This window comes from Telmatherina bonti, assembly GCF_933228915.1.
Source record: "Telmatherina bonti genome assembly, chromosome: 22".
NCBI lineage: Eukaryota > Metazoa > Chordata > Actinopteri > Atheriniformes > Telmatherinidae > Telmatherina > Telmatherina bonti.
In genome coordinates this window covers 18,728,342-18,872,520 of record NC_136631.1, presented here as the reverse complement: position 1 = coordinate 18,872,520, position 144,179 = coordinate 18,728,342, and the positions used below count along the sequence as shown (strand labels likewise).

The window sequence follows — 144,179 nt, the reverse complement described above, 5'->3', positions numbered from 1 at the left end:
TTGTGTGTGTGTTTGTTTGTTTTTTTTAATAAAAATGTAAAGGCCAGGGAACTACTGTTTTCAAGGGTTAAACTTTCATTATTTGATTTTCATACATCAATTTGTATGGTGTTATCTCCACAATCAAACTATGACTTTCATAACTTTCATTACAAAGAGAAGCTGCAAGTGTGAAACATGTTATGCTTTGCAATAATAACGTCATACATACAATACAGTAAAGCAAACATCACATAAGCTCGGTGTTAGCACAAGACAAAAGTATGGCTCAAAGCAATGAGTTCAGTAGAAGAAAAAAAATTAAAAGTATAATAACAAGTAATAATAAATCTAGGAAGCCCGGGGTAACCGCAGTGAGTTTATCTATGGTTTTGGAAGGTTTTCCTTATTTACGCAAAACTTGCAAGCAAACAGAAACTCTTGTGAGGCCAAAACATAAAACAGAGAGAATTAGAAAGAACAAATTAAGAAGTGAGAGCAGTTTAACTCAGTGATTTGGATCTTTATAGTCAAGCAGTGAAAACTAAACTCCCACAAGAGAAGTTTGGCCCTACACATAAAATTATTGTTTTTTCCTGTTAACGTGTAAACCTTCTCTTGTTAGAGATTACGATTAAGGGTAGTTTCCTGACAGTCAGTATTCAGGGCTGATTTTTTTCCACACAAAAATTCTGCATTTCCCACACGCGAGACGGGAAAACACACCACACAAATAGGGGAAGGCACCATTCCATGCAGCAGGTCAGTCTTTTCCATATGCTGGACTTTCTGTCAGCATACTCGCTGCAAACACAGTGCAGCAGTTTGTTCCCTCAAAGCAAGACCGGTCTCAACTCTTGTGTTAAAAAAAACTTCTCTCAAAGAAGCATTTTGAGAGATTAACTTGATCTAATTCCTGCCACCCAGCAATGACAAGATGCCTCTATACCACGTTCACATTTGCTCATTACATTAAGGGTCTTTGCTGCTTGTCTTGAAATGTAACCATGACAACATGAAAGCATAATGAAATAAAATGAAATTCCTGATATTTAAAATATTATGTTTAATTCATTGTAATAGCTTCATTTTTTTTATTTTAAGTTCTGCCTTTGAACAGAATAAGCAAGAAGACAAATTATGCATAAATTAGCTTTGAAGCTACTGATGGGCAGAACATTTCTCTGAACAGAGTGCACAGAACTACATCAGATGTTTGACTCTCTTTCTGGTCTTTACTGTTAGCTTCGGTTTATTTAGTTAGGGCTCCTGCAAAAGTTCTCTGCAATGGCAAAGCAAAAATCTGGTTTATAAAAGCTTATTCTGACCCTTCTCTTGGTACTCCAACAATGCACATTTGGTTACAATGAAAGCCTCAAATGAACTCTACTGACAAAATAGTTGTAAAAACTTGTCATATCATTTCTCTGGAGGTTTCTCCCAATGTACATGGCAGAAACATCTAGGCTCAATCTGCCTGGATGGTTTAATCTGCTGGATTCAGATCCAGATTTTGGAAGCTGGGTGGTTTCTTGATGAAATGTAACTTTTCATCCCAGCAAGAGCCCAGTGGGAAGGCACCAGCCTAGTGGTCACAGGGGTGGACTACTGTGTGCCCTGGAGCAAGGCCCTTAATCCTATACAACTACTCCCTTGGTGCCAGAACATGGCAGTCCACTGCTTTCTAGTACATCTACAGATGGTTTAAATGCATCAAGTTTAAGTAAAAGGTATTTTTATTATATTTGCTTTATCGTTAAACAGTTTGTAGATGAAGGATAAAAAATTAAGTGATTTCATTTATAAATGACTTTGAAAACATGAGAGAATCGGGAAACTTAAGAACTTTTTCATCAAACAAGAAGGCAGAAAATGGACCAAACTGTCAATCTCACCTAACATGTTCTCAGCGAATATATTCCTATAAAGCACAGATCAATCAGCATGTTGTCAAGCTCTGTCCATACCCCATCCATACCAGTCAGGTGTTAAAGCAGGGAAACATCTAAAACAAAATGTTGCGACAGTGATCCTTATGGACCAGAGTTTGACATCCCTGCTATAAAATCAGCTCAAATACCATTTATACATGGATATGTTGACTAAGAAACTTATCTGGGTTTTTAACCTGCAGTGGTTTAGCTTGTAATCATGTCAGATTATTAGAGATAAAATAATATGTGACCCATTCTCAAAGACACAATGTAAAAAAACAACAACTAAACTTTGAAAATCATAAGTAACAACTACTGTTTTGTCATAAACTTGTATATACTTGTATTTTGGGCTTTCTGGATGTGTCAGACTTTATTTTACTGAGGAACTCTTATGGCCTTATGCAAATTTCTCTTAAAAATGACTGATCTCTGTTACAAACTTTAACAAAAATCACTTCCTGAATGAACAGCACTCAGTGTGAAATGAATATCAACACAGACTGAGAAAATAAAACAAAAGGGGATGGATGCAAAACAAAAATTGTGAATTAGTCATTTGGTCTCAAATTGGCATAGATTTCTGATACACTTTGTGTCTAATACATAAAAACAGCTTGTTTCTCTTACAGCAGACAACAGACATAAGAGACATTCAGAGGATCACTGACAAAGCAGAGCGGCAGGACACATAAAAAAACTGGACTCTATTGATGGCTTCTGTTTGCCAAGAGTAGAGTCAAACGGGAGCAGTCACACAGCATCCAGATAAAATCTGTGTCAATCCAAAGCCTGTAATGCACGATCAAAACAGTTTGGAGAGGAGCAGTATTACCCTTTCAGTAAAGAATGTCCTTTGCAGCTTGTAAAACATATGAAAGTGATATAAAACGTCCTGCATTCTCGGCATGCATAGTCACAAGGGGAGTGAAATTCTCAGCATGGAGGTGGAAGGGTGACAGCGAGGGTGGGTTATTCACAAAATAAGGGATGTGTTGACACATTAATCACAGGGAGAGATTAGACAAGGGAGCACAGTTAGTCAAGTCAGACAGACAAGACAGATGCAGCACATTTATACAGATTGAAAATAGCAAAACAAGACCATGTTAAACCGTTACACTGAATAACTCCACTTACTAAAGTATGATTGAGTTTTTATACTTGATTAGCCACAGAGTAAAATTATAACTAGTTAAAAAACAGATCAATCAAGTCTCTGATCATATAAACAAAAAAAAAAAAGGAAATTGTCATAATTAATTCAGATTCTTACACTTTTGTTTCGTAGTCCTTCCAAGCTTTGTCAAAAGGCTTTTTTAGATCCTGTGAGGGGAAAAAACAAAAAAAATAGTTGTAAGTTGTAAGCAAGTCAGAAGATCATTTTCTATGATGTTTAATTGCGAGTTTAATGAACATAAACATTTCAACAACATATTTCTTTGTGAAAGAGACTCACTTCACATAAAGACAGAACATTATGGCGGTTTCATTCACAACATCAACAGCAGCATGCATCCAGTCTGCAGCAATAAGATCACTTGAGTTTAGCTGCACGACAAAATTCAGACTTTCCAACTGGTCCATGTCCCTTCCCTCAGTTGATTCTGGACGAAGGAGAAGGACTGCAAAGTTTGCAGATGTGAGGAACTAAAATTCATCTCTTCTGCAATATTGACTTTGTTTACTCTCAAGAGGTTCTGAAGTTTTGGAGGAACTGGCTTCTCCATCATAATGATAGGCTGTTTGAGGTATTTTGGGCTCATCATATGATTATATCTAAAGTTTAAGTCATTGTTAACAAGGTACCTACAGACCTTGTTACAGGATGAAAAAAAACATGATTGAATCCAGCTTGTTTCCTTTTCTAAGCAAAAATCAGATGAGGTCATCACTGGTATCTAAACAGTGAATGTGAGGGTGTCGCCAGCAGCTGATAAGTTTAGCTATTATGTCCAAAAGCAATAAAATTCACACAGAATGACCTCACAAGCTTATTAAAATGATAATTATTTCCTATCTTACAAGAGAAAAATATAATAATGTGAGGGTTTTATGAGAACTAATTTTATATTTAGCCTCTCTGGCCGTCCCTTCAGGACATTAAACTTTAGAGGTTTATAACAAGCAGCAGAAAAGCTGTGACTAATAACCAATCTTGCTACTCTGAAGAATTACCAGGACAAAAATCATATCAATCATCCTATGCAGCTAATTAAATAGAACATAACACACACATATAGGTATGTATGTGCTGAAACACAAACACACACGTGTGTGCAGGTGTGTCTTTCACCACCACGTGAATCAGTATGCTGAATCATCCTCATCACAGATGCCGAGTAGCCCCCAGCTCTAACACAGTAGGGAACTGGGTGAGACGGCAGGGCTTTTTGGGAAAGCAGGAGCATGATGCAATTGCTTTTGGCAGTCATAACGTAATTCCTTTGGTCACACAGACAACGGGTGATTTCTGATTGTCATGTGTGTGCTTTCAGCAGCTGCTCGGGCTAAGCGCTTCACTGAACATTCATGCTGCTGCGCTGCTGAGTAAATGGCGATTAGGACAAACAAGAGCAGGCATTAATGGGTGCAACTGGCCATGTTTCTCACCAACAGACAGAATTAATTCTTGTCTATTGACAGAGCCAGGATGCTGTGGAAATCTCAGCATACAACAGTGACAAATAATTATAGGAATTAAAGAGTGTCACATAAGTGTCACATAAAAACACACTATTCCTCAAAGAAACTCCAACAGTTTAGTTAAAAAAATAAAAAAAAAACCTTAGGCAACTTTCTTTATAATTTTACTTTGAATTTCTGTCTATAAATGTACAAAACTCTCAATTTTTCTGCTCTGTTGTATATGGTTTATGCTTTACTGTCATTGTTTAAGCTTCTCAGAGCTCTGATCTCACGACTGACATCCAGCTCTAGTGCAGAGGAGTGCAAGGTTCAACCTGTCAGCCCACAGGATCTCGCGGTAGGCCAAGTCATGGAGCACTCAGCAATTCACTCAAGCAGCTCAAGGGCAGAGACCACCGGAGAGCATAAAAGATTACTAAAAAAGAACACGATTGAGAAGAACACTGCCAAAGCAAGAAAGGAAACCACATAGAGAATGAACTGTAGGTCAAGAGAGGGAAGAAAAAAGAAAGAGTTTCAGTGGAAGGAAATGTCAGAGCCAGAGAGAGGAGGAAAATGGTAACAATTGCTAAAAATACCAGATAAAGGCATTGCTGGGCTGGGAAGGGCAGAGCATAGTAGGCCAAAGAACAGGGCAAATGACTCCCTGAGAAAGCAGAAAACCCTCAGTGCCCTGTTTTCCTGTCTGCCTGAACTTCATGGATGGAGAAAGAATGTCATTTACAAAAGTCCAGCCCCTCACTATCACAACCGCATATGATTAGGAACAGCATTTCCAGCTACACCTTCCTCTCACCTTTTCCCCACATTGTCCAGCTCTGTGACACCTTTACATCATATCCAAGCTGATTTATAATGCTATATGTTAATGGTTTTGATGTATCAGTTAACATGTTAACGGAGTTCAAACACTGGCAGGCTTTAGGAAAGTCTCAAATGGATAACCTAAAAGCTTGACTGCAAAATTTAAAATATCTGTATGACAACATACCACCAAATCTCTCAATATTTGTGAGTGCTTTTCCCAACCCACTGAACTTCAATGAGGAAGAGCTCCGCTAAAACAGCAATCCAAACAAACAGCAGATTTTACACCAGCTATCCAGACGATGTGACCGAAAGGTGATGAGCTGATATGACTCATGGTGCGCTAAAAACACAGACTCGTCAATAAGCAGAGGATGAGATGGTCGGCTGCAAGGGTGACATCATGCCGGCATTCACTCTGAAAGTACACCGTTAGCAAAATCTGCTGCTGCTCTGGCAGACTCAGCACTTTCCAACTTCCACTGAGTGGGAGATTGTCTTCAGCAAAAACACTACGAGGTCTTCCATGAACTCCACAGAAACATTTTTGTTGGTACTTTGATAACTACAGTGTGTTTGGTGCAAAGCTTGTTACAGTCTTTACTTATTTATGCACATTAAATCCTCATTTCCCCCCCTCTATGGTAGGATGGATATCAGGGTAAATTAAGTGAGAAATTGTGGGGTTTTAGTGTAGAACAGCAGTGACAGGTTGCTGGGTGAAAGCACTCTAATCTCAAAGCCATTAGCAACTGTCCCCCACAGGGTTAGTTCATTGCATTCATTGCCAAAAAAAACAGCGCTCTCAGAATATTAACAAGCTCTGAGGAAGCACAATCACCAAAACAAGCCAAATTAAAGTGCTAGTAATAGTTACAGTACAGATGTATTGGAGGTGGAGTGAATCGCATACGTTCTTTTCCCAGTGATGTTCTTGTGTGTAAATTTGACTTTGTTCTACATGAACAACTCTCTATTGCATTTTAGTGCTGCGGGGAGTCTTTAATGACTGACATTGCCATGGTTCATAAAAGGCTCCAAAGCAAGAAAGAATTTTCAACAATCCCACAACACCTTAACAGCCTGTGACTACAGAGTATTTGGGGAAGGATTTCACATGTAATATTTCAGCATTGCACTACTTTTAAAGCTTTAAAGCTAGCTGCCTGCAGGCATTGTGGTGTTTCCCCACACAACTTTGCTGCATATAAGTGAATACAAATGCAGCACACGGTTGGAAAGTTGTTTCTTTTTAATGATAAAGTTGGGAGGATTTCCAGCAAAAACTGCAGTAATCTTGTAAAATAATCAGTCCACAACTTCAGAACATGGATAAAAAGATATGGACTGCTGTTACTTCCTTTAAAATGAGCCAACAGCTGTGCCCAACTTTCCAAGCATTCCTGTTAAACTCTACGACAGTTGTGTTTTGACTGGGATCTCACTGGAACCAAAAGAAGCCTTGATGTCTGTATAGACGTTACAACACCCTAAAAGCATTTGTGTTGAATCTAAGTGTTACTATTCCACGTCAGTGTACTAACCAGACCAGTTTATTGCATCCATCTTATTGATGATTAAGAAATAAAAACAAATCAAATACAGAATTACACAGAATTAATTATCAGGTTTGCAGGTTTGAATGGACAGCTTTATTTATCCAAAGGAAAACTTATTTCAAAAAAGTCACTTTGGGCTGTGTTACTGTGCAATACGTTTTTAAGAGCAAAATATAAGTAAATGGATAGAAGAAAAAAAAAAAATCAAACTTGGTTACCTGATAATGTGATTTAAGGCTGTTCATTTTTGGCTGTTCCCTTAAGGGCATGCAACAGCGAATCATCATCCTCCATCATACCTTATTCTTTGCATCGTCTTCTCTTACGCTAACTAACTTCATGTCCTCTTACACTGTATTCATAAATCTCCTCTTTGATGTTCCGCCTGCCTAGTAGTTCCAACATAACTATCTTTCTATCAGTATGTTCACTATCTATCCACTCAACCTGCTTAAACCCTTTTACTTGGGCCTTTCTGGGTCTCCAAAACCTCTAACATTCTAAAGTACTCATTCATGACCTAATCCATAATCATCGCTCCCAAAGAGACCAACAACATTTTCACTTCTGTGACTTCCAGTTGTGCCTCCTGTCTTTTCTTTGGAGACACCGTCTTCAAACCACACAACATAGTTGGACTCACTACTATACTGTAATTACAAAATTCATTTAAGAGAAAAGTGTGACCAGAGATACTTCTGGAGCCTTCAAACTGACCAATTTGGACATTTCTTCTTAAAATCAAGCATTAACTATTCTTTTTTGTGTTCACAATTATTAACACAAAAAACTTGCATTGACACTGAGCTGTGGTTGGACTGCTGTCCAGTATCCAGCACAATTGATCAATCAATGGATCAATCAACCAACCAATGAATAGTGTTTACACCAAAATTTTCAACAGCACCTGTCAATTTGTTTTGGGTACATATCAAGCATCTATTTTGGTATAATTTTTTTAACAACAATTTTGTGAAGATCATGCATATGAGTGCAGAAATAATGTTTTAATTTATTTATACATTCAAGCTAAATAAACAAACTTAAAACAGGACTTGGATGCATTTAAAATTCTAAATTATTTATTTATAAGAATATAACTACAATACTACATGAAGCACATAAAAACACACTTCTCTAAAGCACTGAAATTAATTTGACTCCAGAGATGCCTCTGATCCTTCACATCATCCATAACAAGCTATTACTTAATGGTACTTTCTTCGCCTCTCTCCCTGAAGTCTCAACAATGCTATGCAGGTCTGGACTCTTTCCTGCTCCCCTCCTCCCCTAACAAGTACTTCCCCTGAGACATGACAGGAGTGAAGGAGCACGCTAATGACAGTAGACGAGGAAGATGATGAAGGGTAAGAGAGGGAGACAAGGGCAAGCCTTTGAGTTATGGTACTAAGCAAGGGTTTCAAGGTTAAGTGGTAACGCGTCACTTTCATCTTTAGTTTAATTTTTCTAACACTTATGGCTTCATTCCTGGGGTTAGTTACATTCTATCAGTGGAGATATTTTTAGGAGTGTGTGTAAATATTTGTGTTTGACAAATATATAATCTCCAGCATTTCATTTGCTCCATGTCAATGGGGGTAATGAGAATCATCTGACGGATAATGAGCAATAACTGGGTAAGCATTACTGATGTAACTGGCTGCCATGGTCCGACAGGAGCATGGGGTGGGAGAGGAAGAGAGATAGTTTTGGAGTTGAAACAGAGACAAGAAGACAAAGAGAGGAAATCACAGACAAAAAGAACAGAAAGCAACTAAAAAGAAAACACAGAGGGAGACACAGAAAGGACAAAAGGGGACAGTTGAGTAGTGGAAATGCAGCCAAGGGTCATGGGGACAACTGGTGTCTCCATAGTAACTGGCCTCATTAGACAGCTGACTTTAATCGCATCATACCAGAGTGGAAACCAAAGCCAATCATGTGGCTCTGAAGTGAAAGGTCACAGACTGTTCTGGACAGTAATAAGTCCAAATTGCATTACAGAGCTGTAGAGACTGATGACCAGTGCTTGTCTGGGATTAGCTGGGTTAGTTACACACAACTAACTCATTAACCTGCCCCTCAGAGAGCATCACACGCCTTCTTTAGATCACAATGTCTTGATTGGTCCATCAACAACAGTTCTCTGTTGCCCCTCCCATGCTCTTGGTGAAAGTGTAAAGGTGCATTCATGCTCCCTTCCATACGGAAACGAGGACGTCCAACGTCTTACGTCACTGCCCTCGTACTTCCATGTGTCTTTTACGTTGCCACGGTTATGTCAGTTCATCCACTAGTTGGCAGTGTTGAGTCCACTTCTGCATTTTGACACCAGTTGGTCGTGGTAATGCACCATTATAAAGTTATTTACAACCATCCAAATACACCAAAAGTAAAGGAGTCAAACCACAAAGTTCTTTGCTCTTCACCTCAACTTCTGTGTGTTTTTCAGGTTATTTTCTTCTGTGTTGTCCCACTTGCAGGTTGTGTGCCAGCTGTACAATTCAACACTGCCCCTGTGATTTCCTGTGGTATCGTTTCATTTTCTGCGGAGCGATGGGTAGCTAAGCCCCTTAAAAACACAAAAAACTGTCCATCCTTCTACGTGTCAGTCTTCTGGTTTGAGCATGAAGGTACTTTTACAGGTTAACTTTTAACTTTCCTTCTGCAGCAACAGACATAAAAAAAGAGCTTAACTCCAAACCAGATGACCTCAGTGCAGCCATCTGATATTGTCCCATAGAGCTATATGTTTCAGAAAACATGATTTTTAACAACAATGATGTCAATGTTTACTTATATATATATATACACACACACACACGTCATAAACGAGCAGCTCTGCAGAGGTATAAAAAAGCTACAATTTTAGTTTGAGATGTTAATTTCATTTACTCATTTTATTCTCAAATCTGAAGTCCACCAAGTAAAAGTCCAACTTGAAATTATGTTTTATTCCTCATCTCTTGCTCCCTATTGTTTTCTACCAACTGTCATCTTTCTAACTAACAAAAGAGCTGAATAAAGAACAAAGAAAGAATCATTTTTGTATAAATTGATATGTGTGAATATACAATCTTGGAAGTTTTACAGTATAATCTGGGAACAAAAAAAAAAACGCCTACATTTTTTTCTCTTTGATTCCTTTACAGTTTGCTCTTTGCAAACTTCCAACACAGTTATCTGGTCCACAACAGATAACTTCATTCACTCCTTTGAACAACAAAAATCAAGAATGTAATTATTCAAGAAACGCACAGGTTCATTAAATTTTGTAATTTACAATTGGATTATTATTTCTATTTAAATATTGTTTCTTGGTTCAGTACAAAACACTATCTAATCCAGTCCAACATGTGCAAAATAAAAGGCAGAAAAGCTTTAAACCAGCATGAAGTACATGAAGTTCCTAAAGGTATTATATTCTAAGCGTGAACTTAGGTTACAAATACTCCTGGATAAATAAAATTAATTGGCTTGGGTTATCCATGCAAGGCAATAGATTCTCACCAGCAGTCTGATAAATTGGCTGTTTCAACTGGAAGGAACTCTTAAGTTATTTTTATTGTACTGCCGTGCAATGAAGACAAATCTTCCTATACATCTTATCTGTGTGTGTTATTTTGTCATATTCCTCTAAACCTACAAAAAATAAGAACCTCAATTCTCATGTGACACTCCAATCTAAACCCCCTCAGTGCATTACAGTTCTGACAGACTGTTCCTGCGGTATGTAATTACCAGCATCATGTACAGTCACACTGGTTACTGATAGGCAAATAGCAGATTATATCGCTTCTGAGCTTAGCATATATTTGATTGAGGTCAATTAAATCTTATTTGAAGCACTATAGTGATTTAAAATATTAACAACAAACATCTTCAAATTGCTTTGATTAAAAAGGCAAGAGCTCTGGATGTTAAAGGGACACACTTTCCATCTCTTGCTGCCACTTTCCTCTTTCCAATCCAGCACAGGATGACGATGTACATCCAAGTTTTAGTGTCTTTGATGAAACAGCAAAACCCAAAATAGTAACTCATATCACATTTCCTGTTTAGTGGAGTGAGAAAAACACCATGCTAATCAGCTGCCTTACCCCTTTGACACCCTTCAGGTCTCCTTTCAGCAAGCTGTCCAGAGGGAAGGTGATGATGTTGTTCATGTTCTGGAACTGTATGAGAGCGAGGAGAGAAATAAAGAGTTGCATGATTTCTGGATCTGTGTGTGGCAGTGTAGCCACCCACAAAAGAGCAACAAAGAAAAACTTGCACAATTTTGAGCACCTTTTTAATCTTTCAGTAAATGAATTAAATTAGATAAACATAGTAAAATTATGTTGGACAACTGCATCCTATTTGCATCTTATTATAAGAACTCAAATTTCCACATAGAGAAGAATTTAACTCCCCCGCTACTCCCCTCTCTCCCCTCCCTCCTCTGGCTATTTAAGTAAAGCTCTACATGCAGTCTAGGAAATAAAGTTAAAATCTTGAATCAGAAGCTTGTACAGTATTTATTTCACATAAAGTGAGGATGCATTGCAAATGCCAGGCTTCTGCTCTTGATGCAAGCTGATAGTGTCTGAGGGGAGTCAAAATCCCCGATATGACATTGGGCTTTAACAGAGCAGGTTCAGGCTGAATAAGACCCAGGGGATATTTGGTCTTACACCGGCTTTCTGACAGCCATGATGGAAAACTTTAGCTGCCTCCTCAGGGCTTTAAGTTCCAGCTGGACTTGGGATGTGCTCAGACTTGTGTGTGTTAGAAGACACAAAGTGACTCAGGGGAAAACTGACAATTAATGACAACATGGAAATCTCTCTTTGTCCCAGAGGATTTTACACAACTATCTGATCCACACACACACTCACAAGGTTTTTAAAAAGTGCTGTGAGCTCCTTGGTGAAGACCGAGAACTTGAGGAAGGCTGAACCCAGGTCAGGATCGTCTCTGTAGACACAATTTTCTCCAAATTTCTCCAGGGCCTGAGTGTACTGCTCCTCATTTTCAACGTGGGCTGAAAAACAAACACACACGTCTCAGCTGTGACACATACTGGGAACAAAACTGAGGTCTGTCACTCTCCGATTACTGCAGGTCAAAAAATCAATCATCGGTTTGCAGTAAGCAACAGTCCACTCTACCTTCATTCCAGTTTTGACCTGCTGTCACTGCAGGCCACTGACTGGGTTGTTTGTCACAACCCTCCCAACATGAATCAGACAGTCTTATCACAGTGTCATTGAGAATAATAGACTGTTATTTTAACCTTCTTACATTATCTTGCTGCAGACCTGAATGACTATTGCAGGTGCCGTCTGTGTTGACTGATCTTGGAAAATCCAGGTTGTGCACCTGCGACCTTGTAGAATGTACAATAGTTGACTTTACTCTAAGGAGGGTAACATACCTTCATTTGTAAGCCTAAACTCAGGTTTTACCTTATGACTGAATTTGGCGCCTTCTGCAATAAGGTCAGGCCTCGCTGACACCAGTTAATACACTTCATGCCAGACTAGGCAGCTGATAGCAACCAATGCCGCTGGGACATTGGTGGAACAAGAGAAGGACCGCCAGGAACTGTTGCCATGACAACACAGAAAGTAGCAACAGAGGTGGAGGGTGGAGTGTGTGAGTGTTTTCTTTTAAAGGGGGGGGTTAAGAGAGATGGCCTTGGGGAAAGAGAGAAGAAAGGGCTTGGTTAAAATGTGAAGAGAGAGACTAAAAAGAGACTAAAAAAAGACACCTGCAGCCACAAACATGACTCATCTTTTTAGCTTTTTACGAAGCCAAACACACATAAATACACACACGCACATACACAAGCGCACTCACACAGAAAAAAAGAGCAGCCCCACAGTTTAAAAGACGTGGCAGGTTTATAGATGAAGCTCAATAAGCTCATGTCTCTGCTGTCAAGATATCCATCATGTCATTAAAAGGGGAAGAGCTGAGAGTCTCTGAGTCACTTCCTGCAGGCGTCCACACATGAGACACGTCTAATTTCAGCCACAAAATATCTTCAGGTGTAACAGATGAGCTGAAGGATAAAACAAATATGACTGAATCATTGCTTGAGTGGAAAAACTTAAAGAGACCCTTTTTTTGTATAGGATTAGAAGAGAAAGAAGAAACAGATGGCTTAAAAAACTTTTAAAAACTTCAAAAAGCCCCCATGTTTCATTAAATATCAAGACATTCCCTTAAGACTTCTAGTAAAGCGTGTTCACAGAGGTAATAAACGTCAGTCACAAACTTCTACTGTTTACACATCAGCTCCAGCTGTGGCTGGGGGGGGGGGGGGGGGGGGGGGGAGCCAACAAGGCGGTGGCGTGTTGTTTTTGAAGTGGCACATGAGTGTGCCGCTATTCAGAACTGACACACAGCAGCACGCCAACGGGCCTGCCAAGTGTGTACATGTATAATTGTTGTAACATGATCTAAACACATCACACATGCTGGCTGCACTACAAGCAAGGTGGGGGGGGGGGGGGACACGAGGCATTGAGATGGGCACTGTGGCAGGAAAAGAAAGTAAAGGGACTGAGGTGACATTTCCTGACGTTTGCACTACAAATATTATCTGCCAGTTTGGTACGGGTCTACATATGTTGCCTAAACATTCCCACTGCATGGAGTAATGTTATGGGGCTGTAAACTTCTACAAGGAGGACACACTAAAGACTTCCTTAGCTTAAACATAAAACTTTTATTTAGGATTACCGCTGAAGACTTGTGTCTTTATTTAATGGCATTATATAAAAATAAATGATGCAATTTGTTTCTGGGATTGTGCAACAGGAGCATGCTTCTTTAACCAAAGCAGTAAGGAAACAAATTATTCTCATGTGATGTAAATGTCAGCTCAGAAACAACGAGAGATTCTATCATTAATTATTTGAGGAATGAGACTGTCTTACAAAATGAAGCCACTGATGCTCTTGTTGGTTGTAGATTCATTTAATTTTCATTATTGCCTTTTAACAATAAACACAAGATCATCTTCAAACTAATTCTGCCTGTGTGGATGCTGAGTTCAGATTAAGACAACAAGAAGGGAAAAAAAAGAGTTTGTCAAAGAATTGTTTAGAGGAAATTAGAGACATTACTTAAGGAAACTTTCACTTGAGTGAATCTGTGATCCTCAGATTAAGGAGTATTTCCCCTCCTAGTGCAGAACTTGGCTGACAGGATTTTGATTGACGTTAACAATATGGAGAGTAAACCCTAAAGTTTAGCTTTTTTTTTGCTCTATAACATCCACAATGGCTGTCAACAACAAACAACACAAAATTATGTTGTATTCACTGAATAAAATAAGTGTTACACACTAAAACACGTAAATATTTGCTAATCCCAGTAGCATTCACTCCATCTCATCTCTCAGCATACATGCAAACAAAAACACAGAAATAGAGAGCATGTACTGCTTCAAGGCGTCTGCTGAGGATTATCTAACATCCCAAATGTTTGTTTTGCAGCTTCTTCCAACATTCTTTCTTACGCAAACACACAAGTGCACACAGGGTTTAATCATCAGACAACAGACGGGCCCCTGCTTCCGCCTCTCCCACACTCTGACTGTCTCACATGGATCTGCAAGTCCTGGTCTGCTGATACTCGTAACACAATGCGTGGCCTCATATTATTTCACTGTCTTCTGTGAGACACATTTATTTATTTATTTCACAAAAAATTTATTTTGCTCCGCATCATTTAGTCTTTTCTTATAAATTAATCTTATTCACAAGTACATAGGAGCTAATGGAAGTTTTTTTTGTTGTTGTTTTGTTGTTGTTTTTTTCTTTAATGTGTGTGTACATGCACCAGTGACCTGGAGGAAGAGACTAGTCATGACACTATCAGATTAGGGTTGTTGTTTTTTTCCCCAGATACCCACCTACATGAACAGCAGCTGTGACATGGAGTTCGTCACTGTCATCTGCAGCTTTTTCAGTCCTGTCCATGCAGCTCTGCTCACTCAGCTTCTTCTTCAGCTTCTTGAGAGGTCTGAGAAGCTGCTGCTGGTTTATTTATCAAATCCAGCGGGGTTGACACCCTGACAGGTGCCTGCAGCAACACAGGGTTCTCTCCCTCATTTATAAGCTTTCCCTGCATCTCTCCATCTCAACTCTTTCACGCTCTGTTTCCCATCTTTCTCTTTCTCATTGTAGCAGCTTGCATCGCTTACTCAGCTTCCCCAGTTTCCCCAGTTCTCTCAGGATATGTTAACTTTTGCGTTCTTGTTTATTTTCCTCTTACTATTGCAAGCAAGCATCTTACATTCCTCCCTTCCTCTCCCTCTTCTCTTTATTACAAGTCACTGTGTCAAAGCTGAAAATATTTTTGTAGAGTTTTGGACTCGCTAGTCAGTCAAAGCAGGCTTGTGCGAAAACCACTGCGGAGACCCCCTGTTGTGTCACAGTTCAGAGTTTCCCCCACACCCTTACTGGGGAACATCAAGAAAACTTGCAGCTCTCGTGTCGTTTTTATTAAACAGGGTAGAGGTTGAATTTGGATACAAACAATTTGGATTCCCTCAGCATAGTTTAGATCTGCATCCAGTCCATCTGTAAATCAACAAGACTGGGTTTGTGTTGAAGCTCTTTATTGTGTTTGATATGACCTGCGTGTATTATTTCTGTTTAAGATACCGCTGCTTTTTCTGTGCCTACAATGGGCTTCTGAAGAATCATGACTCTTTTCTATGTATTCACAGCTGGTTTAGTTTAGCTGCAGTTGTTGCTGTGTACTGAAATCCTATCCTTACTGGGCATGACTTTTGGATAAGTGATGATTAACTATGAATCATTTCTGTGTAACTGAATTACTTTTACTTCATTCAGACAGCAGATCTTGATGCTACTATTTTTAAACAAACTTAAAAAGGACTCAGAGGGTATCATCTTCACCTGTTTCCGGTCACATTGTGTACTTGAGCTGACAAATATTAGATCACGTATTTTACTGTTCAGAGTCCCTTCTCTCCTCCTATTTTAAAGTGCAGTACACCTTAGTGCTATTCTGACTGTGGGGAATCATTTTCAAGGCTTCCTTTAGAAAGCAGACAACAGTAACCACACAAAAAAAAAAAAAAAACAGTACTTTTTTTTGGTTGATAAGTAAAACAAAAAAAAACCTTCATGGTGCTCTTTGGATACAGGGGTAATAATCTTGGCAAAAAAAGGGGTTTGAAAAAGCCCTTATTAAAAGTGGCTTGGAAAAAGTTTTAGTGCACCAACACGTTACATCTTTCATTTAGAAAATAATCAACTCGTGTTTTTGGTGGATCCGACACATTCCAGCTCATGGCAGAGTGTCTGTGTACCATTACTGTTGGGCAGATGGCACAAAGTGGCTTCATTTGAAAGCAGAAACTCAGCAGAAAACTTGAGTGCAATCCAGAAAAAAAAGAACAGCAATGCATTTTTTGTTTGTGAAACTCTGCAAACTCCAGGTAGAAGGGAGCCTGATGAAATTTTTTTTACATTGCTTTTATTGAATCTGTCTTTTTCTTTTCAGTCATTTCCTGGAAAAACCTTGTCATTAAGGAAAAGAACTTAATAGAAAGGACTGTGTGTGTGTGGCTTCTAACAACCAGATGCTTAATCTGGGCTCTTAACACAATGGAGAGGAAGAGGTGGCTGCACTGTGCTGCTGCTACTTTGCACAACACCTATTTATGTATCCAATTACTTTACAATGCATTTTGGTTTTAGATGGTTTTAGACTGAGCAGTTGCTGCATATGTTGTCATTTGCTGTTCATATCTAATATCCTAGTTGTTCGCCTACATTGATACAGCCATGTTGGGGCTGTATTGCCAGAGCCACGGCTTCAAAATGCCAAGAATTATGTAGTTTCATCTGAACATTGTCAAAGTTTTTAACTGAACCTGCATTGTCACTTCCCCAATCATTGCTACCACCATGGCTACAAAATTTTGTAGGGGGAAATACTGTATCCTATACATTTTATGTTCTTTATGTCCTGTTATATGGGAAGTGACAGCTGAACATGTCTGTCTGCTACAGACCAAATTTTCCTTTTGAGGGACAAATGAATGAAGTAAATAAAGTTAACTATATTGTAAAGTAGGGAGCCATAAAACAAACAAAAAAAGATTTAAAAAAAAAAAAAAAAAAAAAAAGCTTGACAAGTTCTGAATACAGAAGTCACTTCATCCATGTACATTTCTTCATTGTTGTTATTCTTCAACAGGCAAAGTCTAAAGTTGCTGGGATGGAGGAAAAATAATAATAATTTTGCTTGTATCCTTACCGGATCAGTGTCTTGGCAGCTTTTCCATGATGGAAGTTAATAATAGGTGACCTTGGTTAATGCTAGTCTCATTTTAAAAAAGCAAATAACTACATTCCCAGAGGCACTTCCACAGACAAGCCACAGTTTCTACTGTAAACACTGATAAAAATCTAGACTGGCTTTGTGTTTCAAGGTAAAAACAAAAGGTTGATTTAGTTCCTCATACGCTTTTTAACTTCAGATATGTTTGCCAACTAGATAAACGTAAAATTCAACTGCCTGAGGCAATGAAGCTTTCAAACATGTGTCGTATCAAATCAAATGAAAGTCGATCTGCGACATTTTAATGAGATCAGACTTTCAATGTCCTCAGAGTTTTCACTTCAAAGATGACATGTTTAAGTGTAAACACGTTTTTAATGGTGAAGCAGGAACATAAGTTTGTCTGTGCTTCAGTACCCATACACAAACACAGTGCATGCCCCTCCCCAGCTGTTCCTTTTGGGGTCTGGATCAGACAGCTGTCCCTCTGGCCTGCACAGAGCTCACACTGTTCTGAAAAAGACCCGCTCAGCACATTGTTCTGAGGTCTCCCTTCTCTCAGCAGGGTTCTGTCAGGCAGGACAAACAAAAGACACTGAAAACACCCAACACTGGCACAGCCTTCCACAATGACCATGGCAATAATAACACACACACACACACACACACACACACACACACACACACACACACACACACACACACACACACACACACACACACACACACACACACACACACACACACACACACAGTGTAGCCAAAACTCTGCTTTAGAGGCTGCCTGATAAAAATATTAGAGATGTTGTAAATAATTATTTTAATTTACATGTTTTTTTTATTAAACTTGTTAGAACATATTGTCTGAAAGCAGGAAACCAACAGCCAGACATGAAGTTAGGAATTCCTAAATAATTACCATTTAATCTATACATTATCAATCCCTAACATTCCTACCTTATTTTTTAATAACAAAACTGAGATATTACACTTTTTTGTTTTCACTTACAAAGTCAACAAAAGTGCAAACATAAAATAAGGCTTGCATCTGTCTAAAACAAAAGCCACAAGATAAGGACATGAAAATCCTGGAATTAAGAGTCGAACAGGAAAACTCACCCAGACCAGATGCATAGATAGCCTTGACTGACTTCTTCATTTTGTAGAGAACACTGCGATCCACATCCAGAGCCTGGACAGACAGACAGACACACACACACACACACACACACACACACACACACACACACACACACACACACACACACAGTTGGTTAAAAAGTCAAAACTCAAGATGGTGGAGATTTATGAGCAGATTCAGGATGCGTTTTGCAGTCATTTAGCAGATAATGAGATACTTTCTTAGCGTGCTTGAGTTGCGTGTCAGTCATTCTGCCCTATGAAGATCCTCCTACTCTCTAACATGAGAGTTTATAATGTGCAAGAACAGGTAACAAAAAATTGAATCCTGAAGACTGTTGCTAGGCAGGAAGTGAAAAGATGTTCACAGTCTCACTGCAAGCGACGCTGCTCAGACATATCTGTTAACCTGTTAGCCTGAAGTCCGTTTTGAGGCAGAAGATAGTAATGATGCTGTACACACTTATATCACTCCATATTTAGCATTTGAAAATGCCTATTTTGTGTATTATTTAGAACTCCTGCTTTCTTTGTACAAATCCAAACTGCTTGCTTGTTTTAGGTACAATCGTGTGTGTGTGTGTGTGTGTGTGTGCGTGCCCAACCCACTCTTGCTCATGTTATGCATTATTCAAGGAGAAGCCAAGAATAGACCTGAGTTCTCTCATTAGTAATTGTGCTCTTCAGTGTATGTCTGTGTATTTATCAGCATAAAACGTATAGGACAAGAGCGACAAGAAACTGAGATCAATTACGTTAGGGAAGAGTGTCCCAGAAATGCATAAATCTGTGACTACATAGAACCAAGTGACTACAGTCAGACACACTTTCCCCTGTAAAGCATTAAACCCAGACAGTAACCAGAGTAAACACTGGAAATCTAAATGAAACAATACACCGCTGTAGCAGCGACAAATGAGGGACCCCGTTGGGATGAGGGGGATTTTAGGAAATTAATTTTAAGGAATTTTATTAAGTACGTCTGCTGAAGTGAGCCGAAGACGGCGCCACATTCTCCTTGCCCTGTTCACCATTTGACTGACACATATCCGATCCCCTGGACTCTGAAAACAAAAAGAAACACACAATGGCTTCCATTCAAAAACCCACAATGTCTTCTCTTCAGCAGCGGCATATGTGATGAATTTACTGAAATGAAGGTCATTAATCAACAATGTTTTCATTTCAAAGCTATGAGCGGTTTGGTATTGCAGCACGATCAACGCTTAGTTTTCCGCACCCATGCTTGACCCGCACAAACATAAAATTAAAAGAGAGAGCACAAAATGACTAAAGACACTTTAAAATGGAAAGTGGCAGATAAATTAAGTGTTGCTGGTAGAAGGGCAGGCAGAGGAGCTCTAAGAGCTCAGAGAAAAGACATGAACACGACAATGTGCTCTTTCACTCCCCAGTCAATGGCAGCTCAGAGGGACCACCTATTAGGAGTGAAGGGGGAGACTCGGTCAGCACATCAAGGTATACAGTTACACTGGATAGACTCTGTGAGGAGGAGAGAGAATTTTGTGAGGGTGTGTGCTGTGTTTTAGCTCCCTTTCAGTTTACGTGCACAGTGCTATTCCAATATGAATCCCGTTAAGATAAATGAGGTTATATTGTGGCTAAATGTAGTAACACACAGTGTTATTCCACCATGCATGCTTTTATCCCCACAATGCCTGATAGTGACACACCCCATTCTTCCCAAACAAAAGAATTTATGAACTGGGGAAAACAGTTTTTTTTTTGGTTTTTTTTTCGATTTCAGCTTACCGTACCTCCTATAAGATGCAGTGTTTTCTTTAGGTAACATATCTGATCTGCAATAACCCAACTTGAAGGCAATTTACAGTTCCCAATCCTTTTGTACAAAAGGACTGCTTAACATGAATTTACATTGTACATGAGAGTCTACAAACCCTGTGGTTGAGCATATTGGCCCAGACATTTCAAACTATGAGCATGCAGACTAAACGCACTAAACATCTGGAACAATCTTCATTCAGAAAAACAAAACCAACAAAAGGCAAAATGTGACCAATCTGATAGACCAATAACGCCATGTACTCAACCTCAACACCAACACTAACAGTCCCGCTCTACCTCATCCTCAAAGATGCCATGTCCGTGACTTCCCGACTCATATCACTGGATAGTTTTGCCACTTGAGTCCATCCTAAATCATGACTCAGCCAAGTGAAGGCACCACTGTTTATCTACATTGTGGGTTTTTTTCCTTTCCGAGAGTCTGTGCATGCTCTGACACCCGCTTCCATACATGTTGCTCGGCCTATACAGCATTTCCATACAGAGTTATAACTTTCCAGTCTGTTGTTGCTGTCAAAGTCAAAAGGAGCATCCATTTTTCAAAAAGCAATAAAGCTCTTCAGTAGCCAGTGTGTGATAAAAGTAATATAAGCTAAGAATAAGATTTACTGCCTTTTATCAGAGGAACTGTGGAAATTAAAAGAAGCCTTTGAGTAAAAGTGGTACTAAAAGTGCTGTGGTTTCAGTTCCTTCAGCTCCAGTTAAATGACTCATCTGGTACATAGGCCATTATCCCATTATCTCTGCCTGGCCCAGACACCCTCTCCAGCTTGGACCTCACACACTCAGGTTTCTGCCTAAAAAAAACTTAACAAGCATTATCAAAGTGAAAAAGAGTAAACAAAACGGATTGAATTTTTGTACATACAATTGATAAGATCGAGCCACAAGAATTTACACAACTGTTTTGTTGAAGCTAAAATCCCTCTGAATTCTGTTCTGGGTAATAAATTTACTTCAAATACTAAAATAAAATCTCACATAAAACCCTGGGAAAAGCTGCATGAATTTACTTTTCAACATCAATGAGGCATTTATGATTTTAGGTCCTAAATGTGCAAATGTTAGTTGGTTTGGAAGACAATTAGAGGGAAAGTTTGGCACTTCAGGCAATATTTTGCGCAATGTCATATAATTATCATGCAAAACAAACAAATATATTTCCAAATGTAATAAAAACAGACATATTTTCTCAAAATTCAAAACAAACCTATGAAACCTACTTCACCCATCCGCCTGGATGTGCATCAGTGTGAGGTTGCTTTGGTGTGGAAGAGGTCAGTGAAGGGTGAGCTACATAAAATCAGTTACACATTTTTATTTAACAGCTGATGGCACAAAATCAATTCAACAAAAGACAGTCGGTGCTTTGCTTATTTGCTAGATCTGTAAACCGCTAAATGTTGCTGATTATGTGCTGTATGTGCCAAAAATCCAGGTGAGGTGCAAGCCAATACTGCTCCAACTTTAACTCCCAGTTCAATCTCTGCACACAGAATAATAAAGACGACAAAAGAGATGGTGAATAGAGATGCAGCATTCAGTCTAAGTCTAAGACTGGCAATAATGTGAATGTTTTCGTGGAAGGGGGAACGAGCCAAATGGACAAGATTTATAACAATCTGTTCATTTTGCAACTAAATCTTTTGGTGCATATGCTGCATCAGTGCAGTCAGATGGTAGCTCTGTAATTGCCCAAGTATCATGTAACTGCCTCAGTTTTAGGAGCTCTTGGATCAGCTTCTGCATTGTAATATCAGCTCATTTCAACAATTAAGTTTAACTTTGTGGTCAAAAGTAACCTTGCAGCAAACACCGCATTGACATTAGATTTTTTAAATCCCTCACAACCTTTGGAAATCCAGAAGTTATTCTGAGAAGCTTGAAGATGACAGTGTGGTGAATATCTTCTTAAAAAAACTGGATTGCAACACCAGTTTAAATACAAAGGTTTGCATTTTTTGAGCTCGAGCCTGCAGACTGCAACAGACAAAAAGGCATACGTTTTAAATGATGCAAAACAAAAATGCAAAAAAAAAAAAAAAAAAGGGTATAAAACATATTTGATTATCATCTGTTTTGTTGGCATTCACAAAGCTGCAATGTGACATTCATGGGTCTACTTTCTGCATAGTTTTATACAAACAAATACATAAAAAGCTTAAAGTACGGATCAGGAAATCTTATCACCTGATGATGCCAATTTTGCACATTATCTTCCTTTCAAAGAAATTATAAAGGTCTTGGCACCAAACTAAAATAGGTAACACTACTGCTCAAACTTATACACTTCAGAGCCAAGCAGAAGTGTGACTGATGAGAAACAATACACACACAAGCTGAAGACAGCAGCCAAGAGTACTGACAGATATTGTTGTTCATTCTTCTCCTCACAGACTTTGAGGGCCATTATTGTAGAATTTAATCCCCTAATTGATTATGTGTTGGCTGCTTGTGCAGAAGTTGGAAGTCTTCCCCGTCAAACAGCCAGAACTAATTATTGGATCACATGAGTTGAGATGAGAGAGGACTGTGATTCAAACTGAGAAATTGAGATTCTACTTTAAAACATCATCATATGATCCAGTGGCCCAATCACCCACTCCTCATTAAGGACAGACAGTTTGTTAATGTAGCCAAAGATGAGCCAAAATTAGTCACATTGACTGGTCATTCAAAAGATTTTCAGTCAATGGCGAAAACATTTTGTAGGCAGACTGGTCCATATGAACCCCTGGTTGTTCTCCACATTATATCAATAAACGGACATTGAATTAATCCACCCTGTTGAAGCCTCCTTTGGTGTGGACAGCTTCCTCCCTGTCACATAAAAATCACACAGACACACAATATCATGCTCCAGCAGACCCTTTCAATCACCATGGAGTGGTTTGACGGGACAACGGACAAGCAAGGTAATAAACCAGCTGAACACAACAAACACACTCCTCTAAATCAATCTCATTCTCTTAAGTCATCAATCATTCTCCCACATTTCCATTTTGATGTGCTCAGCAGGGTTCAGCATCACATCACCCAATGTACGAGCAATGATATTTATAGCACATGTTGCCGTTAATTAAAGCACTTAAACCAAGACAAAAGAAAAGAAAAACATTCGCAGTGAGAAAGGAGTTGAGCTTATTGAAAGGTGACAGCTTGCACAATAGGCCCAGGCAGCCTCCGATGTTGGAGCCACTTCAAAAGCAGACCTCATACAACATAAATACTATATCGGCATTTCTCTTCTTTTGTTAACGGCTCACAGTAAACTCTGAGTGGCTCTTTTCGGCCAGCCTGAGCAGGAGAGAATGCCCAAATTGAACTGAATTAGTCCTCATCTTAAAGAATGACATCATGAAAACCGTTGTGATTACAATTGAGCACCATCTGCAACAGCAAATCTACACATGCTATCACAACCCAGCGGGGTCATGGAGGTCATTGTCATGGAGATTCATGCACTTGTGTACTTGCATACCCTGAACCATTAAGTATAATGCATTGGGTTACTGATCTTATAAACTGTTCTCAGGCAGACGTGGTCAGAAAGATGACACTGTAAACCTGATTCAACCTCAGCATGGTCAGTTCCATGTGCAGTGGTATGCATAGATAAAGAAAGCTAGGGGTGGGAAAATCGAATTGAAAAATCGAAAATCGTGATTTTTTTTTTGTTTCACAATGTTAAAATGGATTTTTTTGGTATTTTAAAAAAAAAAAAAAAAAAAAAAAAAAAAAGTTTTTTTTTTTCCCCCCCAAATAAATAAATATAATCCATTACAAAAATTTTGGTCATTTTTATTGTTTTTATTGATCTTTTTACTTTTCATCTTCGGCATTATAGCAGCAGAATGATGATCTGGCTACTGTGTTGTATTTCCTAATTGAAATCAAGAAAAATGACGAGCAAAAAAAAAAGTTGTAAACATTTTTTTTGCCTTTAATCTACAAAAATTAGCAATATCGAAGAATTGTGAGAATCGCAATTTAAATCGAATCTGCACCAAAAAAATCGGAATTGAATTGAATCAGGACAAAAGCATGTCGTCACAGCCTTAAAGAAAGCTCTGTTAATTTTCTTTTACCTCTTTCTTGTTTTAAAACTACCCATCTTAAGATTGTTGAGCTTCTATAAACCCTATATTAAGATGCATCTTAAATAGCTTGCTGAGGCTATAAATTATCACACACGTCATTAAAAGGAGATGAAGATTTTCAATTACAATTACAAAGGTTTCAAGACGAAGACTTTGCAAATCATGGGTCAAAAATCCGCAACCATGTGCTGCTCAAATCAGTCATCAACTAACAATAAAAAAAAGACATCTTGTTAGTCGAGCAGCGATGGCTGGTTCTACTGTTCATTCTGTAATCAGGACATTAAAGTTAAAAGTAAAGTTGGAAGTTAAATTGAGAGCTGAAATACCAAGACATTTTCCCTGTGGGTAGCTGGAAAAGCAAGACAAACCCCCAACTTGCTGCAATAGAGCATTAGGAAGATTTAGCAGACTCTGCAATAGTGCTGCACCTGTTAAAATATCACATTTACAACTATGATTTGCATCCTCAGCACAAAATGTCATAAGTTTATAAATGAACATGACAAAAGCTAAACTTTGACCATGACTCTTACAGTCCCTCAAACTAACCATCAAAAGTGCATTAAAAGAACCTCACAGAACTGCAGAATAAAAAAAAAACCTCTAAGCTGTTGCAAAATCATTATTTACAAGCTGTGATATTTGCCAAAAGGGGTAATCATAATTGCAAATCATGCAGAGTATCTGGATGTTTGGCACTGGCAGTATGTCAGGTTTTTCATGGGCACAAACTTAACTCTGCTGCTCATCCCACAAATACATTTTCCATATAGATGTGGCTGCATTCAATAAGGAAAAAAACTGTCTAAATGTATAACTTGTATTAGCAAGAAGCATTGTTACAACAAAAAGAAGTTATTGACCAAACACATATTTTCTTATTTTTTTGTGCTAAGCTTCTCTTCCTTGGACCCTGATGCAGAAAAAGCCTGTAAGCATAGCACTGACTGACCCGAAATCACTAATTAAACCCAAATTACAGCAAAAACTACAATAAAGACCCAAGAAAACATTTTTTTGAGTAGTCCCAAACAAATATGTCTAAAAACAAGCCTGCATTGCAGATAAGGTAAGGGTATATTTGTTTCTCAATGAGGAAAAAGATATTTGGCAGCATAAGCTTGTATGAGCAGAAAGAGCTCACATCACATCAAGAAGAAATACCTTCAACAAAAGTTGGTCCAACTAACAAGTCTAAGATATCACAGCAGCTTCTACCTTTTTCTCTTATGTCTGAAACAGACATTCCTGGATGACTGCAAGCTGCAGGGACAGACAGAGGTCCTGCCCAAGTGTTCTCACCAGCAAGCAGCCTGCGGATGACAGCATTCTGCTGTAAAAGATGCAGTTCCACTTATCAAATACTTCATCACCATTACACACACATCAATTTTTAACTAAAGCACAATCTAATCAATCTCCCCAGTCGGTAGTATCACTGTTACCATAACTACAGATATTTTTAAAATTCACACACACACACACACACACACACACACACACACACACACACACACACACACACACACACACACATCTGGTTCCGTCTGTGTTTTTATATCTCATCAAATAACCTTGCACACCCCCACTCCCACCACATCAGTCATGTAAAGAAAGTCTGGCACAGATGTGCATAGAAAGTCCTAGTATTGATGTGCAAATTATTGGTCAGCATGAACTGACAAATAATACATTTGTGAGAATAATTATTTTTCCAGTTTATTCAATCATCAGATTGGAAAGAGATTAGTATAATAATAATAATAATAATAATTTTTAAAAAAAAGAAAAGAAAGATAATTTCTCAAAAATACTAAATGCACAACCAATCACTGACTTGATGGTTGTAAAATGCTTGATATTTGTCTTTGGTTTATTATTATTATTCAGTATGATAGACAACCATCTTTTTTCTCCAAATTCCACAAAGATGCTCGCTTAAGTGCATTATCCAAAATATTGGAAATGATATGCCTCGAAGCTAACACTTGGTTACATTAAACTATAATCAGTAAAAAAGAAAAGAACAAACATTGGTGAATTTTACTAAAATGATTAATCTGAAATGCTTAAAACTTTCATCCTTTAAAGATAATTTTGCCATATCATAAAAATCTCCTTCCAAGTTGGAATTAGCTGGAAGTCATTGCTTTGCTTAAATACAAAGAAACTTCATGTATCAACAGTACATAAAAGGTTGCATCAGCTTTTCTGCAGGTGTGCTGTAAATGCACATTTTGTGGTGGCGCACCCTCATCCAAACAGAGTTGTTCCAAATGTAGCACAATTGGGGTAAACACTGGAAAGGGGCCGTCACTCTGGAAGGAAAAAACTGTGACTCACTCAGAACAAATGTAAAAAAAAAAAAAAAAAAAAAAAAAAGCTGTATATAGTTCAACCAAGCAGACTTTAAAAAGAAGGCATAGTCCTTAGAGAGCTAGGCAAAGTCATGCAAACAATTTTCAGGTCTGTCACAAAAGCAATTGTGTGGTAAATCCAAAGCTATGACTTTCTGCTAAAGAAGAACAAAACAAAACAGACTCAATTGTTTCATTCAAAACTTTTCACCATGCTGAGCAAGAAAAGTCAACATTTGAACAGAACTGGACTCATTGAGCCGAGTCATGTGGCATACTCTCTCAGAGTTGTTGGTCTGCCCCAGGGCAGCACAGAAAACTCCACGCTGAAAGTTGGCTGTTAGGGTACATTCACATAAGGATAGTCCACTAGACATGGTCCGATTCGGGACTCAGTTCAGTTGTGGGAGGGTATATCCATGCGGGCCGAGATCAGGTTCACGGTGTAAACAAGCCAAACGATTAGAATAATATATCCCTATTCTCACCAAAGGTAGCACTGCACTAGTATTTAGCAGTAGAGAGGACAAGATCCACCTGAAAAAGATAAAAACTTGGTTTCCTCCACTTGGAAGCTAAACATGGAAAACCAAACTATCACTTTTTTGGGTTTTTATTTTGACTTATGCAAGTATACCGCAGAAATACACTGCAACAATGGGTGCCGTATGGACAAAAGACGAGGCAGAGGGCCCTTAACACGATGGCTATGTATTGACATACAATGCAATAGAACACCAAATGCAGGAAGTGACTTTTTTTGTAGTCCTCTTCCTGCATTTGGTCTGCTTGAAACGGACAGAGACCTGTGTTTGTAGGCAGACAGACTCTGCTTCTTTGATCTGAATCAGAATTTGGTTGCCGGATTCACATTTCCCCAAACAAAGCGGACTTTCCGTGCAAACAGACTCGGATTCAAATCAAAAAGGCCGATGTCCCTTGGGCTGTTAGTATGGGATAGAGAGCTAAGGGAAGGGGGAGGGCACTTTTTACAGTGTCATGAGGCTGTTTGACATAAGCTCATTAACACAAACGCATTTTAGGGCTTTGAAGACAGAGCTGATGCACTCTGCACTTCGAAGTGTCACGACCAGTGACGTCTTTTTCTGATTCAATATTTATCATCGCATCAAGAGCACCTGAATACTTATCTTGTTGAACCACTGAGCTGTATGTCTGACTACTACTGAATAGTAGCAGTTTCTGTTTGGTTTTCTGCCTGGCTGCGAGTCACCAAAACCTTTTCCACCTCTAAGTCTTGTGGTATTTTAGAATTTGCACACTTGCTGCTTCACAGCTCCTCTGTAAGCACTACAAAGAACACTGCTGGACCAGTCCTGGTTCCCAGCTGCCAGAAATCACACTGGGATGACAGCATCAACTGCAGTAGTTTCAGTGTTAGAGAAAACAAACTTTCAAGTTAGCAGCCAAGGCACTTTCAGGGTCTTTTAAATTTTACAAGGTGAGAGCGCTTTTGTTTCAGATTGGTTTTCCAGACAGCTGCAGTCCCTCGTGGTGATAATACTTCTACCTTTGGCAATGTTGTTGTACTTCAGGTTTCTATCCCTGTTCACACTAACTTTAACTTGGTGCATTCATTCTTTATTTACAATCGGAAGAAGTCTTTTGTTAGGAACAAGCAGAAGTATACCAAATACCTTTTAAGGTAACAGCTCTGAATGATTAAGAAAGACCTAATGGCACCACATTTAAAACTCATTAAAATAGTAATGAATAAAGTTTATAAACTAGCAGGAGGCTGATAAAAATTAATCTTAAAAGGCAAAGGTTGGAAAGTAAGAACCAAATGTGCTAAACTTTGATGAGTGGGAGGAAAAGAAAAAAAAAAGAAGAAGAAAAAGCTTGTCTGACTTGGAGTTTTCTGACTTTTTTAAACAGATGTTTCATGCTGGGCTCGTGGTGAACATGAAGTGATGCCAAGGGCAAAATGCCCAAACCATTCTAAGAAATATCATCATTATTGCAGATGGGAAATGACCTGTTTCCCACTGGAACACACCACAGTGAAACACTGGAGAAATTGTGTGCATTTGTATAAATTTGAGAACACACTTCAGACGTAGAGAACATAAACTTATGAAACCTGTTCATACAAGCTTCTTTGAACTACACTGTGAATAAGAGAAGGGCTTCAACTGGCATACACTCCCTGGCAAAAAGAAAAAGTCACCAGTTGGATAAGAAAATTAGTATAAGCCTCCTCCTCTTGGAGAAATGTGCTGGCAAAGGTTTTTTAAAAATCTCTTTCTTAGTCACACACTAGAAGCTAACCTCAGCGATGTCAGGATGCATCTCTACACATTTCTTCACCATGCTCAACTATGATGTTAATAACTTCAAGCAGTTTCAAGCAAATTATGGCTGCACACTCAATTTTCCTGTCACATTGTGCAAAGACACTTGCACATGCACACATAGGTGAACACATTTCCACCACCAGACAAGTGGTGGAAGTGTGTTCAGGGAGCATGAGACATTTTTTCACACATGGATTGGCACCACACAGTCCAGAGTCAGACCGTAAACCTGTTGAGAAACTTTTGGATGTGTAGAAGGCTTTGTGCAATGGTCAGACTCTCCAATCACCAAAAGATCTTATGATGGTGGAAGATTAGCCAGATCAGCCAGTGTTGAACTGGATGGGTAAAAATCTTTACATTGCAGAATCTTATTGAAACAATGCTGCAAGCTGTCATTCATGACCCTTTCGTCTTCAAATAACAAATCTGAAACAGTAGTTTTTAGTATACAATAAAATTCTTTCACTCGTTCACATAAATATGCTCGTTGACAACCTCTATTCCTCACTTTTAACCATTCACAAATAGGCCAATTTGACAAGCAAAGAAAAATTTGTCAAAATACGTCATATTAATTGTAAAGGTGTATTGGTTTCTGCTCATTTGCAGGATAAAAGTGGCGCTGGTTTAGAGAAGAGTGCTGAGTAAGATGATTAACACAGCTACAGTGCAAGTACTACCTTCTGCAGCTGCAAGCTTCGGCAAGGACCTACTCACCTCATTCTGCACCATTGTTTAGGCACTGGTTTGTTTGATCCCAGAAAAATAATAGAACTATCTGATGCCTGACTAAGAGAGAACATAAATATAGAACAGAGCTTCCTATATTGCTAAAATACAGTTTTTGAACTGGACTCCTGCTCTTTGTACCAGCCACCATGGCTAAACCATATTTTATCTGGTTATGATATCCTGCTGTAACATCATCAATATGGAAGTCTGAACCACCCAAAATAAACTAACAACTCCTCTCATCACACAAAGGTTTGAGTGTTTAGTATGGTGATGGTTTCACAGCTGCAATTTTAGTGTGAATTAAACTGAGAAGTTTGAAATTTTTAACTAAGTGAGGTATGAACTGGCCCAAATTCCTCTATGTTAATTTCACTTGTTCACTCTTTTTATAGATACATTTTTAAGGTGTTATTTCAAGGAGGTCAATCCATTTGCAGAGCGCCATAAGCTGTCCACACAGGGAAAGACCAAGCATTCTTCTGTAGAGCATAATTTATTTACAGATACAGTAAATCTGACCATTTGACCCAATCTAAAAGGACAGGATGCCATAACAACTCTGACAAAGAAACTATATCCTCCACTGAATCATCCTGACACAGTTACACCAGGAATACGATGTACAGACCAAAGAGAGCACAGGAAAAAGAATAACACATTACAATATGCCGCCAATCCCTTCTCAGCCTGCACACCATGGGTGGTAAAGTTAGAGGAGGGAGCAGCGCAACACAGACAAAGCTAGCATTAACAGCTTAATAGTGACAGTGTGCATGGCCTCCACACGTCTACCAGCCATAGGTGTGAATCCCAGATTAATTGGCAAGCGACCAGACTGGACCAGTTTTTAGATTTACAGTCAGTCTTCCCTGGAAGAAGATATATTCTGCATGCATGCTCAAATCATATGCAAATGAGTGTGTACACAGACAGAAAACACACAGCAGCTTCATTTTTGTGCATGAGGTGCACCCGCATCAAAATATTCATATGTTTGAATTTCTTGGATGAACAACTCAAATAAAAAAATAAAAAAATATCTATATATATATATCTATATCTATATATATATCTATATATATATATATATATAGATATATATACATATATACATACATACATACACATATACACACATTATATATATATATATATATATATATATATATATATATATATATATATATATATATATATATATATATATATATAAATAGCTACAAGCTCAATTTTTAGCCAACTGAGTCATCTTCTGAGCTAGAGATATACGGCTGGCTAGCTTTCATATCAAAGTGGGATAAAAAAAAAAAAAATCAAAACAGGTCTGTGTAGTAACCTGAATTGAATTATTTCTAGTTTTTTTGTTCTTGTTGTTGTAACTGAAAAAGAACAAATTTTATTGCTAAACTGATGAGAAGCAAAATGTCTCTCAACTCATCTGTCTGACTCTAGCATCACATAGCAAATCTTTGCAAGTCAGGGGTAATGAGACTTCAATCCCCCGAAGAGCCTCGAAGGAGTTTCCTCAACACAAAAAAAGTCTGGGTCACATCTCTGAGTGAAAGTGACAGCCGGACAACACAGCTGTGAGGAATCACCCCTCCCACCACACCCTGGCCCGAACCAGCTCGGAGTGGCCAGGACTACAAATCAATGGCGGAGTTCATTAATGAAGAGGCACGGCCTGTCAGTGAACAAAAGCCTTCAACAGGAGCTGTCTTAAACAATCTGGCCAAGCACACTTTGATGGATGAGATGAGCTTTAAGTTCTCATCTTCCCAGTGGCCCTTGTGTGTAACCCACTAAAATCTAAGTAGGGCAGACAGTAACCAGTCCAGTCTTTAACCTAAGGCCTTTTCACTCTCCTGGGCTATTTTCTTAAGAGAAAAGAACACACAATGCTCACTGGTGACTAACAAGTTGTAAAATTTGATAAAGTATGTGTGTAAGTGTGTGTGTAATGTCTCTGGATTCAGCATTAGCTAAAATTATATCACATCCTAAGAGCCCAAGACTGTTGGAGGGAAAAAGTGAGATTGTGCCTTTAAATCGATTGGGACATGACTGTTACCCTTACCCCCTGGTAGATCCACGGGGAGGGTTGCTGCATAATAATGAATCTGTCACTGGATGATAACGTGAATGCTCCATACACAGAAGGCTAGACGCCTCTCATTTCAAATAAAAATCTATTTGAAAGCCTTTATAAAGCAGACTCATTTAGAGGCTAAAGATCTGAAGTAAAAATAAAAGACAGCCAACTATGGTATTACGTAGTAGTAGCACTATGGTGGAATCTCCAGTACACTATGGCAAAGTTGAAGGACAACCAATGTAGAGTAAGGATAAAGAGAAGAGACAAGATCCTGATAGAAATCTCATTTCAATTATAAGAAGCAGTAAGCTCCTTAGGTGGTGTAGCAAAGAGCGGCCACGATGGTCAGCTGGGTTTAGGCTGCTCACTTCAGCCAGACAGCACATTAAGGTCATGTGTGCGTGAGCGCTCATTGATCCCTCTGTGTGCTTCTAAAGCTATTAGATGTAGACTGCCATTGATAATCCTACAGTTTGAATGCTTATTTAAACTTTCCTCCAGGCCACCTGTTTCCCCAGTGTGTGTGTTTGGGGGGGTGGGGGCGCTGTTGTCCCTGACCAAGTCACAGCCTTAAATGGCAACTTTGCCTGGAAAGGAGGATGGGCGCGGTAGCAATGAGGGCAGAAGAGGGACATGTCTTACTTTGTCTGGGAACCACTGAAGTGTCTCCTTAGCCCAACGCATTGAAAGAGTTAAAGGAGCAAATTTACCCACAGGTGTGAACTAGGGCTGGGCGAAAATCTCATATCCCGATATAACTCCTTTTATATCCCCATAACAATATAAAATTGTTTGTGTAATTTTGTGTAGGTCATCAGTTATTGTTCAGTTGTGCTAAGCAACGGCAGTGATCTTCCCTCTGGGGAAACTATGGCTGTATGAAGTTTCAGGGGTAAATACCTATTGCAGCGTTTTTGTCTGGAGTTATTTATGAGTACTTTCGCCATCACTTGACGCTGCTTTTGCTCGTTGAATCTCTGTCTTCTTAGTCCTGATTCTTGCGCAGGTGATAAAATGAGTTAGTTGTGTCGGAGTCCATTGTCGGGACTGTGAGCTAGTCTGTTGTCGGTTCCACGTTGGTCTTTTTATATCCAAACTGCATCCATGCATGCAAATAAAGCCAGACATTGTCTTCAGTTAAGTAAAGATGCATTTCAGGTGAGAGCACTAAGCTAAAGGATTAACTGCTGGAAAGAGACAAATATATGTCACTTTTTTGGTTTGATGTCAAACGAGCATCAGAGAAACAGTAATTGAGATCAAGACTAATTACTGGAATAGCCCACGCAGTCAATATCAGCCTGTGCCTCTGCATGCTATGGATACCATTTCTCACCAATAATCTCTCCACAAAATCAAGCAGTGATCCAGACAGCATGTTACAATGCATAATTGGCATACCAATCTGCTGGATGAAATAATAGCCAGATGGAAGAGTAATGACACCAACCTTCCAGACTGAGTTGTCACCGCCAACATTACATTCATCTTAGATTCTCCATATTAAGGTAGACAACACTTTGAAGATCTGTTATCTGAGGTTATATGCTGCATCTACCTGAGTATTATCATAACCAATACTATAAACATCTTCCACAACAGATAAGTGTGTCACCAGTGCAACGCCAATGATGCTGCATGGATTCTACCAGTTTCCTGAGCAAGACAGAGTGCACTTAGGTTGAACTTCTGTTTCTATCAACGGGCCAGGTCAGTATGAGGTGGGTATGCTGTTTTTGTGTGGGTATACATGTGGGGTTGAGTGGGGGGGATGGCGAGTGGGGGTGGGCAAAAGGACAATGCCTAAATATATCCAATCTGACGAATCCTTTTTTCTTTTTTTTTTTTTTTTTAATTTCTGTTGGGGTCCCAATCTTATCTACAAAACCCAAAAGGACAGAGCGTGACGCACTACAATCCATTGATTGGTCAAAAGTCTTTACTTCCTGTGTGACTTCACACTGAGGATAAAGTGACAACAGTGGGATGTTTACATATAATTTTTTTGTTTTGTTTTGTTTTGTTTTTTTCAAACATATTCCCCAAAATTGCTTGATGCCAACCTTCTCCTCCTTTGTTTCTGTCTCATATTGTCTTTGTTATAATTCAGGTAGGGTGTTGCAATGCCATAACATCACACTACTACATACATGTCTATCGCTATCTGGCCGATACACCGCCTATCAGGTAAAGAAATGATAGGCCCCAAATGAACCCAAAACAGCCTCGTAGCCGCCTGGACTTGTTCGTGGGAACAAGGTTGGAGTATGCCTGGCACAATTCAGTAAGTGGACCAAGAAAAGACAGAAACCAAAGAAAAACAGTCACAGATGCAAAATTATACAAAAAGAAAAAAAATAACACGTCTACCAGCTTTCGGTTCTGAACAGACAATCTCATGAGCTTTTATCCTGGGTTAGACAAAAGCATCACCAGTAGGACCAGTACTTAACAGAGAGGTCAGCTCAGTCCTCATGGCCAGGCACTCCTATTAATGCAACATGGAAGTTTTTAGTTTTGGGGAAAATGAAAAGAGACAAAAACATTAGCATATGTTGACATCAGGATCATCACATTCATTTTATGCTGTTTGAAAAGCAACATCATTTTATCCCAGCTTTAATGAGAAAAATACTGAAAAGTTTATTTCTGAAAAGTGTACCCAAGGGGAAGTTAGTACAAATGTTTTAAAGAAGTAGTGTGTGTGTGTGTGTGTGTGTGTGTGTGTGTGTGTTTGGTGGTGGTGGTGGGGGGATGACGTAAAGCTTAATATCCTCTTACAGGATAAACAGGTTTTTATTGCTGTGGTTTTGCAAATAAAAACCAACATGCACATACAAGCAACCAGAAGGAGTTCTTGGCAATCTTAAACTACTCGCTAAATTAAGCTTGTGTTTAAAAGGAAATAACGGAACAATAAAGTTGTGCAATTCAAAGGAAACTCTTGTGGTCCTCTCAGCTGTTCATGTGTTTAAAGGATAGTTTAAAAGAAAGAGAACAAGAGGTTGGCTTTAAAAGTTATTTAACAAGGTGACACTGTAAATCTATTAATGATTCTCAGATGAAAAAAAAAAATCAGAAAATACATATAAATAAGTGAAACCGTCTGCATCGGTTGACTATAAGGGATATATTCTATCTGACGTATTCGTAACAGACATCTTATCTTGACTATATTTTGACTCCATGTTGCTCCACAGACACAAAGCGAGAGCACATGTCGACCAGTTTATAACACCAAAACATTTGTCTTATGAGGTTTTTGCTCTGTTCTCATTGGTAACAGGATTAAGAAGCAGATTTATCCAGACCGAACCATCTGGAACAACAGATTTTCACACTAATAATCATCCCCTCCCCACCCCTTCTAATAAATAAGCTTCCCTTGTCAACAAGTTCCAGTCACACCAACAGTGAACAAATTTCAACATGTAAGTGACAAAAAAAACTTAATGTTCTGTAACCCCATTCAATCAGTTTCTTAGTTTAAAGTGGACTATTCCCTACGAATGGATGCAAAATCCAACTCTAAAATATTTAGAAAAAGTGTATCCGGGTTTGCGGTTGTTGTCAACAACAGACTGTGTGGGAAAAGTCTGACGAACCAGCTCATTACCAAAATGCAAGGCTTCCTCTGAAACGATACACCAGCTGCTCCCATCATCCTGTCCTCAGCTGTCAGCGGAAGGGTAAAAACTAAGACGTGAACACTTGTATTCCAAACTAAAGATGGCCAGAATCAGCACAATGTTTCAACTCAAAGTGCTGAAATCAGCAGTCTGTTTTTTATTATTTGGGATTCATGTGGATGCATTATTACACTCAACAGGAAATAGGATGCAGTCCACATGTAGCTTTCTGGACATATGTGAAATTCCAAACAGGCCTGCATACAATAACTGGAAGTGTTTCCAATCCACTGCTGTATTTAATTGGTCAGACAAACCAAAGTTTGTAGGGTCTATTTGTCCCAGCGACAAAGCTTTGTGTTTCCTGATCGTGAAGAGGTCAATATAAAACAACAACATACTGCCTCCTCTGCAACAGCAAGACCAGATCTCTAAAACAAAGCAGCTGAATTAGATCCTCAACCCAACAATTCAACTTCACAAGCCAGCAATTACAGCTGACCCGTTTTTTTTAAAGAGAGTAAAACCCACTCATATTTGCTTGCTCCAACCAAATCCACATTCCTCTCTGAGCAGAGCTGAAATCGTTCCCAGTGGCAGATTACTAGCCGTTTCAAGACGAGCAGCAGAAAAGGTTTGAATGAAAACGTGTGTAGCATGGTGTCTGCAGGTGAAGTGGAACACCTGTCAGTGTGAGCAGGTGTATGTCTGTCTGCTCGGCTCAGTCTTCCAAAAACACAGGTTTAAAAATAAGCCGCTTGCCTCACTGAGATGCCCAACATCAGACAGGTTAAAGTAAGGCTTGTATCAAGCACAGTTGAGGATTAATTCAGTAAAACTGACACCAGTTGCTGATGACTTATTTCACCTCCACATGCTGTGTATGATGCATTCAGCTTCCTATTTCTTCTTTTTTTTTTTTTTTTAACAGTATGAGGCAGGAGACTTCACACATTTCCCTCCACGTCATCATCCAACATCCACAAGCGTACCCTGATTTACAACACTAACACACATAACACACCGTGCTACTTGTGTGGGAAATTCTATTTTTACCAGCAGGCAGGGCGAGGCTCTGCCATACAGTACACAAAGTAGGGAAACTATAACAAGGCAGGGAGGGAGGCAGTGGAGGGCAATCAGGGAACAAAGCGGAAGTGTCCTTCCTCCTGATGACCTGCAAGTTAAAGGAACACAAAGTGCTCTCTGTGCACAGAAAGTGCAGTGCAGCTGTAAACTGAGACACTGGCATTTGATTTTTCATGTTTATTGCAGAAGGAATTCACATTGTAAGCCAAAAAAAGATCCCATGTAATATAGTAGATTTTGATGAATGATTAGTTACTATGACTTCATGCTTGCTCTGAATATACAGCATCAGCTGCATGTCTAAAAGAAGAACCCTTCTTCTCTCTCTTTTTTTTTTTTTATAATTTTTTTTTTTAATCTTAATCCAGGGTACAAGCATAAAATTTGCAAAGGCAGCTGTATATCTTTACTGTTTTGTTTGTAGCTGTTATTGCTTGCAAATACTTTAGAAGAGTAGGGGGAAGATTAGATGGGGGGGGGGGGGGGGGGGGGGGGGGCAACGATTGTTTCCTTAATACCACAACACAGACTCATAACAATATTTAACAGCTCTCTGAATAATGACTGAGCTAGTTTGAAAAATTAAAAATAGGACCTTTTTTTTTTGTTTGTATTTTTGCTATTAAAGAGGATTGACCTGCTCCAAGGGTGGAGAAAGGTAGATTTAGGTTAGCTTTCTGTCTTTAAACACTATTAGGAGCATGCATTATTATGTTTAGCTGATAAAAAAAAATTATGTCTGCATCATGAAGCCCTTTTTTTTTTTTTTCCCTTTTCTTTTTGGACAACAAGCCCAGTTCCAGCAGACTCACCTCCTCCAGAGCAGCCACTGTATTCCTACAATGGGACATCCTGGTGGTGAAATTAGAGGCAGTCGGCGATTTATAATCTTCATTTGTCTCTGCCACAAACTCTGAAACGGTGATTTGGTCCGGCATAATAAATCCCTTTGCTTTAGAGAAGAAGAAGAAGATGAAGCACTTTTATTAACCCACTTTCTCGTCTGTACAGTTATAGCACAGAAGATTTCAAAGAAGCAGTAGCAGCAGAAGTGTCTTTGAGGGTTCCTCCGGGTAGCAAACCATCTCCGGGTGTGTTTATGTCATTCCCTTGTTTATTCCCAACACTATCCAATGCTGCGGTGTCGCACGCTGGCTCGAGGAGTTGCAGTGCTGACGCTCTCGCCGCGTTGTGGTACAAGGTGATGGATAGGTTAAATCTCTCCTGTCGTTTAGGTCGCTATTACCCTCTCTCCATTCAGTTCAACAGCTTATCCTCAATGCAATGCGGAAAAGTAAGCTTCCGTAATGACAGTAAATATCCTCTTATGGTGTCCCAAACCTGCAACTGATCGGAGGTAACTTCTTCTTCTTCCGAGCCCCGGGAAACAACAAGCGAGTGATTCAACGGGAGCTCAAGAAATTGACAAAGGTAGAGGAGGGGATTCATTGAACACGCACCAGCCAATGGAGAGCTGCAGTTGGAAAGAAAAGCCAATCGGAATCCAGAGAATTGTGTTGCCTTCAAGGCTCCTCGTATGCCACGACATCAAAGTAGAGTTGAAATTTCTGCAAATGCTGCAGCACGAAAAAACGAGTCGTTGTTGCAAAACTGAACAAAAATATAATTGTAAAAGTCTCCAACTGCATTAAATTAAATGGTTAGTCAGTAATGACTCTCATTAAATCGCCAGATATTCACCTTTGATTCAAATTGAATATTCAAATATGTATTGTAAGAACTGATTTAACATATGTTATAACAAGCTTTGCCCTGAAATGGTTAAATTACAGCAGCAACTACAAATGAAGAGGTATTTTTAAAATCTGAAGCTTTTAAAAGATATACAACATCAGCTGCTTATAGCCAAGTGAACAGAAACTATTTTCCTGGTCCTCAAAAATTATGTCTGTGATCTCATTAGACTTTGGTGGAGTTATATGGTTATCAGCATCGTAAATGTTCTGATCCCAGTCATGATTATTTAACAGAAAAAAGCTACACTTATGAAGAAATGAGGCTGTGACTGAACTAATTCTGAAGAAATAAGTTAAGTACCATAAACATAAGGCTGACAAAAATATTTCATAATACTGTGTATCAGCACTTGACTGTATTGCTTCTGTGTTCAAAGAATCTGATTTTTAAACTTTTAATTTCTCTCAAAATTGTGCACCAATCCCAAAAATGAAGCCTTTAATTTAAGGATGTCCGATAATATGTCCAACAGTCAGTGAAAGCAGCATGTTGACCACACAGTCAGTGGTTGTACCTATCTTAAGGTGGAAAGAAGATAAACAGCATGGGTGCGGAAAGTATCTACTGTAATATAAAATAAGTCGGGTAATGTTTTAGAGACATTTTTATTTTCTTTTTATAATATCTAGACCTAAATAAGTGTGTACAAATATAGCTTAATTTGTTTAATTGATTCTGTTATCATAGATAGGCAACTTTTTAACATAAACTCTAAAACCAGTTGTCCTATGTTGAATTGAAAAACGTCCAACAACAGAAGCACATAGCATTTCATAGCCTGTCATTTCAAAATTTAATGTCATGTTTAACCCTTACAGTTACACAGTTCACCCTTAGAGGAAAAGCACCTCAAAGTTCAAATGCAAATTTGACATACAGTACACAAATGTCTCCACTTCCCCATCACCTCTTTTTAAAAACTATGTTTCCAGGAAAACAGGAGATAAGGTGGAGTAATTTCAGTGAAACGTGCACAAACATAAATATAAATGCAGAATACACAGCAAAAGATATTGTGGAATCCTGGCAGATTCTGTCAAAATTTAGCAAGGACCATCTTTTTTTTTTTTTTCTTTTTTTTTTTTCTTTTTTTGAGCACAATCTTAACCTTTAAGAAATCTAGTGATTGTCCTACAGGCTTCTTGAAGGACATTTCAAAACTTATCACTCCAAAATTTTTGTGTAATTTGGTATACCTCATCCTTTTCTTCCTGTTTTCCCTCTGAATACCTTCTTAACAGCGACCCTTGCATGGAGACATTTTCTGACGGGGTTCAGTGAGCATTAGATGGTTCAAATGATGGTCCAGATCTATCCGTACACACTGTCAGAACTTTGCTGGATTTTAGTTTCTTTTTCTTTCAGGCATCACTTTTAGTTACTATTCAGTCCAGTTCCCTCAAATCTTTTAAGGATACAGTGTACATTGTGTTGACATTTGCCAACTTTTTTTACTCAGCTTTTGACTTCCTGCTAAAGCCCTTTGCCTTTCACATTTATGTAGATGCAGTTAAGTTGTGTGCCAACGGGCTGCTGGTAGTAAAGTTTTTATAACTGGAAATGTAATTATTTAAGCTAAGTTCTCCAGAGGTGGATGTAACATTCAGAAACTTGGGAAAGTATGCAGAACTATTGTTTAAAAATGTTTTGAAAGAACTTCAACTATGTCCCGAGTGAGGAGGGGGACATTGAGTCTGAGTGAGTTGTGTTCTGTGCCTCTATTGTTGAGGCACCTAGCCGGAGCTGTGGCCACAAGGTCATTGGTTCCTGTCGGTGCGATAATCCCAGAACTTGTTGGTGGACACCAGCAGTGAGGGATGCTGTCAAGCTGAAGAAGGAGTCCTATCGGGCCTTCTTGACCTGTGGGACTCTGAAAGCACCTGATAGGTGCCGACAGGCTAAGTGGCATGTGGCTTCGGCTGTCGTCAAGGCAAAAACTCGGGCATGGGAGGAGTTTGGCGAGGCCATGGAGAAAAACTTCCGGAGGATTTCAAGGCCAATCGCCTTGAAATCCTCCACCATCCGGAGTCTCAGGAGGGGGAAGCAGTGCTCCGTCAATACTGTGTACAGTGGAGATGGGGAGCTGCTGACCTCAACTCGGGACGTTGTGGGTCGGTGGAGGGAATACTTCGAAGACCTCCTCAATCCTACCAACACAATGATGAAGCAGAGCTGGGGGACTTAGGGGTGGACTCTCCTATCTCTGGGGCTGCTGAGGTGGTTAAAAAGCTCCTTGGTGGCAAGGTCCCAGGAGGGGATGAGATCCGCCCGGAGTTCCTTAAGGCTCTGGATGCTGTGGGGCTGTCATGGTTAAAGCACCTCTGCAGCATCAGGTGGACATCGGGGACAGTGCCTCTGGACTGGCGAACTGGGGTGGTGGTCCCCCTTTTCAAGAAGGGGGCCAGAGGGTGTGTTCCAATTACAGGGGAATCACACTCCTCAGCCTCCCTGGTAAGGTCTATTCGGGGGTCCTGGAGGGGAGAGTTCATCAGGTAGTCAAATCTCAGATTGAGAAGGAGCAGTGTGGTTTTCGTCCTGGTCGCAGAACAGTGGACCAGCGGTTTACCTTCTTTGGTGTCCTGGAGGGGGCATGGGAGTTTGCCCAACCAGTCTATATGTGCTTTGTTGACCTGGAGAAGGCATTCAACCGTCTCCCCCGGGGGCTCCTGTGAGGGGTACTCCGGGAGTATGGGGTACCAGACCCCCTTGTACGAGTTGTCCGGTTGCTGTACGACAGGTGTCAGAGCTTGGTCCCCTTGGTTTCCAGTGAGATTTGGACTCTGCCAAAGCTGCCCTTTATCATTGATTCAGTTCATAACTTATATGGACAGAATTTCTAGGCGCAGCCGAGGTGTTGAGGTGATCTGGCTTTGTGGCCTCAGGATTGGGTCCCTGCTTTTTGCAGATGACATGGTCCTGTTGGCTTCATCTGGTCGTCATCTCCAGCTCTCGCTTGAGCGATTCGCTGCTGAGTGTGAAGCAGCTGGGATGACAATCAGCACCTCCAAATCTGAGACCATGGTCCTCAGCTGGAATAGGGTGGATTGCCCTCTCCGGGTTGGGAGTCAGGTCCTGCCTCAAGTGGAGGAGTTTAAAAATCTTGGGGTCTTGTTCACGATTGAAGGAAGGATGGAGCGTGAAATCGACAAACGGATCGGTGCGGCGTCTGCGCTGCGCTGGTCTGTCGTGGTGAAGAAGGAGCTGAGACAGAAGGCAAAGCTCTCAATTTACCAGTCGATCTACGTTACTACACTCACCTGTGGTCATGTGCTGTGGGTCGTGACTGAAAGAACAAGATCTTGTATACAGGTGGCTGAAATGAGTTTCCTCCGCAGGGTGGCCGGACTCTCCCTTAGAGATAGGGTGAGGAGCTCGGTCATCCGGGAGAGGCTCAGAGTAGATTCGCTGCTCTTCCTCATTGAGAGGAACCAGTTGAGGTGGCACTGGCATCTGGTCAGGATGCATCCTGGACACCTCCCTGGTGAGATGTTCCGGGCACGTCCCTCTGGGAGGAGACCCCGGGGAAGACCCAGAACACGATGGAGGGATTATATCTCTCGGCTGGTCTGGGAACGCCTTGAGATCCCCCCCGCAGAGTTGGCAAATGTGGCTGTGGAGAGGGAAGTCTGGGTTTCCCTGCTTAGGCTGCTGCCCCCGTGACCCGACCCCGGATAAGCGGCAGAAGATGGATGGATGGATGGTATTGAAACAAGTCTGAATCCTTAAAAGGAAAATATAAAATGAAGTCTGGCTCAAGGCTTTTGCACTGTGTGTAGGTTAACTATGATTTTCTACATCAAAACAGCATTTTCATATTAGGAAAACCAAAATGCAAAGGAAGAAAGTAAACATGTTCTATTATTAATACTTTGTCCCCAACTCAGAATTTTTGTCAACAGGAGCTGAAAAAGGACAAGTCTTCTCTCTTGGAGTCCTTGTGATTTTCCTGGTTTTGGGCTGTAAAACCAGCTGATATTTCCCAACCAAATGCAGGCCAGGCAGGGCAGTGGCTAGTATAAATAGTATAGCGGAGGAAGAGGGAAAACCCTGTACAACCTTTAAATCACAAACTGGGCACTGTTCAGACATTCTTTAAACTCTGTAGCGTCTCCTGGCAAGCAGCTAAATGACGAGTTTAAGACCCAGTTTAACCCTAAACAGCTACAGGCTTCATCCACCTCATGAAAATGAATAAACACTCTCAGCAGACATGTGGAGATGGAGCAGCTCAGTCAATGAGGTTGTCATAACAATTTCAGTGATCATGTGGGTTGCTGGCCTGACTTTATATTTTTAACTGCAGCTCTTCTAATCAGTCATATTGATGAATGATGAATCAATGTGACGTTTCCAGTTTTATTACATCATCCAGGAAGTATGTGATTGATTGGAATATAGTACTGAGAAAAAGTATGACAAATTGCTTCATTATAGATCCTGTATATCAATGTATGTATGAAGTGATACAGATGAAAGAAATACTGTAAAAAATAATGTGAAATGCAGCCTTTGCACAAATAATTAATGCTCTGGTTGAACTGCATTGTGTAATAATTTTTACGTTTTACTATCAAGTTGCATTTGTTGCTCATCACTAGAAAAAATGTGGCAAAGCCAAAGCTGTGAGCTGCCTTATTAAAAGAACAAGAGGCTCATTCACAACAGACCTCAGTATGGACATTGTTTGCATACGAGCTGCATGTCGCCTCGAGTAACAAGTTAGAAACGGTTGTTTAGATCTGCTTCGGTAGCAACTGCCATATTTAAATGAAACTGAAAATATCCTTATTGATTAAAAAAAAAAAAAATTGGTTGAGAATGTATGAATTTTCTGTTTAGGTAAAGCTGGTTCAAGAAGCTGCAAAAAGAACAACAAGGAAAACAGATGTCCCATTGTGAAATGGGGAACATAGGGTGTGTGCATCCATTCTGTAGTGAAAATGAACCTCAAACACCCAATTCAGCATTAGCAGGAAAATCTTTTTGTGATAATTACATTAATGCATGAGTGGGAGTCACTTTTTTCTAAATGCGCTGCCATGACATCATGATTATGTGGCAGGTGGGACAAATTTGCAATTTGGTTTTGTGTTTTGAATTAGAGGAATGAATGCCTTCTTTGTGTGAAACAATATGCAGCTAATTGAAACAACATAATCTGAGCCAGGCACTAATGAGACAGGGTGATGTGAGGAATTATCTCATATATCCAAGCCAGTATGTTTTATGTGGGGCCGAAAAGGGTTCCATTTGGGCTGAAGATAAAGGTTCCACATGTGTTTGTCCACAGTTGCTTCACCTAAGTTTGCCCATATGGGTTTGAAGTTGGTTCTGACTGTTTGGTGGTGACACACTGGCAGGGATATCATACATTGCACTGACTCCAACTTAAAAAAAATGTTACATAAATTAAACTCTGCTTGAAGGCAGTAACTGGGCAAGCAGTGCTGAACCTGAGCAGCTGCTTGGACTCCAAATGGGAGTGGGATGAACAGAAGAGAGAAGAAGAAGGGTGAGAGCTCTGGGGGGTGGGGCAATTGAGGGGGAGGGCAGTCATCTGTAACAAACCAAGCCTTTTCCACAAATTCTCAGATGGGGAATTGAGTAATGGCTTTTTGGACCTCAAATGTCTATATGAATGGATTATTGTCAGAGATGCTATTACCCTAATAGAATATTTTCAGCACTTCCTGCATCTACAGAAGTGTGCATTGGATTAAAATAACTTGGAAGCTTTTTTAAACCATATATACTAGTCTTATAGTTAAAAGAAACCTGTCTTTTAAATTAGGATCATGTGTAAAGTTAAAATAAAAACATGTGGGTTTGATTCACTGCAAATAAGCTGGCAACATGGTTGTTTGTTTACAAAGGTAAATATGTGAGGATTTATGATTCATAAGAAAATAAAATCTGTATTGTCAACATAGTTAATAAAATTAATCAAATACCCGGCAAATCAAGAGAACTGGTTATATTTTTGTTTGTTCTGGACTTGTTCCTGCTCAGCTTCATATGCCATTCTGAAAGTTTTTGAATTGTGTGTTTTGAGAATTGTTACTTGAGAACCTGTGATTGGATGGTTTGAATTTATTTATTTGAGTAAGACAGTGCACTGCTGAGATAATAAACATTACCTTAAATATAAATCTAAACATGCCCACAAATTACATGTAGGAGTCCAGTTGTATAAGAACAAAGGCACATTACAATGCACCTAAATGCCTAAAAGAGAGAGATGTATTCAGTCACGCTCTCATAGAAACTATCATACATTTACAATGAGCATGTAAACAAACACGCCTTTCCTATCACTGCACTTTTGCATATCAACAAGATATCTGCAACATCTTTAGTCCACTTTTTTTATTTTCTCTTAACTGAACAGCAAATGGTTGAACATTGAGAAAATTGACTCAATTGCCATATCTATGATTAAATTAATTATTACATGACTGTTTTCTTTATCCTAAAAAGAATTGGGGTTTCCATTAATATCAACATCTGAGCATCCCCACTAACTCCAGGCGCAGGAATACCCCGGCTCATGGTTTTCATTTAACCTTGCCACTGTGAAGGACACCGTCCAACAAAACCTTCTTAGGAATAATTGAATGACATTTTTTTGCAAATGTCAACACACACGCACACACACACACACACACACACACACGTACACACGCCATTTTACCCTCTGTGAGCTGTTGAGTGGTCTTGTACTTTATTATATCCTGACAGGCTGTGTGTCATCGTGCCCCACTCTGCTTCCTGGTTACTGTACCCTAAGACGCAGAAAACTCTCTTCTCCGTAGGAAAGCACTTATTGTCTTGCATCCTGCAGCAAAACTAGGATCAAACCTTCCTTGTGGTATTACATTCAATTTTATTCAACATCTCCTGAGACACAGCAATGCTACTGTGTAAATAAAAGGATAGTGGGTGTGATCTCCTCTTATCACAAAACACTATAACTTCAACCAAAAGATATTAGCTCTTAAAGCACAGGATGACTACACAAACGCATAAAAAAAGAGATGATGATCTATCAAGTCTAAACATTTCCTTTCCTCTTTCTGAGTTGAGAAGATAGAAATTCTTAGAATTCTGCAGAGTAATCTCATAAGAAATATATATTATGTTCACTCTTTTCTTGGCTAGTTGAGATACTTGGATATCTGCTGCAGTGTTATTTTATTTTAATATCTACAGTTAAATATTAATTTTCCCTTAATAAAGTACAAGGACTCCTATAGTTGCTTTCTAATTTGGTTTAAGGAGTAAATGGAAGACAGTTACAAAAGTAATAATGAGATTCTTCAAGCACAAAATTATAAAACTTTAATGTTTGCATTTTTCCATATATATATATATATATATATATATATATATATATATATATATATATATATATATATATATATATATATATATATATATATATATAAAAAACTCTTCCTGGGTTTAGACCATTTGACAGTGGTGAAATAACAGCTTGGGGAACTGTCAGACTCCTGAGCTCATGTATCTGTCCACCATCCTCTCCACATAGACGTAAGACACGATATCTACAAAGGGATTCATAGTTTCTGCGTCTTTCTGCAGTCCTTTTTGATCCGTTGGTGTTGGTTTGTAGCAATTTATATTCACTTTTCCACCCTTAGTAATAATTTGCATATATTTGTGTCTCCTTTTTGCAGTATATTTGCAATTAGTTTTAGTTCATATCTTTTGAGCCTGTTCTCCAACCATTTCTCCACACTTTCTCCACACATGCTTCTGTCTTTATAGTTTAAGTTGCTCTGTGGTTGTTTTAAGCTTTTGTGGCCATTATTTATCCCCTTAAAGTCACTTGTATTTAGTTGTGTCTTTGTTGTTGTCTTTGCATTCACTTATTTTGTGCTTATAAATATTCCCATTTTTGGATCATTGATGCAATTGCATTTTAAGAGATTTTGTATCTTTTATTTCAACATCTAGGGTTCCTGAATTCATGGTGATTAGATTCATTCAGTTACTCTATCATTCCACTGAGTGAATCAGCAGCCTGCCTCTTTCTCTTCAGCAAGCGACCACTGTCATGGTGCAAATTCAAAGGCAGCATTTGTTCTCATACCACAACGGATGGGCTGAGAGCATCTCAAGCATTTCAAGTGGTGGATGAGAGTGCACCGCAACAGTGTTTGAATTCTGCTCTGTGCAACAGCAATTATGTGATTAATTTTACAAACCTAAGAAAGTGCTCACTGAGTGAAGAGGGAATGAAGAGGCATTGTTACAGTGTGGTGCAGCAGCAAAGACTAAAAGTGGAGCAAGTTTGCATTGTGTAGTGATGTTGTTAGTATACCCTAGGGAATGGTAATGCAGGGCCAGTGAGTTTAGTTCATGCTCAGTGACTTTAAAAGGCTATTCATTCATCTTCTTGACCAATTGGGATTTCATTAATAACAAAAAAATCATAAATAATCATAAAAAACCTCATACAATATGATCACATCTGCAACACTGCAGGTATGTGAGAAGGAATATCAGTCTGTGTTAAATCAATACTCAGATCAGTTTGGATATTTGCATCAAACGCAATCTGGTTCTCAAAACATCCATTATGATCCCATCACTTATCTGATTTGATCCCTTTGAGATTATTCAAAATTAAGGTGTGTGACATTAGTCTTGCATGTGTATTGCCTTCTTTGCTCTCTGAAGTTATCCAGTTTTCATTTATTAGTTTTAATCTGTTTATTTTATTGGAATAAGTCTTAACTAATCACCTGATTGTAAATTTACACTACTTCACATGTGTGAAAGTACCACTGATATTTAAATTCATTAAACTTAAATTTATGCACATTATTTACATTGCCTAAGAGTATGTCTGTTCTTAGCACTGAACATGGTAAGAACCTGTGTGAATCCTAAAAGGCCTCCTTAAATTCTGCTGTTCTCGCTCCCAGTACCCTCCCACTCCTTCCTCCCCTGAAGCCTTCATTGTGTGTCTACTTTGCATGCTGCATTGGTTTGTGCAGTGCTGCTAAACTTTGTGACACATGAAAAACATCTTCGTTCAGGTTTTTCTTAAAGAATAAACAGATGAATAATAATGGGAAAATCTCTAACATGATGCCTCAAGTAGCTGCACATTTTGCACAATTGTTAAAAAAAACAAAAAACAAAACAACAAAAAAAACAAAGAATTTAAAACACTTTTAAATTATTGAAAAAAAAATCTGATTCACATATTTTTATTTGGCTTATGAGTTGTTAAACTTGAGATCTTTGTGAGCATCTGTAACATTGATAAGTGAAATCTGATATGTCCTGAATATTTAAGGGACTGAGTGAAGAATGAGGCAAGCATTGGAACAACAATACAGACTGTAAGTGAGGGGAAAAGGAACAAGTGCCCCACCCTGTGCAGAAAATTAAACAAAGAGCTGAGCGAGCTTATGCTGCTCCCACTGAAGTAGATGTTGCCTACAAATTTGACTCCATGTTTCCCACATGCACTATTGATGTGGGAGATGGATGGATTTGTCTTTCTGCACTCAGCAGTTTAGCTGGAGGATATTGTGTAACTGATGCGGTTTGTTGCTAAGTTTGCTATCTTTTTGTACTCAGAGGACTACTCCGCACCGACGTTATTGTAAGACGGTAAACATATAGATACATTTTTTTTTTAAAGATTTTGTTACACTTTTACCAATTATATATCCATTTTATTTGCCATAGATTCCCAGAATACAGGGAAAAAAGTAATTTTTCAGCCATCTTGAGATTATTGATTGGCTGACACTGTTCATTGATTGGAAATTATGGTCCCAGTCTTAAGCAGTGCCTCAGTGATTCCTTTGGGTTGTACAGCTGGGTTATTTTAAGTCAGGATGATAATGTGCTCCCTAAGAATTCCCACTGGGGTTGCCGAACCATTAAAACAGTAGACAATGCTACGAGTAAGATTTCTGTGTCTGCAGGCACTGCTAAGCCAAAATGGAAAAACAGGAGGGGGAAAAAACATGATCTTCAGACATAGAGGACTGTGGTGGTAAACAAACAGTACATGTCCATCTCTGTGGACTTGTTCTATTTCAAGGAGTCTCGTTCAGCATGACCCCCAAACAAAAAGACACATCCTTTCTGATCCATAAACAGAGGGGCAGCATGTCCCCAGAGGAGCAAGACACAGTGAAAAACTTACTGTCTAAATAAGGAGCTTAAACATCAGCTATTCAGCTTATTTTGTAAACAACTGCCATTCACACTGTAATGTGGAGTGATCCTGGAACAAGAAAATAAAAAAGTACTGAATGTAAAGATTATCAAATGGACAAGTGAGTTACAGAACATAGCTTTCATTGTTAATAAGAACTGGAACAAACTCGCTATTTAAATGCTGTAACATCTTTTTAAACAAATCAGTGTTGACTTTTACCTTTCTGAGGTCTTTTACTTCATTTTTATTTCATTTTCTGTACTCTTTAAATGGAACATCAGCAAAGGAGTCAGATACTGAAGAAGAGGACAGGGTTGCCATGATGATTCCATCTTAACAAAACTGCTACTGTCTTGATGATTGTGAGTTTAAGTGGAAATCTTTGAGGAGGGACAATAATTCATATTAGGTCCTAGGAGGATGACAAGATTGCATCTTTCAGTTCCATCTAGCACTCTGTTGTAATGTCAAGCTTTTTCAGGTGTCTTTGTGTTCTTCTAAATGATTAACAGGAATGATATAAGACCTGTAATACATGAAGTGCATGGTGACTTTTTCAGGAGAACAGTAGTGTAGTGATGTGGTCTGTTGAGGAAAAGGAAAGAAGCTTTGAGAAATCCCTGGACTAAATAATTGACAAAAATACCATATAAACCTTTCAATCTCACATGCTTTTAAGTTAAATCTTTTCCCTCAAGAGCAGATTACAGAAGAGAAAATCTATCATTATACTTCTTTATGCTCTCAAATGATAAATCATGAGTTGTCTTTTTCTGATTATGTAGCTTTTGATGGGATTCTTTTACATTTAATGTTATGAATGGTCCAGAACTCTTTAAGATATATTTGTGATGGTTAAATAATTTAAATTGGTCATTTCTATCTGGCATACACCCAAAATGGACATAAACATTTTTCAACATGCATAGGATTTCAAAGTTTCTCCCAAGTTGACCAAAAATCCCAAGGGGAAGAAGTTTGAAAGTCAGAGGGCCCAAAAAAGAAAAACATGTAGAACATCTGACGGGGAAGTACTTATAACTTTGGGTAATGAGTCCTCCATCAGGAGAACAATGAACTGCAAGGAAAAGATGTCAAAGATGTTGTTGTTAAAAGTAAATATGCAAAACTGCACAATGCTGGGAGACAAAAAAAGTTTTGCTGTGATACACAATAGGGTTCTCTTTTCAACTCCATTTGATATTTCACTATGGGAAGGGCCCTCTGTTGTGACCATTCATAGAAGCTCCATTTCCATCAACTGAGTGAAAAAAAGACCACTGGGGGATCCACCCCCTGCAGTGCCTACAAACCTGCCTGACATTCTTGCAGTCCTCATGAAGATCACATGAGCTCCTCAGCTATCCTGACTCTGGATCATCCTCCCAACTGCTGATGCGGCTGTCAAGGTAGTCTTTAAAAATGGGTTTTCTGGTTTTAGGACACAAATGATTATCAAGTTGTGGTGGACCTGCTGTTGTATTCGATTAGACAGCATGTTTAGACAGGCAGTTGTGATTTTAAGAAATTGTCAAGTTAGGGTTACAATCAATGCAGTTTCCTAATGAAAAAAAAAGAAAAGTAAGGTTTATTTTATGAAGGCAAACAATCCATGATATTTCCTAACAACCAGTTGTTTAATTTAGATGACCATTGAATAGTTTTATTCACTGCTGCACAAACAGTCATTCATAATTGGTGATAAGAATTGCTTTCAACCAATTAACATATCTGTTCATGTTTCTTAATCATAATTGACCAATCATTAGGGTATCTGATCAGTAAGATTCTGTGGGTGGCCCACGCCGCCTAAACAGCCCCTTTTACCCTCGTGAAGCTGTTTGTAATTATAGGAAACAGTCATGCGACAGTTTAAACGTAGTTTTTAAAAGGCTGACTGATCTTGTGAAAAAGATCATATGGCTGGTGTAAATAATTGTTTATTCATGCTCATTAACCACACGTGAATGAATGAATGAACGAATGAATGAATGAATGAATGAATGAATGAATGAATCACACCGTGTGGCTGGCCTTGATGAAAATACATATACAATCCTTTCTTTTATAATTATTATGAAGCTTCATTTTTTTCAGCTAAGAAAAACATAAAGAATTGAAGTACTTGAGACTACCGACCAGGACAACGAGGTTCCATTAAATACTGATATAAAGCATAAATATATACTGCCCTCTATTGGTCTGCCTTATCAGTTGCAAAAAACTGCTGTTGTGTGACAACTTTCAACAAATATAACCCCATCTATCCATTTTAGCCGCATAGTCCAATTAAGGGTCGTGGGAAGCTGGAGTCAATTCCAGCAATCATTGGGCGAAAGGCAAGGTATACCTTGGACAGGTCACCAGTCCATCATAGACAAATATGACAAAGGCATTTAAATAAAAAAAAAAATAGAACTTAAAAATGACTTCAACATGATTTTATTAGTTTAAGTGTGATATAATAAAAACATGATCAGAAATAAGGAAGACAATCAGACAATTTGGATCAATACATTTGAATAGGTTTGATTTGAAATGATGCATTCCACCAGATGGTGCTGATTGACTGGAAAATGAAAAGCTGCTTCTTATATAGTGACTCCCTTAGGCTATTACATAACTACAAGCATAAAGATGGTGCCCAGATTGATCAGGACAATTGAAGTTTCATAAACAAAATGTAGCATTCCTGGTATTCTGTCTTTCCATAAAATTAATATTTAGTATTTTTGAGTAAAAGATATTCTTCCTACTTTTTTTTAATATAAGAAAAGTACATAATAACCTAGACTGACTTTCCAGTTTCTTAAAATTCCTTGTTGCATTGCTTATAGCTTTTATTACAATGAAATCAGTCATTATCACACAGGTAAGAAGAGTTTGATGGCACAGTGTGCTTCAAATGCCATTTTGTTCTGTTTGCCTCTTACAAAACAGTTAAGCTACAGCCAATGCATGAGATATATTCAAGAATTCGTCAAATAGTAAAAAATAAATGTAAGAGTTCAACTTGATGAAGCATTCAGTTAGAAACAGACCTCTTGTAGCCTGGTAACTTCCATAAAGTTTTGAGACTAAATGATCTATGGAAATAACATAATGAACCATATATCGAAATTTTTGTGATTTCGTCTCCCCTATAAGCTTAAACTAGAGCAGACAGTGTAGATGCAGACTTCTTTGTGCACTTTTTAAGGCCCCCATGATGCTGTTTTTGCAAATAAAGCCTAACGCCCCTCTTACGTCATTCCCAACACACGCGCGTGCGCACACACAAACACACGCGCACACGTGGAATGCTGTACATGTAAAAAAGGGTGGGGGCGCAAACAGTGTTGTTCAAACTAAATTTACGCGACTTTGAAATTTCTAAATTAAAACGTGTAATTCTCTTAACAGTCGTGGGACCGAAAGATGGAGTTTTGTGTCTTTTCTTCACATCGATGGTTATGACAGAGGGCTGGGCCGCCATATCTGCCTCCCCCCAAGCTAACACCATTTTTACCGTCGTCAAAGGTACTCTGTTTTCAAGATAGTTCACGTCTAAACTAAAATATAATCAATTGTCTCATTTTCAGTGTTAAGATAACACAAACATTTTCAGGATATCTCATGTTATGCGAGAACTTTTGTTTAAAAATTGCCATTGTCCATTTCATGGACCAGTTTTTTTTCCCCAAACACATAACTACGCATGCGGGGAAGAGGGACGCCAACTGAGTTAAGGATACGAGTGGAAATTTAACATTCCTTTTTTGTAGAGTATGTTCCTGATAAGTAAACATTTTTACCACTAAGCAAGAAACATTTGGATGTAATTGCACCCACATAAATAATAATAATTACAAGTAATGTCCTTTTGTAACTACGATTTCGCCAGCCGGAAAACCAGAAAAAGTCAGCTGTGGTTGTCACTCTCATCTTGACTTTATACTCTTTGTTAGATGGTGCGCTGTGGATGACAAGCGTCCAGATCGTCGCAAAAACAGCAGTAGCAGCGGTGGTGGTGAGGTATTCATCACCGCAGCAGCCGTGGGGAGTGAAGTGAACCGGAGGACGGAGACAGGAAAGGATTTACGGACACCGTCCAAGCATGGATACCCAAACGACAGCATCATGCACTGGATCAACTCTGTTGCAGCCAATCAGCGAAATTATCAATCTCCCTCTCGATCAGGTATGTGTTTGGATGGTGAAAAACGCTGGTCCATCAGACGTCTGAGTTGGGAGCTAAATTTTAAGTAACATAAAAAAAGCATTGTTTGCAAGCATAACGTCAGCCCAGCCTGATGCGCACCGCTGTTCTTAGCTTAGCCTGTAAACACTGCGGGTCCAAAAAAAAAAAAAAAAAAAAAAATCTGATGGTGATTCACTGTCACCGTCATTTAGTCCCTTGTCAAGCTACTCTGGAGCTAATGCCCTTTGTCTGCTCCTTTTGAAGCCCAGAACCTAATTCCATGGGGTTTCAAGCAGGGATCCAAGTCACCTCTCATATTTCATCCCATTTCCAGCGAGAGACCCGGTCTATACTTATTAAATGTCACAAAAATAATCACTAGAAGTTAGCTCCCTAATTGTTTATATTAAGACACTTCGGGATGAGTCGCTTTCGTTGCTTAGATACAGATAAAACCCTCTGTTGTGCTACAAAAAGGAAGCAGCAAAATACAGTCTTATATTTGACATGTTTGTTAATCTTCATAGTTTTTATTAGACTGGATTATGGGAATTTCCTTAATTCGATGCCGATGTCATGTTATAATGATGCAAAGCCTAAGTTTCTGTAAAGTTCATGAAGAGTCTCAACTTCAAACTCCATCTGGATAAGTTTAGGGAATGTGGTTGTGATGATATAGCATCACATAACAGCTTTGTGAGGCAGCTGGGAATGCTTTAGATAGCTTGTATAGGTGTGGCATTTCTGAAAATTTCCAATCATGTTTGTTAGTTTATATCACATACTTTTCTCAATGAGAGTTGATTGCTAATTGTAAACTGTATGCATTTGATCAAGCTTCACACCCACTAACGTTGGCCTGTGTACAGGAGCTCGAACAAAATAAATACATTGTGGGTGCAAGTACAAAACTTTGACCAGACATGTCAGATTTGATCAATGTTCAAGGTATTTTAAATGGGGTTCTTCTTCTTCTCTGTGTGTATTAAGATGTGAGTTGCTGAAGTGTTACTGTGGCTCATTTGAGTTAAACTGAGAACTACATTGATTTGTAAGGCACCTTTAGCTGCTGATGATGTTCAGAAGTATTTTGAATTTCCATTCACAACACTATTAAAACAACTGGATGTACGTTCTCACTTAAAAGAGTAAATGTTGTTCTGTCCAGCCGCACATTGCGGTATTTGTAGCAATTTGGTCTGTGCAGGCTAATGACAACTCATGTAAATTGAAAATTAACCAACATGTTTTTACATGAATTTATGCTGTTGCTTTATAATGTCAGAGCTGCTTTTTAAGTTTTATGAAAGTATGGTTCCCTTGTAGACAAGTCTTGTAATCCAATTGTCGACCTGAAATGTCAAGTGGTTTGACTTCATAAAGGATGTGCAGAAATGTGGAAATTCCTCTTGCACTTTGCTGTGTTTGGTTCACCTGTAGGATAGAAATCACACAGACATCAAGCTTCTTTATGTTTATTCCTCTGATATAGTTCTGAATGGTATCTGGATGAGTACCAATGTTCAATCTTGTAATACTTTTAGTGTCAGCAGTAATTTAGGTATCCTTTCAGCTCGTTGTTGACTGCAGTATGTCAGTAGAGCATGCTGGCTGTCTTAGAGAAATGAATTTCATCTTGTTGATGCAGACAAACGATGCCTGATGGCTGCCACAGTCCTCTGTCCTGTGATTTCATGGCGCCACAAAGGAATTCAAACACTAGCTCAACATTCATCCTCCCTCTGAAGAATAAGTTGTCAGTGTGCAGGCTTTCAAACTCAATCTCTGAAATGTACAAACAATGTGTGAAGTAAAGAGGGTGTCTTTTAGATCCCCGCTCACAGCGTGTAGGGGCTCTGCTGCTGTGCGTCATCGTAACAAAAGACCCAGCTGTACAATCACTCCTCTGTTTATTCAACATATTGGATTGTAGTTTGTCACAGTAAATGGCCGCTTCTGTTTTCTCATTAACAAACATTCTTTTGTTGCTGCTGTTAAATTTTCAGCCAGGGTATTGTCCTCTAGGCCTGTGAGGCTACACGGTGAAACAGGTTTGACTCCTGGTTTTCTTTTTATCCCCTTTAACTCCCTGCTTTCAGTGACAGAGGTCACTTTAATGTAACAAACAGGTGGATTAGGATGTGTTTAACAGAGGATTATAAGGATATATTGCATGGTACAAGATTCTAAAAGGTTCCTGATGAGATCTGTGACTTCTTGTAAAACCATCCAGGAGCTTCATGCTCCATGCGGACTTTACTTTAAAGTGTTTCTCTAGAGTCCTTAAAGCCCTTGGCTTGGGACTGTTGGTTGCCTTTAAGCACTCAGGTATTGTCAGTCCCCCCCCTTTGTTTTAATTTGCTGCCCTCTGGTGAGCTTTATTCCCCCAATTGACACCCCCCGGCAGTTACACAGTCATCAGTACAAGCATGTATGATTTCTCTTGGCGAAGGCTTGTTAACACAACTGGGTGGTTAGAAGCTATTCAGTCATTATATGGCTGGCAGCTGTTCATAAGCAGGCTTAGGATTTATCATTATGTGTTTAACTTTCTGCTAAAAAGTGTAAAATATAATTCAGGCAAGTGTAGCAACTGCCACAACTCTGACTACCTCTTGTAATGCATTATTTTAGCTGAAGAGAACTTATCTGTTTTGATGCGATAAACTCTTATCAAGTGTTATTGGTGTAGATAAATTTGTTCCAGTTTGGACTTATGAGTTGATTTCATGTCAGTACTAGTAAAGCTTCTGTTTTGGTTTTTGCCAAGGTTTGTAATGGCTTTTGATCTTTGTCATTATGGGTTATGCTACTTTAAAGAGAGCCAAAGTCATCACATGTGGTGCACACTGTTCCATAAAAATACTTATGCAACTCCCAGTATAGGCACCAATACCATTGTAATATAGTTATTCATACCTTTTTAAATGTAGTGATTTTCCAAAGAACAAATTTGCCAAATATATTCACAAGATAGGTGTATTAAATATCATCCAAAAGCGGCGATATACTGATGGCTAAAATGGAAATCTCCTGTTTTCCCTTGTGCTAATTTGTTTGTCTCATTGTTTGCATGAAATCTCAAAGCACAGCTGTGGTTAAACATAGACAGACAGGCAAATCTGTTTAGCTGTTATTGTCTTCACTCTTAAGTCTTCACAGGGACCACAAGCATTGATGTCCACATGATTCAGCTTTACCAAGTCATTTATTCCATTTGTTAGGTTCAGTGTTATGAGGTTTGATTGGTATTCTGCTGTAATAAAAAAAAAAAAAGCCCATGCTCCCAGGCTAAGTGTGCCAATCCCAAGGATTTGCATATAGTCAACACAGAGATCATGTTTTTAAGTCACTCAAGCAGCTTCAAGCACTGAAGATAGATTTAATGTAAATTGTTGATTAGAGCTAACAAACTAACTCCAACTTGGAAGCTCCACTTGTGGTTATGATGGGCATGTCTGTCTTAATTTTATAGGTGTTAATCAATTTTTATGTGTGATACAGCCTGAAATATTACACAGCTTGGCTTTCAGTGTTGTGTCACACCAACAGCATCTGTGTGAACATTTCACTGAAGCGTATGATTTCACAACAACTATGTGCAGCATCTGTTCATATCTAGTTCTATTTGCTGAGCTTGGCCAGCAGTCCAATGGGATGGAGGAGATGCATCCAACATAAAAAGGAAGCTATGAATATTTATAAGTGTGACTTTGTGATGCTACTTGAAAGTTCATTGAGGTAAGTCAGCAGGGAATTCAGCTGATTCACCTTCGGAGGAGAAGACAGGCTCAAGCCTCAGTCACTTTACTTCTAAGTGGCTTTGTGCTCCAATAAATAATCAATCTGAGCATTGATCTTTCTGGAGGCACAAGTTGCGCTGTCATCTGAAAAGTTCTGATGCTAAATGTGGAATTGATTAGCAAGGGTCCCTCTCTGACACTTTCTGCTGTGTGACTCAGGAATACCTGGTTGCAACCTGCAAAATGAAGCACTGAAGGTCAATAGGGAAAGGGCGGCCATGTAACAGCTCATTGTGCATTGCGTACATCTAACTGTCTTGGTAACAAAAGTAGTAAACAAATGACTCGCTTGAGCTGACAACCATCTTGGTCCAGCACAGATAAGTTAGATGAGTGTAATAAAAAAAATGAGAGATGGAAGGATGTGTATAAAGATAAGCTGTAAAAGGAAGCGAGGCATCAGTACTAGGAAAAAAGGTTTGGTTTTGAGCTGTGCGGTATCAGAAAAATATGATCTATCACATTGTTAAATGCTGTAACAACAATATGACTTGCAATATATTATCACATGCTTTAACATATGGTGCTTCTTCATCTCATGTACCTGCACATGCTGGTCAAATGTAGATACTTTGCAATGCTTACAAGTAGAATCTCCTCCAATTGGAATGCAGCCCTCATTAACACAGATGTGCTTCTTTTTGCAAGGCAACACGTCTTTGTAATATTGATGATATTTTCCTATGTACATATTGCGTTGATGCTTGGATACAAATAAGTTACTGGCATGTTGTAGAGCACCAACTGGAATCTACATAAGACCCTGAACAAACATTAGCCTGATGATTCTAACTGAATTTGCCCAATGTGTTTTCCATATATGTGTGAGGTGTTTGCACCTATACAGCAGATAAGTTCAGGTGGAAAACATCTGTTTACTCACATTTTCAGTTTCTAGATGGATGGGTAGAGGGGTTACAAATCAATACACTGACAAACTGGACTAACTCATTCTTACATTTGCTCAAATATGTGAAGACAAAGCGATTGGGTCGTCTTTCTCACACCTGTCTGCATGTGTATGTCACATCTGTTTTCAAAGTGTGGCTTAGCTTTGCTAGACAAACTACTGTGGACTAGTGCGTACAGAGACAATGTGGATCTAGAAATAGTGATTGATGGAGTGTGATGCAGTTCACAGATCAGCATCTTTGTTAGGCGACATGCTAAAGCTGTGATGCATCGCGATCAATGGACAAAGAGCAGTACAAGTAGTTCAAAGTTTTGTTACACAATAAGACAAAGACAATTAAATACAAATGTTAACCACTTATTCTCCAAAAATCTGGAGATGAGCAGTCTGCCATGCTTTTTTCACACAGCAGGAAAGTTGTGAAAATGTTTCTAGTTTCCTGCAAAACAATGTCTTACAGGAATTATGTGTTCAACATATGATCAAATATGAAATAAAAAAAAACAAAACTTTAATTTATCCCACAGAGAAATTAGAACTGATAATTAAATATATAAAATATATATGAGTAGCTACTGAGTATTATTCTTAAATCAATAGATTCAACATATTATAACAAGATGGATCAGATGAAATGTTGGGCTCTGCTGCTTTGTTCTCCAGGTATTACATGTCTATAAAGCAGTATGCCAGACTGTAAAGTTTTACCTTGCAAACAATCTGCATTCTGGTGGGTTTTTAGCAATCACAAGAAACTCCTTCTGAAAATAAATAATACATAATAAATCAGATCAATTTGTCTCCTGTTTTAACCTTAAACAAGGCAGGTCTCAGTCATTAGCCAACTCCATGGGGGGATATTTTTTGAGCTTTGGGTTAAGAATTAATTTGATAGAATTTGCTGACAATTTTAATTGAAATAAGACAAATATAGTCTTGAATTGTATATGTTTCAGGATCTTGTTAAATCTTTCCTTACTTTTGTTGGCGAGCCGAATCCAAAGATCTTAATGGGATTTTTGTGCTCTTATGTCTGCGTCAGTCTGCACTCTGCAGCCCGTATGTGTCCTTTTAATTCATTTTTCTCCATTAAGTGATACCTCAGCAGTCTCCACATCCTGTGTGCTAATATTGACTTGCATCTGTTGTAAATTTAAATCTAGGAAGTGACCACAAGGACTTATTAAGTTTGCTTCAGTTTCTGATCTGTTTGGCTTTCACATCAGTTTGGGAGCTCAAAACGGCACTGTTGACAATATAAGAAGGAATGTGTTTATTTCTCATGTGCTTCATATTATACTCATTGGCTAAGGCAACAGGTAAAACATTTTTCAGTGACAATTAAAAAAGAGGACTATAGGACTATAGTTTTATAGTTGAGTATCTGTAGCAGAACAATCACACAACATTCACCCTGTCAGCGAATGGCAGTTACTTAACATGCTTATGTAACATTCGCTTAGCAATTACAGTCCTTGGTAACTTTGTAGAAAACCTGCTTTTTCTCCTTTACTTTTATGAGTACTACATTTATGATCTTAAGTGAATTTTTTTATTGTTTAATTTTGTATTTAATTTTTTTCAACATTAAGTGGAACCTTACCTTGACTGACAGTTTCTTATGCCAAGCTTTGGTTATATCAAAAGCTCTCTCATCTTTTACATGTACAGTCCAGTAGTATAGCCGCTATTGGATGCAGTCTAGTGGCAGCTGTTGCATCATCTATTTAACTTCCCCCAGCATTTCTAAACTGTGTCCTTGCAGGAAAATGCTGAGTCGGCATGAAAGTGGAACTCAATAACACAAGAAATGTAATTAAAGAAAAATGGACTGCTTTAAGTTCCAGACTTACAATGTCTCTGAGATCAGATCAACTTATACAACTTTGTTCGTTAGTTGTTAGAAACAGCCTTAAGGAGCATAACAGAAACAAGATTGATCTTGTGAGGCAACACACCCTTCCTCTCAGCATTTTCTCTTTAAACATTATATGCATACAACTGCTTCCCAGTCTACAAAGCACAGGCATGTTGGGTACCGGCTGAGGATTACTGGCTGTTATTTTCAAGCAAGTCCTACGGAAACACTGTGTGAATGACGATCTACCAGGAAGATTATAGCTTGCTTTTGCTCTTAGTCAGAAAATTGACACCTGGTACACTTTACCTGCATTCACACGACATCCATAAAAAAACTTTCATTATATTTAAGAGCAGAGTTTCCAACCTTGCCTTTAACCATCAGAACATGTTGGTGAAACAACAGCTGCAAAGATCAGGTTTAACTGGTGGCTGAGGTTATTCCCAGCAAACAACTGTTAGCTGTGTGCAGCCTTTGTGCATTTTTTTTTCCTATTCATTAGGGCTTTGACGAATGGTTTTGTCCGATTCGATTTCGATTTTTGTGTGCCAATTCGATTTAAATTCTCACAATTATTTGATATTGTGGATTTTTGTAGATTTAAAAACAAAACAAAAAAAATTTACAAAACTTATTTTTGATCATCTTGTTTCCTGATTTCAATGGGGAAAAACAACACAGTAGCCAGACCATCATTCTGCTGCTATAATGCCCAAGAAGACAAGTAAAAAGATCAATAAAAACGATAAAAATGTAAATTTTTTTATAATGGATTATTATTATTATTATTATTATTATTTAAATCAATTTTGAAACAAAAAAAAAATCAATTTTAAAATTGTGAAGCAAAAAATCCAGATTTTCAATTTTTCGATTGGATTTTCGAACCCCTACTATTCATGCTGCAGTGTACACAAGTGACATGATCCTTTGTTCCAAGCTTGAAAAAAAACTTGCATTAATGTAATTCTTTACTTCAATCAATATGCAAAACGATCACTTATATTATCTCAAGTTATTCTGTTTAAAATCTGGTTAGTTTAGTTTTCACTCCACATATTAACTGCATTCACATTTATTTTTAAGTGATGCTGTTAATGTCTCAACCTTGCGTGCCCTTCAAGCTAGCTTTTAACTATCTGCTCTATTACATTTTAGACATACATACAGATATATTATTTCACCTCTTTACTCGAGACATTTTTCCCTCTGTTTTTCAATGCAAGTTAACTTTCATAGTTTCTTACTGATGTGGGAAAACAACTTCTTTTTTCACTTGAAGCTGACTTTAAAGTAATCATGAATATAAAATCACTTTATTAAGACATTCATCCACAGGCAACAGGAACAGATTTAATTGACTACATAACTAAGCAGCAATTATTTCTTTAGTATATTTGCTGGAAGGAAATTGGTCAGAGTGGCAAATGCTGCACTTTGCATTTACTAATACTACAAATTCTGTCACTAAAACATGTCAGTTTCTGTCTCTCTGTTTCTTTTTTTTGTAAGGAAGCCAATAAACTCCTCTAGAGATTATATGGTTGCTAACAGTTTGTTAGTGAAAGAATATATGAATAAATCTAAGATGTGAGAAAGTGTGGTCTTCACGCTGTTTCCTTCCTTGTGTTCTTCTGTTGCTTTGGTCATGTGTTAGAAACACAAAATATACACACAGGCCTGACTGTTTAATACCAATACCCCACAAGTATAACACAACTGCACAAGGATAGACAAATATTGCGATCATGGTTCTGGCTGTGACTTTTTGCTTTGTGGAGAATGGCTGATTGTCTGGCTAATAATAGCCTGACTGTTTAACCTGACTACAATCTGTGGATCAGCTCAGAGAAAAGAGAACCACACTGCAGGCTTTAAAACTCCTGTGCGTTTGCTCCTTTGTGCATTTATCTACCGAATGTTGCTGTCATCTACATGACAACAACCCCCCCCCCCCCCCCCCCCCCCCCCCCAAATATATCAACACACCTGGTAATTCAGCTCTTGGTGGCTCCGTTTGTCAATGCCATTGCTTGCAATAGTGGGCTTTGGCTGTATTGAAGGCTACATTTTACACTGTTCACTTGGTCTTTTATTCAGCTGCCAGCTTTAAAACCAAATTTAAAATGAAAAAAAATTGCTGAACTTTTCTTCTCAGATGGCCATATGTGCATTGTGCTAGGGGGCACAGTGTAACTGCGAGTGGCACAGAACAGTCAAGTCATTGTTGTACAGATAAAAAGAAGGTTGTTGTTCCTATTCTGTACTGTACTGCATCTTTTAGTTGCATAGTGCTAGCACATACACCCACACACCCACACCCACACACACACACACACACACACACACACACACACACTCAGCTCCCAGTTTGAATCTAGAAGCTGTGACCAATTGTGCTGCATTTATTGGCTAAGACTTAAGTAGTCATGACATTAGCAGTGTCTTAGTCTAGCTGCAGAAATGCTGCCTGCATCCAAAAGTGTTTACTTTCAAGTGTGTGTTTTGATTTGGAGAACACTGGCACTCGTTTCCCCACTGTCATTTTGCTTCTTCCAAGGAGGGGCTGCAAGGCATAGGATTGAGCAGCAGCACATTTCACTGCTGTCTTCCCTCATCAAACTGTTCTCTGTATATCTGATTGAAACATGCTGCATACAGCTGAAATGAATGGCATTTTATTACATTTTCTACTTGTCCCACATTTCACACAGATTGTGTGCCTTTCTCTTCCATGCTTCCATGCTTTAAAAGAATCATCATCAGCTGTTTTTAATCCATACTGGGAATTGCACATAAATGCTCTTACCAGCGCTCACCTAACATGAAAACTAATGCCAGCTGCTGTTTGTGAAAGAGTGCTCTGGAGAGGATCAGAATAAAGCTATGTGAAATGTGTCACAAAGAAGCTTCATAGTCTTTATTTGATTTTTAAGAAAAGTGATATTACACCTGGTGCTTTTGGAAGTGTGTGACTGTTACTAAGGTTTATTGTACAGTAAAAGTCAGTAAAAGTCATTTCCCCAAACACTTTTCCCATGGGAAAGGTGTCGTATGCTTTCAGAGAGCAGGTCAGACTCAACTAACCAGTTTTACTGAGATGATAATCTTCCTTTATGCCACATGAAAACACTATGTACTGCTTCCTTGCCAAACACAATCTGACACAAAGTCGCATAAACAAATTTACACAAGTACTGCAAGACTGGATGCAAATCACTTGACTTTCATTCATGCTACCTGCCATGTGCGCATCTTTAGAAATAGCAACTGATCTATCTGCCTGGTATCCTTACTTAACGCTGCATATTGATCTGAAGATTTTGCTTTTGTATGAAACAAAATGTAAACTAACATGCTGTTCATATGCTGCTCATAATGTGAAGATGTTAACTAGTATTTAGCTTGTTTTGCTGCATGCAGTTTTTTTCTTTTAAATTGGAGTTACGGGTACATTTTGTAATTGTTTTAAGTACTTGATTTTGATGTAATTCTGCTGCCAGCTGACATTTTAGTGGTCTAATAACAGAATGATGCAGACACACCCAGGTACACAAGAATGACTGGATTGCTTTGAGTTTGTTGATTAAGTAGCACCAACAAGTCTGCTTTTTCAGTGATATTGCTTGATATTTAGAGAATGGCACGACATTATTTAGCCCGAGGAGCTTGAGGCTTCCATCTGTAACCTATATGACTGATGATCCCCAGACTTTCCTCTGACACCATTATTAGGCAGATTTCTTTCAAAAAACTTAAATTGTGATCCTCTAAGTCAACATCTTTCCTCTTGCTGCAGGTTGACCTTGTGCTTAACGTTAAATGTCAGACGTTAGCATGCTTACATGCTAAATTGGGTAGAAAAACCCAGGGAAAATGTGATAACAATGACACCTGCTAAATGATGGCTTGTAAGATTTTTAGCTTGATATTAGGTTAATGTTAAGATCTAGCCGGACTGAGCTGCCATCATGGCTCTGGTTCATTTTGGTTGTTTTTATATTTAAAAAAAAAAAAAAAAAAAAAAAAAGGGAAAGAAGTAAAGATTTGCCCAGAGAAAAGACTCACCATTTATCTGTTTGTTTCTGTGGTATCCCTTGTCTCTGACTCTGCAGCCTCTGTCTGCCTGCAGCTCCTCTTGACATGAAAATCTCCAGATGATGAGTAGATTTACAACACAAACAAAGGCAAAATGGGGAAGTTTGCATGCAACGAGCTGTTCATGCTTTGCATTAAATTCAATATTTGACTTATTCTTTTGCAGACAATTAAAAGTGATGAGGGAGTGTGCAATGCTTCATCCCCGTGGTCTTTAATATCACTCTCCCTAACACTTCCACAGACACAAAGGCATGTTCAATGTGTTTGGCTCAGTAATGAGCTTCAGGAAGCCGGCTTTGCTCTGTCTTCCACTGCATTCACAATGGCTTCCTTCCTCCCCCTCAACTTCTTTCCCTCTGCCTGTCTGTTTCAGAGTATAATTTAGCTTCTTGAAGCTGAGCAGAGCCCTTTGCTCCAACTGCCAGGAAGATCTGCCTGACAGCTTATAGCCTCCAAGTGCTAATCGCTCACTAGCGACCGCAATTCATCAAAACATTTGCATGCTGTCTGTCTCTCTTCCTGCCTCCCTCTCATGTATACCCACAGTAATGATATAGAATCGATCCACTGAAACATTATTGTATGCTACTGGGCCAAAGTGTGAGCATGCTGAAGACAAATGATGATTACTGGCCTTTTTATTACCTTAAGAGTATACTCACATCTAGTGCATGTCATATGAGGAATTTGTTAACAGGAGAGTTGAAAGAAAAGGAAGGAACTAGCAATTGTCTCTTCCCTCTGCCAAAAACACAAACATTTCCTGGCCAAAATAAGTCACCACCTGGTTGTAAATGAGTTAATTGTTTAGAGTTCTTTGTAAAAGTACAGGAGTGCTTAGTATATTAAAGTAGACAACACGTTGTTCAGCCTAAGTGCAGCATTTCTTAAGCAACTACATCAGAACTCACTTTGTTGTCCTGGCAAATGTGTTTCCCCATTTCACTCTGAACTATGCAGACGGAACGGCTAAAGATGTTGCGAATACTATTAACTAAGCTGAGAACTGTCCACCTTCTAATTAAAACATGTAGGTAAACTATCATCTTTCCTTTAAAAAAATGTCCATAAGAAATCCTAAATAAATATGAACAGACATTTTTTTAAAACACATTTTATAATATAAAATAGGAGAAAAACAACAGTAAACATTGGGACTAAATGGCTGTGTGGCCTTAAGAAAACCACTTATCAGCGAGGCTTATTGAAGACTTTGCTCAGAGTTGCTTTCCGTCCATCATTAATGCAAGATAATGGATATTTTTTAACGGCAAAAAAATCAATGCTTATCTTGATGGAAATGATTGTTGTGACGTTGCATAGCCTTAATGGACCAATGTCACCACAAATGTGCGCCAAAGGTGGTCCAACAAAATATTAGTTCCCTTTTTTGCCTTCTATCCTGCAAGTTATTCTTCTCTCCATGTACATATTTAATTTTTGCTTATTGCATCACATTTATTAGAAAGACTGGTAACTGTTCTGGTGTTCAGATTTTCAGCTTTCCATTGTAAATTAATAAGATCCAGGAGGAGGTTTACTTCAGAGGGAAGCAGTAATTGAAGACCAGATTCTTGTATTATGTATGAAAAAAACAACAAACTCTGCCACAGGATGCTGTCTGTTTGCAGTGTTTATTCAGTAAATGGTGATTTCTACACAAGTGAGAGACTAAATATGGATATCTATATTTGAATGAAATCCTGGAACTGTTATGACAGATTATTGTAAACATGACAAACTGAAATGATTGAAGTTAAAGATGCAGTATTGATCATTTCATTGACGCAACTTTGAAAGTATTTCACAATTTAATCGGGAAAGAACTGATACTTGCTTTATGTCCTACAATTGTTTGGATGTAAGCATTTTTAAGACACATGACAGACATGAATACAGACCAATCAAGTGAGTGAAATTTCAAGCCAAAGAATTATTTCTCAACTCTCAGCTATTATGGCTTGTCCTTATACAGAATATTTTTATCTTTATGTGCATCTATGGCTAGAATTGGGCTGTAATATACGTGAAATTGCCATTCAGTTCTACAAACGCGCATCAGGACGTTTGTCAGGCACATTGAATCCAACATCAGAGCTGAGTGAGCAAAATGAGACCTTCAGGTACTGTCTTTTAAATGGTTTCCTGCTCATTAATTAGTAACATTTTCTGTCTAGCATTTTAGAAGTGAGTTTGGACTTCATTAGGACTTAATTGGATTTTAACAGTAAATCATCACAATTTTTATTACTAAAGTTCTCTTCATCTAATATATTAAAACATTTATAAATGCATTCTTCTGCCAAATGTGCTTTACCTGCCAATGTTGTTGGCTCTTCAATACAGTTGATTCACATAAATCACCTCTTCTTTTACTAAATGAGTACGATAGTAATATTTGCTCTCCAATTTTATACAAAACAAGCTCAAATTCCTTCACTTTCATTTTCATCATCGCCCTCTGAGTGTTAATCTTGTAGCCTCCAAGGCTTTTCCAGGAGGAATAAAACAACTTTTATTTCCCTTTTCTTTTTCTCCTTGGCTGGATTAAATTATGGGCTCTTGATCTCCTCTTGCAGTCAGAGGGGTGTCATCCTAGAGGACTGGAGAAAATTACCTTTTTGACCCGAAAGAGGAGGACGGCTTCGGGTCTATTAGTTTTCTTTTCTCCCCCCCCCCCCCCCCCCCCCCCAGATAAACACACAATTCACATTTACCTCCAGATTTCTCTTTCAGGACCTCCTGCAGACCCCAAACCAGATGGTCTGAACAAAACCTCTAACACAGTTTACAGTCCCTTAGGTCAATAGATACGGAATGTCACATCGAACTAAGCAACTGGCCCTTGTCAAAATGACACCTTTACACCTCAAGATAAGACTCAACGGCGCCAGGAGAGAGACCCGGCAACTCTGCTTTAATCCTCCCCGAATATACATTCTGGGTGACAGATCCATCCTCCCCACAGGAAGAAACTCCAGATGCACTTCTTTGTGTCTTCTTTAAATTTCCTTTCACTAACTGGTTTAATGTAGCCTACATGATTTTTGTTGATAGGTTTGACTGAAGTTTCCCTTTTTATTCATTCTCATATGTGATTTAAATCCTTGAACTGATCACACATCAGAATCAATCATGAACACTTTACTACATAATGTTGGTTATATCTTTCCAAGTTTGGAACCCCTGTTAAGCAAATAATAGGAATGGATAAGAATGTAACTCTCTTTCAGGATTCATCGGCTGAGGAAGACAAGTCATGCCAATGGATTAATCCACACTTGATAAGAAATATGTGAAATATACAACAAGTGGGTTTCATGTGTAAAAGTATTACTATTGGTAAATGTTCCCTTTTCAAGCAAACAAAACATCTGCATGAGTCCCCAGAATGTTGATTGCCATGGTTAAAGCTAAGAAACAAAGGTAATAATTTGATTATCATGATCATGTTAATGAAATGGGAGAAAGGAACCAGGGCCCGCAGTGAAATAAGACCTGAATCACTCCTACCCTCTTGGTTAACAATCAAAGCTGACCTGATTGGGTAAGACTGACCAGCCTTCTGACTATTAGTGGTTTGCGATTGGTCAGGACCTAGGAGGAAGGGTCCAGTTAAATGGACCCGCGCTCTGGACTTCTTCTTCTTCCTCTTCTTTTTGTTTTGTCCTCCCTTGTTCTTCTCTCTCGGCCCTTGACTCTCGATCGCCGTGATTCTTGTACTTTGACTTAATTTCGTTGCCCTCTCGCAACTTTCCGCTGTACGCAGCTGTTTCTTTGTTCTCATAAGTTTACTCCATCTCTCTTCTTTTGTGCGCGTAAGATCTTAACGAGATAAGTTCGAACAGAAAAGTAATATTTGTTTTGAAGGCGAAACAAGCCTTGTTTAAGTTTACCCAGCGAACATTTTTATTTTTCCTTTTTGAGATCAGTAATTCACCAGAACCGCAGTTCCACTAATTTTTGCGTCTGTACAAGTACTGCCTACCCTCAGACAGTACGCGTGGAACACAACCTTTGGAATAATTTGAGTACGAGAAACACCGCCCTTGGCTCTGGGATTCTGCTGGACAGAGATCCCAACCCGTTCATCAGAGCAGCTCCAGACCTACTTCTCCCGACGCCAGAAGGTCCATTTCCCGGAGACTTGCAGTCCAGGACAGAACCACCCGGTCCGCCGGCTCCATCAACTGACCCAGCGGGAAAAAGTAGGATCTTCATAGCGCTTTGATATCACTTGTGGTGTTCAACAGTACATCAAATTTAACCAAAGTATAAATTTGAATTCTCATTCAAACACAATATCACTAAGTATAATTTTAACAAAGATTTAAGTGAAATAACGATACCGATTTAATTGCTTCAATTCCAACCAGTTCCTTTCTGCCCCATTTCATTCAATTCATTTTTACCTCTCATTATTACTGTCATAAATGAAAATCCCTGTAAACAAATTCACTTGACCATCTCACCAATAACCTCTCCATCATTGCTCATTTTCACTGCTGTATGTTTACCATCATTGTAATAAATATGTATAATCAATTCATCCGTTCTTGTCATAATTTCTGAATGTACAATTTCTGGTTCATTCGTTCTGAGAATTTACTACTTTAAGTGAGACTGTGTTTATTGAATTAAGTATATTTCAGGTTTCTCATCCTCCTGAATCTTAAGTTAAGTAAAAGTGATGAGTGGTGCTCCGAGGTAATTAAAATATAATAAGTAGTAATTGATAGAGGCATAGTTTTACTACATCTTGTACGCTCTACTGTGTGGAAGAACCACACAAATGCATATAATGAGCGCTCCAAGGCAATTAAAACAATGATTAATTTAGTTACAAGGTTTTAATGGCATAACCGCATTTTCTCATAAATTTGATCATAACAATTTTTCATTTTGGATATTGGTATTTTAGAATTCAAATCCTCCCTACATTTCTTATAGATTTCCCACAAGAACACCTTAAAGAAAATGGTTTTTCTCAAAATATAACTTTTTAATGGATTGTGTTCATTATTTATAAACAATAGTTTAGCAAACTTTTAAGCGATGAAAATTAGATGAGATTGAAATTCATTAAAAGTTGGCATCTTTCTTATACAATCAAGCTCAAGCCACTGGGTAGATGGAAAATCCCAGTTTAGAGTACACTCAAGTCAGTATATGCTTTGAAAAGGTTATTTTAATTTAAAAATATGAATAAATAAAAAGGAAGTTTTGAGGAAGAGGGATGGGCTTTGGCTGGATACATGGAATAGGATATTATTACTCCTTTTCTTTCTAATCTTTGGCTTTTATGAAAAACTTCAGAATTCATTGACGGTTGGTCAGATGTTTTGCCACACAGGACAGTCTCTAGAACTCCTTCACAGCTCATATTTGCTCTTTCCTTGAACAATACAGTTCCTCTGTTATGCCTTTCTACTCTCCCAGTGAAATGCCTTTCCGACAACGCAACACGCTGATAGCCAGGGAGCGGCCGATTTCACTCAGTTTGACTGATTATTACAAAGACAAATGTGATAGATGTTTGCTCACTGTTTGGAATAATTTTACTGCTTTGTAAAGCATGTTTGCTTTGGAGGCTTGCACATTTCAAATGCTGAAATGCTTCTTAAACCATTAAACTTGCTGACTTTATTTGTTATTTTCGCTTCTGCTGATTTCTTGAGTAAATAAGATGGTCAGCGTTTTATTCATTTTCACCTTCAAAGAGAGTATCCTGAAGTAATCAGTGCATGAAATGACACCCAAAAGTTGTTAGTAAACGCAGCGGGGGGGGGGAAAGAAAGAAGAGCTATCTTAAGCCCTATAAATGCGCCATTGCATAAGTGAATGGGGATGTCCGTTTCAAACGTTGCCATATGTCACCGACCTCAGACTTCCATGCGTCTTCAATGTTGTGATATTTGTTAAAACAGTCAATTCACTGGTGGGCAGTGTTGAGTTTGAAGTTCACTTCCCTAACCGATGAAACCGGCCGGAAATCTGTCCATCCATCTGTATATCTATGTCCCGTGTCGAGCATAAATGGGCTTTTTCAGCAGGAAGTCAGAAGTGATGTGACTTGTAGACATCTTTTTTAAAAATTCATTTTCATTTCTCTGCATTTAAAGAGCAGGCATTGGAGGTCAGATCTAATTTAATTTAAAGCCCTGTGTATATCACAATAAGTTATTTACAACACTATACCGTACACATACAAATAGGTTTAGTTAGGCAGCTTCCCATGATCAGTACTGGACAGATGACTAAATTTCCTTTAAGGTTCCACATACACTATCAGCAGCTGAACTGATACACTCTTGATTTAATGTAAATTTTGTTTGTCTTTACTTTGCTATTAGGTTGGACTCAGACATTACTGTAGCATCAGGACTGTTTGCTGTAACTTCTCAGTTGTGCCCATGGCTTTAGACGAACACATGACTCCCCGTTCTGATAAGTTCATGCACTTTGAATGTGTCTTAACATTCAAGTATATATAGACAACAAAAGCAGCCTTCCTTTTTTTGTAGATCTTTTCTACTGTTTCTTTGTTTTTTTAAATATATTCCACCCCTTTTTATATGAAGAAGTCAGACTAATGCTGCAGATGACTTGCTGATACATCACTTACAGACAAGTGGACCTCTGTACTTTGGGCTATATCTGTCCCTCTCCATTTCCTTCTCATTAATCATGCAAGATCCATAGATAATGGATAGTGCTCATGGTGTCTCTAGCCTTTCACTAGTCACGGCCAGACGGATCTGTTAACATGACCTATATACATTGCTGAGCTGTTGTGTATTCAGGCATGCATCGCTTAACGTGACATGAAACAAACATGGGCTTACTGCAGAACAGCGCAAGTGCCCATTTCACCTTTTAAAGTATTACGGTAACAGCTGTCTGCAATCAGCTCTGTGTTTGTGGAGCATTCCCGATGTTTGCATCTTTAGAGAAAGGTTTTCTGAGTGGAAACTTGGAGATGTGGGGTAAAGTGGTGTACTACTAAAAATGAGGAATAACCAGTTCACTTAGGACGCTTAATATTTAGTCATCCTTGTTTATGCTACAAGGACAAATGCAGACATTAACACTGCAGAAATGTGAATCAAACATGACTGTGGTGGTGTCAAGAAGCCTCAGTATAGTAATCCCATCACATCAACAGGATATAATGTATAGTTCTTTTCAATCTAATGCCATATGGTTAGTGTTAGTAATCAGACAGAGAGGTTTCCATTGTGTTTTCCTGAGGGATTCAATCTCCCTACCTACTGGAGTAAAGCTGCTTTGCTGTGCCATTTAGAGACATTATGAGATGAAACAAGGTTTCAAACATTCAGTCCATCCCAGATTTACCCTGGCCTGTTCAAAACAATGTGTTTTCCAAAATATATCTAAAACCATAAAAATACTCCAGTGGTCCTATGGTTTCCAGTTGGATTTACAGTCACTTGTGTCGTGTGGACAAACTTTTGCTCCCCAGTTCCTGAACACATTAGAGAAACCCATGAAAAATGATACAAGACTATCTTTTAATTCATTCTCTTGTCTTTACCCAGGTTAACTTTGTGGCATGTCAGCTGTTTGCCTTGATGATGGCCGTGTGGTTTCGGATCTACCTCCACCCCAGTAAGACCAGTCCCTTCATCAGACATGTGGTGGCGACTCTGCTGGGCTTCTACTTGGCTCTTTTCTGCTTTGGCTGGTGAGTCACCCCTCTGAGTGTCCTGCAGCTCTGCTCTTGCCATCAAGTCTGTCCTTCTATACCCTTCCCCCCCTTTCCTTCCTTCCTTCTTTCCAGCTACCCTCAGAACATCCTCCTACAATATTATGTTCACAACCTTGTTTTCCTGCAGGATCTCTTTATTTACTTAATTCTAATGTAAATATCTTCTGATTTTTGGAATATGTAGTCTTCCTCTTTTCGTGGTTTAATTATTGCTGTATAATATCTTACATAATAACATGTTATGCAATGTGGTATGCACTTCTGCCACATCGTTTCTTATTTTAACCCAGTTGTATTTACTATGTCATAATCAACGGTTTTAAAGTGCCCATATTATATAGGTTTAAGGTTTTATTTTGGGGCTAATGGGGAGCGATATAAATGATTTATTGTTTAAAAAATACTTATCACACTCTTTAATATCACAGATTTATGATTATATCACTTTCCTTCCTCATTCTCCCTCACCCCTGCCTCATTCTCCATCCAAGCCAAAGCAGTTCAGTTCATCAGATTGTAACCAATATCCAATTAGAGAACCTTTGCAATGTAATAAACAATCTTCTGGATCTGTGGTTCAGTGACTTTAATAGTGCTGTTGCTACTGTACATAGGAGAGCAGACATCCGGCCAGCCAATAACTTCGGAAAAGCCAGTCATCACAGAAAATGTTGTACAATTCAGCCAACTAACAGGTTCAGAAGTTGGGTTATATTTGTTATGGCAACAATACGTCATGTATGTCCCTGCTAGAGTAGTGACCGAATGATCAAAACACAATCATGATATTTGAGTAAATGTCTGTGTTTTCTGTGTTGTACCAGAAAGATGATGTAAAAAAAACAGTCTTTTGATTCGCTTCTTGTTTGTGGCATTTATTTAGGGTTTTAATTAAATTATCACCAAGTTTCCATATTTAATATCTAATGAGATATTTTCACAAAAATTGCAAGTGAAGATTTTCTAATTGTAGATTTTGTGAAAATAAAAAAGCTAGTGGCACTCAGAGAGCACAAACCTTCACCAAGATGTTGTCTTTTTTTTTTTGCCGTTGGTTGTGAGCATAATTTTTGAGTTATAAGTTATGAATGGGAAAATAATCCCACTTTCTACATAGCAAAAAATCTTTTGAAAAAATTCCTGCATCTATGTGGTGATCTGCATCAAGCCTTCAATCTAACCAGTTGTTCCTTATTCCATTTCTGCAATTTTCTGAAAATTTAATACATCTATCCATTACTATTTGAGTCATGTTGCTAACAGACAGATGTATTGACAAACCAGTACATGACCTTCACCATGGCTGTGTGATTATTGGGTCATAGTGCGTCATGTGATGGGGACCCCCCTCCCCCCCCCTCCCTCAAAAAAAAAAAAAAAAAAAAAAATATATATATATATATATATATATAAAAAACACTACATAACACTAGATAGTATTCTGTATTGTATTCTAATATTTTAGACATGCAACTTTGAAAAATGTAGAATAAGGATGCTGTTTAAACGCTGAATATTTTCCAGATTAAAGCTGCTGTACTTGTGTGCATTTTGTCTTTTTCTGTATTTACTACTGGTAAATTAGGACAGGAACCCAGAGAGCAGTACTCCTTAAGCAAACTGTACTTTTAAAACATTTTGCATAACCTCAGGCACACTATCTTCTCCTTGTTTGATTAGTGTGTACCTCGCATCTAGATTGACTGCATTGCTCACGACAGATTGTACCTTGTCTGCTTTTATGTGGGAACTGATGTCATTATTTGAGCTTTTACATTACACACACAATCCCACAATGTTCAGTCCATCATCTCCCACTGAAGCTTTTGTTAACAATAAGTCCAAGGCTTCGCTCTGGTCTAATAACACAGAGCTGGGCTCAGTTGACCAATGGAAAGCCCAGTAATGTGTGATACTATGTATAAGCATGGTTTTAGTTTAAGTGTAATAATTGCTCATAAGGGATCCAAAAAGGGTTGTGGCAGGACAGCTTTCTTTCTTAATTCAAACTTAGCCCAAAAACGTATTAATTAGCAAATCATTGTTTGTTGGCTGCTGTGCATACTTTAATTGACTTGATTCAACCTTCAGACCTATTTTAGGTACATGCATTGTTAATATAACAGCTGTAATCAAGTTATCCAAAGTCAGTTGCCAGATGTCTAACAGCCTATCCCCTATTGTCAAGTGTTTGTAAGGTTACTTTGACATCCAGCAAAATTTTGTCATTTCCTGCTTTTAAAGGTGTCTTGTACAGTAGAACGACACCTGAGAAATTTTTTCCATAACTGCACAGCTTTCATGCAGTCATAAGTTAAATGTAATCATCTGATGCTGACAGGTTCATCATCATCAGTGGACAGATTAAATTCAAGTTGCGTAAATACGGAGGGTGGCACCATTTGTCCTGGAGCCTGTCAATACTTTTGTGCAGCTGGTACTAATTTAGCTCCAGTTTGCTGCAGCCCTGTCTACTAATACTGGGAGTGCAATTGAATGAATGTCTGCAGGCACTTTTTGCTCATACACACTTTAATTCTCATACACAATCTTTTATTATACATGCTGTACGCATGCTAGCATTGTTTCTTCTTAGAGGACACCTGACTGTGGGTCCTTGAGGAGTTTCATTACAGATGGTGCAGTGTTGGTTTATTTTAGGATGTATTCCCATTCTGCAGAGAAAAAAGCTTGTCTCTGAACAGCACTCTTAAAAAAACATTTGGAGATTGTTGAACTGTTAAAGCATTAAAAGGGAATAACTTGATTCTATACATTTTCTTGTAAACACAATAATAGATTTTAATTTTTTTTTTTTTAATACATTCCAAAAAATACATGATAAAATTTTGTGTCATGTATAAATTTGATTACCTATCACCCTACATAATCTCTGCCCGCGCCCAATGCCCTTGTCCTCTTTGTTGACTCACTACTAACACAGTGTGGCATCTCTACTCGCCTGGAGGGCTTGACGTCGATAGGATCACACACTGCGCCCTTCAAAGACCCATCTGCTGCTGCTGTTGAGTTGTGTATTTGTGCACTGTGTGTACTTGGTTCACAAGTGTGGACATATATAGCATAATTTGATGAATGTGCGCACATTAATTCAACACAATGGTGTGATATTTCCAATCCTGCAGCTGGATAGGATGGGAATATATTAAGAACCCAGTGTGACAATAAGCAACACTGACTGGAGATGACACATGGCTGGTGGCATGACAGTGGAAGAAGGAAGGGAGTTTTTTTTTACAACAAATCCTTAGCTTTTTAATAGTTTGAAATGATTAATGGTGTTCGTGTCTCCACAGGTATTCCCTCCATTTCCTGGTACAGAGTGGACTGTCCTATGGAGTGATGATATTTGCTGGCCTGGAGCACATGCACAAGTAAGAGCTAAGTTTATTTTCAAATATCGGCAACTTAAGAAGCTGTTTTAGATGTTGAAAAGTGAAGTTTTTTGTGGACTCTTTTTATGTAGCTTTTAGTTTTTTAGCTTTTAGCTTTTCTGTTAGGGAAATTAACCGATTCTCCAAACAGTGACCACTTTCTGTCATAATTACTACAAAAACAAGTAGGGCTGACACAATTGATACCTAATGCTGTAATCACAATTATTTGGGAATTGTCATTGTTGCAAAATTGATTCAATTCCGATTTCTTTGGGTGCCGATTCAATTTAAATTGCGATTCTTACAATTCTTCATTACTGCTGATTTTTGTATATTAAAAGCAAAAAGGAAAATGTGCAAAACTTTATTTTTGCTCATCATTTCTCTTGATTTCAATCAGGAAAAAACAACACAGTAGCCAGGCCATCATTCTGCTGCTATTATGCCCAAGAAGACAATTCAATTCAATTCAACTTTATTTATATAGCGTCAAATCACGGCAATGCCATCTCAAGACGCTTTACAGACAGAGGGGAAAACATAATGAAGGCCAATTCATAACAGCCTATATAAGGAAACCAACAGATTGAGTTGAGTCCAACTCAATCTCCCATCCTGAGCAAGCACACTGGCAACAGTGGGAAGGAAAAAAACTCCCTTTTAACAGGAAGGAAACCTCCGGCAGAACCCGGCTCAGGACAGGCAGCCATCTGCCTCTGCTGTGTGGGGGGAAGAGGACAGAAAGACAACAGACAACAGGAACTGCTACTCCCGGCCAGGGAGACCTGCTGAGACAGGAGACATACATGTTAATGATGCAACACTGTTATGGGGGGGGGTAAGACAAGTAAAAAGATCAGTAAAAACAATAAAAATGACCAAAATGTTACAATGGATCATTTTTATTTATTTACACCTGATGACAGAAGAAGCTAACCTTTGACCTCTTGTAATATATATATATATTTTTTTTTACACCTCATTTGTTTGTAGTATAACTCTTTATTGACAGCAATATTTTACTTAAAGGCAGAATCTAAGAGAATCTAAGAAAATTTATTTTGTGGCCAAGCCTCAACACAAAATACCGTTATTGCTTTCAGAGGTAACTTTTACTCAGCCCTCCGATGAAAGCGCAGCTTCAGGGCTTGAGGGAGGAGGAGAGTCATAATGTCGGGACACACTGACATGCTGATGTTTGTAGATGCTGTTGAACCCAGTGGCTCAGATCTTTTGCATGGCAAATAGGTATCTGTGAAAGAAACAGGTTGAGATTTAACCACAGCTATGTGCTTTGCCCTCTGTGTTTGCTCATCCAACCAGTTTTTAGCCTATGACCTTTGTTCTTTGGAATTCATAGGTAGTCAAAGCTCTTTTGTAGCACTATTAGCCCTTTGGCCTCCAGGCATTGTTGTAGCTGAGAGCCCCCTGCATTTTACAACATTTTGGCTCATATTTCAGGACAGCGGAAAATGGGGGACCGACATGGCCAAGTGCGTGTAGTGAGGCGTCTTTGGGGTGTGCACTCGGAGCACCCCACATTTCACAATATGTTGTGAAATTATGTGAGACATTATGTCGCTGTTTTCATGCATGCCTGACTTTCCATATACGGAAACTGCAAAAGACATCAAAAGATGTCTTTAGCAGCCAATGAGTCAAATGTGATTTCTACTCTTTAGTTCTTTATATTTAAACTGTCCCTTCGTTTGTTTTTTATCAATGAGAATACTATGAGTAGATATGTGAGGTATAAAATGTAGACATTGCTTGTTGAAGGCCAAACTTTCCAACTGGATCAGACTTGTGACTCTGAGACTCCGTATTAAGAACTTCTGTCACCCTGAGGCATCTATACATAAAAATATATCTGAATTCTTCCTGCCAATTCATCATGTACACAGTTTGAAACAAGATTCTCTTATAAATAAAGAATTTTTTTTATTTTTCTTTTTTATTTTTTTTTCTTGCCCCCTCTGTGCCTGCAGACAGGAAGCTGCGAGAACAGAGATGCAGAACACAGGTTAGACATTGCTGGGAATGAACTTCTACTTCTACTGTGGATCTCCAGTCAGGCTTGGTCAAACTTTAACAACAAACTCTGCACAGTGCAGTCCAGCAGACTATGTTATGACTTCTCTATTTTCGTTCCTCTACTCAGACACCCAGTCTTTGGGGGAGGCTAAAGGAAGGAGGGTTGTGTTTGGTTAAGTTTTACAGCTTTATGGAGCCTCAGTAAACATTTTTCTTTGTTTTGTTGGTATCATTGTGAATGTGAGCCTGGCTTATGTCTGGCTGTAGAGTGACCTGAGGGGCTTTATTTAGTAGTTGGCATCGTATTTCCATACCATTCCCTCCTCCAGCTCACCTGCTGGGCGTGGTGAGCAGAGTGGGAATGTTCCAGAGGCTTCCTTTTGCTTCTAGTGTGAACATAGCACTGCCTGCTGGTTTAGGGCATAGCAGACAGCTGTGAAATTTTTCAATAAGGTGGAACTGATGTGACAGTAATGCAGTTCGCCCTTTCAAAAATGATAGTGGTGCTGAAGAAAAGACATGACAAAATGGTCCAGACTGTACTTTACAAAACACGCAAGAATCTTAACTTTCTTAACTTGAAAGTTAAATTTTCTCAAGTTATCATTGTACTTTCTTTAGTTTGTTCTTTGGAAGATAATTTATGATGATAAGGGATTATATCTTCAAAATGGCCTGCCTCTCAGCCAGCGATTGCTATAATAGTCTCCAGCTTCCCAGTGACCCCTGATTGGACTAAGTGGTTTGGAAAATGAATGAATGAATGAATGAATCTTTCAAATGAGATGTAAATTACTGCTTCACAGATGCATGTAAGAACGGATGGAAGAGCCTCAAGGCGTTTATGTGTACCCAGCTGAGCACATGTTCTAACTTTTTTCTTCTTCCTTTTTTTTTTCCTTTTTGTTGTAATTAGCTTTTCTTTTTATTTCCTTATGCGCAGTGTGTTTTTACACCTGCAGCTCGGTCTGTCTCCCACCTTCCCACAATAAGAGGCCTATGCACTGAGCTTCCAGGCTCTGTCCGTTTTGTTGAGTGAAAATGAAACACCCCCTCCAAGCTGTGAATTGCACCAACACAATTCAGATGACGATAAAGGCTGTATCCCTGCTGGGCTCACTGCCGATATCGCTGGTGCTGCACACATAGCTCATGTCCTCTCCTTAAACTGCAGCAGTGGAGAGAGCAGGACTTAATGAAAAGATTTTGGATGGTTGAAGGGAGGGAAAAACTTTTGTAGTGCTTCAATGGTTATTTTATGGTGCAACAGTAAGGTCTTTGTGTTAAACCAAGTATGTATTTGGTATTCAGAGTTTTTCCCCAAAATTTTGGCTCTCTTAAATAGCATGGGGACTTAACTTAAAGGTAGTTCAAATATGTTTTTCTTCACTTGTTTATGGAAAAAGGCTGAGGCAATATTTACCAATCCTGGTTACAAACCAAAAAGAAAATAAAAAAAAAATAAAAATAGAAATTTAAACTATTTTCTCCTTTATTTAACCAGATAAAAACTTCCTCGAGATTGGAAAACTTTTTTTTTTCCTAAGAGTGACCTTTCCAAGGACACTGCACAACCACAGGTTTATATTATAATATACCACTAAACAAGCAGATTTCAACCATCAAACACAACAAGTAATCCATGAAACATACATTGTAAATCCTGAATGTTCCCATGAATCAGTTCTAACTGAGCATGGTTGCTGAACGGTTGATCTGGAATTAGGATTTCCAGTATAAAGATCCTCCCATAAGTGCATGATGGAGTGCAAACCAATATGCCCTCGGACCAGATGCCAAGCCTGGAATGGATACAAAAAAGAAACCTCAGAGCACATAAAAGGACTGCGTAATGATCTCCTGTTTGCAGAGTTGTTTTTGGGTTTTTTTGGCCTTATGATTAACAGCAGCTTATAGTCCTAGTTCACATTTTGAAATTAAACTCTTGAATGCTCAGAATGTGACCTCTTGGACAAATGTGAGAGCCTTTATTTAATTATGTTTTATAATAACTTGGCAGAGATCAGGTGATGGCTGCTTCGAATACAGAAAACTCACACAATCAAGAGGTCCTTCCATACTGCATTACGACTTAGAGGAGCACAACCCTTATTTTGTTAGCAGCAAACTGAGCTAGCTTTTTTTGCAGACTTTTGCACTGCTCTGTCCTCAGCCTTTGGAAAAAAGGTTGTATTGTTGCATCTTCTTCCACTACTGGTGTCTCATAATGGTAGTCAGCTCTGCCTTTTCCATATTTTGCATTTTCTGTTGTGTTTGGGGGAATCATGGAGATGCCCTGTCGAAAAGGCCTCTTTGTACTGGTTAATAATTGAGAACATACAGTATGGTCGGTGTCCTTAGAGTTTTGTTTTTTTTTAGTGCTTCTGTTCTTTTTGTACCAACATATCCATGTTTTCACATGTTTTTATACATTTAAAAATAAACACTCCGAGTATTTTCCCTCTTCTTTTCTCTCTGTCTCTGTGCAGGTACTGTTTCATTGTGACACTTGGCTATCTGATAGTGTGTCAGATTACCAGAGTCTATGTTTTCGATTACGGCATGTACTCAGCAGATTTTACAGGGTAAGCTACTGTAATGGCAAACATCACTTGATATTGAATTTGAGTAACATACGGATGTAAAACAAGCTGAAACAATATAAAATCAAGTAATTAAAATCAGGATGCTAGATATAAGCAGCTAAACAGTAACAAGAGTGTCACTCTGCTCAGCTGTGCCAAAGATGGATGTTGATAGCGATAGTGTCCTTGTGTTGGGTTCCCACTCCTCCAGACTGTCTGACAATTCAGACAGCCTGTACTCCCAGCAGGGTGGGGGTGGCTAGTTGCTACGCAACCTAATGCAAACCCATACAGCCTATGTGAAGACAAAGATTTCCCTCCTTTAGATGTCAGCTGTGCCTGTCTTTTACTTGAAAATGTTAGATCGACATGCTTTTATAAATACCAATATGTCAAGGAGGAATATCCAGTTATTTCTATTCACTCAAAGAGCAGATTATCTTCATGTTTTTCATCGATCAGCACATCTTCATAACACTACAAAAAGACATTGATGAGTCAGCTTGACCAACATCAGTCCTTTAAAATGCATGTGAACATGTTGGTCTTATTAAAATTGTACAAAACTGAAGATCTTAAAACCAGACTAAGATGTCTAGATTATGTGGGCCTTGATTAACTTCTACATGCATACATTAAACAAGGCTCAAATGGACTTAAGTACACCACACATGCTCCAAAGTTACATATCTCTGCATCTTTTTGTTTAAAAAAGAAAGCATTAGTGTATATTAACATAGCCAAATTTACAATAAAGCATGTTTTTTTTCTATATAGTCACTGCTACATCAGGCGTACTTCTGTCAATAACTTGTTCCCCCAATGCAAGTATACTGTACTGAACAGTGGTCCAAAATGGCCAGGTGGAGCTGTTATCCACAGTCTGTAACTTATGGTTTATTTATTTAAACTCAGAAGTAGGATTTCGGACTCGGCAAGTTGAAGGTATCTCATCAGTCTCAGCATAAAAATCTAAAAAAAAAAAGACAATAACTGCAGTAAAAAAAAAAAGTCACTTCCATGTTTTTTGTTGCACACTTATTGCCTAGCCTCCATCTGTAAACATTGCTACAACCTGTCTTTGCTCAATGAAACATATTGTGTAGTGCTCAATATTTATTGCTAACAATTGCTAGCCGTGAACAAAGTAAAACTCTTACTTAAAAAAAATAAAACAAAACTGCAACATCTGTCTAGAGTGGAAGAATAGAAAGCTACAGAAACTTAAAAAAAATGAAAGATGAAGCCTATAATTATCCAGAAGGAATCTTCCCATTGTGACAGTAAAGCTGCAGCTTTACTGTTATTGTTATTGCTGGATGAATTATTATTGAATCCTGTTAGCTAAATGATGCGATTAAAAACAATACTTTCTCAATTATTAGTTAAGTTAAACAAGTATTAAGCCAAGCCAAAGCTGTAAATAACTAAATATCAGTAAAGATTTAAAACCCTGTTAAGACAGAATGCAATGTTTTGCACATGTTTAAATGTTATTTACAATTTATGCACTTTTCTGACTTTTCTTTTTAAAAAAAAAAAAAAAAAATTTTTTTTAAAAACAAAAAACAAAACATCTGATTCAGTGTGTTGTACATTTATCCCTCTCTTTATTTTTGATTAGGCCCATGATGGTTATAACACAGAAGATTACCAGCATGGCATTTGAAATACATGACGGTAAGATGAGTGTGTGTGTGTGTGGGCGTGTGGGTGTGTGGGTGTGCACCTGCACTTTCTCTAGAATCAAAGGTGCCAGATGTGACAAAAGTGAAATTGCCCATTCAATTCCCCTAGGGGTCTAAAAACAGATCACATGACCAGGTTTCGGAGCCAGTTCTCAGCTCCGACAGCAGACTAGTGAACCAGAAAGAGAACATAAGCATAGTTATGTAACGCATTAGTGATGGAGTGAATTTTTACTGTCAGATTTAGATGTCTGATTTAATCTTGACTGCATATTTCTAAGTTGGGAACCATTTATTCAAAGACAAATCAAAGTAGAGAGCTACTACAGAGACACTGCAGACCATTTGATTTACAAGGCAGAAGAGTTTTAAGTCCACACCATCTTACACTTACTGATCCTGGATTTTGAACTCTCCGTATTGCTTGAATAGCTACATAACTGTAATTGGTAAATCTAGACGAAGAACTGATATCACAGGCTGTAATAAACAAGTTTGATTAACTACAAGAAAGGCTCAGAGACAGAGGATGATAAGAGTTGCTCACAGCTCATAAGCTCCCACTTGGAGCCTTAAATCCCCTCAGGATCTTCAAGAGTGAGCGCAATCAGCAGTATAATAAAAATTTGTTTATTGGTGTGTATGAGGGTGCATGTTTATGTGTGCAGTGTAGTTTAAATTCTCTTCAGGTCATTGCTTTTTCTTGCAGTTCTGTGTCTAATGACAAGACTGTAATCCCCATCCTCAGAGAGATGTCATAATATTGTACCTGTCTGTTGTTTAATTATCCACATCCCACCTATCCAATCTATTTGCACAGGTTTTTCCTTTATTGTTGTAGAGAACATTGAAATTCCAGCTTCTTTTTGTTCTGGGGATCAGGGGTTCAAAAGTGGCCAGAGCAGCAAAATTTTGCAAAGCATGGCTTTGTTTATGAAGCTTTTTGCTTATGTTGTCTAATGAGTTGCATAGATAGCTACAGGTCTTTACTGCAATAGTGCAGGCTGAACAGTTGATTGACCTGTGATAGGTGGTGGCATCTTCTGATGATGTTATACAAACAACCACCTGCTTACTCTACACCATCGTGTCTTTCTGTTCTTTGCACTGTGAATTGTTTACGTTTCAGGTCCATTCTCACATCCTTATGATTCTCTTTGCTTGCATGTTGTAATGTTTCTGTTTAAGAATTTTGTCACGATATCCAACATGCGCTTGTTATTTGTTTGGATTTTCACTTCCTGGCCAATAAAAATAGTTGCCACCAAAAACAAAGGACATACACTAATATTTCATTGGACCAGCTTTAGCTTTGATTACAGCACACATATGCTGTGGCATGTTTCAATAAGCTTCTGCAATGCCGCAGGATTTATTTTGATCGGGCCTTGCAGATCTTATATTGATGATGATAGAGTTCGACCACTGCACAAAGCCTTCTCCAGCAACATCCCAAAAAGTCTCAATGGGGTTCAGGTCTGGACTCTGTAGGGGCCAATCCATGTGTGAAAATGATGCCTTATGCTTCCTGAACCACTGATTCACAATTTAAACTCAATTAATCGAGCCATTGTCATCTTGGCATATGACCGTCTATGTGGGAAGTCACAAAATCCATTGACGGAATAAGCTGGTCATTTAAGATAGCCAGGTAGTCAGCTGATGCCATTCTTCTGGCACATGATGTTACCGAGCAAAGACCTGAACAACTGTAGCAACCCTCTAGATCAGAGGTCTCCAACTCAGTCCTACAAGGTCCATAATCCAGCAGGTTTCCCATGTATTTCTGTTTCGACACACCTGAATCAAATTTAATGGATCTAACAGCCTATCAGGTTCTGCACAAAAAATCAATAATTTGAATCAGCTGTGTTGGAGAAAGGATACATGGAAAACTAGGTGGGGTGCAGACTTCACAGGATCAAGTTGGAGACCTCTGCTCCAGATCATAGCATTGCCCCCACAGGCTTGTACAATAGGCACTAGGCAAGGTGGGTGCATCACTTCATCTGTCATTCTTACCCTTATGCATCCATTACTTTGGAACAGGGTAGATTTATCTAGATTCATCAGATCACATACCTTCTTCCATTACCCCAGAGGCTAATCGTAATGCTTCCTAGCAACTTGAAGCCTTTTTCTCCAGTTAGCCTCACTGATCTCAGGATTATACTGCTGTTTAGCCCTATTGAGTCCCTCAATTTCCTACGGAGTGTTATTTTCACTATTAAACATGGTCCTGAGTTCTGCTGTTGTTTGTCTTCTATTTGATTTCACAAAACTGATTCCCAATCACCATTATTCTTTATTCTTTTCCTCATGACATTTCTTCCTTAATGACAGTAGTTCTCCATTATCTTTCCGATTTTGATTAGTGTGTCGGACAGTTTTGAACCTAATTTTAGTAGTATCTGCATCTCCTTAGATGTTTTCTCTACTTGATACATGTCAGTCATTTGACCCTTCTTAAACAGACAAACCTTTTTTTCCACGACCACCAGATACGTCTTTCCAAATGATTTTTAAGAAATGAGAAGCTACTCATTGTATCAGTTTGGGTTAAATAACTTTGGCTGAAATTGTCAGGAGGTTTTGACTTATTTGTTTAGTTAAATCATGAGTTGGGTCTTTTTTTTTTTTTTTTTGTGGCCAGGCAGTTTAATATATCTTGCTCATTTATAATTGTGTGGGTCTCTGCATCCTTCTGTAGGTTTGACCAAGCGCGAAGCACAGCTGACTCCCAATCAGAAATACCTAGCTATCAGGTATGTGACTCAGGTATGTTTTAATGCTTTCAGTGACAAGTTCCCTCAATCAAGTTGAATTTAAAAAAAAAAGTTACCATGGTTTGAAATTTGGGTTCAAGAGCTAAGCTCAAGAGGAACACTGGTCTTTCTTTTCATAACAGCATTATTGCTTTCTGCATTGAAAATCATCAGCCCCCTCCAACCCCCCACCTCCTCTCAGTCTCTTTCTGGTGCTTTCTAGCAGTTGTTAGGTACTTTGTATCTAGGAAACCACACACTGCTCTCAGCAAATAATATTTTGGGATTGCCCATAATCCTCAATCCATCCTGCTCTACAACTGTGCTTTTTATCCTCCAGCCTCCACCCTACTGTAGACAGCAATGCAGCCAAGATGCAGCAAATACTGTAGGAGTTGTGCATGAGAGAGGCTGTGTACTGAGCAAAAAGCCTTACAGACATAACAAATTCATTTTTGTTTATACAGCACAATGTCTTTGTAGGTAAGCTTTGCAGGTTCTTCTGGAAAAAAAATGAACAGAAAGAAAGAATGTAGATACTAAGGCTGGATGTTTTTTAGTTACACACTCACCGTTGTAGTGTGAATTTTGGCTCCTAAATATGAGTGGGCAGATTATCTGACAAGAAACTACCGAATGTTCGCCCACCCACATGTTAGCCACTGGTCAGTCACAAAATAATGCCTTCTCTAAAGCTTAAAGAAATGTTTAGTCTATCCTACTAAGTGCATATAGTTTACTTACAAAAACACAATAGAGAACTTCATATGAGACCTAAATAAAGAATAAATATTGTAAAGACAGTTTAAAAATGAAGTAATGTTTATTCTTCATTAACAGTCTGTGACTAATTCACTCAAATAAATGAGGCAAAACAAACAAAAATAGAAACAACACAGAGTTAACTAGTGAGTTTACCTTTCGGGCGCAATTATACAGCGGTGTATTTATTCCACTAACATTCTTTGGGCCACTCTGAGTCATTCGCTAACTTTGCTGCTGGGAAGGTGAGGAATTAACAGTCAATACGAGAGCTCATGTCCAGACAGGAGAAACTGTGTGTGGAAGAAGCACAAGGCCAGAAGGGCATGTCAATGTCTGCTTTGTTTTGTCATGCGAGTGCAAAATTGAGAATGTAACTTCTTATTTTTGGAGATTTTACACAATGGAGTCCTATTAACTGGTGAACACTTTGTCTTTTCATTCTGTTTTAATTTTTATTTACACTTTTCCTAATAATCTGGCCTTCTCTCCACACGATCATCCTGAAGTCGCATGCCCAGCTTACTGGAGTATTTGAGTTACAACTGTAACTTCATGGGCATCCTGGCAGGGCCCACATGCTCCTACAATGACTACATGTCCTTCATCGAAGGGACGTGCTATCAGCCACGCCACCAGGAGAATTCCAACGGCAAGGAAAATGGAAAGCTCAAGCTCAGTGAACCTTCCCCAAAGGTAAAACACACCTTCTGTGAAGACTTGTGCTGTTATGGGCAAAGTCGTACTATAATAGTAAATCTGCTAATACTGCGGTAATATGTTGATGAGTGAAAAACCAAACTACCTTGTGTTAAACTAAAAAAAATAAGTGGTTATGATTTAAACATGATCTGACGCAATACCTCTCTTGCAGGTGCATGTTAGTCTGGTGTTTGTAGTCGCATGTTGAACAGTCAAGCCTAAAAAAACTGGATTAATTGGATTTAATGTTTTTCTTATTCCACTCTTTTCTCTAATCCCTAACCCAGAGCGCCGTCATCTCAAAGCTGTGCACATGTGCCATCTCACTGGCTATCTATCTGTCGCTCTACAAGCTGCTCCCAGTAGAACACTCCATAAATGATGACTTCATCAGCACAACACCCTTCCATCTCCAGGTCATCTATCTTTACCTTGCAATGCTGGCTCTCAGGCCAAAATACTACTTTGTCTGGACTCTTGGTGAGTTCTGGGTTACGCATTTTATCCCACAAATATGTTATTTGTTGTTATCTGTTTTTATGTGATAGTTTGCAAATAAGAGAAATTATGTGTTTTTATGCTCAATGTAAAGTTAGTTGTAGAATATTGAAGGATGAATCAGTTTCAGGATATTGGAGCGTGAAAAGATCTTAGAAATAGTTTTGTAATTTTTTATCATATTTTCATTTAGCAACTAGATATAGAAAGACAGTGCCGCAATTTAACCACAAATCATAAAAACTGTGAATTTTGTGCAACTATGTGAAAAATGTGAATTTTACATGTGGGTGTTACAACTGATGTTTAGTTCATTTGCTTTTTTTAATTAAATGAACTCATCAAGCTTCTGTGGGTTTAGATAATTTGGTTATCAGGAAAGTAATGTCAAAATGCAGCCCAGAATAAAAAAACAAACCAACAAAAAAAACAAACTCTTATTTAATAGAACTTCCTGATACAACAGTGCCATCTAGTGGTAGGATAACGTTTTTTTATTTTTTTATTTTTTTATTTTTTTAAATTCAGCTATTCAAATCCTTGATGTTGCATGTTGGTATTTGCCCATCATTACTTCACAAAAACATGTAACCCTTGGGTGTTGAGCTCATTCTACTTTATTATGTTGTTTGTATTATATTCAGAAACTTTAACTTTCCCCTGCAGCTGATGCCATCAACAACGCTGCAGGGTTTGGCTTCAATGGATACAACAAAGATGGCTCCCCACGGTGGGACATGATTTCAAATCTCAGAATCCTGGACATTGAGGTTGGTTTTTCTTTCCATACATCCATACATCCATTCATGCATGCATACCCGCATACATACATGCATACATACATACATACTGGCTGACCCTCATTGAAAGACTTGTTCTTCCTAAAGTCTAAAAATAAATTAATCTGGATCTTGTTTCAGTTTGCCACAAGTTTCAAGTTGTTTTTAGACAACTGGAATATTCAAACAGCTCTCTGGCTCAAAAGGTAAGAGCATTACGGTTGTAATATAGTTTAAACATAACAGGTTCTGCCTCTTTAGGGTTATTATTTGTTGCATCTGGGATGGAAATGTGTTCATTTATTTTCTTTACCTATTTTGATTGATCCCTTAAACATGTACCACCTTGGTTTCCTTTGCAGGGTCTGTTACGAGCGCTGTCCTGTTAACCCTACAGCTGCTACCTTCCTGCTGTCAGCCATGTGGCACGGCGTGTATCCTGGCTACTACCTAACATTCCTTACAGGCATTGCCATGACCATGGCTGCGCGTGCAGTGAGTATATGCTTAAATTTAGTCTGCAAAGTACTTGGAGTTGGAGTTTTTTCTTTTTTTCTGACAAAATCCAGCCAGTATGTAAAAATATGTGTATTTTCTCTCTTGAATCTTAGGACATATAACGCAATGGAATAGGAATTCTGCTCGAAAGACTTTGTTTTTCATTTCCCTGCTAAAGCACAAGAGCACATTTACCATGGTTACTAATAAAGCAACAAAATCCTGTCGTAGACAGCAAGCCGATAATGGAGTAGTGCAGAACTTTAAATGTGGGACCATTAACACTAATCTCTGCTAAACTAGGCTTTTCAGTCTGGTAAAAAGGATGTTAATTTAGATATATTAAAGTTATAGCAAAAAACACTCAACAGTGTTAGTTATTACGAACACTAACACTGTTTGAGCGAGTTATTTGTGCAGGTGAGTTCCTGCAGGCTCTTTTTCCTCTTTATCTGAAAGAGGACAGAGAGGACACTGACCCAGTTATACCATAAAACTAATGGCCACTGCCACACAGAGTTACTTGGGCAGATTTCTCTGAAGACTTCTTAGATGGAAAGTGGCAGATAGTGACAGCACAAAAAAAAGAGAGATGAGTGGGTAAGAAGCAGAAGTTGGCAGTAATATCTGCTGCCATGCAGAGATTTAAAAATAAAATGGGTCAGTTAGCTTAGTTTGACTGTGGTTTACAGAAGGAAGTGCATGTAATTTAAAGTTTTAAAGCATGTTTTTTGTTGTTGTTGCAGGTAAGGCACAACATCAGACCATACTTCTTGATCTCTGATTCATACAAGTGCATCTATGATGTCATCACATGGGCATGCACACAGGTTGCTATTAGTTATACAGTAGTGCCATTTGTCCTTCTCGCCGTGGGACCATCACTTAAATTCTACAGGTAAGTTTTTACCTCTGGAACATAAAGGAATGCTACTTTGACTTTATTCACAATGTCACAATGTTATTAGTAGAGTGACTTGTGCTCACTGCTGTTTGTGTAAAATCATTGTAATAAAAAATGCTAATTAATACTCTGATTGCACTGTGCAAAATGAACACTTTTATTAGCCCATGCCTGTTAAAGCTGTTAGGCTTTAATGGGTAACAAGACAGTTTAATGAGAGAGGGATGTGGAGGATTGATGATGAGGAGGAAATAAAATGCGCTGCCCTAACATCGCCTAGTCACTGCCGTGAAATAAAGATCCGTTTTTCAGCCAGCAGCTGCCAGACAGCCAGTATAAAACACTCACTTGTGAGCCAAAGAGTTGAACAAGTTAAAGTTTTGGCCTGATTATTGCACTATATGAAAGGGTTAACAATCATCAAGGTTGGGGTTTTTTTTGTTGTTTACTAAAAAATGCCAAAAAAATTCAGGTTGTGTCAGGTCCAGTCAATTGTGGGTTTTGTATAAAATTTGATGCAATTTAGATCCGGTTTGTAGGACCAGCATCATTATAAATTCTCATTTTGGGATGTCTTTGCAGTTCTTGGTACTTCTGCTTACACATCCTGTGTCTGCTGGTGGTACTGGCTCTGCCTGTCAAATCAAGACGCCGGCAGGCCAAAGAGCAGCAGGACAACATGCTGAAGGATGTTGCACAGGACAACCTGACGGACCACAACAGCACAGACAACAACTGCAACCAGAAAGACAAGGCCACATGAGGCTCGGGACACTGATGTACAGTCTCGTTGCTAGCTGAGATGACAACTCTAACAGATGGAGTGTGTTTACCTGACAATAAACCAAAAAAACTCAAGAGAACCCTTTCAGACAGAAAACACAAATCCTGTCAAAACTTCCAGTTGTAAGGATGACAGCAGTCAAACTTCTTACAAGGAGACCAAGAGACCAAGATGAAGCAATGGCCACGATGTTAACTAACAAGCGATAGTGGTAACTTTACATTAGTGAAAATAAGACTTCCATGCTGCCTTAAACCCTCTATGTACTCTGCAGGTGAAAATGAATAGGAGAGCAGGCTGCAAGAACAGAAATACTGTAACACTAGTGTGGTATTATTGAATCGGAGCTGACATGCGGTATGTGGAGGGTTTTTGTCATTGTCTGGATATAAGCCTCCGTTAGGTGGGAAAGAGAAAATGTGTACATGAAAAAGAGACATAACCTTCATCATCAGCTGCCAATTTCAAACAGGCCTTAGGATCTTCAAGTTATTGTTTAATTTCAATGTCTTTTTTTAAAAATATTTCTTCAAGAAGAGATCAAGTTGTACATGTTTTGTATTTAGATGTTTGTGACACTATTTGAAATGCATTCATAATTTTTTTTTTCTGGAGTTCTTGACTAGATAGAGAATCAGAAAATGGAGTTAAGATATTATCCATCTCTAGAAGTAAAAAGTCTAAAAGAGGAATTTAAGAGTCAGTAGATTCCTGTTTATTTTTATATTTCTTTTCATATCCACTGCTTTTTTTTCCAGACAAACATGGCTCATCACAATAACATGTTTCAAAGGGAGTTTTCTTTCTTTCTTATTTTCGACTCGTGTTGTTTTGGTTTCTCATATTTGTCACACAACAGGTTTCCTCTGTTCAAACAAATTGCCTCCAATGCAAGTTTCCAAAATTATTTGATTGATTTGGAGTTCTAACAATTGTGAGGAAAACAAGATTATTTAAATCTTATTGAAAAATTGCACAATATTAGTCTTAAATTACAAAAATGCAATATCGAGTTAAAGGTATTGTGGCCACATCTGTTAATGAACTAATTCTCATGTTTGGCCTCCAAATTGTCTGAGTGTGCAATTTGCATTTGTCTCTGGGGAAATCTGATGCAGTAATTTATGTATGTGACATGATATTGTAAAGAACTTTAACAATTAGACCACCTGTAATGGTAAATGATCTTACTTCATATTGTGTGCACTTAATGTTAGACTAGGTTATGTTTCAGGGTGCATTTACTGTATGGTATAACAGACACTGGTCCCTCCTGTTGTGTTTTGGTCCGTGGCTCACCTTAAGCCTTTCAAATCATCCTGTTTACTTTTTTAACACATGGGCGTCCAAACAGCTGCCCTTATGATATTTTTTCTTTTGGTATCAAGTGGAATAACTAGAAAAAATGTGGAGCGGAAAGGGTAGCTCAAGTTATTTAAGTAATGAAAAAACACATGTTTATGTGTTTGTTAGAGCGGACATAATCTAGAAATATCAAACTGATTATATCATTACACTTTTGAAGTTTTGCATTACATTTTTGAAGCAATTAGTCATTTCATTTGAGTTTGTGTTATAGCTCAAGTAATAACAAAGCAGCAGTGGTGAGCTCTGAAGTATAAACGTCTTTTAATTTCTTTGCAAGACTTTCTAACATGTGCATAATCCTGCCATAACTGTGTGTGTTCGCCAGTATTCATGTGATCCATACATGTTGGTGTGATTTCAAGCAAACTGTATTTGTAGCCTGGGTCATGTGTAAGTGAGGGCGGCCCACCTGAGGGAAAGGGATGTCATACTACCAACATAGCAAATATTGCACTGCATGGCCACCCAAACCAGCAGATCAATGCAAACTGCTCCATGTGTCCAAAGTGCCAAATCACAAATGGCGCATTTTGTTTCTGTGTGTATGTGTGCCTGTGCGAGTGTGTTTGTGCATGTGTGTGCGCCTGTTGTAACATAATGGTTATTTTTGTGTCGGAAGGAAATTTATTGAAAGATTTGTATAACAATACAGTAAAATTCTGATTTATGTGGCAAAATAAAGAGAAATTATTTTTAAACACTACTATTATGTTCGATAAATGTCTGTCTTTTGTCCAGTAAAAGGTTTATTTGAATTTCTGTGTCGCTGGTGATCAAGAACAACTGAGAACAAACTTCTCCATAGAGAAACATCAACCCCTCTGCTTTTCATTCAACAAGTTACTGATGTTCTTTGTTGTTCAGTGTATTTTGCTCAATGAGTGCTATTAACATTACGAAACTTAATATTATTAATTTGTTGCTGAACATAGTTATATGAAGTTGAATAGAGGCTAAATGTAGAAATGAATGGTGGAAAAAGGACTTTAAAATATTACAAGCAAATGTAGCAGTGCCCATTCTATTCTATTCTATTCTACAGTCATTTAGCAGATGCTTATATTCAAGCAATTTGCATCTGAGAGATTTACGTGAGATTTCTTTTACAGTAGTACTTTTTTTTACCTGTAAAAAAAACAAAAAAAACCAAAAAACAACTCAATCTCTCTATTCACCTTTTTTTTTGTTTTTTTGGTAGGACACAGCTTCCATAGTTTCCAAATTTTATTAATCTGACTACAAAATAATTTGTTGCCTGAGGGCCCGAAGATCATGAGCAACCAGTTTTGACCTTCAGTCTTGTATTTGTGCTGAAAATAATCTTGATTTAGTTAATCTTTTGTTGACATTATTGGTAGACTGCAGGGTCCTCAATGTCTTTCCAATTACACCTTGTAGAATATATTTCTGAAACTGATCCACAATTTTTGTTGACATTTTGTTGTAGATTTGTGAACTAATGCCGAACTACATCTAAGAGGCTTGGCTTCTCTGAAATCTTCTTTAGCACACACTGACCTGTTACTGATTGACTTTGTCAAATGTTCCACTTGCTTTATATTTGTACACTTACATCTCTAGCCTTTTGTTGTGTTTTGTTGTTCAAACTATTTTGAGATGTGTTCCTGCCACTAAATTCAAAATGGGGTAGTAATATGCATGAAATGGTAAATTGTATTTTTTTTAAAGTTATAATATTTTGTATGTTCTATTGAAAATAATATGGTATAAGATTTGAATGTGCATTTCACACAGGTTCCAACTTTTTTTGGAATACACTGTATAAATAGTCTTTTACTGTTGAAGATAAAACTTTTTACTCACTTTTGTATTATGGTGAAGTGGAAAAGCGCTTTTTTTTTTTTTTTTTTTTAAATTTTTTTAAACATGTTTTTTTTTGTAATCTGAATCTGTACAGTAACATTTTAAAACTATTTAAGTAAATCCCACTCTGTCCACGGCCTGTAATCCGTCAGTGCTTTGTGTTATCAAACTTTGGAAGGTTTTTAGATCCCTTCTTGCCACATATTCCGCAGCTGTAACCAGCGACCGAGGGAGGAAGAGGAGGAGGAGGTGGAGCTTCACTACGCACTGCCAGGTTATACTTGTTGTCGGTTCAATATGTTATGACGTGAAAAACAGCATTGTTGATAGGATATTTCGAGTCCAAATAATTACAAAAAAAAAAGTAAAGAGCAGCCCAAACAAGGTAAGACGACCGTAACTTTTAAACTGTGCTTTTCCTCTCGCTTTTACAGGTGATAAAGTATGCGAACCTGGGAAAGAGCTAGCCACTTTGGGCTAACGTTAGCCGTTTGGAGTTTAGTTGGCTTGCGTTTTTGTTGTTGTTGCGCCCTGTTACAAATTGGGGAGAAATTACTGTGCCTCTTGGATAATTTATTATAAATATATGCAGTGTATGTATTTATGTCTTTCCTGGTCAAGTTTGAAACCATGCAACGTGCATGAGTTCAATCATTGTGTCATGTAAGTAACTTGTAGCTACATCTGTGCTGCTGTGCATGTTGAAAGAAACCGTAGAAACACAGTAAAGCACATCTTGGTTCTTTTTCATCTTTCTCGATTTGCAGAGTCTAATCGTGACGCCTTATATTTATTAAGGTATAGACTAAAACTGTCCAGTAAACAAAACAAAACTCCCACGTAGAGTTATAGCATCTGAATATAAGACACTTTACTGCGCTTTGACCTTTGCTGCAAGGATGAACATTTTACTGCAGTGTATTAAGCAATAAAACATGAACTGTGGATGTGAGTGCTTTTCAATGTGATACCACTGGACTATTTGATGTCTTGTAGGCTTACACTCAGGACTTCTTTTGAAACTGGAAATCTTGTGTAAACAATGTGAGGCCTGATATTTCAGTAATACTGGTGTAGGCTTTTGTATGTATGTATTTTGTGTACATTGGCCTCATAGTTTGATTGAATGTGTAAGATATGGTGTGCTTGTTTCTTTGTGAAGATTTCAAAATAATAATTGTAAAAAGAGAAAAAACAAATTTTCACCTAATAAAATGGTTTGGAGCAGAACCAGGTATCTACAGTGGAAGTGAATCCTCAGCAGTTTCATACCCACATGACTTGCCATAAAGAGCTGACTGGTTAAATTTAGCAATCCTATCCAGTGTTGCCTGCTAAGTTTACTTGAATGTCTTCAGATAACAGCACAGTTGACTAAGACTCAGTTTGTCATTTTTAAGATAATATCTGGTGGTCTGTGTTTGTACTGTACATAGATACAGGACTATATCAGATTCATGAATTATCTGTTGTCTGGTAAGAACTTAGTACTTGACTTGTTATTTCCATTTGGTGAAAAAGCGAATTAGTCTGTGGTTATAATTGTTGTCAAAAATGATAAATCAGTTATGTATATCCCACTCAGGTTTCAGAAGAATTATGTAAATGTTTTTTTTCTGATTTTTTTTTCCTAAAATTTTTTCTATCTGTGACAATCCATAATGTAAAAAAAAAAAGTAAATATAGTTTAAGATCTGAGTTCTTTAGCAGATCCTTATGTGAGATGCTGTGACCAGGGTGTGTTCAGTATTCCAGCAAGATTTCTAGAATCTAGTCATTTAGATTATTATTTAATCAACATTTACCTGAAATTTAGCCAGATGTTTATGTTTTGCAAATTTGTCATCTTATTTACTTAATCATCTTCAGTCTTTCAGCATCAGTCAGAGATGAAATACTGCTCTCATGAATGGATATTAGGTAGCATGTGCCTATTGTGTGTGGAGTATATGGGCGTAGGCCTGCCCCCTCATCTAATATTCAGCTGCTAGTAAAAGGGGGGATGCTCTGCATGAGCCAGCAGTGCTTGTTGATACTCTGTAGGACTGAGCAAAGAGTCAGTATTGGTGTTAACCTAGCAAATGTAGATTGATTTTTTTCCCCCTGCACTAAGGTAAGATTTTCCTCTCTAAATATTTTTTGTATTTCAGCTTGTACATTATACCTTTTTAATATGTTTCAAATGCTTTTGAAAGTCATACTTTTATTTTATTTTTCCTGGTTTTCATTGGGAATGTTCTTTGTTATAAGAAGTTTGTAAAAGGACAACTGACTGCTGCTGAACAGTGACAGAGAGCGAAATGTTTACATCTCTCTGTCAAATCACATCATCCACTCTTTGTGCTGAGAGACAGAGCGGAGGAGGGTGTGTCAACAGGCTCATATTGTTCCTCTTGTAAACAAAGGTTTTTATTTCTTTTGTAGTTTACAGTGATTTAGGAGAATAGTTAACAGGTGATGCGTTCTTGAAGAAAGAGGGTAAGACTTTAGAAAAATATAAAGCTAATGTTCTATAGATAAGCATTGATTGGCTTGTCTGAATCCTACTGAACTGTTAGGCCTTTGTACTGACAGCCCAACAGGCATGTGACATTTAAGTGTTTATCGACCTGAGCCTGAGCAGCTTGTTTGAAGGATTACGATGAAATATTTAGCAGTATGATTTGGTAGCTACTTTTTGTGTTACCAAATACCAAGGCAACTTGCATACAATAAATGTAGCTCATTAATTTTGTGTTACTCTGGCAGGAAATTAGTCAGACCATGATGGAGGAGCTCAACTTAATGAATTATTAATGTGTTTATTATCAATCAGCTGAATCCCTAATAGGGCAAAGGCAATTCTAACTCGTACTCTCTTTTCTGGTGTCATTGTTCATAAAATGTTCCAAGGAAACTGCTTTGGAGAAAATCCCTGCCAAAAAGTTAAACTAGTTAAGGTTAGTAACGTTGAAAATAATTCTAGTAATTCTTTACCATGGCACAATAATAATAATATTGATAATGTTTCTTTATGGTAAATTATTGTTTCAGATCCATACAATCCATGCAACAAAATAGTGTGCAGTCTTTTTTAGCCAATGGACTTCGTCTAGTTTCTGGTAAAGTAGGAGAGTAGAGCAGAGATGGGCCTTGATATATTTGGAACACACAGTTGAGTGAACTTATTGTGAGGGCCGTTGTTATATCAAAGAAGCAAAGTTTAATGAATGTTGTTGGACTCAATTGTTATTTTATGATGTGATTAACTATCTTGAGCAGAAGATTGTGATTTTTCTTCCTAGTTATACAAAGAAGCCAAATTTTAGTTCACATTGTCAACAATAGCAGACAGACTAAACAACACTGAAAAGGACTATGACCCTTGTTAAGCGCTTGTCTAATGAGCATGCTCAATACAGTAACCATAGAAAAACAGCTTATTAGAAAAATGTCATTGCCTCTACAATGCACAATAACTTTGTTTAAAAGTTTAAATGATTTTAGGTTTGTTTATGTGATGCTGTAACTCGTACTTATGAAACATTAGGCAGTTTTTTGTGCACTTGCAATGAAGAAGTCTTTAAAAAACCAAAGGCCAAAAGCAAAACAAAGAAACAACAAAAGCCATTGTCAGCCTCCATCAGGAGAGAACTCGAATCTCGGAGAAGACGGTCAGTCACAAGACTGTATGTTTGCTGAATCAGACAGAAACAGCTGGTGTTTGCAAAAAAGCTTGCATGTTTCCTTATCCAAATTAAATCTCTTTGGAAACAACTAAAAGAGATTTTAGTGAGCAAATAGACTATTTTTGTGCACTATGAAAAGTTCTTCACATTTTCTATTCACCTTTTTCTCATTCACATAATTGAAACGTAAATCGACATGTGGTTATGGAAACCCAGCTAATGAGTACATGAAAACCTGTGTGCTGTGTCATCAAAATAACATGGAAACAGTAAATATTGACACAATCACTCAAAAGTATATTGTTTTGATACGTCATGCTACTACAATTTATCTTTCTCTCTGATTCAATGTGCTGATATTAATGGTTCTTTTTGCAGTTTTTGTACGTGTTAGCCTATGTGTTTGAAAGCAGGGCTAGTTTATTCCAAAGATGCACCATGTCTTTGCCACAGCCACATCTTTAACCACTCTCTGTCTTTTATAAGTGCTGTACATGTAGCTCTACTGGCCAAAAAGATAATGTTGCTGTAAAAATGCTAATCTTCTTTCCTCTTGCTTTACATTGGTGTCCAGGGGATTAGCGGTCAACCATGGACACGACCACCTCTTTGAAGATGACCTCTTTGGCTGTCCAGAGTCTGTTCAGCTACGTGGAGGAGGAGAACCTGGCTGCCATCAAGGCACATTTGGACAAATTTAGAGATGTAGACAGCAGGAGTGATGTAAGTCAACCACATCACAACAAGCTTGCAGTTGGCTCAGGACAGTCAGGGAGGATTATGAAAGAATAAAAGGCTCTTGAAGATTGTGTAACAAGTGTTCTGTGGGAGAAGGGATTTTAGATTCAGAGCTGCAGTATTCATTAAAATTATTAACTCCTCTTGTACACTTGCTTTCTGTATAATTATCTTGATTACTTTAGATGTCTTTGGAGCAGATGTTTCTTTTTTTTTTTGTTAATGGAAAAAAAAGAGCATAATAAAGCTATAAATTGTGACCACTTGTAAAAGAATAAATGCTCTTTTCTAGCAAAGAAAAGAAAAGCTCAGTATACAGTTTTTTTGTTTTTGTTTTTGTTTTTTTCAATATTAAATCATTAGATATTGTCAGTGTCTATTATCCTCTTGTTTTCTCATTAGTTGAAATAAATGTAATACAACTAGCTGGCTTGTTGATATGTAAAAAAATATCTTATTTTCAATTCATTGTCTGTTTTCTTTCAGAATGGACAGACTCCACTGATGGTGGCAGCAGAACAGGGCAATCTGGAGATAGTGCAAGAGCTCATGAGGAGAGGTGCCAATGTTAACTTGGATGACATTGTAAGTACACAACTGCACACACAGAACAAAGTTTCTCAAACTGCCTTATATGAGTGCATTTTAATACTTAAAATGCACAGAGTTGATGCACAAGTGAAAAACAATGCGGTCATTGTAACCACATTATCCACTTAACAAAGAAGATACAAGTACAGGCCTCAATATTCCATCTTGCTGAACTCACCACACTGGCCAAGTCCTCGGCAATTACAGTGTGAGCCATAATGATGCCTTATTACACACTTTTACCTCTGCTCTTCTGACTAAATGACAGGATCTGCTCACTAGCCAACACCCTGTGTCTTCTGAACCCAGCCCCCAAACACACACACACACACACGCACACACACACGCACACACACACACACACACTCATGCATATTAAGCACCCTCCTACCTAGCCACACACATGCGTAAGCTCACACACCTCTTATTAACGTGTCATGTAAATGTAACCTGCTATCACCCACAGTCAAACTTGTGCTTACTCTGAAAAAGTGGATACATGGTGTAGTCGCTCGTTTATCATATTCTCTGATTCTCTTGTCTGCCAATGCAACACCGCGTTCCCATGAGCATCTGGTATGACCAGCTGGTAGGTATGGTGGTTTGCCTGTTCCTGGGAACGGCATCTATTGCTCTGACTGATTCTTTATGAGCTAGCTGGATCTAAACTCTGATGGGAGACTGCCGAGTAACAGGTTGTCACTGTGCGCAGGACCGCTGGACAGCATTGATTTCGGCAGCTAAGGAGGGACATATCGAGGTGGTGAGGGAACTGCTGGAGAACAATGCCAACTTGGAACTCAGAGACATGGTGAGAATAAAGAGCATCACTGGAAAGATGATCTATGTTTAAAAATTTGATGTTGAAACTTTTCCTATACATGAAAAATGTTACATGTGATTATCCAAAGTTGGTATCACTGAGCTCTGAGTGCTAGTTTGTGTAAACAACTCTTAATTTGCGTGACAAGCAAACACATGGTAACCTTTGTTTGGTCACTCAATTCTATCACTTTATAGTACCAGCCTGATAAAATGCTACTCCCTAAATAAAAAGTAAAAGTACTAGCCCTTAAATCCTAGAACTAGCATGACTTTGCTTTGCTTTCTTTATTTGCTCAGTATAAAAACAGTTACTGGTAGTATAAAAACATATGCAGAAAAGAAGACAGATTGTACAGGTAAGATGACAACTCTCTAAATGGTTATTAGATGTCTCACCTAAACATTAAAAAGATGCAAAGATTAGGCTGTGAGGCCACCGTGCTAACCACTATGCCACTGTGCAGCCCGGTTAACAGTGAGTTGTTGGTAACTAAACAGAGACTGATGAACTTCATGCTGATCATTTGAATTTTTCTGAATCCTGATGGGTTTAGACTTTAGAAGTTTTCTAAAAATTGATTTGTAAGGCATTTTTTAAAACAATGGTTTATCAAAGTGCTGAACATGATAAGAAGAAAAAAAAAGGGAAGAAGACAGACATAAGACCAATGTTTTAAGTTTTAAATCATGATTCCTTGTCCTCCACTGCAATGGTCTCAGTTTTGGTTGATAAGGATAATCCATTAGCTGGAAATGGACATATAATTGAATTACTTTCTGTGTGATGGCTCTTCTCTAATGGAAAACCCATTTACTGAGCTCTGCTTGTCTTGGTATTGGATGGAATTGTAATGCAGTCATTTGATTCAGACTTGTCCGAGCCAGGAAGCCATCTGTTTACAATCCATAATCAAACTATAATGTTAAATACATATATTCCTTACTAAATAACTGGAGTTAAAAGCTGAAAAGGCAGAAACATAGAAAAATAAATCAGTCATGATGAGCAACAGTCATTATCAATTAGAATAGTAGTTGAAAACATTCTTGTGTTATTTTCAAGGTTTAAAAGGGAAGCAGGAAGTGAAGTGACTTTGCGTAGTTCATGGTGTTCCTAGGCTACAAAGGAGAAGTCCCAGTCATCACAGCTGGATTATAATAAACCACATTGTGTGCTGCTGCTCAATCACTGGAAAGTGTGTCAGCCACCTATAAATAGCACATTTTCCTTCCCACAAATTCTGCTCAGATTAGATTTAGTAAGCTTTGAATTTAATCTTCTTGTTACCTTGTAACTTACGATAAACTTTAACTAAAATGTTACATTTAAAATATTTGACATGTTCTGTTCAGAGATGTTTTCCTCTTTTAGTTCCTCTTAATATTTTATTAAATTCCAATTTAAACTCAACTCTGTTTTTCTGCACAGGGAGGATGGACTGCTCTCATGTGGGCAGCCTACAAAGGCCGGACAGATGTAGCCCAACTGCTTTTAGAAAAAGGAGCCAACCCTAACATCACTGGACAGGTGCTGACACTTAAGGCTGAATATCATGTCTAAAATTTATAGGCCTATTTTAAAACGAATAGGGAAGTTCGGACGTTGTAATGATGCATTAATATTTTTGTTGTGGTTTGTATTGTAAGCTGTTATTAAAAAATTAAATTCACAAAGTATGCATGAGCAGAACCTGTATCCTTAATTACTGTCAGTGTGACTTTGCCACCGTCTTCTGACCCAACAGTACAGTGTCTACCCCATCATCTGGGCAGCAGGTCGAGGCCATGCAGAGATTGTCCATCTTCTGCTGATGCATGGAGCCAAGGTCAACTGCTCAGACAAGGTAACTACCTAGTGGCAAATGTTTATCATTTACTAGTTTATAATCACGCAGAGGATACATATGTTTCACATTGTATCTTTTATAATGACTTCATAGATCCATTACCGTATGTTCATTACATTTTACTCGTTACTGTTCCTTTCTCGTTCAGCAATGGAGGCTTTCTTGTTGGAAAAGGGCATTTAAAAATAAAAAAAGACCAGTGATATAAAAACAACTGAAAAAAATTTATTTGAACAAAGTGCGCAGTTGCTCTACCTTGGATCAACATAACAAATTTCTTGGAAAAAATTGTCCATAAATTTGATCCCACCATTTTCCTACAATATACTTGTTTTTATATATTGCCCCATTTCCCGTTTATCTGTCCACATTTGCAGCAAAGTTAGGAGGGGACAGTAAATTTATTTTATATGCACAATAATACTCCCTTTTAGATTTTCTAATCCTGCATACAATTTTGAAATGACCTTTGTGCCAAAACTAGATTCATATGCTGAAATAATATTGTAATAACTACAATATGTTATAATCATTTCCAAGTTTAATCCATCTACGTTTTCTCTTCTATTTTTTTTCCAAATATTTCCTTAATTATCAGTATTAAAAAAATCTTGATTATTTAAACCAAGTGGGTTCTTTGTTTCTAGGAAGCTCTTTTTGATTTGCTTCTACCTCAAAAAGTTACCAATGTGTTGTCAGTCCCTTTCCCAACTTTTGTATGTCATGTCCACTCTGTTTGGTCGAAATTATGTGTAATATGCAGCCCATTTTATTAATCTACAATGTGCTACTAAATTATTTTTAACCACTATGTCAGACCAGACCTTGACTGATATGCCTAGCCAAAGGTTTACCTCTTATTTAAGATGCTTTTTCAGGGTTTCCTTACCAGTTAAGGCCTATACTCCTTCCATTTCATTAACTTCAATTTCTTTCCAATTGACAAATTTGAGGGATTGCAAATAGCAGTTTTCGGTACCGTCCCTTCTACGTCTATGCCTTCATGAAGCTACTTTAATCAGATTTTTTTATTTTTTATTTTAAAGTCATTCATCATGCCCTTTACTTCCAACCTCTCCCTTCATACCACAAGTGTCCCCATTGCCACAAGAACAGTATTGAACATAAAGCAAAGTACACAAGCCTGTAGCAAAGACTAATAAAATAACAAAATAAGTTTCATCAACGAGGTCTGACCCATCGGTCCCACAGAACGTGAAAGCTCCGCGGTGTGGCTGCGCCACGCCTTCGCAGCTGATCGCGGTAACACTAGTCAACAGGAAGGGTTCTATGAGATTCAGGCAAGACATCAGCTGATGAAAACCAAAGTGGATCCAGGGGATTTTGCCAGTAAAATACTAGACGTCCACTTTGGACCACATTTTACTCTAACATCAGCAATTTTTCATTACTGGTGGCACCGGCACCAAGCCGTTAGGTAAAAGACGATTTCACTTAATGAATGACACTGGAAAACACGCGTTCATCTTTGAGTATGAAAGCGGCGCATTTTGTACCTATTGTTTCTACACCACACATCCCTACTTCAAAGAAATAAAGAGCAGGGACGTGAGACACGGTCGAACTGGGCCTGCTAATTTAGTTGCTGGTTCATTGTTGACCTTAAAGCAGCTTTATAAAACATTTTAAGTAAGCCTACACCAACTATGGAATGATGACTCAATCCTCATGTGAACTGCACCACAGAAAACGCTTCCGCGTTCAGTGGATGCTCAGGGTGAGTATTGACCTTAACTGAGTCTTGGATTGGCTCTAAGGAATGGCCTCTGGTCATTATAGATGGTGGGCTCTGTTCTTTTAGTGCCGGCTTGTTTATGGCTATTAAATAGAACAGCCAAACCTTTTTAACTTAAATAGAGGAAGAAATACTTATATGTCAACACACTTGTGGAATATTCAAAATGATCCTTCCCAGTTGCTGCCTGTAGCCTCTCCTTCATTTCCCTTGTGAGGCAAATTTATGCAAACAAGAACATATAAACCTTCATGCCACAAGAATACATCAACTTGACTACATGCATCTGAGGTTCTCCTAAAGACTATTTCTGATTAGAACCCAGTCTTGCCTCCTGTAGACCTCCTCTTTCTGACACTTAGCTCATATGTCATGTTGATCATCTGATCCCCTCCATCAGGTTCTCTGCTGACTTCAGAACAGTCACCTGGAATTTTCTCACTGTCATGTCCTTGGTCGCTTCCTGTGCCATGTTGTTTGGTCAAACCATCTTAGTATTGCTGAAAATGCTGTGTGGAAAAGTAAATTCTTTTCTTCCTGTACTCTTTTTGCTTTGCCATACTCTTTCCACCTCTTCGGTATCTCTTCATTGTCATGATCGAAAAACACTTTTCTCCATTTGTATTCAACCCACTTTCACTACCAAGCTTTTTTGTAATAAGTTTTTCTTTACTTCTGAAGCTTAGCATTCTTACCCCAATAGACCTTGATGGAGATTACGTCACGTGATGCGAAACCATCCAGTGCTTATATGTTAAGCTCAAATGATGGCGGAGAATCAGGTTTCTCCCTCAGCATGGCTTCTATGAAAACAAAAATGACTACTCTACCTTCTGCTCTTTTTTTCATACCATGAATCTTGTGGTTCTTTCTTCTTAAGCAGTTCTCACTTTTCCAACAGTCAGGCTCCCTTACTATAATTTCATATTACATTTGTTGATTTTTTATTTACATCAAATATATATAATCCTATCTTGCCACTGTGTTCAAGCTGCGTTCAGGAATCCTGTTGTCATGCCTTAATGATTATAGACAATGTTCAGGGTCGTTAACTGACAGCACACCTACTTTCATTCATGTCTCAAATGATGTTTTCTACTCTCTCTTTTTTTTTTTTGCAGTACGGCACCACTCCTTTGATCTGGGCAGCAAGGAAGGGCCACTTTGATTGTGTGATGCACCTCCTGGCCAATGGTGCAGATGTAGACCAAGAAGGAGCCGTAAGTAGATTTTTAGAGACATTCAACTTTTTAAGTGTTTTAACATATTCCTTCGGTCTTTCTAAATTTGGGCTTCACAAATAAAGTCGACATGCTGTATCATGTTGCTGCCACTTGGGGGCAAGTGTAGAAATGTCTAAGAGGTCTCTGCTTTGAAAAGGCAGAAATCAAAGTGGTCAGAAATCTTTGTGATTGAATGAAACTAAATGTTAAAAGAATGATGAAGATTATCCACCCCACATGGTGATTTGCCTTTTCAGCTCTGCTTTTTTTTTTTTTGTTTTGTTTTGTTATGTAGACCTACTCTCATTCCAAGTTCATTTTTGATCAAGCAGTATCAAACCCAACTAGCTATTCAAGGGTTAAAAGCAGTCATGCTTTTGGAGAACTGCATGTTGGTTAGAAAAATAAATCCAAACCCTTCACTTTGTGGGACCTAGTGACACAGACAGATAAGCTATCAAAGAAAGACCCTAACACTGCCATGTTTTCTTGTAGAATGCTTGAAATGCATCTGTTTGCCTTCCGTGGGACTTCTTAACTATTTGAAAAGACTCTAAATTTTAGAGTTAATATAATGATGAAAAAACACTGCAGAACTGTTTATACCATCACTGCTCTTATCAGTTAGTGTTCATTTACCAGGTGTTTTTTTCCTTGCTTAGGTTACACTTTGATACACTTATTCATTCATAACACACAAATATCAAACCATCTAAGGATTGCAGAAAATGGTGCATTTTCAGCAATACTGATGCATTTAGAAGACCTGAGTATAAATTCATGATAAATTGTGCTATTTAAATATTCTTATTTTGAAATAATGCTTAAGTGTTGCCTTTAACATGAGTTGCTGTGTTATAAAAGATACCACTGTAATGAAAAGTTTAATAAAAGTATTGACCATTTGATTTTTCAAAATGTATTTATTTATTAACATATGTTCCAGATGCTACAGCCCCTAATTGAAAAAAGGTCCCAAAGATGGTGCATGTATTCAGGCACAATTTCCTCTAACTATGCTTCTAGTAGTTTTGTCAGTGGGAGATTTCAGTTTTTTTAATGGTTGATGTGTGGTGCAAGTCCATGTAATATATCGTACAAGCAAATTTAAGGTTGTCAAACTCACAAGGTATATGTCTCCAGAATGCAACTATGAAGATAGAAAAATAGTTTTCTAGCCAGTATTTTTATATGCTCTTTTGTATAATAATGATTTGTTTGTCTGACTGTGGTGTCATTTGTGAGAGACCAGTTTGCAAAACTGTACTCCACAGTGTGTAACAACACCACAGGATACAGAAACATCCTAGCTGCCTTAATTGTCATTGATGATCGAACATATCTGAAATTGTGAAGGTTAATTTAACTTGTTTTAGAAATTTTATTAATATAACTTTTGAATGTGAGGGAGAAATCAAGAACCACTCTCTTACTCGTACTCTTGTAAACCAACTTGAGCTTTTTATTTCTGAGAAATACATATGAATTTGCAGTTTTATTGTTTCGCTTGGAAAACATCATGAAGGCATTCATTTTAGAGTTTTAACAGATGGAAAGCAATGTCCTTTCAATTAAAACAAACAGCAGACAACCAAGTGCTGCACCTGTACAGAAACATTACACAGAGCATCCTAAATTCTATGAAAACAAAGCAGGAACACTAGTAAGAGACTAACAAGCTGAAAAAGAAATATCACAACTGAAACCAAAGTAACAGAAACACACACACACACACACACACACACACACACACACACACACACTCACTCAAAAAGAAACTATTTGAAAGTATCTGTATGTATAAAACCTATGGTATAAACCCACAGGACAACACAATGACATTGTCAACATACAGACTGAAGAGTGTTTAAAGAAGAATATGATCATGCAAATCTGACCGTGTCTGTGCAAATGTCAGCAGCAGGCCTGGGGCATCCCAAGACTTGGGCGATTAGTAGATGAAGGCCCCATCCATACCCCCCATGGGCACAGCGGGTCAAGCCCAGCACCCAGGGTGGACGAAGCGCAAGGAAGCTGGACTAATTTTTCATTCATTATAGTGCAAAGAAAAGCCACAAACATTTTACTGAACAGCAATATTGATTAACTGATTACTACTCAGACGCAGGTCAGCTGAGCTTCTTTTAATCATATGACATTTGTGCAGATGCAAGCTGACAAATGTGGTAGTTGGAAATGTACCATCAATAAACAGATGTGTATATCTAGAAGTTAATGTTGTAGAGATGTTTATTTTGTGTGATTAAGAAATATGAGTTTCCACAACAAATTGCATTAAGTGTCCAGTGGGTGCAGTAGATGATGTAAATTAAAAAAATGTTATTATAATAGTCATTATGAATAGTTATGTGTTGTTAATGATTATTATTTGAGCAATTGAAAAAAAAAACAATGTCTGGATCCATTGATTCAGAGAATCAAAATAATGAGTCCCTTTCTTGTTTTTGTTTTTTTCTGTCTGTTTTCTCTTTTCTTACAGAATTCAATGACAGCTCTCATTGTGGCTGTAAAAGGTGGCTACACAGATGTTGTCAAGGGACTTCTGAAGAGGAACCCGAATGTTAACATGACAGACAAGGATGGCAATACAGCCCTAGCCATTGCTGCCAAGGAGGGACACACTGAGATTGTGCAGGACCTACTTGATGCTGGGACTTATGTTAATATTCCAGATAGGGTGAGCTACAGTGCCGTATCATAACAAGCCTCCAGTTTGACACTAACAGGGTAGATAAAATGAAGCATGATGGCATTAAAATACAGATCATGTCTCTGATTTTCTCTTGTTTTTTTCTGTTCCCTGTACTCTTTCAGAGTGGGGAAACAATGCTGATAGGAGCAGTGAGAGGAGGTCATGTGGAGGTAGTCCGAGCTGTGCTGAACAAATATGCTGATGTTGACGTCAGGGGCCAGGTAGGTGCCCTGTCCCACTGTCTTTGCTGCCTTATTGATGTTTAAAAGCAGGCAGGAGGCCTTCTTGTCTTTCTTATGTGAAATCTCATACTGCCACTCAATACTGTTTACGTATTTTGGTAAAGCAAACCTTTCTGGATGGAATTGCAAATGTTAAATAAATAAACTTTTAAATCCCAGGTAAAAATAAATACTATATACTGTCAGGCTGCTCTGCACAATTTGGAATAACATATCATATTATCATCCAACTTTGTGTGCTTTTTTATTTTTTAAATGATTTGTATCTAAAATTAAACAAACCTCTGTTCGCCTCATCAGGATGGAAAGACTGCCCTCTACTGGGCAGTGGAGAAAGGTAATGCCACAATGGTGAGAGACATCCTGCAGTGTAACCCTGATACAGAGAGCTGCACTAAGGTACACACACTCAGTTGTACATGAATAAAATGCAGTTATTTTCATTTTAATATATCTCTTTGGGATTATACTTACTATACTTAATTTCTAACAACAGAAATGAGACTCCCCTCTTTTTTTGGAAAATCTAGAAAATCTGCAGGCAAAAAAACTGTTATTAGCAGGATATTTGTTTTTTTTGTTTTATTATAACTTGATTAACCTAAAATTTAAAGACTGTGCATTTACTTTTATAATTAGAAGTTCTTTGATTAATATGTTTTGTTTGTTTCTAAGGAAGGAGAAACCCCACTAATCAAAGCCACTAAAATGAGGAACATAGAACTCGTTGAGCTGTTGCTAGACAAAGGAGCCAAGGTGTCTGCTGCGGACAAGGTATTGTTTAATGCAGAGAAAATCAAATCAAAACAGTTTTATTCTACTTTCCTCTGAACCAAAGCTATTCAGTTCTCCATTTTTATTCAATCAGAAAGGAGACACACCGCTTCATATTGCCATCCGTGGACGTAGCCGGAAATTAGCTGAGCTTTTGCTGAGGAACCCTAAAGATGGCCGCCTCTTGTACCGCCCCAACAAAGCTGGAGAAACACCTTATAACATTGACTGCACCCATCAGAAAAGCATTCTGACACAGATATTTGGAGCCAGTATGATACATTTCTGCACTTCTCTTATAAAGAACTGTGACAGAATATGCATCTGGACTTGTTTTTAAAAGGGAAAATTATTGATTGTCATAATTTAAACTTCTCAACTGTCTATTTTTTCTTTAGTAATATCTGTGTTTTTCTCTCTTAGAGCACCTATCCCCAACTGAGTCAGATGGAGATATGTTGGGTTATGATCTGTACAGCAGCGCCCTAGCAGACATCCTCAGTGAGCCCACAATGCAGCCACCTATCTGTGTCGGTCTATACGCTCAGTGGGGGAGTGGCAAGTCTTTCCTCCTTAAAAAACTTGAGGGTAAGTGATCACAGAGTAAAAGAAAATCTTCTACAAAGATAAAAGTATAAGAAATATAGACTTATTTACAGTTAGACTTTTTTAACTTTCTTTTTCTTTATTTCCTCTCCTTTTGTCATCATCTCTTGTTCATCAGATGAGATGAAGACATTTGCAGGCCAGCAGATAGAACCGCTCTTCCAGTTTTCCTGGCTGGTAGTCTTTCTCACCCTGCTTCTCTCTGGCTCGGTAGCCATTATCCTAGGCTTTACTGTGGATCACAAGTTGGCAATTGCTGTCTCCTTAAGTCTCCTTGCCCTGCTCTACATCTTTTTTGGTGAGTAGAAACTGTATGTTGAGTAACTCTAGGAAGAGTCTGTTTTTCTTTGATTTCCCACATACTGAAATACTGGTGAATACATTTTTAAAATCACAAGCTATGTATCTTTTGGATTTGGTAAGATTATTTAACAAAACATTTGTATCTGTAATGCTCACTAGATGGCGCCATTATATAGCTAATACCAACTTATTTCCCCCTAAGTGAAACTTTAACTGACCAATAAGAAGTGAGCCTGTTGATATATGTACAGAAATGGAAAACACTCACACAACAAATACTTAGGAAGTAGAGGACAATATTTTTTTCATGTTACTATGTTAAGTACATGTATTTTCCTGTATGTAGTTTTGGTGTACTTTGGAAGCAGACGTAAGAAGGAAAGCAGGAACTGGACATGGGTCATCAGTACCTATCTGGCTCGTCAGGTCGGTTACCTGGAGCTACTGCTCAAACTGATGTTTGTCAACCCTCTTGAACTTCCTGAGCAGACCACCCGAGCCCTCCCTGTCAGGTGATAGACACAGAAAAACTTTATTTATAAGTTGTCCAATCAAATGAACATATCAATATGTTGACTTCGTCTACCAGTCTATGAAGTGTACCGTAACACATATTCTAGCATAATTAAAGTTTTATACTTGTGGAACAGTTTGCGATGATGTGAATCATGTTGTTGACATTTCTGTTTCAGTTCCCTTCTGCAGGTAGATGTGTAATTGAACAAGACAACACACAGTTTCTCTCTGTTGTTTTACACAGGTTCTTGTTTACGGATTATAATCGTCTGTCTAGTGTCGGAGGGGAAACCTCATTGGCAGAAATGATTGCTACTCTGTCAGATGCCTGTGAGAGGGAGTTTGGCTTCTTGGCCACCAGGCTGTTCAGAGTTTTTATGAATGAAGAGATCAAAGGTAAAATCTCTGTTCTTGTTTTTGTCTGTAGTGTAATTGTAGTCTTGCCAACACAAAAAATTACATTGAAAAATTTTATTGACATTATAAGGACAATTAAATGTACAAATCCTGGTTGATTAACCAGACTCTGTCTGACAACATGAGTGTTTAATAGAGGTTTTCAGATTCTGGCATAATTATTGCTTGTATTTTCTTTTTGTGATTGTTTTTTTAAAGGCTCTGTTGTGTGCATTGTGGGAACCATTTAACCAAAATGTTCATTCGAAAAAAACAAGAAGGAAAAAAAAACAATGAACCATAGTTAGGTTATTTTCTCATTTTCTTGCTCTTTGACAAAATTTGCAGGAATTAAAAAAGATTCAGATTGGTGTCTAATGAGCTTAATGGAGCTTTTACAATCATACCAATTGTATCAAAGTTTTTGCTTTTTGCTGCACCATCCAGGGGACCCTTCTTCACATTGATAAGCAAATGCCAGTTCACAACATTGAATGACAGATTTGCAAATCTGTCAGTAAAGAAAAAAACATGTTAAGAGATACAAAAGAATATGGTGTTTGAATATCTCTCTCTCCAATGTAACTTCATGAAAACTGGTAGTGATATAAATCAGAGTTAACATGATCTTCTGAATAAATAGAAGTTTGGTCAGAGGATGGGGTCATCCACGACAGAGACAAGTGTTTACGTCATCTTCCTCCTAGACTTGATATGTCTTTCAGTAGCTATCTGAGCTTTGCCAAATGTCAATTAACAGAGAAAACAAGGCAAATAGGAGTGATCTATGCAATTCCAGCAGCAAGGTTTGAGAATGTGGATAGAGTGGGATCTAAAGTATCAAGCTAATGCTTTTTATTGACTAGATCGTTCAGATTATATTAATATGGGAATTTATTGGAAATGTAAAAGGCTGTTTGGCCCTCTTCCATGTCTGATTAATATTGGTGTGTTCCCTTTTCCTCCAGGTCAAAAATGGAAGAAAACATGCTGTGTTCCTTCTTTTGTGCTGTTTTCTTTGACACTTGGTTGCCTGATCACTGGAGTGGCACTGTTGGCTATCTTTAAGGTGAGTTAAAGCAATTAAAACAGTGTTTTTGGTTATTAATGCAGAAACTATCCATTTTCCTATCAGTGGTAGCTTTAATTAAGTTGTCGTCAGGCTGAGTTGTTTAGTGTGAAATATAAATGGTTCTTTACTATAATTCTTATGGTTTTTTTGTTTGTTAAAAGAGCACCTAGAGAAGATGACAAGGTAGTTGTAGTCAGAAAAACAGCTGAGGAAGGGAATTATCTAGTTGAAGCAGTTTTGCATGAATGCCATAATCTTTTTCTTTCTTTTTCTTTCTTCTTCAAATTGGATTTGCTTGTTTACTTCTTTAGGTGGACCCTGAGAATCTTACAGTAAATGCAGTGCTGATTGCTATGGCCTGTGTGGTGGGCCTGGCCTTACTGTTCAACTGTAAGACTTGGTGGCAAGTAGCTGATTCTATCCTCAACTCCCAGAGGAAACGCCTGCATGGCGCTGCCAACAACTTGCATAAGCTCAAGAGTGAAGGATTTATGAAGGTGGAATAATATACTTAACCAATTCTACTTAATTAGCTGTGAATGGAAAGTCTTTGACATCCCGTTGTCATAGCTATTGGGACATTCCATTGACTGATGAAGTTATGAAGTTGTACTTTTCAATACAATAATTTCGCCTTGGTAGATAAACTTTGAAAATTGAATTGCTCTGGCTCATTGTTTATATTTTTTCAACAGGTTCTAAAGCATGAAGTGGAAATGATGTCCAAAATGGCTAAAACTATCGACGGTTTTACCCAGAATCAGACGCGCATGGCCGTCATTATTGATGGGCTAGATGCTTGTGAACAGGACAAAGTGTTGCAGATGCTGGACACGGTGGGTGTTTACATGTACTTGAGTGTGACTAGTAAAATGAGGATAATAGCTTCCACTTGGCCGATAACTAGTTAGTGGAATAATTGAATTTTTTGACACCTGCAACTCAAGATAATTTATAACCACGAGATAGTGGGTTAAAGAGCAGCTGTCATTTGACCTTAACTTACATCAGTTCTTTGACCTGAGCTCTCTGAGCTCACACATCTCTGATACAGCACACCAACCTTGGTCTTACCAGCTGCCTCAGCTTGCTTCCAACTTTAGATTCTTCCTCCCAGCTGCTGTAATATAATTTCCTTTAGCTAAATGTTATTATTTGGTGAAGTAATCCCAGAGAAGATGGCAACCTCCTGTGTCCTAATGCAATCTTCTAAACTCTGCAAGCCCCTCCCAGTCACTCTTAGACTGCCTTTTGTTGAGAATGTTTCAAACAGTGCTCTGAAAAAACAATTTTCATGTAGGTTATTTATTTGCTAGTTGACCAATTGAGTAATATTTTCCCAGACTGTGTACTTTTTCTCCCAGTGCATTATAGTTGCAGACATCATGTGACTGCGCTTTAGTTGATTGTGCTTACCAGCTCCTTTAGGTAGAAGGCTCATCATCCCATGGGGTGAGCCTCAGGGTGATGGGCAAGGGTTAACAAACCATGAATGCATGTAGCACAAATCAATGTCCTGTGACACTTGGACAATGTTCTTTAGTTAGCGGAGAGGAAATCCCCTGCCCCATGTGCTGTGGACAGTCAGCTCTCACAGGAGTCATTAAGTTTAAGCACTAGAGCTCAGTGTTGCCTCGAGCTGTTGAGTTGTGCACTGATTAGATTGTGAAGTTCCCTTTTTTACATTAAATTTGTAAACACCAGGGAAAGTTTTGCTGTGCTTAACGCTCAGTATTTCATATAATTCAAGTAAATCTAGTCCATTTTCAAAACTATCTTTCTGAACTGAGTCTAGGAAGAGTGAGAAATTATTATTTGCAGGTTACTAATGGCTTCTTTTTCATTTTAGGTGAGGGTTCTTTTCTCTAAGGGTCCATTTATTTCCATCTTTGCTAGTGACCCCCATATTATCATCAAAGCTATCAACCAAAACCTTAATAGTGTGCTGAGAGACTCTAACATAAATGGACACGACTACATGAGAAACATTGTCCACCTGCCAGTATTCCTTAACAGCAGAGGACTCAGCACAGCCAAAAAGCTGTGCATGGCAGCCCCGACCACTGGAGAGGCTCTGCCTGCTGAAGGTAAAAGATGACACATTTTTATACACATGTACATACTGTAATGTAGTTATGTTTCCAAACTCACAGATGCAGATGTGTTTTAAATGTAATACTTTCGTATGCTTTATGCCTTTTTTTTTTTTAAATAGTCTTTTTTTCATCCTGTCTCTCCTAGGTTGGCATGAAGACATGGATCGGAAAGTGTCTCAGAACAGCCTGGCTCAAGACCAGGGCAAACTTGGAAGCAAGAACACCCTAAGCCGAAGGGTAAAGTCTCCTCAAGTCAATATTATTTCTATAGACCAGTATAATCTTTGTTATCCTGTTGGGGTTTATAGGCTGCACACTAGTGGATCCTGACTCAACACAAGCTTTGCAGACAGTAAAGAAACATGAAATGGGATGGACCTTTGGATGAGTATGTTGAGATACCAAGTGACCAGGCCGTAATAGAATCAGAAAGGGCAGCATAAAAGTAATTCCAAGTTAGATACACTGTATTTATCAAGCAATAATAGGAATAAATATTCTTTGTATAGTGTAGAGAGACCAGTTGCACCCTCTGTTTTTCTAGTATATTACTCATGGTTACCAGGCGTGTATGCTGTACAATCCAGTTACTTTAATCAGATCCACTTTCTCACTTTTTGATCAGAAAATACTGTATTTGAGTTTGGGGAGAAATTATGATTTAGAACTCCTTCACTGCTCGCTCTTTTCCACTTTCTCTCTGAAGGGAGTGTACAGCACAGGCGTTGCGTTGGCAGGCAGAGCAGAGGCCATCGGACAGAAGGGGGACACACATAGATGAAAACCGAGAGGTGCTCGGTGTGTGGCCAAGGTTCCTGGTGTAATTGATGTAATGGCTGTTTATCTTTCCTGCTGTGTTGCCACAGCCTAATGACAAGGCCTAGCAGCAGTGGGTCCCTGTGACAAAACACTGGCACCAGGTCTGCTGGCAGGAGGCTAAGTGACTCTGCTGCTGTCGCTGATGCCTTCCTCCCTCCTGTGAGACCTTCCTACCACCACCCTTTTACCATCTTCCTGCCTTGTTTGTTTGTTTGACATTTGTTTGTACCACAGATTAATCCAGCATCCTCAATTATTGGTGTTGGCCCTTTTAATGTTTGGCACAGTTCTCTTTTTTTTGCTAGCTAGACCTTGGCAGGAAGACGCTCTTTCTGCTAGTGGATATTAAAAAGAGGGCTGAAGGGGAGAATGAATTAGTAGCTCACTGTTTTTAGTTGGCTTGTCAAGTTGTAAAGTGCACTAGTATCTCCACATCTTATTTATATTCAAGCCATAGGGTGGGAGATCCAGGAAAAACGGTTTGAGCAGCTACATTTTAATGCACAATTAAAAGTCCAAACCCCTACAAAGCCATTTGATATTACAAAGTCACACAGTTAACAAACACCAATTTATGTTATTTTTGGGTTCATGACTCAAAAAGTTTGGGAACCACTGTAATATGTTGGCTAATAGGACAAATGGCAGTTGTGTTTGATAGACATATCACCATCCAGTTGTTTTGAATGGGACGGTTAAAATGGTGTTTTTTTCAGTCTTGTCTGTTCCACAAGTTACTTTTTATTGTTGTGTTAGAGCATTTGATTAGTTGTCTACATTTTGTGTGTGAAGGGGATTTTAAGCAATATAGTGGAAAAATACTTCAGAAAAAACATCTATCTTACCTTTACTTACAGTGGAATTAAAATTAATAATTTCGGATTGAAAATCAGCACATTTTAGCCTTTGTGAACTTCAAAAACACTTATCACAATCACCTTATAAAACTGTTAAAATACTGTATAAGTCAGTGTATATTGAAAAGTAAGCCACACAGGTTATCTGTGTGCTTAGATCTTTTCAGCTCTGACTGAGCGGTAGCCATATGTTCCATCTCTGAGAAAGAGGTCATGATACTGGTGTTACAACTTCAAAGTCAACCAGAAGCCTTGCTTTGGCTCATGACCATGACAGCTGTCTGATATAATCACAGATGTTCTCCTGTAGATCTGTGTCAATAGCTTGCCAGTGTGTCATGACTTTTCAGCTTTGGACAGTGGCGCTTTGGTAATTTGTAAATATTCCTAACAATTTAGACATGCGTTTTATGGAAGAGTAGATTCCATTCCTGCTTCCTTGGATCCAGTGTAAGGGGTTAGAGTCCAAATCTTTGCTAAATTATCTCAGCATTTCTTTCTATTGACCTGTTGTCACCAATATGCCAAATTACTATTATTGTTATCTTTTTTGTATGTGCAGATAGTTGTGTTGCCTGTAAGAATACTGGATTCAAGGGAATGTTAAGATTGCAAACTTTGAAGCCTCTATCCGATCCCTAATCTGCATGTATTTCTCAGTCTATTCAAGCTTGAAATGACATGGTCTGAGATCACATGGTGACCCTGTCATATCTCATGATGCAGCTGTGGATGTGAAAACAGTTGAATTTTCTGATGAAAATATATTTTATTACGTGCTTTGTTTTAGACAGTTAATTTAAAGGATTCGTAACTTCTGAGTACACTACATTGGTTTTGTATGCCTCTACTGCATTTGCATTTGAAAGGAAACACATGTTTATCTCTTTCTTTCACTGTCAAATTTAGTTTATTTGTATTTTTGCCATGCCATCCCACTTAAAAGGCGTCTTTGTCAAATCATACAATTAGAACCAAAAGGCTAATAAAACTGTGGAGTTAGATTAACCTTGTCACATGGAAACATTTTGAACTCAGACAGGAAAAATAAACAATATTATGCTGATTTCTTTTTTTCTTAGGATACATACCGCCGTCGTCAGATGCTGAGGACCATCACCAGACAAATGTCTTTTGACCTGACCAAGCTGCTGGTGACTGAAGACTGGTTTTGCGATATCAGCCCACAGACTATGAGGAGGCTGCTCAACATTGTTTCTATAACAGGTTAAGACAGATTTATTGTAGAATACAGGACTCTGAACAATAGATTTACATAGAAAATAAAATCAGTTCAGTTGAATTTTTAGGATATTTTTTCAGTTAATGCAACTAGTAGTCTTGACTAGTATCTAGAAGTCCCTAATCCTCTGCACCATTGATGATAGGTCGTCTGCTGCGGGCCAATCAAATAATCTTCAACTGGGATCGTCTGGCGTCGTGGATCCACTTGACGGAGGAGTGGCCTTACAGAACATCATGGATCATCCTCTTCTTGGAAGAGGTTGATGGAGTGTCTGATCAGGTCACTCTCAAGACCATCTATGAGAGGTATAAACTCACACAAAAACGCAAACACCCATTTATTATTTACTTATCTGACTCACATTTCAGTTTTATCTTTCTTTCCTGTTCTATACCTTTTTCAAATAAAGGCCACAAGTGACAAACTGTAAAGCTCTTCATGGAAACTAGGTCAAAAGAATTTATCTGAATGACCAAGCTTCTGTTTGTAAAACATCAACATTTCCCTAAGGATATCAGCTAGCCAGAACAAATTTTGATATTTGGAGTCGATAAATAATAATTCATAGTTTCCTTGTGGATAACTAAAGTAGCTGTAACCAGCAGGTGGCAGTAGAGGATTTTATGTTCTTTGGGGGCTCCACATACCGTAATATGTCCACATTTAGTGCCAAAGGCTGTGAGTGCCACACTAATTGATAACTGACAGACTTTATAACTGATTGTAATGCTCAGGGCATTTGGTGACTGAATTAAAGATGGACTTCTTGAAATTACAAGAAGAAAGCTCAGAACTGTAAAACTTGCAGCTTTTGATCAATCATGAAGCTATAAAGGAAAAATAATGTGACCACGTGTAGTATGGGAGTTCATTCCTGTGCATACATTGTATGGGAATTCTGTCCGTGAGATCACAAATGCTTTCAGGCATGCTAGCAGCAGAAAAGAAGAGGCCGACAGAGCCTGTGTCGCTGAGTTTGGGTGCTGTTGTGCATCAATCGCTGGCCTTTAAAGGTTGCACTCTGTCACAATACACTAGCGCCTATGACTCCTGCGGCAGGGATGTGTCAGAGACAGTTACTGTGAGCTGGTCAGCCAGCTACAATCAGCAGACAGCTCTCCATCCCCCATTTCCAACACAAACCACTTCCTCATTAGACAATTATTTTTTTCATTCATTCATTCATTTTCTGAACCGCTTATTCCAATTCAGGGTCGCGGGGAAGCTGGAGCCCATCCCAGCTGGCCTCGGGCGACAGGCAGGGTACACCCTGGACAGCTCGCCAGTCCATCGCAGGGCACAATTATTTTTTTATTTTTATATTTATTCTTTTATGCACGTAAAACAAAAGTATTACATTGAAAGTAAAGTCAGCAGAATATCTACAGGTTAAATATATATCAGCATAGAAATTATGTTTTGTTTTTTTATCATCATATTTTTTTGTAAAAATTTGTAACCACACCTCTCTATTGCATATTTTAAAGCTGGTTAAGCGTCATAGAAATCAGAAAGGAAATATATTTTTTTGCCTTAACTGCTTTGCAAATTGTGACAGCTATCCTAAGAAGGCGATAAAATAGAAGCATGTTTCAGCGTTTTCCGAACGGCCTGTCCTGCAGTGCTGTGATATGTGACTGGACATCACACTACTCATTAGCCTTAATATAGCCATCGCCCTGTTTTTGACCAACTGTCCTGTCTTTTTTCATCTTCCTCCTCACTGGGTGTCTTTGCAAATGGCTGCTCTGTTCTGCAGTGGCTGTCGAAGAAGCTGCCTTAATGATGATGACAGGAAGCCTTAAACACGACGCCTTGTCTAGAGGCCTTATCTCTTGCACCAATCTTCCGCTGATAAGACTCAGTCCTCTGTCTGTGTATTTTTTTTCTGTCTCTGCTCTTCTCTTCCTCTTTCTTGTGATCTGAGGCTCTTCAGGTCCCTTTTTTGTTCTGGGTGAGTTATTCTGTCTTTTTCCGTTAGCGATGAACAAGCACTTGACCGGCCTTTAAGAACCTCAGGCTCTTTCTCTTGGCTGTCTGTCTGCCTAAGAAAGGGACAGCTACCCTCATTGCTTTTTTGTCAGGAGGGTTAATGAATACACACATTGGACATTTATTTTCACAGAAATGCACTGTACATTTTATTTCAGAACTTAACATTAAACATCCACCGGTGTGCTCAGCCTTATAGTTACTATTATATCGTTTCAATCTGTTACCACAAGATCAACCTCGTTTACATCTGACTTGTTGTCTGCGTTCATTTTTAGTGAGCACATATTTGTACAAGTTGTGGTGCTCCGCTATTTTTATGCATCAGAACAGCACATCCCCTGAGCGTTACTAAGTGAATATATTAGTGGTGAAGTGAACGCAGGGGTGAGTCAGCCCCTTATAGGTCAACTGTCGCCCTGCATCTAAGTCACAAAGCAACATGCTCTTCCTCTCCTCTCTCTTCTTTGTAAAGCTTAGTATGCCAAAGCATACAAATAAGCAGACATGTTATGCAGTGTGAATCACTGGATGGATAAATTAGAAAGCTCTTGTGTGAACGAATCTTCATCAGCACAAAACTGAAGTGGTTTGAACTTTTCTATGAGGTCCTTCAAATGAAGCTAAATACCCAACCTTGGTCTCGATTTAGAGTGTATGCTCTGCCCAGCCTGTTAGAATATAAGCCCCCACTACTGACCTGCATCATAATACTGGCAAAAAATAGCACAGGGTGCCAGACAGTAAACAAAGTGACAGCCATTCTCTGTGACTTGTAATTTTGCTTTGAAAAAAGAGGAAAAAATAGAACTCACCTTCTTTTCTATCTCTCAGAAACAAACAGGCTTTCAAGGCAGCTAAAAGCCTTTTTTTTTTTCCTTTTGCTTAACAAGCACCCACAAGTGTATGTGAAGTGCTATTGTAGGCCATGGCAAGAAAAGTGTAATGCTAATTCCCGTAGCAGGAGCGACTCAGAACAGCCTCCTTAATCTGATGGAGTATGTGAAATCGGTTAATAACTTCAGGGATTTCTATCAGTAACGGTAAGATAAGGGGCCACTGCCTAGACTTATGCAAGGTAAGAGAGGGAAAGTACTATGTAACAAAAATTGCACTAACCGTCAAGGACAGTGGCTCTCAGTAATGAAGAAGTAATGAAGCTTACTTTCACACCCCTTTCAGATAAATTTCTCCTGATAAGTCAGTTTGTTTTGGTAAACATTATATATTTAATGATTACAGCTAACCATTACTGTCTACTGCGTCGTTGTTAATGCTTTAAGGCAATCTTCTTAAAGGCTGTTAATGAGGACCCGCATGTGTATTTCCTTGATGATTTGAAACGCTTCATGACATTTAGTCATTTAGCAGAGGGTGTTCTGTAGAGGAACTTTAAGTTAATGAGCAACTAAAAGGTTCAGAATATTGCTCAAATCCAGTGCTGTTTGACACATGCCTGTTGTTTTGGGTTTATTGCTGAACAGAATACACGTGTTTGTTTTTTGCTGGGGAATAAAATGCATAATTGCCACTGTGCAACATTGGTTGCACAGTGGCATAGTGGTTAGCTCTGTGACCTCAAAGCAAGAAGGTTGCTGGTTTGAGCCTCGACTAGGGGGAGTTTTGGACAGTGGCCTTTCTGTTGGAGTTTGCATGTTCTCCCGGTGTATGTGTGGGTTCTCTAGGTACTCCTACTTCCTCCCACCGCCCAAAGACATCCATGTGTTAGGTCAACTGGCTACTCTAAATTGTCCCTCTGAGTAAGTGAGTAAGTGTGTGGTTGTCTGCCTTTCTGTGTTAACCCTGTGATGGACTGAGGACCTGTCCACTCTGTACCATAGTTCTTGCCCAGTGATTGCTGGGGTAGGCTCCAGCTTCCCATGACCCTGAACTGGACTAAGCAGTTAAGAAAATGGATGGATGAAGAACAAGGCACCTAATTGTGAAATGCTGCCCTAAATTAATCAGTAAAGCAATCAGTAAAAGTGTCAAGTTTTCTACTAGTACACTTGACTCAAGATGACAGGATATAATCCCTTCTGTTTTTGCAAATACGCCTACATTAATTTTTTAAATAAAATCAAAGATTTATTTAACTCAAATACCCACGCCATGAAAAAAATCAGATAAGTCCAACTTTTTTAATATGAGGTCTTTATTTGTCCCTTTTAAGAAAATGTAAATAAAAAAGTACCAATTTTTGTGATACGTCAAAATTAAGGGGCAGAAGACAAAAATAAAATTGTATTCCACAGGATTTTTATCAAAGATTGTACCATAGAGTGATCACAAATGTCTTAAGAATCTGTATACATCATATATGTTATGCTGGGTTTTTATGGGTTAAAACCTTTTCCCCTCTGCTTTGGTTTTTAGTGAAGTATTTCTGGTTGTGAGGTTAACATGCATTATTTGGAACTACTAATGTACAGCCATCAGAGAGTTTATTCCTGGAAGTGCAGATCTAGTTTTCAGCTCTAGAAAAAGTGTCACTGGTCCACTGAGCTGGTTCCTGCACTGCTCTGACATCTGGTGCCCTGTCTGTGCCAGGATGCCCCTGCTGCACTCAGGAGTGTGTTTCTGGCTCTGCACCTGAATCTTTGGTTCTTCATACACCCACACATTTATACACCAAACTATTTTATGTTTTACACTTAGACACACTCTTACTGATGCTTAGATGTAGTAAAATACTTAACTAAAAAGGTTTTTTCATTGTCACTTCCTTTGAAGTTGAAGTTTCATGCAAGCACACAAATTCACGTACAAAACTAATGCATGTGGTACATATAATACTTGCTCAAGCGCACACACGTTTTCACACACCCACTGAAGTAGCTCTCACACCAGTGCATGAACATATGTCATCCCCACTCCTCTGAGAATCAGTGTAATTAATCAGACCCTGAGATGCAGGCTCTGTTCAACAAATTCACACTCACACAGTGCAGGAAACAAAACTCTGCAGAGGAATCGCTGTCAGGTAAAACTGTTATATATATAACTGAAGGGTCACTTTTTCTGTTTTTAATTGATCAGTCATGGCTTAAGAATTTGACCTCATAAAATCTATGATCTTTTCTCTTCACCAGTTCTCGTACCTTGTTTCACTGGTTGACCTTGCATTTATCCTCCAAATAATCATCTTTTCAGACATCTCTGGAGCTAGGCACTTCTTGGACACTTCAAAACTTTTTTTTTTTTTTTTGCCCACTAATCACTATCTGAGTGAATATGTAGCCCAGCAATTCGCTCTTAATTAGAGACACTCTTATCCCAAGTACTGAAACATTAAGATGACACTCTCTTCATCCAGGATTACTTTAATTGGCACAATTATTGTAATTTACTTGCAATTATGCGCTGGGTTAAAAGTGCCATTTCAAAGCTCATGCTTGTGATTTTCTTTATGTGGCATCCTTTAATAAGGTTGTCAGTATTTTGGTGCAAAAAACTGATGCAATCCTATTCTTTTCTTTTAATGAACCTCTCCTAATTTCTCCTGCCCTCAAATGGAAAGTCATTATCCTTTGCTACATGAAACTATTGTTTGTATTCATGCTTTTCTATGTGCATAAAGTGTATTTCTTCTCCATTTCCTTTTCCCCTGTGCTGAATCCACCGACTATGTATTTTTCATGAAATCCAAATTCACACTAGTAATTTGACTGCAAGTTGCCTCCCATTCGCCACAAGGCGTAAATATGTTTCTAAATTTGTGAGAGTGTAACGCTTCCTATATCTCAGTAGAGCCCTGGCTGCACCACTGATAGAACACTAGCATTGAGCCTGCACACATGACAGATAAAGACAGAAAAAAAGTATGGTTGGGTGAGATAAAGACGGAAAAGACAGAGAGAAGGAATAGGATAAGAAAAAGAATTGAGAAAGAGAGCAGTCTCAGGAGGTAAAACAAGGTAAAGGAATCAAACTGTGTGAATCCTTTAGCGGATCAAAACAGATACCAGCAGGATTACTTCATGAGAAGTTTGCCATTGCTTGTTAATGTCTCAGGTGTATTCTAAGCCTCAGGTGATGATGTTGCTCCAAGTGAGGTAGTCCAGGTGGTAGACACACACATATATTCATGCACATGTCCCCTGGGTCCCACATGGCTGTATTAGTGAGACTGGTTCTCTACTGAATACATTTGAGTGTCTGTATGTGGGCTGGTTTGTCCTGTGTTGTCGTTCCTATATCCCTCAGGTGTTTGCTGGTGGTGACTAATGCGTGAATCAGCCTCAGCATGCTCCAACGCCACTCAACCCCTGCTGAGCTGCTTAAAATGTAAAAAAAACAAAAAAAACAAGAAAAAAAACCCATTGCAGCCACAGCCAGTGTGCAGTGTGTACAGGTGACAGAGGAGGGGGTGTCCTTGTGCGCACAAGAGGAGATTCTTTTGTGTGTGTGTGTGTGTCTGGAGGCCACCATGTGAGCATGGAAAAAACATTGTACAACATTCCTTGCTAGAAAATCCTTAAACCCCTTTTCATTTCTGCCTCTAAGCTGAGGTTGAAGGATTAGTTTAATTGGTCTGAAACAAGAGAACTGCTCTGCTGATTTTTTTCTTTTTTTTTTTTGTGCAAAGTGCAAATAATCATTTTAAATGCTGCAAAAGCCTCCACTACACCTCTTCCTGACCTCTGCTCCTGTCATTCATCAGTGACAGCAAGGTTGGATTGATATATAATTATGACACTGAGGTGAGGAAAAAAAAGACAGGATAGCTTAAAAGCAGACCTGGGTGATACTTGGGAATTTTGGCCATGTTGAGCACTTCCTCTCACTTTTCTGTCTCTATGCCTCTTTGTGCTGGACCTACTGAAAGGTGGAGCACGGATTATAAATAGCAGCACAGGGTTAAAAGAGGGTTCGTGCTGACCTTTTATTAGACGGTGAGATTCCCCACTCAGCCACGGCATTCTTGATGTACAGACACGCACACACATCTAGCTCCTAACTGATATTAGCATCATAGCCCTTCAAAGGTAAATGAAGGTCAGGTTCTTATAATTAGTGAGTGTGATTATGTGTGCATGTCTGTCAACCTGAAATGGCAATTCTGCACTTTAAAAGCAGCTTTCAATTTGACGTGTGACCACATTACCAGCAACTGTGAAACTCTGGGTTGTTTATCAGATTTTTCCACTGGGGCCTCATATGTTATCTGATTTTAAAGAGTGTTCTTGATGATCAGAAAGAATTCCTCTGCTTACTCTCTTTGTCTTCAAGACAAATTGATGTCGAGAAGTTTCAATTTAGTGAAACAACATACAAACACATCACAGAGGAAGATCACCTACTTGTGATGCCCTCTCAATATGAGACATACTGAAGAATGTCGCCTGGGCATCAGAGGGAGTGAGTGATGGAAAAAAAAAAAAAAAAAGGCTGTATAAATTGCAGTGTCCAAAATGGGTGGCTTTTTGTTTTGTGCAGGATGAATAGAACTAGGGAAACTGCTACCTGTCCATCGTGATAGCTCTTTTTTTCTTTTCTTTTTTTTTTTTACGTCTATATGTATTGGATGTCCTACTCAGAGCCAGATCAAGTTTATTCAGCAGTCTTTTATAACAAAATTCTTTTTCAGTAAATGCTCCAGAATATTTGTTGCTGTATTCCTACATGGTCTCATTTCTAGTAGCAACATTGGTGATCACTGTAGAAAGTTGGCTGCAAACGTGTGGACAAATGTGGTTTTATTTGTAGGCCCTCTGATATGTATTAAAATTCCAAGACAGCAGCAAATGTATGAAAAGGGCTTTTATTTACTTGTCTATTATCATATTTTCATGTGCTTATTTGACATAGTTCCATTAAAGGCGTATTCCAGATGTACAATATTCTTCTGCATATTTGTCTTTAGTTTATCTGTGCACCCCACATCTCATGACTACTGGTCATTTTAGCTGGCAAACTTACACAAGTGCTGATTTAACTTCACGGTGCAGTTAACGTCACAATGGACAAACCCTGCCATGGCCCTAGTATGTTTCTGACTTCCATTTTGTACATAAATTACTAATCAGAGGTTGACAGCTTTACTATTTATCAAGAATCCGGCCATAGTTACTCTTACCAGAGGGTTCAGTTAAGGTTTTAGGGGTCTGGAACAAGAAGGCTCCGTTTTGGCGCTACATATGAGTTTAATCAACATTTCAGAGAACCACTGAGTCCATAGCCCCAACTTGCTGAGAGGCCATTCACTCCAAAGCTGTTTAGTTTTTATCAGCATGGTGTGTTTCCCATTACCCTTCCTGTCTCTGTGGTTTGCTTCGAGATACACAGGTCCAGTTTAGCACAAGAGAGTTTCAATTACTGGACTAAGCTTTGCCACAAATGAATATGGAAAGCAGACATTGCCACAAGTTGTCATTTGGCACAGCCATGGCAAGAAAGCAAGAAGAGGAGAATGTGGGAGAAAATCTGAGAGACTGAGTGTCCACAGTACTTGAAGTATTTGATTTAAATCAAGAAAGCGCGTCTGGATTTTAGGGAGACAAAGAACATGGCGTCATCTAAAGTGAAAACACATTTTTCTTCCCTCCCTCTGCCTTTTGGGTGGTGGAGGCTTTGGCAGCCTCCACTGTAACAATAGCCTCCGTCAGCATTGATGCTGCGAGTCCACGCGCCAACTTGCCTGTCCACTGTTTTCCCAGAGAGGACCTCGCTGTTTTCATCCACACGCTTGGCAGACACTGCCAGTAGCTCTGACACGACTCTGACCGGGACAGGAATGTGCCGGACCCAGGCCTGGTTAACTTCTTCACCCACACACTGTTGTACTGGTCACACAGTGTGTGACTCTGAAACTCTTGAGCTTCTCAAACATGATGTGCACAGGACGTCTTCTGTTCTCCTGGCATCTCACTGTCTTTGGGTCCCTTTATGGAAATGTTTGGCAGAGAGACCACCTCTTTGTGGCGTGTTTGTGATTGTCGTCTGTAAGCACAGAGGGCAACTGTAAAGCAAAGTCAAGTGGTACATTCATATTTTCTGTACCCAAAGAGTGTATGTAAAGGGTAGATAGATGAATTCTAGTCACTCTCATCAGCTGCAGAGTGTGGGAGGTTGAGAGAAGAAAGGCGACGCTCCACTCAGCTTTGGGACCTATTAGCATTTGGATAAGCTTAGAAGCTCCCAGTAGCCTCGCCACACAGAGTGGTTGGACCGAAGCGCCTGTTCTGCTGAAGTTATAAGCTGGGCCTTGTCAATGGGCCTATTGTCTAAGAACTGCTGCCGACCTTTATCTCGCTCATCCTTCGTCTGCTTGAAAGTAGCTAAATGGTTTCCTGAGTATTCCAACCTGAACGGCTATATTGTCATTTAGCAACGGATTGCTGATAAGAATGCATCAGCTTTTTAAAACCAAGACCAACAATTAACATTTGTTGACTAGATTTGATGGGATTAAACCTGATTTAGAAATATCTTTGCCATTTAAAGGAGTAGTACTTGTTCAATTTGCTGGTCAGCTTTGCTGAACTTCAATTTTCTTTTTATTGTATTCCAAAAACTTTCTTATAATTCAGATAATTAGACTTTTCACCTTTTCCTCATCTATCTATTTATTGGTTTAGTTTAACAGACCTATAGCCTAAATGCCTACAGTATTCCTGCCTGCAGACATATCCAACTTGTCAGCTGGGAACATCAGGAACAGACCTCTGACTCTCACTGTCTTCTTGTTTCTTTCCATCTGTCTGGGTGAAAATCAGTAAGAGATGCCCTTGGCTTGTTCTTCTCAGCATCTCCTGGTTGACTTTGGAAGACGCAGCTGTGTTGCCGTATGGTTGCACTGCAAAAAGGGCCTTGCAAGAGCAAACATGTTAGGAAGCTCATAACCCATTAAGTTAGTTTTTTATATTTATGTGTAATTGACTTTGTTGATTTGATACAAGTGTAGGTTCAAATATATCACTCTTTTGACTCTTACAGTTTCACAAAATGAAAGGTTTAAAGTGGCCAAAAACTTCTCTAAAGTCTTTTAATCATTGTTTTGCTCTACCAGACATGCATTAACTAGTTCTATGAAAAGAAGATGAGATTTCTTAAAGACCCTTTGGAGAGTAATATTTATATCGCAAAAGGATGTTCCCTATGTACAAGCATGTGTGTGTTTGTATGTGTGTCTGTGTGTGAGAGAGAGTGACTGGCTCCCGTTGGTCTGTGTCTGCAGACCCACAAATAAACAGCAGTAAGCCAGCTGGAAATGGGGAAAAGCACAAGATTTTCTCAGTCTGCATATGGGTTAATACAGTTCATGAGAAAAGGAACAAACACCCACACATGTATTACACACGTGCAAATGGGCATAAACACACACCCCACCCTTTAAAGTTCCTTATTCTCTCTGCCAAGGCGTCCGTAGTTAAAATGATGCTTTTTTGTCTTGTCAGTGTTCTACAAATTTGATGCACTGACACCATCGCTGGTTACCTGTGTGTGTGTGTGTGTGTGTGTGTGTGTGTGTGTGTGTGTGTGTGTGCGCGCGCGTGTGCGTGTGCGTATGCATGTATGTGCACACGTGTAACATTATGCATTCACTATCTTTCTCATCCTCTACTGTAGGTCGCATGACTAGGGTTCGGCTGTGTGCCAATATGAAGCTTCCTTGACCTTTTGAATCTTCTTAAAGGTTCCAATGGAAGAAACAATGAGCAGACTTTGTCCATTGGAGCCAGCTCTGCCTCTATCCTAGCAACTTGTAGCTTGTGTGTTTGTCAGTTAGGCTGCATTGCTGTATGAAGTCAGGACAGTGGATTGTAGCGTCTGTTTCAAGTGGTGAATATCCACAGGTACGTTGTGTACAATTAGAAACTGAGGTGAGAACTGAACTGAGATGTAACACCTTAGATTAAGTTAAAATTTCTTGTCAGTAATTTGTTTAGCACAACTCCACCCAAAGATATAAAGGTGTGGGCTGATTGGCTAAAGTGGGCCACATCTCTCAGATGAAACCCAGCATGTGTGAACATCTCTCTAGGACATCCTCATCTCACTATTTCTTGCCAGACCTGTACATTTGGTCTGAGACATCCTGAAACCACAATGTCAAAGGTTTAAGCTCTGCAGCAGCAGATGCGTCCATCACCAACCATCTGTCCTGTCAAAATGCCCTTGAACGGAAGACTGGACCCCTACCTGTTCAGTCACTGTAAGCTGTCTGGACAGGAGTGTAAACTACAAGTCAAAATTATGTAAGTTGTGTAACTGGCAATTGTGTGTTCTGTCTTGTTTTTGTCTACTCCGTTATTGAGGATTGAGAACCTCACTTAATTGAAACGACAGGACATTTTGAAGAGCCTAACTGGATTAAATTTACTGATAGTGTTAGTTAACAGTGTGTTGTGATGAGCTCCTGCCATGTGCTGACCTCATCCTGACTTAGCTAGCAGGCTGTAGCTGTGGCACTAATCATCCCATCAAGACACAGAAAGACTTGCTTCTGTTCACTTTCAAAAACAGATCACACTTGGGGAAAAACCCAGCTTTTCTGCATGCCGTCTCAGCAAATCACAGACTGTGATGATATACAGGGAGGAGGGTGAGGTGGACTTGAACTGGAAGGAGGGAAGGTCAAGCAAGATGTAAGGGGAGAGAAGCGTTTACTGAGGAAATGATGAAAGGTTTAAATCACAAATGAAAGTAGGGATGACAAAAACATCTCTTCCTGAGTGGAGTCTCTTCATTGATCTGATAAGGGCTCCATACTCTTGTGAGGAATGGCCAGTGTCTTAAGTCACTGCAAGTTTCTTGTTTTTGATGTCTGGACGATAGAATCAGTGAAATCTGATTGGAGTTGTCCCATGTAACTTTGTCCCATACAACTAAAATTTCTCATAAAATTTTAGAATTCATACTTTAGATTCATGTTAAGACTGCAGTTGCCACTTCAAAACTATTAATTTAAGCTTTAGTTTATGCTCTGTGGTGTCTTTTCCCCCCATTATCCCCCACCAGTACACAGCGAAAAACTAAATCAATCAGTAATGAAGCAATTCCCAAACATGGTGTTTACTTCGGCCTGTGATAACAAACATCATTTTAGTTACTGCAGCGCATCATGACGTGCTTCCGTCTGCTGCTTGCTAAATTGCCCTGATTGTCATCTTCTCAGGTTTCCTCCTCTGCTTTGAAAAGATAACATCCCTCATTTTATCTGTTCTCGAACATCCCCCTTTTACTATCTTGTATTCTCCAAATCCAGTTATCTCTCTGCTCTCATGATGATGATGACCGTTGGTATATCTTTTTAATCTTAACAGTCCTGCTAGCTATTTCCTCTTTTCTTTTTCCATCAGTTTGTGACACTTTGTTTTGTACTCTGATGGCACAAGTCAGAATTTTCTGCAAAATGACAGATTGACGTGTTTTGTGAAGTTTATTGAACCATTTTCTGTTCCTTTTCTATCTTCAGTGTGTGTGATTCCTTTATGTGTTATTACAATGCTTGATGAATGTTAAGCAACATTTTGAGGACACTAATTCCTTTAAAACTTTTCTCTGCTCTTTAAAGAATTTCCAAGAACATCCCCACCACCAAGGACATTGAGCCCCTGCTGGAGATTGATGGAGACATCCGTAGCTTTGAGGTGTTCCTTTCCTCTAGGACACCTGTTCTTACTGCAAGAGATGTGGAGATGTTTCTGCCCTGCACCGTCAACCTGGACCCCAAACTTAGGGAAATCATAGCAGGTCTGTTTACACGTTAATCTGACAGATATCTGAAATAAAATGTTGGTTGGGTTGCCAAACCTGTCTTGGCTGGACTTTCCAAGTTTCTGGGGCACTGCTGCAGGGATTAACATTCTTTATAAAGATATTCCCTCATTTGGTGCTTTGATAATGGTGTTGGAAAGCTCTGCCTTTTTTTCTTCCTTTTTTATTTTTAAAGCTTGTTGCTGTCTGGGAAGTGTAAGGGTGGTATAAAGGTTTAATCATGAACTTGGCCGAATGTAATGGTTTCAACTCTGCTACAGCTTTGAATGCTTTTACTACAGGTCACGACCTCCCCGGGTTGGCATGTATTGTTGAACTGCACTCAAAAACATTGTCCAATAACATGGAGAAATGGAGAACTGTCTTCTACCTGATCGGTTGAATTCAGTGCCAGCTCGTTTGGCTGTGGCATTACTCATAGCGCTGCAGCAGTTTGCTCTAAAATCACCCTCTGCAGGGACTCAATAACCCACAGCTTGCTTCTCATTTTTAAACAATCATGTCGAGTTGGTTTTGATTCCGGTTCTGTGGAACCACAGCAATGTTCTCTCTCTCTGTCACAAACTGCCTCCGATGCTGCACTCTCCTTAACCATTTGGAGATTTTGTGACGTAAAAGTATGACAATATTGAAATACAAGCCAGTACTGCGCTGTAATTTTGCTACCGCGCGTCAACGGCTATTTAGTTTATATAGGAGTGTCAATGACGCCTAGTGTGAAGCTGCTGCATCATAGTGCTGTGAAACCACAGAAAACACACACTCACATACACAGAAAGTCTGTTCTGTTCAGCCAACATTGAGTCATGGAGAGTGCAGCTGACCAAGTTCCACAACCAGATGTCCAGTCTGTAAGTGCAGACTCATTCCATAATAGTGTTTAGGTGTGTGTACTGTGGGTATCCATGGAACATGTGTTTAGTTGTGTGTGTGTCCTCAAAGAGTTGGTGTTCTTTCCTCCACACATGTCCACAGGGAGCGGAAGGTGACCATTTCTCCTGTCCAGTAACCCCCCCCTTCAACCCCCTCAATGACCAGTTGATACTTTGTGCCTAGTGTCCTGTGGCCAACCAGTGGGCAGTGCTGTCAATGATACCCGCCCATGAGCCTGACTCACATCATAAGGCCCCCATTGTGTTCACAGGCTGGATTGGGTCTCACTCAGTGTGTCATTCAGCAGCCACTTGTATAACCAGGAGACATTCTGGTGCCTGCTTCTGTTTCTGGTACTTACTCTCTTGCCAGCCACACAGAGGAACTCTGTTCTGTCTTTGGGCTTGTTTCACTTTTAATTTTGGATGTTTTATCAAAGCTCCTTACTTAGCGACTCTTAAAGTCAAATAGATTTATGGGAAAACCTTTGAGTTCACATGGCCTGTGTTGTTTGTTTCCACAGGTTAATATTTTTCTCAGGGACAGCAAATTGCTACATGTGCCAGAGTAATCATTTGGCTAGCATATAGTTTAGAAAATGGAGAATATCAGCGCAATTCATGTTTTGAACAGAGTAATTCAGAAATGAAAGTGGCAATAGGAGCTCCCATTTTTCCTTAGCTTTGGTTTTTAGCTTTTTAATTGCTCCTATTTTGGAGAAGGCGAACATGTCAGGAGCACTGTTCTTGTCATAATCCCCCTGCAGTGCTTTGAGGATCTAGGAATTTTCCTATTGCGTACATGAACTGTTTGATATGTATTTTTCTCTTTGTATTCACAACTGTCTGAACTCCCTAAAGATGATAAAATAAACCTAAATTACTGATGCGTGGGTGGATCAGAAGGGGCTTTATAGTCATCGCCAAGAGATGATCGACGACGTCAAATATAAACACTTCTTTCTCTCTTCCTCCGTTGTTCTTCTTTCTCAGATGTGCGTGCGGCCAGGGAGCAGATGCACGTTGGAGGAGTGACCTATCCCACGCTACCGCAGCAAGAGGTAGTGCCCCGTCCTCAGCCAGGGTATGGCCAGCACTCCGCTGCCTGCTCCCCAACTGGCTCTTTTGCTGGGTCACTGCCTCCTCAGCCCCACAGCTCTTACTTCAGTGGGATGACTGGTCCTCAACACCCATTCTATAACCGGGTGAGACACAATAATCAGTCCTCTACCCACTACACTGGTCTGTTAGATGTCCATCTTGATTAAATATTGTTATGTTAAATTATAACTGACTTGATAGTCCAAATATGGTATGCATTGTTCAGTATCAGCACTACATCAAGTTTATTTTCATTTTTTGGCTGCTTCCTAGTAGAGACAGTAAAGATGACGTCGTTCATGTAGCTGCTCAGTCCTCAGCACACCATCAGTATATACAATTGCTTCAACCCTTTTTTCTGTTAATCCTGGAGTTTTTGCCATTAGCAGGTGTTGACTGTACTACATGATCAGGAGCAAAAGCACGTTTAACCATATTTGAGCATGAACTTCCTCATATGATTTTATTTTTATTTTGTTTCCCCTACATCTTCATATTCATTCTTTCTCCCCTTGTAGCCTTATTTCCCTCATCATGTGTATCACCTGCCACGACATTACTCCCACCATGCCCCCTCATCCTCACGCACTTCCATTAAAATTCCCGGTCAACCCCAAGAAGCCAGTGGACTTGTAAGTAAAGAATAAAAACTGGATTTGTTTTAATGTCCTTTCATCTTTCATTTCATGATATCAGCAGCAGATGCACTTGTAACTGTATTATTTATATGATAAATAAACTGTGTGTGACAGGATTTCTTCAATAATTTGAGCAAGTGTCATTGCTCTTATTAATTGATTGATAGGTATGAGGCAAGGTTTAGCCTGCAGGGAGGTCCATTGTTACTGCATGAACAAACCACAGAAGTCTAACCTCCTTTCCTTTTTTAACACTTCCTCTTCACTGCTGTTCTTGTTTTCCTTCATCATGCTTTGTCGCCTTTATCATAGTATGTTTGAGTGTTACACTTTTTCTCCTGCTTCTTTTGATCTAATATCACGCTGTTTCTATTGCCCCTCTACTTAAGTACAGTACAGCTTCTGACCCCCACTTGCAGGGTATTTATCCATTTTAAAATTTAAAGTAAAGAAGATAAAGGTTATTCTATAAACTGCATGGTCATCAACTCAACTTTCGTTAATCTTCCCTCTTATACAACTGTTTCCATTCTGCGCCCATGTCAGGATGTTATTGCAGAGGATGCCAGAGAAGGCCTCCCCTCAAGCCCCTTTGACCCCACCATGGTAACCTCAGTAACATCAGCAGGCATTTTAGCACGTTTACTGCACCTATACCCAGTTGTGTAACAGAACTGGTGTAATGTAATGTGCCTGTCGACCCGATGCATTAAGCTTGTACCACTTATGTTTTGCATGAATAAAATGCACACTTATATGTTTGGCAGGCTATGTGTTTTGCTGTGGCTCAGAAAGGACAGGAGATTAGAAATGGATTATCTTACCTGACACTTTTTGATTTTTAAATTACTTGAGCTGTACTCTGTGTCTTGTGCAGAAAATGACTTACATGATTATTTGTTTAATTCCTGGTCTTTAGTTTTAGTCTGGAGCAAACATTGGAGCTGGCTTTGTTATGTCATGTGACAAGCTTACAGATGTGAAGAACACCGACTGAAATGGTCTCAAACACTTGGCTGTTGTTATAATCAATGTTAAAACATTAAATATTGGTTTTGATCGAAGCTAAATCAACAGACGATCATCAGTTCAATTCCAGATTACACGAGGAGTGATTGTGACCCCCTCCTAACATAATTTTTTTTTCTTTTTGATTTTATTATATATTATTTAAAGAAAATGAACCAAACTTCTGCATCCAGATAGTCACGTCTTCAGAGCGATCAGCTACTATTTGAACAATTTAATGATAACACTGCTCAGGAGAGCTGTGCTTCATAAAGCCACTTATCAGGCCAATGCCAGCGAGCGCTGAAAAAAGCTTTGCGAAAGATTTAAATATAGATTACTGTCTAATGTTCCTTCTCTAGTACCTCTTATCTGGCTATTTTTTCTGTCTATATATTTTTTTAAAAATCCCGTCCCCCATACCTTCATCAGTGCCTCAGCTGATACCACACTTTGCTCCTCATATCTTTCTCAAACTTCCTTAGTATAAATGTTCTTTTTTTTTTTTTAATCCCCTTTTAAGGTTTGTGGCTAATCTCATTGTGTAGAGCTTACATCTGTCTGTATTTCTGCAAATCTCCAAGTATGTGTGTGTGTGTGTGTCTTAATTTGTGTGTGAGTCTTTGGATATGTAAGCAGTTCTGGCTGAGTGTAATTGCCTAGCTGGTGGAAGTGTGAGTATGGATTCGTCTGGCTGCTTGGATTATCATCAGAGCAACTGTTGGGGCTAGCGACACACAGACATACACACACATATATGTATACTGTACACTGACAATGAGCCCAGCGCTGGTAGAGCTTATCTCCATACCAAGATGCTTCCTCCCTCACAGAGCTCTGTTTCCTCTTCCCCATCCTTCTGCCCAGCCCGGAGCTCAGCCCAGCTGTAATTACACTCTTATCACACACACACTGGGCGGGTTAACACAAACACACACATATTCAAGCTTTCACTCACATTCCTAGAAGACACATGTGCCGTCTGAATCAAGGAGCTTTATTTAAAAATGAAATTTCACCTTTTTTCTGCGCGTGAAAGGTTCCCCCTTCTTTTGCTTGTTTTTTTCTTTTTGTCTGTCCTTCATAGTCTGTTGTGTCTGCAAAGATTATGACTCCAGCATGAACAAAATCTTCTTGTCTAATAATTCTACTTCTAATAGCCTCTACATTTCCAGGCTGATGGCACTGGCTGGCTGTGTGGCTGCTGTAAAGAAGCCGTCTCCTTCCCTGCTGGGAGACGGATAAATGTCTGCGCTGTTGTCAGTGTCTCTCATATCCCTTGATGATGAGTTCAACATGTGTGCTAGCGTCTCCCTGCTTGTCTCTTTACTGTCTTAATTCTGCCTTCCCGCCTTGTTTTTTTTCCCCACAGGTACAGACTCAGTTTGTAATGTGAAGGCTCTTTCCTGTGCTTTTGACTGTTTGCTTCTTTTTTGTTTTCCTGATCAAGCATTTAAAGTCGCTGCCTTACAAATTAAAGCAGGTACAGCTCTGGTTTCACGGCTTTCTTCTCTGCATTTCAGCCTCTATTTTCCATCACCCACATGTCTCTACCTCATCTTTAACACATTGATTTGTTTCTACACTGCATGCAGTAGAAAGAGACTTAAACACAACTTAAGCTCCTGTCCTAGTAGGTAGAATCACTTCTGTAGTTCCACATGGAGAAAAACCTGTAGGCATGGACAGTAGATGAATCTAAGTGTTCAGTGCCAGTGTTCATTCCCACCATTACAGAAAGTTGGCACTTACTTATGTGTACTGTGTTGTATTTTTTTCCCCCCTTATTTGTTGAACAACCATTCACAGTCCTCCAAAGCTTTGCTCTTCTCTCCCTCTAAACCAGAAACAAAGCCGGGGGGGCTTACCATAAAGCCTTGTCTTAATGGTGTTAATAGCTGGGTGGAGCAGGAGTGAAAGATGGGAGAGAGAGAGGCAGAGTGATGGAAAAGAGAGTAGGAGTTCTGTACAGGAGGCTGAAGGGGAAAGAATGTGAGATGAAGGAAGGAAGGAAAGGAAGGAAGGAAGGAAGGGAGGGAGGGAGAAAAAAGGAAGGAGTAAGGAGTTTGCTCATCACAGAGACCAGCAGAGCCAGAGGGAGAAGGGTGAAGGATGGATGAAGTTTGTTTGGTTTTTGTGCCAGTGGTTGGCATGCCGGCTGTGTGTGAGGCCTTAAGGCTGCATGGACAGGCAACTGGTATTAGTCATAATGAGCCTTGTAGCCTCTCAGCAGCGACCGCCACTCAGTACAGCTCACAGACTTGCAGACTCCTTCCCTTAAGTGTTGTGCACACACTTAATGTGCTTATATATATATACACTGAGGAAGGGGATAAGAGCAGGTAACAGAGTATTTGGATAGGTTGGCTGCTTTGTTTACATTTACACTTACACTGTGTGACTGATAGAGAGAATTACTGTGTGGGATTGTGGTTTTTCTTCTCTCTGTGCTTCACAGTAACAGGCCTGCATGTCTATCTGCCGGGAATCATTGCTCGATTCACACTAATCCATGTTTTAGGAATAAGCTGCTCTAACAAAGTGTGTGTATTTGCCCTCATAATAATAGAAGACTTTCTATATTCCAATGATGTGTTGATTTGTGCTGTAATGCAGGTCTGTCCTGCTGTCCTGCTCAGCTCTTTGAGCACTGATGCAGCGTGTGAGCGTCTCAAACAGTTAGAGGGAATCGACCCAAACATGTTGCCTCAGTACACAGCTACCATCAAAAAGGTATACAATAAAATGTTTTTCTGATGTTTTTAGTGATGGGTTTTTTTTTCTGTCAATGTTTCTATTGCTTATAGTGATGTTTTTTTCTTCCGTCCTCGTAAATACAATTCTGTTTTCTTTGCATGTCCATGAATTGAATGTTATCCATTGCAGGCTAATATAAATGGTCGAGTGCTTACTCACTGCAATCTTGAGGAGCTGAAGAAAGAGATGGAGATGAACTTTGGTGACTGGCAGCTTTTCAGAGGAATGGTAGGACAAAGTCATTTACCTGTTTTTGCTGTGAACATCTGTCCGGATTTGAATTAAGTTTGTTTTTGTTGTTGAGAAGGCAATCATAGAAAGCATCACTCTACCACAACCAACATCAGCCAGATTGTTGCTCCCACAGCCTTTATGTCCAGATCGTTTTCAGTAGCATCCATCCTTTTCATTCTGCCCTACTTTACGGACACTCAGGCCCTGCCAATGCCCTTCTGTTCATTCATGTTATCCTTGGTTTATTCCAAAAGCCAAGCAAGACATTATCTCATAAGACATCTTTTTCTGCTTTGAGATATTGGGATGTCGATTTTATAATCCATATTACGAGAGGCATACTCGTCAGTCAGCCAGAAGTCCAGTCAGCTGAGCTATAGCTGAAATCACTAACACATGTAGCCATCTCCACTTCATCAACTGTTAGTCTGTGCTCCTAATACCAAAGCAGAGCCTGGGATTGGTCATGTTTTCCCTGAGATTGGATGCAAAATTCACATAGAAGCAGCTAGAAAGTCCAGTGGCCTTACAGCTCCATGAAAAAAAAAAACTATGTTGTGTTGCCAGGATGCTACAAGCACAGCCGTCTGGTTCAAGATGGCTGACTGATATCTGGATGAAGGGAGGTTATTGTTGGGGAGGAGAGGATAGCTGAGTTACTGTTACTACTCTACTGAAGGAGCAGCTCGCAATTCTCCTTTTTACAAGCATATGCTTTTACTGTTTATGCCGTCTAACATGTTCTGTATGTCACATGCTCTGTGAAAACATGCTTTGCGTAATTCTTATTTATTATTCAAAGAGATCCACATTTGCACAAAAGTTTAGGAGGCTCTTTTCTCAAAAGTGCCATCTTTTCTAAGTTTTGTGTAATCTGCATGGAGAAATTTATAAATATTCCTGCACACACATAGTACTGAAAACAGGAACTGAACCAGCAATAACCTGAAAAAATTAAAGGCCTTAACAGAAACATTGAAGCATTGTGTACTTTGAAGGTGATGGAGCAACGTCATGCAGAAAGCCAAGCAGCGCTACAGGATGAGTCCCGTGCTGCAAGTGAGCAGGGCAGCAGCGTGCTCCAAGGGGAGCCCAGCAGACGCGCAGGTGGAATTCAGCATGAAACACCAGCTTTCAGCCTCAACCTTAGCTTCGAAGAGCTCAGCGGAGTGGGGCTGGAGGAGCCTATGAGACGAAGCAACAATCCACACTGGCCGGTCAGTCTTTCCATCAAGAGCTTTATGCAAATACATCACAGCAGCAGATGAGGTTAAATAGAATTAACAGTGTTTGTGCTTTGTGTTTGCACATATGCATATTCAAAAAAAGATGAAAAGTAGCTTAGCATGAGTGTGCAGCACTAGCAAAGTGGTGAAGAAAAGGTCACACCAAGACTGTAAATAAATAAAAAAAACAGCGGGTCACACCGACAAACTGCCCCAACAGCCACGTGTCTGCAGCACCCATCCATCCATCTTTTGCCGCTTATCCGGGGTCGGGTCGCGGGGGCAGCAGCCTAAGCAGGAAAGCCCAGACTTCCCTCTCCCCAGCCACATTTGCCAACTCTGCGGGGGGGATCCCGAGGCGTTCCCAGGCCAGCCGAGAGATGTAATCCCTCCAGCGTGTCCTGGGTCTTCCCCGGGGTCTCCTCCCCGAGGGACGTGCCTGGAACACCTCACCAGGGAGGCGTCCAGGAGGCATCCTGACCAGATGCCCGAGCCACCTCAACTGGTTCCTCTCGATGCGAAGGAGCAGCGGCTCTACTCTGAGCCCCTCCCGGATGACCGAGCTCCTCACCCTATCTCTAAGGGAGAGCCCGGCCACCCTGCGGAGGAAACTCATTTCAGCCGCCTGTATACGAGATCTCGTTCTTTCGGTCACGACCCACAGCTCATGACCATAGGTGAGGGTAGGAACGTAGATCGACTGATAAATCGAGAGCTTCGCCTTCTGGCTCAGCTCCTTCTTCACCACGACAGACCGGCACAGAGTCCGCCTTACTGCAGACGCCGCACCGATCCGTCTGTCGATCTCGCGCTCCATCCTTCCCTCACTCGTGAACAAGACCCCGAGATATTTAAACTCCTCCACTTGGGGCAGGACCTGACTCCCGACCCGGAGAGGGCAATCCACCCTATTCCGGCTGAGGACCATGGTCTCAGATTTTGAGGTGCTGATTCTCATCCCAGCCGCTTCACACTCGGCCGCGAATCGCTCAAGCAAGAGCTGGAGATCACGACCAGACGAAGCCAACAGGACCACGTCATCTGCAAAAAGCAGGGACCCAATCCTGAGGCCACCAAGTCGGATCCCCTCAACCCCTCGGCTGCGCCTAGAAATTCTGTCCATATAAGTTATGAACAGAATCGGTGATAAAGGGCAGCCTTGGCGGAGTCCAACCCTCACCGGAAACGAATCCGACTTACTACCGGCAATGCGGACCAAGCTCTGACACCTGTCGTACAGGGACCGGACAGCTCGTACAAGGGGGTCCGGTACCCCATACTCCCGGAGTACCCCCCACAGGAGCCCCCGGGGGACACGGTCGAACACCTTCTCCAGGTCCACAAAGCACATGTAGACTGGTTGGGCAAACTCCCATGCCCCCTCCAGGACCCCAGAGAGGGTATAGAGCTGGTCCACTGTTCCGCGACCAGGACGAAAACCACACTGTCTGCAGCACAAAGTCAGAATTTTCTTTTTATTATCTCAGTGGTTTCATATTTACGTCGTTTGGAGTGAGAGAAGAGTACGGCAGAGGAAGCTGATGTTGCGCTTGAATTTGACAGAATTAAAAATACATACACATACTGCTACACACCAAAAGGTGTCAAGGGGCCCCCTGTTTGTTATTTTCACCCTCCCTATACCCACTTTGCAAATTCTGTGAGACACGGGCAAACATTCGCACATAGACAGCTGACTCTGCTGCTATTTTAAATGGTCTCGCTTTGTGAATTGTTTCAAATTTAATCCAGGCACTGAAAACAGTGCATCTTTCATCGCCACTCCATCTGCGTTCCATGCCAGTAACTTCTTCACTTTATCCAATTCTCGTATCCTGAATATTTAATCGGCTGCGTGTCAATTATAGCTCAGAATCTGAATACATTTATATTCTTTAGGTGACACGTTTATCGTATGTTTGTATTTCTTTCTTGGGTAATAGCCCAGAATTGTAAAACACTGACACTTAGGAGTCTTTCAAACAAACATGTGCCTCAGAAAACTGGGTTTGCATGCCAGCCCAACTTTTTCTCATCTTGTCAGGTGGCAAATCACCACACTTCAAGCATGTCCAGCCTCAACTCCCAGGAATCCTCTAATGACATCTGCAAGCTGACAGACAAGCAGCAGGCTGAGTATCGTGATGCCTACAGGGAGTACATTGCTCAGATGGCCCAGCTGGAGATGTCCGGCAGTGGGGGGGAGAGGCCTGTGCAGCCCCACCCTGGACAATTCCTCCAGGCTGTCAACTCAGAGGACAAAGGGGTGAGTGGACAGTCACAAGTTCAATGTCACTATTTTTGCCATAGCATCACTAATGAAAGAGATGGTTCAATCAAATAAGTCTGAGTCTGATTACAGAGGAGACAATGTGGTTAATTGTCATTCATTTGCATCGTTGCAGCACAGAAATAAGCTTGTAGGTTTTAAAACTTACGTATATTTCTGGCCAGTGCAATGGCAATAGTTTAAGTTGGAGCTGGGAAAATACAAAATATGCTTCTTGCATTTCTTAATTTTTGGCATATACTCCTTGTTTCTCTTGGCACTAAAGGGAGAGACAGGAATCTCCCTCTTAGAGGCCTGCAGGGGGCCAGCAGCACAGAATACTGTATATTTTTTGTTCTCCTGAATCTGAATCCTCTTCCATCCCTTCAGGCCAAGGAAGGAACTGATCAAGACAGCCGCAAGTCCTTTACCAAGAGAGGCTCCAAAAGTAGCGATGCCACAGATTTAGCCTCGGGGGCTGATGCTCTGCTCCTAGACCCCATTAGTGAAGAGGATGAGAAGCTAGACCATAGTGTGTCTTCCAAGACATCAGGCTCAAGGAAGAATGGGGCAGGGTCATACTACCATAGGGTGGCCAGTGAAGAAGATTCAGGCCCAGAAGAAGCTGACAACACCACGCCTCTCCTCCACAATGAAGCAAAGACCAGTGCTCTGTCTGCACAAAGAGCCAACCCTGGCCTCCATACAGATGTCCTCCTAGATCACAAGGACTCTTCTGATTCAGGGATGCGCTCTAGTGACAGCTCCTCAGACCCCTCCCTGGAGGAAGCTGAAGGAGACACCAGCAGCGCAGCACTGGAGCCCAGTATGATTGAACTGGAGCTGGAAGGGTTGGTGAAGAAGAGAGGCCTCCTTCCAAGCAGTCTGAGTGGCCTGCAGGACGCTACGGTGGCCCGCATGTCCATCTGCTCCGAAGCTCCATCTGAAGCCAGCTTAATGGCCAGCAGCCCAGATGAGGGGTGGCCGTCCAACGGGGTCATCAACCTGAACCGCACCGCCAGCAACACCACCCTCAATAACAACACAAGCAGCCCCAGTGACACCAACACTAACACCAACAACAGCCATCAGCAGCAGGCTAACATCACAGGCACAGAGTCCACCACCTCCTCCGCCAGCGTCATCATTCCCCAAGCTGTCATCATCACCCCCGGCAGCAGCGCTGCCATCATCCACCACAACCAGAACCTGTGCACCATCACTCTGGGAGACGAGAGGGAGAGTGTCCTCTGAAAAAACCACATGTTTGTGTTTAGGATGGATCCTGCAGAGGGCCATTCTTCATGTTATCATAGCAAAATTATACGTTTGATGTTGTGATGTGTTCCAAAGATTTAGAGAAGATATTGAAGGAATTGTTGGAGGTGTTTCTACAAATTAAGCAGAGAGCATCCAGAAAGAAACAGTATCTTGCAGTTTAAAATGAAAAAAAAAAGAACATTTTGAATTTTAATGTTGCCAAAAAAAACCTTTCGCTCAGGTCAAATGAGTCTCATGTTGTGAGGACGTTGCTTTTGTGTGTGTTTAGATTTCTCTTCTATGTGAATGTGGTGCTGTTACTTGGAATCTGTGTGTTTAGTAAAGGAATATTTACATTTTCAGAAAAACGTTACTTAAAAGGTAGTTAGGCCTGAAAAAGCATAGCATGGTTACTGAAACCTGCACCAAGTGCATTGTGTGGTGTTGTGGTTAAAACATTTCACGTAGATGGTGTGTTTTATTGTTGCCTGTTGCTGTGATGGAGAAAATAATGCATGCACTAGACTCCAGATTGGTGTTTGTCTTTGCACACTGTGTTTTGAATCAAATAAACATTTCACTGCATGGATCTGTGAAATAAATCACATGATCTTGTTTTTGCTCCTCTTTGTTAGAAACTCAGCAGTCACATACTTAAGTCTCAGTAGACTTCCATTATTTAATAAATAAACCCAGAGTCCCTAACTAAAAAACTTTTAAATGGTTTCATATGGACATGCAGCGTTAGGGACTAGAAAAAGTGACGGAGGAGATGATTGCTTGCAGGACTTTGGTTGTCCGATAGATGGTGCACTCTCCATACAAACCTGTAGCAGGCGTGTCGCGCGGAGCTCAGACCAGCGGGGATCCTCAAGTTAAGAGTACTGACAAGAATGGAGACAGTTCCTTTGAAGTACGTGATCTTTAATGAGTAGTTTCTGTTCATTCACTTTGACTTTTCTAAAATTATTTGACAAAAGCTAATTCATGAAGATATCCCAAGGGATTATTCCTGAAGGTAAAACTCCTAAAGACGTGTGTAGATTAGTTGGTATGAAATAAGACAATTGTTCACTCTGAAAGGTGAATCGGAATGACAGGTGAGCGTTCACCTCGGGGTATCGATTATCTGGACAGTGCTCCTGTTGAAATAAATCTTTTTCCAGTCCTAGAAGTTCAATTCTATCTCTGCGGACTGTAAAATACTGGTATTGAATATTTTGAATAAAGTTTGAGGTGCGTCACCTGTAACATACTACAATCTTGACCCAATAGTCACAGGGTCCACATTTTCCCCATAGTGGCATACATCCCCTTTGATTTTTGGACAGATTTGGTCTGTGAAATTGAGCTTAACTAAGGAATAATGTAGCCATTTTTTTTTTTTAAAATATGAAAAGCCATGTAGATCCACAACAGTTCTTCATGAAACCAAAGCAATTACTGCCTTAATAGGTTGAAGATTACTTGTGGGTTCAGTAACGCGTCAGAGACTCGGTATCAACTCAAGTTAAATTTCCATAATTGTCTACCTTTTAAAAAAAGAAACAGCACAGCCTCGGCCTGGTGCTTAAATGGCTCAGACTGCCACGCTAAAGCGTTTAATCCTATTTACTTTACATAGCATGGCAGAAAGTAAAAGTGCAGTCAGACTGTGCGCCCTAAATAAGCTTTTATGCAACCATGAGCCTCCAGGTCGTGTTTGCCTTGGGAAAAGAGTTGTTTTGGATCTTCTCTACAGGTCACATAGTGGAGGCCTGATAAGGACACTGTAGGGTTTGTTTTGAAAGAGTAAGAAGAACGAACAGCGGCTCATACCTACACACAGAAGTATGCAAGATTTTACTCCCCTAACATGTGTCCCCAATGAAATGTGTTCAAATTGTGTTTTTGATTTATTTTGTATTAAAAAAAAAGTACAATTTACATTACTTTTATAAAAAGTTTCAGCATAATTAAGTACAACATTACACTTTTGCAGAAGTTTCAAATTCCTGCAACTATACAAGATAAACTCCCGATGAGAGTTCACAAGATTTTTTTTTCTCCATTCATTTTATCTTTTTTTTCTTCTTGATTTAAACATCGTCCAGTCCTTCATGTGCCAAGAACTCTGACAAGACAAGACTAAACTTTTTACAGTAACTAACCATGTCTGTTTCTATACACACGTTCCCACCTCCGCAAAAAAGCGAAGAGTTCAACAAGGAGAGGAGCAAAGCGGGGGGAGAGATGAGGGAGGGGAAATAATCCTTGTGACAATAATCTCATTTTTCCTCCCGTTGCAGGGAACATAACGCACCTTCCATTTCCAGAAAGGACTTTAAAAAAAAAGTCTTAAGTTAAATAATAATGAACTGTCCAAACAGAAAAACACATCACATAAGATTGTCCCATAATAAGCAAAAGTCTCTTGATTTCAGCGTCAGAAGAAATAGGGGGGGAAAAAAAATCCAGGGCTGGGGGGCAGAGGCTGGAGGGAAGGGGGGAAAGTCCTGCTCCCCAGGTCCTGTGTGTATTTTTGCGTCTTGACCAAACACCTGCAAAAGATTGAGAAAGAGAGGCGTGTTTAGAAAACGCAAACAGGGCAGAGATCCGGACAGACTGGCGCCAGGGAGGAAGCCGCAGTTTTTAACATTTAACCAAACACTCCCAATACTAAGCAAACCCTGCGCTCCAGATGTACACACACACACACACACACACACACACACACACACACACACACACACACACACACACACACACACACACACACACGGACGGATGAGGGGGGACGGAGGGAGCGCACGCGCACACACTTTTCGCACAACTTCAGCCTACAATCTGGGGAAGAATCAGCGTAATTGCCGCTCAGCTGGCGCCTACCCACTTCTTGTACCAATTATGTGCAGACATCGTAGTAGCAGTAATCCAAACAGCCATTATTTTCCTTTAGCAGATGCTCTTCATTATAGACACAAGAGGGTATAATACAACCCCACGAATGCTACTCGTAGACAGTAAACCAAAAAAAAAAAAAAAAAAAAAAAAGCATGGCGCAAATATCTATGCAGTTCCCAACATATCTGCCAGATAAACGTCTTTGGTCACAACAGAGAAGTCGCTTATTTATTGGATTAATATGAATCAGATTCACATCAGTATTTTTATCCGTTTCAGATCAAATCGGCAAATAAATGTTTAATACTAGGTTGGAGAAATCAGACAACTGTCCGCCCCAGCGTTGCAGCGCATCCGCACACAACAACACATTGGGACCATTTACAGCAACGTGAGACGGCATTAGCAGGGGAACAAATGCATTGGGAAATGGTAATTCTAGCCCATCCTGCTCCAGCAGACTGGGATACAGGCTGTAGCGGAGCCTGAAAGCCCTGGACAGAATGCAGCAGCAGACATGAGGACAGCCTACTTACCGCTTTAACGATGCAGAGTCCGGCTGTCATCTGTCATCAGCTCTGATGGCAAGTCCGGGGACTGAAAACAAACAAACACACAGACCAAATGTTAAGTCTCAACGCAGCTTCCGATTGAAGTGGCTGGCGTTGCAACAGCGCAATGTAGGTCGAATCTCTTCCTCATCTGATTCTGAACAAAAGAGGGGGAGAAAAAAAACAACAAAAAAAAATCCGTTTTCCTTTCCAACAAGCCATTTTTTTTTGCGAGTTACGCTTTGGCTTCAAAGACCGCGCTGTTTGTGCGCGCACACACGCACACACGAAACAACATCTAGACATATTTCACAACACACCAGACTGTGGTTTTTTTTTTTTTTTTTTTTAAAGTTTAGAGGCTTCTTCAGCTACAGCGTAATTACCTGTAATGACAAGATGCTGATATCTGTGTTGAGGGTGGTCAGAGGGGTTCTGGATGGAGTCTGCCCCGGCCGCGCGGGGTGATGCAGGCTGGTTAGTGCGACACTGGAGTCCAACGCAATCTGCAGGTCCAGGATGTAGTCGATGACATGCTGCAGGATTTCCATCTTGCTGACGTTCTTGTTCTGGGGGATGCTGGGCACCAGCTCCTTCAGCTTGGAGTAGCAGTCGTTCATGTTGTACAGCAAGCTGAGCGGGTCATCCACCGGGGTCTTGCTCCGAGAGATTCCTAAGGAGTGCTCTGATAAATTCGCGTTGTTTTTCCGGAAAGACCGCACGGGACTTATTGCTTTCATTTTGTCAGCGTTAAGTTAAGCGGAGAGGACTTGCTCGTGTCGATATCTCGCGTCTTGTTAGTCCGGCTTTATTATTATTTTTTCTCAGGCGATCAGCGATCAGACTGGATTACCTAGCTGTCAGTGGTTTATATAGGCAGCGTCTGTGTGTGCCACATGGGCGGGTCAAATGCGTCGATTGGGAGCAACCGAGATGTCACTCAACGCGTTTCTGTCCTCCTATTGGCTCTTATTACTACAACCCCGCCCCTTCACCGCCGCGTTACCAGTAGCAACGCATTCATGAAGGCGGAACCCAGAGGGTGCCTCAGCAGCTCCGGTGGGCAATTTGGAAAATTAAGTCCTTACCTGTTTCCGATCAAGAAAATTAATGATTCACATGGATGTCAGTTGACAAGGAGATGCTTGGGCACGCATCAGTACCTAAACATGAACGTTGTTTGGATGAGATCCTATTGGCTACTTTTGTCATGAAGATCAAGCAAAGTGTTTTGCATTTTTCAGGTTATTTAAAAATAATAATAAAAAAAATAGCCTGATAAGTCAGATCAGTTTTGTAAAACCATTAATCAATCATTTTTCATGTGCATTCAGTTGACGTTGGGTTTGGGAGGTGTGGAGCAATGACAGGGGGACCATATCAGGCGCGTCTGATGACTCTTAATTCGCTCCAGCCCGGACCGGTGTGAAAGCACCTTTCTGCTTGTCATCAAACTGAGAGACTCCGACAGGAAATATATAAAGCAGAAGCAGCAAATTGAAACGTTAGAAGTTTGACGCAGATAAAAAAAACTTTCTCCTCATCACAAAACGTTAGTTCTTATCAGACATATTTTATCATTCAACACACAAATTTGTGGTTGTCTAATCTTTTATGTCTTTGGTGCAAACCTGAAATATTAATGTGCATTTTGGAGTGTCGTGAAAATCCCAGATTATGGTGTGCAAAACTTCAGTTAATTGTTTTCATGTTTCTTTTATTTGGAGACTCGTGCGTTTTCCAGATCTGCTACCAGTGTTGTGTCCCGCATACGTTCATCCAAACTTCTCACTGAAGTTTGTTAGACTACATGCAACTGCTTAAAATGGGACTTTTTATATATGAGCACGTGAAGAAGTGATTAACAACAACTGACATGTTAATGTTTTCTGAATGACCCATTTGTTTCTAGGAATTACACGCTTCATTCTTCAGCTGCAGTTGACAGAGGAGGCTCTTTGATACCCCAGTAAAAGTGATAACCCCCAGGGGTAGGTGAAGGCTTTTGTGATGTACTCGTTTTTGCCTTTGCATATGAAGTTTGATGCAGATTAAATGAACTGATGTTGTTTCAGAGAAGGGAAAACAAATAGCCCATAAATTAAACTTGAATGACGAAGTTCTGATTGGGTTTTAATGTCTTCGGTTTATTCACATTGATTTTTTTTTATTTGCAACTGAGGTGAAATATAAGAAATGGTTCTTAAAGCAAAATATAATCCCATGCATGGAGAAGAGAAAAGTAAGACGTAGAAGGTCGCTCCGACACATAATGTGTTTAACCTAATGGTAATTTTGAATCCAGAGAAATTACTAGAAATGTTTATTTATTTATTGTTAAATCCAACAAAACACCTTCTGTGCCATTGTATTTACGCGCGGCCCCAGTCATCCATTCTCCTTCAGCTGTGTTATGCATTTCTAACATAATCTGGAACTGCTGCCTGTGCCCACATCTGGTGCGAAAGATATTTTCCATTTTCTCCCCTTCTTCTTTTGCTCCCACGGCTGTGTACCTATTTCGCCGACGCCCGACTGATGCCTGACAGACAGGTGATGGATTGGCGCAAGAGCACGTCGGTGCAAGGCCGAGCGCTGCACCGGCAGCAGTCTCACCCAAACTCTCTCCTCCGCTTCTCCCCTGTTTTCTCTTTGCCTCCTTTTCTCTCCCCTCCCAGCTCCGTCTCGCTCTGCCTCTGGAG

The 144,179-nt window shown here is 39.2% G+C and overlaps 4 protein-coding genes across 7 annotated transcripts in view; 2 read left to right on the top strand and 2 right to left on the bottom strand.

The window, feature by feature from the left end:
* Positions 1–37,897, bottom strand: part of asap2a (ArfGAP with SH3 domain, ankyrin repeat and PH domain 2a) — a 59,857-nt gene extending 21,960 nt beyond the window's left edge. For both annotated transcript variants that reach the window (XM_079262430.1, XM_079262431.1), the window contains exons 1-5: positions 37,348–37,897; positions 18,359–18,431; positions 11,806–11,951; positions 11,029–11,103; positions 3,190–3,239 (exon numbers count right to left, since the gene is read on the bottom strand). In XM_079262430.1, coding sequence (XP_079118556.1) covers positions 3,190–3,239; positions 11,029–11,103; positions 11,806–11,951; positions 18,359–18,431; positions 37,348–37,473 — 470 coding nt within the window. In that variant the 5' untranslated portion in view covers positions 37,474–37,897. The remainder of the gene's footprint in view (positions 1–3,189; positions 3,240–11,028; positions 11,104–11,805; positions 11,952–18,358; positions 18,432–37,347) is intronic.
* A 14,052-nt stretch (positions 37,898–51,949) lies between these two features.
* Positions 51,950–90,469, top strand: mboat2a (membrane bound O-acyltransferase domain containing 2a). The gene is made up of 14 exons (XM_079261984.1): positions 51,950–52,019; positions 52,448–52,680; positions 70,918–71,063; positions 74,405–74,482; positions 79,009–79,104; positions 80,729–80,784; positions 83,503–83,557; positions 84,829–85,015; positions 85,309–85,501; positions 86,186–86,289; positions 86,440–86,504; positions 86,661–86,793; positions 87,543–87,694; positions 88,283–90,469. Exons 2-14 carry the CDS (start codon positions 52,597–52,599, stop codon positions 88,461–88,463), a joined length of 1,530 nt encoding a protein of 509 aa, XP_079118110.1. The 5' UTR covers positions 51,950–52,019; positions 52,448–52,596; the 3' UTR covers positions 88,464–90,469.
* A 1,460-nt stretch (positions 90,470–91,929) lies between these two features.
* On the top strand, positions 91,930–138,641 carry kidins220a (kinase D-interacting substrate 220a). 3 transcript variants are annotated; one of them, XM_079261753.1, is made up of 33 exons: positions 91,930–92,061; positions 95,919–96,067; positions 96,569–96,667; positions 97,386–97,484; positions 98,928–99,026; positions 99,244–99,342; positions 102,223–102,321; positions 104,825–105,022; positions 105,160–105,258; positions 105,580–105,678; positions 105,955–106,053; positions 106,148–106,325; positions 106,477–106,641; positions 106,778–106,957; positions 107,309–107,474; positions 107,723–107,874; positions 108,843–108,943; positions 109,258–109,443; positions 109,642–109,782; positions 110,796–111,033; positions 111,188–111,279; positions 113,801–113,945; positions 114,107–114,269; positions 126,476–126,654; positions 128,544–128,755; positions 129,170–129,283; positions 129,836–129,895; positions 131,748–131,780; positions 132,914–133,030; positions 133,184–133,282; positions 134,287–134,505; positions 136,559–136,780; positions 137,174–138,641. In XM_079261753.1, the coding sequence occupies exons 2-33, from the start codon at positions 95,936–95,938 to the stop codon at positions 138,035–138,037; spliced, it is 5,148 nt and encodes a 1,715-aa protein (XP_079117879.1). In that variant the 5' UTR covers positions 91,930–92,061; positions 95,919–95,935; the 3' UTR covers positions 138,038–138,641. The 3 variants fall into 3 exon arrangements, with proteins under 3 accessions (XP_079117879.1, XP_079117878.1, XP_079117877.1); XM_079261752.1 differs by lacking the exon at positions 129,836–129,895; XM_079261751.1 differs by lacking the exon at positions 131,748–131,780.
* Positions 138,642–139,925: 1,284 nt separating this feature from the next.
* Positions 139,926–142,299, bottom strand: id2a (inhibitor of DNA binding 2a). Its single transcript, XM_079262122.1, has 3 exons — positions 141,864–142,299; positions 141,463–141,523; positions 139,926–140,583 (listed from the first exon to the last, which is right to left on the bottom strand). The coding sequence occupies exons 1-2, from the start codon at positions 142,215–142,217 to the stop codon at positions 141,467–141,469; spliced, it is 411 nt and encodes a 136-aa protein (XP_079118248.1). The 5' UTR covers positions 142,218–142,299; the 3' UTR covers positions 139,926–140,583; positions 141,463–141,466.
* Positions 142,300–144,179: the final 1,880 nt, after the last annotated feature.

Bases quoted from the DNA above. Each gene is read 5' to 3' on its own strand.
- id2a (XM_079262122.1), bottom strand. From the start codon at position 142,217: ATGAAAGCAATAAGTCCCGTGCGGTCTTTCCGGAAAAACAACGCGAAT. The intron at 141,524-141,863 runs GTAATTACGCTG...GTTTGTTTTCAG, and splicing joins TCAGCATCTTGTCATTACAG to TCCCCGGACTTGCCATCAGA.
- kidins220a (XM_079261753.1), top strand. From the start codon at position 95,936: ATGGACACGACCACCTCTTTGAAGATGACCTCTTTGGCTGTCCAGAGT. The intron at 99,027-99,243 runs GTGCTGACACTT...CTGACCCAACAG, and splicing joins ACCCTAACATCACTGGACAG to TACAGTGTCTACCCCATCAT. The intron at 134,506-136,558 runs GTCAGTCTTTCC...TCATCTTGTCAG, and splicing joins GCAACAATCCACACTGGCCG to GTGGCAAATCACCACACTTC.
- mboat2a (XM_079261984.1), top strand. From the start codon at position 52,597: ATGGATACCCAAACGACAGCATCATGCACTGGATCAACTCTGTTGCAG. The intron at 79,105-80,728 runs GTAAGCTACTGT...ATTTTTGATTAG, and splicing joins TACTCAGCAGATTTTACAGG to GCCCATGATGGTTATAACAC. The intron at 83,558-84,828 runs GTATGTGACTCA...ATCATCCTGAAG, and splicing joins CAGAAATACCTAGCTATCAG to TCGCATGCCCAGCTTACTGG.